Consider the following 143,473-nt stretch of genomic DNA (forward strand, 5'->3'; position numbering starts at 1 on the left):
ATGACCTTGGCATTATCACAACCAAGTTTTAACACTCAGCACCGGTTCAGGCACTGCTCGAGTTCCCCACACCTCCCAAAACTTCCGTCCTTTCACAAGGCATCTTTTCCCATTTTTTCCCCCAGGTTTTAAATCCAGGTTTTAAATCTCCACAATCGCCACATAAAGCACCGACACAGTCTGGGCTTCAAACTCCGGTCACAAACGAACACATAAAATGAAGACGTAGCAAAGAAAAAAAAAGTGTGACGGGACCCCCCCCAGGATCACCGATCCCAACCAGTAACCCCGCATGGGGCACCCCAAAGCCCCTCCGTGTGCTCCGAGTGCTCCCCGAGCTGTGCCGGGCCGGGGGCGCCGCGACAGGAACAAAAGCCGCGTCCGGCTGTTTGACGGCGCCGCTCCCGTGTCTGTTCTGAGGCAACGGAGCCGCCTCCGCCCGCACCCACGGCAGCCCCGGCGTTCTGCAGCCCCCGATCCCAATCCCGATCCCGATCCCTTCCCATCCCGGATCGCCCGGCGGGAGGCGGCAGCGGCTTGACGTCATCGTCACCGCCCTGACGTCATCATCCGGGCCCCCGCGCGCGCCCGCCGCCGGGGGGGGGGCACAAAGGGGGAGAGGGGGGAGCGCGCGCGCGTGCCCGCCCTCCCAACGGCCGCCGCTCGGGCCCGGCGCTGGCCCCGCGTCCGTCCGTCTGTGTGTCCGTGTGTCTGTCCCGCCCCGCCGCCCACCCCCGCACACACGCACGGCAGCCCCGGTGTGGGACACACACACACACACACGCGCGCACAGGTGGCGGAGCCGCCGCCGGGCTGGGTGCGGGAGGCGCTGCCGGCGCCGCCATCTTGCCCACGGGGCTCCGCCAGACGCGGCTGCGCCGCCGCCGGGAGCCCGAGGAGCCGCCGCCGCCTCCCCCCGTCCGTCCGTCCGTTCGTCTGTCTGTCTGTGCCCGTCGAACCCTCAGCGCGCAGCCCCCGGCCCAGCCCCGCCGCCCCCGCCCGGCCGAGCCCCGGGCGCGCGTCCGCCCCCACCCCCCCCGCGTGCGCCGGTGCCGGACGGGGCGGAGCGGAGCGCGCAGGCCCCGGCCCAGCCCCAGCCCGAGCTCAGGCAGGGCCGCCGCCGCCGCCGCCGCCGGGCAGCAGCTGGTGACGCAGGAAAAACGCCCCGGAGAGAGCGGAGCGCCCAGGGCCGGCACCCGGAGCGCGGGTCAGCGACGGCCGATTCGCCCTTCGCGCTTGGCGCCGCAGCGCACCGGAGCGGGGAACCGCGGCAGCGGAGCCGCCCCCTCGGAGCCGCGGCCTGGCATGAGCCCGTGCCCCGCCGGCCGCCGGGCATGAGGCAGCGCCCAGCAGGGCTCCGGGCCGCCGCAGCAGCCGCCGCGGGACGAGGGGAAGCGGTGCGGGGGTGAGTGCGGAGCGCGGGGCCGGGCGGGGCCGGCGCTCCCCGGGGACGGGGCTCGGCGGGCCGGGGCGCGGCGGGAGGGGCAGCGGGGGGCTCCGGGCCCCGCGGAGTGCGGGTCGGCCGCGGCGTCTCCCTCTCAGCCTCGGCGTGCCGGGCCCGCACCGCCGTGTTTTGGAGGGCGAGGGAAAATGGCTGACGGCTTCTCATCACCGGCGGCCGGCGGGGGGGAGCGCCCGGAGCGCTGCGGGCTCGGCCCGGCCCGGCGGGGCCCTCCGGCCGTGCCCCCGCGGCCAGCAGGGCCCGGCGCGGCCCCCAGGGCTGCACCGGCACCGCCTCGCCGGGTTCTCGCTTCCCTTCGCCCCGAACGCCATTACTGAGGTGGAGTGATTGGGGCCGCGTAGGCCCGGGCGACGCCTGGAAATCAGGCCCTGCCGAGGCGCTTTCCCGACGGGCTCAATGAAAAGCACCGGCCCCAGCTCGCTCACGCCCGCTGTAAACACCGCGAACACGCAGGCCACTCCTCTGGCCTCGGCTTCCAGCGGCCCTGCGTCCATGCACAAAAAGCATTCGTGGCTTTTTCATCTGATTCCCTCTCTAGTCCACCGTGCCGCTGCTCCTCGGAGCAGTCGTGCCTTAGGGGTTGTCTGTAGCGATTTGTTTCAGGCGCTACAGCCCTTTCTCCCCAAGGTGTGCACGGGGGTAGTTGTGTGCAGCTTGACCGCGGATATTCTCTGTTGTTGTCCTCGCCTGTTGTTTGGGTTGTTGAGGTTTTTGTGTGTTGGTTATCACTGTGTTAGCGTGTGCCGTCCCACTTGGTGCAGCCGTGTTGGTGCACAGAGGGAATAGCCGTTGAAAATTGGTGGTTTTGTTCTCGTGGAAACATCCAAAGATGTTCAGCTGGTTTTTAAGATGCCATATTTCATTTTCAGGTTCCTCCCTGAGAAGTCCAGTGAAGTATTTAGAAGCTTCACAGTAACACACAACTGTACAGGGGAAAGAAAAAAATCTTTCAGAAAGGAATTGTTCTAATTTAATGCTCAAAGGACTCCCAGGCTCTCTGCAGACATGTTGTGTCTGTCTGAGCTGTCTTCGTGCTATCTGTGCGACTCGGTTTATAGTCACAGTTCTGCAGCTGTATTTGTGTCACTGCGTTTGTATCAGCCCAAAGACCCTCTGAAGTCACAGGCTCGCAGACAGCACAAGGCCCACTTCTGCTGACCTACTTGCAGAACTGGGGCCTGTATTTTTATAAAAGTTGTTGAATTTAAATATTATTATGCATTCTTAAGCTACTAGTGTCAACATTTGCTGTGATAGATGGACTCGGTAACCCCGTGGTTTTCAGCAGCTTCTCAAATGCCTGACAAATGGTTGGTAAAATCGTTTTGTTTAGGGAGGGAGTGTTGATGGGTGTTTGGGGGATTGACCTTTATTGATTATGGAACTGAAACGTTGTCCCTAGTAAGAAAGATTTAGGAGTGACAGAAATCTGTAGGCAGCCAACTTTATTCTTGATACTTTGAGGTTTTGCTTTGAGAAATGTTGCTGATAAAGTAACGTGTTTATTTCAGTAAAACCCAAGTCACACATGGGGGAGTTGGGGTTTTATTGTTTGTTTGCTTGGGCTTTTTTGTTTTTTTTTTAATGTCATGCCTTTGATTCTTGGAGGTGAAGTAATGTTTATTCTTTGAACCAACAAACTACAGTAGCCAATACCAAGGATTTCAGGGAGGTGTATAAAATACATGTATTGATTGTTCTGTTGCAATACTGTGAACAACGGTGATGTTTAGTGATGGCCGTGAACAGAAACAACATAATTATAAAGCTGCAGTGGAAGAAGCTCAAGTTGTCAGTGTGTTTACAGGGAGGGGGCAGGGGAGAGTTCACTGGAAATAAATGTAAGATTGTATCATAGTAACTTTCTCTTCTCTAATGTATCTTCTACTTTTGTGTAGTTTGTGTGAATGGTATTTATTTTGGGTGTCTTCTGTCTTAATCTTTCCTGGCTGCTGCTTCATGCCGTGCAGGATTTGCCCTTTTGGCAGTGCTTGTGTCTGTGGGACTGACAGGAAGACAACATCAGAAGGTGGCGATCAATAAGGAGAGTGGTAGCAAAGCTGTTGTTCTGTCTCTCTGGAACGTTGTCACCCTCACATAAACGTTTTCTTCCCCACATTGTGGTGCATTTGTACTCAGAAATAGCCCAGTCCAACTGCTCTCTGTTCTACAGGCACACTTCTGGTTTATGCATTTTACTAATATTCTGAAATTCTTAGAAGAGATTCAGAATAAACTAAAATAGTGGGTTAGTGTCTTGTTTTGCAAAATTAAATAGGCTTCTAAGAAAATAAAGGTGCCTGTAATACCTTAGTTCCAAGGCATCTTACATTTGAAATTGCAATTAGTTTAGGACTTTGAGTGAGTGCAACCCCAGGTAAAAATGGGTAGGAATTCAGTTATTTATTAGTTTGAACAAATTACTTTTAAATGGCTTTGAAGTTCTGTCTGTCAAGTGTGTATTGAAAATACATGGAATGTTTTTCTGTTATTCCTGCTCTGGTTTAGACAAGTTCAGAACTTATTTCAGGTATTTCAATGAAAAGTCCTTTTGTGTTCAGCAGTACTGTGTAGATATCTGTGTGCAGATATATAGAGAGTGAGATATATTTACATACACCTTTTTATTATTGGCTATTTAGAAATACTGTTTTATACCTGAAGCTTTTAGGTCTCTTAGAATGTATATTTTAAAAACATACTGATCAGGATCGTCTCATTTGTGAAGTGGATGAGTCAAAGGTGTTCCTCACTGTTTTTAACTTAAAGTAAATTTTTTTAAAGAGTCAAAGCCCACAACTCCCCTGAAACTATTGCACTTACTTTAATTCTTTCTCCTGTAGTCACAAACAGTTGTTTAATTGAACTAGTAGCCTTGCTTGTGCAGCACTTGCAGAGACCAGTGTGAAGGGGGTGTCTGAAGATGTAAGAAACTTTGCTGGATTTTGTGTTAATTTGAGCAGTTTTACAGTGAAGGCTTTTGTGTCCCTTGAACAGTCGTTTCTTGGATGTTTGTATTAATATTAGTCTGAACTCGTGGGCCTGGTTTCTCTTGTTCAGGTATCTTAAGTTTTCTGACAACATGGATGTTTTCTCTCCAGCCTCTGTGTGTCTGTGTGCAGTTTCATTACCTGTATCACACTTGTTTAAAATCAGGGTTCAGAATTTAAAGCTGTACTGGTGGGTTTGTTTTGGGAGACAGCTTGGCAGTGTCTGTCTTTGCTGTAGTCCTTGTCTTTTGGGAAGCTGGCAAGTTGTGTGCTGTTCCTGTGAACTTGTCTGACATCACACTGATGTTTGTGGTGTGTGAATACACAGAGTTGCTTTCACTTTTTAATAGACCTGAGCATTGTTGTGCTATTCCATAACAGAGGGGAGGGATGGAAGGAAGGTCTTCCATAAACATTTGCTTGCAGGCAGCGGGGCTTGAATTTTTCTGCCTGGGAAGTTTGAGCTACTTTAGATTCATGTGTTAGAGAAATACAGTGATATTTTCATATATTAAATCCAGGTTTTGTTTTCTTACTAAGGTAGGAACATCTTAATGTTCTCACACTGTTATTACAAAACTGTAATTCATTCTGAGTTACTTTTTCAGAAGTTACATTGTGTTGTCTGTCCCTCTTGTGCTTAAGGCTGGGATGTGACCTGAGAGCGTGGTTAGCAGAGGTTCCCTCTGCACAGAACCGGCTGTGACTTGGATGTTTTGTGTAGAGTCTTGCATGGACAGACAGTGGCAGGAAGCTGTTCTGTCACGACTTTACCCTCAAAATGTCAACTGGAGCCTTCCAGTGTCCACTTGAGCCCACTGATGCTTTGAGAACTGTCTTTAGGTCTGGTTTGGTGAAGTAATTTAAAGTGGAGTGTTGGTAACACTACAGGGGAGCTGTCAGTAACTGTGCCCCTTGTAGGGGAGGGGAGGAGAGTAAATAACGTCTTAAAGTAGCCAATTGTGACTTAGTGTAAAATATTTTTGCTTCACTTTTTTCTTTTCCTGAGGGGACTTAACAGTATAACCAGGTTCTTTTTGCATTTTCTGTTGTGAATTTTCTAATTTTCGTTTTACAAGAAGCCATTAGTTGCTCATTTTATTTCAGAGTTGGATTCAGTCTGCTTGTTACCAAAACTTTTTGGTTGTCAGCTGTTGATGTGTTTTCAAATAAGGATTATAATGCTGGGAGTGAAAACCATTTGGACACAGGTATGTTCCCAAGGTTACTTTCCTAAGGAACACTGTTGATGTGCAGTTTTCTTCAAGGATCAGTTGCTATTAACTGTGAGAATGATTACTGGCTTTTACTGAACTCTGTGTTAGTAGAGCTCTGAAAGGATCCATGGGATGTGGATTTAAGATCTAGTTGTACTTTGAATGCTGTATTTTCAGCCTTTTTTCCCATGAAGTTTGACTGAAGGCTTTGGAAGTGATGGATGACTGTCAGGAATGCTGCTATGGCAAGCTTTTATTTGTAGCATCCTTGATGTGCTTACAGACCCGCTGTGTAGCCCTGTCTGGTGATTCAGCCTCCCTTGCACACGTAACTGCCAACAGGGAAATAACATTTTCTTGCATAGAGACCTTTGCATGGACGTCTCAGAAAATCATAGTGTTGGTAGTTGCATTTAGCTGTGGATTTACTCAGAAGAGGGGAATTCCACATTGCATCATTCCTTGGAGATCTGTGCTTTATTTCCAAGTTCTGTTCTTAGGCTGAGATTCCAGACTGTTGAAGGCCAGACACAAACATGCAACTCCTTTTAGTTTCCTCATGTCCTCTTCTCTCTGCTATAAATTGCAAAAGACTTCCCTAATATTTTTTAACAAAGTGTTGAAATGAGTGCTTCAGAATAATGAAAAGTACTTGGAGGAAATTTCAGGGCTATCTTTTCATTAAGCTTTCATGTAAAATGCCCAAAGCTCAAGTAATAGAAAATTATCCCTAGAAGAGCCTTTAAGACGAGTAGCACTTTTTTTTAACAGCTGTACAGGAACATGGAATGACAGAAAAATGTGCATTCCAAATTCCATGGACTTCACTTCTTAAGTCACTTAATTGGTGCTTAACCTGCTTCTGCAGGGCTGGTTGAGGGAAGAGAAAAAGGTTTTGTTTTGTGTTAGGGTGGTCTTGGCTGTACTAATCTGAAATGATGAAAGGAGAAATAAAGATTGTTCGGAAATGTGTTTGGTAAGAAAACCCCAGTGCGTGTGTCAGGTGTGATCCCTCTGTTACCAGAGGAGTGTCCCTGCTGGCCCCGTGGTGTGGGAGGGATTGTGGGGACAGGCTGTGCTGGCTGTGGGTGGGACTTCGGGTCTCTTGTTCAGAAATAAAAACTGACAATGAGGGGAAGAAAAGTCTCTTCTAATGTAAGATGAGAATGAACATTGTTGTCAAAACATATGGGATCTCAGTAAATGAGCGTTGAATCATTTGGTGTTTATTTTTTTCTGCTGTCTTAACAATAATAAAGTGCTTCAGTGTGGTTTTGATTAAATTTTAACAGGACAAGGTAATAAATTTTAAAGTTAAATAAGAAAGGTGTATCTGCTTAGCTTAATTTATAAGTGAATAGGTTGGTGAAATACCAAAATTTTTATAAACTAAAACCTTAGGCTATAGTTTAAGCAATATTTTATATTAGACTTTGTAGGTTTCTGATTTAGAAGTAGAATGTTGATTGTTCAGTGATTTCTTACGTTTCCTTTTAATGTGTTTTCCTGAATCTTTTAGCTGTGAGGATTTCCTTTTTTTTTTTTTTAAATTGTGACATAAATCCTCTGGAGCTTGAAGATGAAACTCTGGGGGCTTGTTCTGCAGTTTCATTCTTGAGTTTTGCACAGCCCTGCATGTGTCTTGACCTGTCTTACAGACACTCTTTTATTAATCACAGTGGGACCTTAAAATCCCTGGATGCTTTTCCCTGGATGCGTGTGATTGTGTGTCTGAGCACACCTGCGGGCACACACACATGCACGGGACTTTCTGGGATGATGTACTGACTGTTCCCCAGGTGAGGTGATAATGTCAGATTCCGTAAGTGCTTTGTAGCTCTCTTGCTGTGTCGGGGTGTCTTCGCGGTAACTCTGGTAATTACGCAGTAACACAACCTGAAAATGGCCTGAAAATCCTTCCTGTTCCTGTTCTTGAAGCGGTTCAGCCAGTTGGCTCACAGTGGCTGACAGTTTGTTTCTTGTCTCATGAAGATGTAGCTTGAAACATGAATTTCCCTTGTGGCATTTGGAAAGCCATTATTTTTTTCCCTTTCCATTTCTAAGATTGGGAAAACAAAGGGGGGTTTGTTTGTTTCAGTCTTTTTTGTTTGCTTGTTTGTTTTTTTGGTTTTTTTTATACGGCAATGGATGCAGCAAGGTGAACTCGGTGGTGGTGAAACCTCACTGTGAGCTGGTGTGTCCTCACCTGTGGAAGAGCCCAGTGTGATCAGTACCATCCCCTGGTCAGCAGGTGTGTGACTGATGTTTTTCACTTTCCTGCACCTTTCTGGGGTTTTTAACCAGATGAAGGAGGATTTGGTAATGCATCCTGTCATCACTTTTTCCTTTTCATTCATATCACTTTTCTGATAATGGTGCGAATATTTAGGACCAGTAGCAACTCTGGGTGTGTTGCCTGGAGGCAGCTGGGGGAGGATAGTGGTTAGTTTAGTTTTGTTGTTGGCAAGTAGAAGCCAAAATAAAGAGTTTGGTTTAGAGATTCAAACACACTGTTGATTGATCCTCAGACAGCACTTCAGAAGGTCATGTTTTTCTAAAGCTGAAATTGTACTTGATACTGGTTTGTGCTTGATACGTTTTGTGTGTACTTAGGTTTGAGTGTCGCACTGGAAGGCGGAGATGTTGTGCAAGCTGGGCAGTCATCTAGACCAGCAACAAGTAACAGCTGAGAGCAGAGAATCAAAATCTCTCCTGCTTCGTTCTCTGAAGTGTGTGCTTACACTGTGGTGCTGCACCTGAAGTACAGTCTGAGAGTGCTGCAGTGTTGAGGAGCCCCTGCCGTTCTCTGTGGGTGTGAAAATGCGATAAATGGTGGTAGTTCACACATAAAATGAAGCCCAACCCTTTAGTTCTACTTTCAGTTTGTCTAACAGCAAAATCTTGCTTTAAATGGGAGTTTATAATTGTATGTAATTTAAGTTCTAAATGGCAATTATCCACTAGAATTCTTTATTGCATATCTTTGACATAATCAGTTTCTTTAGTGTGTTTGATGAATTTATTTTCTTAGAACTTCATGTCAGAAATGTGAGTTGGGGTGGAGGGGAAGAAAAGCCTAAACAACCATATTAACATTTACATAGTTAAGTTGCAGTTGTTTGTCTCCTGGTAGGAATTGTGAAGACATTGTTTTGATAGTATGTCTCTGTAGGTATAAAAAACTTTGCTTCTTACATAGGCTCTGGAAATGTTTGTTTTCTCTCAAGATACTTAAATTATTTTTGTAATGTTTTCTCTTAATAAGGATTTTTTGTTCGTTTGTTTAATTTTTTGTAGTTTGCTCCTGCTTGCCTGGTTGGTCTGATGTTAATAATCTGCTTTAAAGGGGGTTGCTTTGTCTCTCCTATTTCTGGATAGCTCATGTTGTGTTTCACCAGGACTGGTGAGGTCAGTTCTACACCTTGGAGAGACTTCCTTGCTGTGAAGGAAGTGTCTGCTTTACAGACAGCAGCTTGTCACAGGGTGTGTATGATCAGTTGAGTGTTTGTTTTGGCAAATTTTTTTATTGTGAAGTTGATGTTTAAGGTACCTTATTCTTGCACTGTTTATTGATAAATGTGACTGAAAAGTTTGTTTTTTTCCCAGCTCTAGTACATATCATTTCATCAGGATGTGGAGTTTGTTGTATTTCAGAGTGGATTCTTTAGCAGAACTAGATACTTACTTTTTAAAATGCCCCCATTATTAATTTTTGAGTCAAATTATCAGTTGGCTCAATGAAGTTGAAGTTGTGTTAGTGCAAAACATGATATAAAGAGCCTTGGAAAGAGAATTGACGAGTCGTGGTTTGTATAAGCACTTTACCATTTATGGGGGAAGGTCCTGGATCCCTTGATCCAACCTGGCTTTGAACACTTGCAGTGATGGGGCATCCTCAGCTTCTTGGGCAGCCTCTTCCAGGCTCTCTGACCTGCTCCAGGCTCTCGCTGAACTCTTCCAGGCTCTCACCAACCTGTTCCAGGGTCTCGCCACACTCATAGTAAAGGTTTTCTTCCTAATATGTCTAAACCTAATCTCTTTCAATTTATAACCATTCCCCCTTCCCCAGGTCAGAAGTGTTCCCTTCTCTCCCACCAAATGATGGACTCTTCTTTCTGTTGGATCCTTGACTTAGTCTGGAAGAGAGATGGAATTGTCATAAAATCATAGACTATGCCGACTGATGGGACCCATCAGGACGGTAGAGTCCAACTCCTGGCCCTGTCATTCAGTATTTTATCTCTGGAATTCCTTCTGTAAATGCATGTGTTACATCAGTCTAAATCCTACACTGAGAAGAATTATTCCTCTGTTGATAAACTTGATAGGTTCTTTAGAGTCTTCTAATTCTCATCCTGTACATTACCCAAACATTAATCAAAAGGCTTGTGTTGTCTTTTATTTTACAGATGAACTGAGGCACAGGGGCTGTAAACTTCAAAAATACCTCTTGTAACTTCTCTGGATTTTTGTTCAATGTTCAAGTGTCACAGGCGTGTGTTTCGTTGGCTTAAGTTGCTGTTCTGCTCCCTCCTTCTTTCTCAGTTTTGTTTTTATCTCAGTACCCAGAACAGTGAGAGGAGGATGAAAAGGTTAATCTGAAAAATTACCTGTAGTTTCTCCAGCAACGTATATGAACAAGACACAAACAAAATTAACTGTTTGGGAGTTCTTATTACTGCCTTATAACCCAGAGATTTCCCTTTGACTTCTCCAGTTCTGTTTCTTCCCTTATAAAACATTATTTAACTTCTGCAACAAATAAGGTATGGACAATTTTTCTTCCCTGTGCCTCAGCTGATTACTGTTTACCCAGGGGGCTTAGTTTGATGGAAATGAAATTACAGTGGAAACCAGATTACTCTGAAAATTCCAATTAGGTAGGAGAAAAATGACAAATCGAGCCTTTGACAAATGCAGAGACCGTGTTCTGTCTGACTGTCAGGCAGCCTTAGAATTTTGTTAAATGAAAACTTGTGTTGTGAAAGAGTCATGATGTTGCCTGTCACAGTGCATAGAGCTGTTGTGCTCAGCTACTCAGGCTTTGTCAGCTCTCGTGCCAGGTTTTTTTACCTGAATTTTCAGGTAATGTTTGACTTGTACAGTTTTGTTTACAGTTTCCTAACTGGCATTTTCGTTTTTTTGTTTGTTTTTTTGTCAACAGAAGTAAAATCTTTGCCACCTCCTGTGTTTTATTCCTTCTTGTCACTAGTTTGTGTGCTTATAGTCAAATTATTCAAAGTATAGCTCCTAGATTAATTTTCCTGACTCCTTGTGATCTCCTGAGTATTCCACTGGCTTTGTCATAATTTCCAGGACAAAGACAGTTTGTTGCTTTTGCCTTCTCAGGCTTCTTGAGCTTGGTGTTATTTGCTGTGGCTGCTTAATATTTCTTTCATGACTGAACTTGTGCTGTTCAAGAACTGACATTCCTGGCATTTATCATCCACTAAACAGCTCTTTCTGTGTGCATTTTCCTGTGATACCCATTATGCTTGAGAAAAATTCTGGGCTTTATGACTCTTCTGCATTGTCAAGACTCATCTGTGCCATAATGTGAGTGAATCCTGGTTCTGTCCTGTGTGCTAACTGTGATTGTCCATGTTCTGTGTCCTTCCCCTTTTAGAGTCTGTTCTGTGACTGAAGGGAGGGCTCTTTAGCAGAGGAGTTCATGGCATTTGCAGTTAAGCATTTTCAGTGCAGGGAGAGCAGCATTAATTTGTGTTTTGGATTTTTTGTGTGTGATAGTTTGGATTTTTTTAATGACTTTCTGGTTTTTAGACAGAGCTGCAAAAGAGTTTTTAAACCCATCCTCACTCCTTAGTAGTAGTTGATCATTATCTCCTGCATTTCTTAATAAAGGGGGTTGTGTCACACCTTTTGATAGGTTTTAGGATACAAGAATATTCTGTTTCTGGGACAGGGGAGTCACATTTTGGTTCTGGGAGGGAGTGAGTATAATGGAATTAACTCTCCTGGTTTTAACCCTGCCTTTTCTTAATATACTTTGTAGGGGTTTCTTTTTTTGTTCTGTCCGACCTCCCCCCCTATTTACCTTTTTGCATTTGTATCAAACCACAGCCCATGTTGTGTTGGCAGAAGGAGCACGAAGACAAAACTGCTGTTCTGTTGACACCTCTCGTTTCCCTATGGGGAGGCCTGGAATTTATGGGGAGTTGTTACCCGAGTTCTCTGGGACAGAGAGTGCTCAGGGATTTCTTGGGCATTCACTCTGCTTGGGCAGATGGATTGTGTGAGTTTGGGTGGATGGGGCATGTTTGAGGCAGACAATGGAGAGCACAAGGCAGAAAGAGATCTGGGGGACTGAGTGACAGGAAGCTCAACATGAGCCAACAGTGTGCCCAGGTGGCCAAGAAGGCCAATGGGATCCTGGCCTGGATCAAGAATAGCGTGGCCAGCAGGACCAGGGCAGTGACCCTTCCCCTGCACTCTGTGTTGGGGAGGCCACACCTTGAGTGTTGTGTTCAGTTCTGGGCCCCTCAGTTCAGGAAAGAGATTGAGGGGCTGGAGCGGGTCCAGAGAAGGGCAACAAGGCTGGAGAAGGGACTGGAGCACAAGTGCTGTGGGGAGAGGCTGAGGGAGCTGGGGGTGTTTAGCCTGGAGAAGAGGAGGCTCAGAGGTGACCTCATCACTGTCTAGAACTCCCTGAAGGGAAGTTCTGGCCAGGTGGGGGTTGGTCTCTTCTCCCAGACACTCAGCAATAGGACAAGGGGGCACGATGGGCTCAAGCTCTGCCAGGGGAAATTTAAGTCGGAGATCAGAAAAATTTCTTTGCAGAGAGAGTGCTCAGGCATTGGAATGGGCTGCCCAGAGAGGTGGTGGATTCCCCATCCCTGGAGGTTTTTCAACTGAGCTTGTCCGTGGCACTGAGTGCCATGATCTGGTAAAGGGACTGGAGTTGGACCAAGGGTTGGACTTGATGATCTCGAAGGTCTTTTCCAACCCAATCCATTCTGTGATTCTATGATAATAAATGAGCTCTCAGCTGGTAACACTCTGTGAGCTTGTGCAAGCTTGACTTTTCAGGCCAAGTATCTTCTGACTGAAATTCTTACAAGCCAGTAGGAAATAGCAAAATGTTTATGTGCAGTGGGCTGGCATGGAACAGTAGAAAAATTGCCAGGCTGAGTTGGGCAGTTGGTGTGTTGAAAATTAGTTGGCTACATTTGCTAAACAGTTATGAATAAGTTATGGAAACATGAATTTTAATGCTGGTATCACTTTCTTTTTAGAGATATTTTGAATTACTCTTGGTTATGATAACGGTGGAGTTTGAGTTCCTGTGCTTCGTCTGTGCTGGTTAAACATTACATGAAAAGTAGAGTTTTAAAAAACAAACAACAAAGTTCGAAATTAGTCTCAGTACAGTAATGGGAATGTTTAAATTATCTGAATTTAAAGCATTTCAAAATATCTAGGTATTTCACAGTTATTTTTGTCACAATTGAGGAATGTGAACTGCTTCCAACTAAATACCTTGTTAGATGCTGTTCTGTGCTTTCATTACTTACAGTGAACCAAGTAATAGGTTGTGTTGATTTTATACTTTGAGGAAAAATTTTGTAATGTGTTGATAATATCACAGGATACTAGAGGAAAATACTAATAAAAATGAATAACTTTCTTTAGTGTAGTGTTTAACAGTTTAGAGAAGCCATTAAATTCTCCATAGGACATTTGAAATGAACCAGAAGGGCCAGGCCAGGCCTGATTTTTTTCACTTGTGTCACAGAATCTCTGCAGGGATTGCAGTGGTGGCATCGGGGGCTGCTCCGTGGTGAGACATCAGGGGCTGTGCATGAGCAGGATCTGACACAGGGCAGTGCACAGTAACATGTGAAAATACCATTATGGTGATATCCATAATTCTCCCACTGAGTGCCTGTAGCCAACATTTCAGGTATTTGTGGTGCTGAGATTGGTGAAGCCTCAAGTGCAGTGTAAGTAACGTCATGGTTTGGGCCACAGGCAGAGCGAACGTGGAAGGGGCCGATGTCCTTCCCTTCAGGTACCTGGGGAAGAAGGAAGGTGGCAAAAGCCACCGATGGAATGTGTGAACCTCATCAGAAATTACGGAAGCCACGACGTGTTTCTGTGTCTCGGGGGAAACCAGGGCCATGGACATTGACATGGTTTGGTGGGATCTTCCAAGGATGGAATGTTGGAGTGTTACTTCCTTTTTCACTCTTCTGTAGGCAGAATTGAAGTTGTGAACAGTATCCATAGAATCATAGAATGGATTGGGTTGGAAAAGACCTCCGAGATCATCAAGTTCAACCCTTGGTCCAACTCCAGTTGAATTGGTCTATTACAGCACATCAAAGGGAGTGTTTTGATTTAAACTTTTCTAATTAAGTTTTTTAGATTTTTGTCTGCAGTTAATAATATCTGTAATCCTGAGGCAGTTGGATTAGATAATCATTGGAGCTTCCTTGCAGCTGAAAAAAGTAATTCCATTCTCTATTATTCCTGTAATTGGAGGAGGTAGATAATTTGTAATTTTAGCATGATCAATCCTGCCTATAAAATTGTGTTTAAAAAATCCAAGATTTCTTTGGGAGCCCTGCAGCTGCAGCAGAGAACAACATGAAGGAAGTTTGTCCTCTGTTGATCCTCTGCTGGATGTAGGGGATAAAAGATTTTAGCAATTATTGAGGGTTTGAGCATCACTCATGAAAAGAATATTCTGAGGACATATTTGGGAATTTTCATATTCTTCTCTGGTTACCCACAGCACCTGATGCAGAGAGAAATCACAGAATGAAATAACAATATAATGTTCCTGTGTAAATTGCAGAACTGGAGTTCAGGATAAGTGTTGGTGGCTTCACCACTGCCCTCACAATAGTTGATACCAACCCCAAAGCTTTTACAAAGTTAAAAGTCCAAGGATTTAATCATGAAAGAAGAGAGTCCATTCCTGAAATTGGAATTGAAGGAACTTCTGAAGTGGTTAAGAAATGAGAGTTTGAAGTCTGGAGGAAAAATCTGTGTAGGTGCATCAACATTTCATTTAGTTTTTCAGTCCAGATGTGAATATTTCAGACTTATGGCAAATCTGAAAAAAATGAAAAAAAAAAAACAAACCAAAACCCCAACACATTTTTTGCTGTTAAATATTCTAACACAAAGTCAAGTTGGCTTAAGCTACTGCAAAGTGTAGTATTGATGACATTCTTCTCAAAGATGAAACAAAAGTGAAACTGGCAGCTTTTTACAAATAAAATTTTTGGCCTCGTTTTAATTGACTGCAGTTCTTCGAAAATGGGCACTGCTCAGTGGAAAAGCACAAATAAAATAGACTGTTTTCTTTCATTAGTGGAGTGTGTAAAAGGTTACCTGTTAACAGAATCAGATTTTATCTGTTGTAACATTACCTTGTAGAGGCTTGTGTAGTTCTTGGGTTGTATGAGTGGACTTTCTTGCTGAGTTCTTGCTTTCAAGAAAAATAGGCTTTGGTGAAAGTGCTATTTGCTGCTCCTTGTCTGGCATGATTGAACTCCTTTTAAGAGCCTTTGCTGAAGTACTTTTTTTGGCTTTGTGTTTTAATGCTGGAGACTTAACCACTGTTCTTGCCTGTGCACAACTGGTAGTAATTTTTTTTAAACGCTACAAGAAGGATTTTGTTTTAAACCTATTGAGCCTAGGCCTTGCTTCCCATTTAGTTATGTATTTTGTCTGTGTTTTATATCTGCTGTTTTCTTCAGTTTCCAGCACAAAGCCATAACAATGTCACAGTACTCAGTTTCTCATGTGTTAGAAGATGGACTTTCTTTCCCCTCTGAGTGGGAGAGTTGCAGTGTTTGCAAAGACTTCATTGTTACCCAGAGTTCTGGGAACGCCTTCAGCATCCTCCCGTCTCCCTCAGTATGGAGAACAGTTACTGTGTTGCTCTTTGTTATTTGTGCTTCAAGAGTTAAAACTAAAGATGTTTTTGTGGAAATACATTGCTTTTAATTGAAGGTGTAGCTGTGTATCTGTGGCAGAGGTATCAGCTGCTCCTCTCAGCTCTCTGTGCTAATTCAAGCAGCCAAGAGCTCTTTCCCTGCATGGCTGGGTAAGGATCAGCAGAGCACACATGTTAGTTGTGTTGGTTCTCTTCTCAAAGTCCACAGCACAGCAGCTCTTGGCATGAAATAATACCTTTGTTATAGCTCAGGGCTTGAGAACCAAGGAGGGGATTCTGTGTCATGTGCAGAAAATGCTGTACCTCTTCTCAGCATTTGGAGGAAAAGGTGGGTGCCCTCCCTGCTCCTCCTGGTTTTGTGTGTGCCTGGTTGGCAGTCACTGCATTCTGGGGAGGGAAGTGCCAATGACAAGTACAGTTTGGGTAGTCCTGGCCTGCTGACTCTTGGTTCTTTTGCTTCCTTGATAGGCCCAGAAGTTGAGGAGAGATAGAAATAGCAGTCTTAGAAAGACATCTTTATTTCCTTAGTTATTTCCCAGAACAGCTCGGCTGCCTTTGGACGTGGCTGGTCTCTGATGTTCTGCTCTGTGGCCAGGCCTGTAAGTGGCTCAGATATTTGAATCATCACATTGCAGGCTCATCTTACTGGGGCAGCCAACTGGTGTGGAGGGGAACTTTTTGTCTGCTGTATATTGTTGCCTGGATGTAAAAGGCTGCAATTCACGAGGTTCTTATTAGTTCTGCAACCAAAATTGTGTAATTCTGTTAAAAACACTTGATTTGTGCTTGCTGTGAATGTGTGAGTCTGGTGTTCCTGTGCAGCTGCTTTTCTAGAGAGCCATGTTCTTGCCTTGCTCCCCAATACATACCAAGTTTTCTACATGTCCTTATTTTTTAGTGGAATGCCCTGACACTTGGCTGTGTTGGTGCACATTCCATTGTTCCAGGCTTACCAGGTGATCCGTTACCCTGTGACTTGTTCCTGCTCTTATCCCCTCATTAGTTTGGGTGCCATGGGCAAGATTTATCAGTGACTTTGTAGTTTTGTCTCTGTCATTGGTCATATTGAGTAGTTTGGAATTGAGGATTAATAGGTGAGGGGTTTGGCTGGGAATGTTGTCCCTGTTTGTTAAAATTATGTTAATTATTCTGGGTGCACTCAGAGATTTAATGTTTTTAAACCTCCTTTTGTTTTCCTGTAAATTTAATAAGACAAGTACAGAAATTCAGGTGGTTTCTAATATCTCTCACATTTATGGCAAAGGAAAGTATGAAATTGATCTTATTTATTAGACTGTAGGAAGTTGCATTAGTGGTTATGAGATTCACTAAGTGGTTTTATCTCCAGAGATGGGGGTTTGATTCCTTTTCTTCATTCCCCCTTCTCCACTCCATTCCTTTTTGTGCTGTGTTGGACTCTGTTGCATTTTTCAAGATATATTAGAAGTTAAGTCTGCAGATTCTGGATTCTTGATCATGTTATAAAACTCTCTGAGTGCAGCTTACCCAGGTTTTCTGATATTAAAATAATTACTATAAGTTTTAATATATTGTATTATAAATATTAGATACTGAGGTTTTTGTTATAACTGATGTATTTTTTGTATTTAAATTCAGAGCAGAGATATTACTTAATATCATGGCAGAAGAGGCTGAGATGTTTAATGTTTATTTAATGATTTATGTGGTGGTTGCTTGAATGATTTAAATGTATCAATTACGATCCATAATCATAGATGTGCACTAGGAAATTCCTATTAGCTAAAGAATAAGGACAATAATTTAGAATAAACTTGGAGACCATGTATTAAATGAATTGCATAAGGAAAAAATTACATCATTCTGGTTTGTTAGTACATTGCAATAAGTTTATCCAAAACTACATTTTGTTACAAGTGCAAGAAAAACTGAGATGTTTTCTGCTTGCATTAGCACATAACCCCGTGTGATCTCCTGTAACAGCTTTAAAGAGTCATTCCATTGGGAAACTGAACCTGTTCAACTGTCCAGTTGTTTTCTGAACCTCTGCCAGATGTTGTTGTAATAGAATCTAAAGCTGTCAGTGCCAGTACAGGAATACAGTTTACATCTCTCTGTTCCTATGGATAATATTAATTGGCAAGAGTTGTTGGCTTAATTGTCTGCATTCTCATGCAGAGAAACCAGAGATGTCTATTGCTGTGCACAGTTACTGTGTCTGGTCTGTTGTTTCTTTCAGACTTTATGGTCCATCCTGTCCCAACATGTTTCATTCCAAGTAGGAAGTCACTGATACCTCAATGCTCAGAAATTTTAAAACTTCTGTATCCTGGCACATTGTGGTAAAAATTCATGTTTTGCTGAGAAAAGCCTTCACTGCTGAAGTGAAACTAAGCCTGTATGTTTTGCTACTTGTAATACTGAGAATGTATTTTGATTTTTCCCATTGACTTGAGGATCTAATAATAATGTACTTTGGAACAAAAAGACAGAGCTGACAAATTGAATATAAAGTAACATTAAAAGTTAATTATTGCCTTTTAAAATTAAGTAAGTTTAAATCTTTTAAAAAAACCTTAATAGCATAATATATTGCAATTACTGGCATTTGGATTAGTGCTCCAGGGAGCAAACAGGATTCTTAGTGTTTTGGACAGTGACCTTTGCTGTATGGCTTGGAGAGGTGTAACTATCACATCCATTTTAGAATTGGTTGAACACCTTGGAGTATTTAATGTGGCCATGACCAGACTAAGAATTCATTAGTCAGAAAGAAGGGATCAAGAGCATTTAATCAGTCCTTGGTGCAAACTGTAGACATACTATTTTCTTGAAGCAGTCATGAGTAGATGTGTTCTAACAGTAATTACTCCATAGATGATGGGCTGTGTATTCCTTTTCATCCAGAGCTTTACTTAAATGTGGACATCAAGCCAAGATTTGTCCTTGCCTGTGGAGTTCTATGGCTGCTTGTAAAGGACTGAGGTTTGGTTGGACCTGCAGCATCCTCTCAATCCTAACTGGCTGTATTGCCCAGAACACATTTTTGGCTTGTAGAAGGCCAGTTCCTGCATAAATAAAGTGCAGCACAACTGGAAAAAATGTAGAATATCAGCACGAGATTGGGTCTGACTGAAACGAGTGGAGCATATTGACGTTGATTTTTTTGTTGTTTTAGTTTTGAAGTTGTTTCCTGTTGTAGCTGGTTCTATTAATACAGGGTAAAAGGAAGTCTTGCCTATGTCTTTGCATGTTCGTTGGGTAGTCAAGAGAAGGGCTGTGTAGTAAGGGAAAGTCATGGTTCAAAACATTTAAGCAACCTTTAAAATAGATTTCTGCATTTTCCAGACTTACTAGATGTGCTTTTCTTAGGTTTTAGTGCATGCATTTAATAGCATTTTTTATATTTATTGAACTTTTTTTTTTGAAAATCTGCTTTGTTTTCCTGTCATGACCAAAATTTTCATCTTCTCATAAACCCCATATTTTTTTGAATGTAGATTATTAATCACTTGGAAATGCTTAAACCAGTAATTTAAATAACAGAATTGTAGGGGCTGTAAGTTTTGTGTCCATCTCCCTCCTGTCACTGAGATACATTGAACATCATTATGGTTGTGTTTTCATACCAGTTGGACCAGCTTAACTCCCACTGAGAGGCTCCTGAGGGTGAAGGGATGGTTACACTGGCGGGGAGGCCCAGACCTGGTTAATTTCCTTACCATTTGCTGGGGGTTTATGTGACGCATTGACTTAGCTCTGTATCTTTGGCATTTGTCTGTGCACTGTCACATGGGCAAACACTTCTCCTGCAGAACAGGAACTGAAAGTGTCTCCTGCACTTTGGTAGACAGAACTAAATGCTGGTCTGAAGACTTGTCCTCTTGTTACATTATCCATGAAGAAGCTTCATGTACTTTTCTACCAGTGGTGCATTGACTGATAAATGCCCTGAGAATTATTGGCAGATGAATGTTTTTCAGAAAAAGACACTTATTGCTGCTGTCCAGTTCCCATTCAGGGCCTGACCTTCATTGATTATTGCCTTGAAGTAGGACAGTCCTTTGAGTGGTGTAAAGGATTTCCTCTTTTATTTGTTCAGTCTTTTGGGAAGTCATTCCATGTGGAAACACCTCTCCTGTGGAGTCAGACTGAGAGGGTTGGAGCGGTTCAGCCAGAAGAAGAGAAAACTGAAGAGACCTTATAGCCCCTTCCAGAACCCAAAGGGAGGCAGCAGGGGAGCTGGAGAGTGACTTTGACCAAGAGCAGGACAGGGGGGGATGGCTTTGGGCTGGGAGAGAGTAGGTGTCCATTGGATATTGGGAAGAAGATCTTCCCTGTGAACGCAGGGAGGCAGCGGGACGGGTGCCCAGAGAAGCTGTGGCTGCCCCATCCCTGGAAGTGTTCAAGGCCAGGTTGGATCAAAGGAGCAACCTGGTCTGATGGGAAGTGTCCCTGCGATGGCAGGAGGGGTGGAACTGGAGGATCACTGAGGTTCTGAAGCCAAACCATTCTGTGATGCTGTAAAAGCAGAAATTAATATGCTTCAAATGCATCTGTTTCCTGGCCTTGATAAGGAGAGCTGAGTACTGTTGTCAGCCTTAACTTGAATACTCTTTTATTTTGGTTAGAATTTCTTGGGCTTCAGTTTTCTAAGTTCACTTTCTATGCTTTTACTGCGTAGAATGATAGAATCATAGAATGGATTGGGTTGGAAAAGACCTCCGAGATCATCAAGTCCAACCCTTGGTCCAACTCCAGTCCTTTTACCAGATCATGGCACTCAGTGCCACGGCCAATCTTGTTGAAATTCATGTGAGTGCTGGGGGTAGGAGCATCTTTTATGAAGTTGGATACTGTTAAGTAGATGTAGGTTAGCTAAGCTTGTTCTCAACACTGAGGTTTGAATTTAAAAGGTAAAAAATCCTGAAGGAACTGCAATATGTTTCAGGGTATGTATGTTTATTTTGTTATGAGTTTGAGGGCAAATACAATTACATGTTTGTGTAGATGTTTCAGCATCCCAGAAATTTGTGCTGCCGAGTGTCTTAATTTCAAATGTACAATGTGAAAAGATCACTGAAAGAGGTTACTGGAAGTAGTAACCTGTTTTTCAGTGAGTGGTTTTATTTCATAACAATTACAGTTACTCCAAGTCTGTCTTCCACTGTAGCGCTGAGATATTTGTTCCTTTGAAATAATGTGTTGGAGCCTGGGGGCACTAATTGACAGGAAGCTCAACAGGAGCCAACAGTGTGCCCAGGTGGCCAAGAAGGCCAATGGGATCCTGGCCTGGATCAAAACTAACGTGGCCAGCAGGCCCAGGGCAGTGACCCTTCCCCTGGACTCTGCCTTGGGGAGGCCACACCTTGAGTGCTGTGTTCAGTTCTGGGCCCCTCAGTTCAGGAAAGAGATTGAGGGGCTGGAGCGGGTCCAGAGAAGAGCAACAAGGCTGGAGAAGGGACTGGAGCACAAGTGCTGTGGGGAGAGGCTGAGGGAGCTGGGGGTGTTTAGCCTGGAGAAGAGGAGGCTCAGAGGTGACCTCAGCACTGTCTAGAACTCCCTGAAGGGAAGTTCTGGCCAGGTGGGGGTTGATCTCTTCTCCCAGGCACTCAGCAATAGGACAAGGGGGCACGGGCTCAAGCTCTGCCAGGGGAAATTTTAGTTGGAGATCAGGAAAATTTTCTTTGCAGAGAGAGTGCTCAGGCATTGGAATGGGCTGCCCAGAGAGGTGGTGGATTCCCCATCCCTGGAGGTTTTTAAACTGAGATTGTCCGTGGCACTGAGTGCCATGATCTGGTAAAGGAGTTGGACCAAGGGTTGGACTTGATGATCTCGGAGGTCTTTTCCAACCCAATCCATTCTATGATTCGATGAACCTGTTGCAGCTGACTGTCTCATATACACTCACTTCTTTACTAGAAGGAACCTAAAGGAATTTTCTTTGCAGTATATGCTATTCAAGATAACATTTTCTGATTGCTGCTTATCAGGTATTTTTTAGACATTCAAAGTTAGACACATCTTGTTGTACTCAGTAGCAGCTGAATGACAAGTTTTTCATCAATTACTGAATGCGTTTCAATTTTAGTGCATGTCACTGTTAATGAGCAAATTACTGGGACCACTAGGTCTCTATTCTGATGGTATATATAATTTCCTCCTTCCTGAAAGATACAAGGCACAGAGAAGAAAGAAAATGGTAAATGTGTGTGGGAGTGTATGGATTGTGTAACTGCTGAATTAGGTCAGTGTTACAGATTTGGGGGAGGTGTTTCTATATGAGAAGGCGTTCCAGTTGAAATCAAGGAATAGGGTAGAAGGTGAGATTCCAAGTCTAGAATTGTAGACTAGAACCACATCATAACCCTTGTGGTGAGTCAGTACTTATTAAGATTTTAAGAAGGCAGTTCCTGGAATCCTCTATGATACCTTTCAACCTAAAATTGTGTTGCTGCCATTGAGCCTTTTTGCAGCACAGCACTTTTGACGGAAAAGCACATCAGTGGGATCCCGTTTGGATAGGAAGGTCATTCTATAAATAAACAGTTTTATGGTTGTTACCAAGCTCTGTTGTTGCGTGTTGAGTAGACTTTTATTCTGACATTCATTGTTACCACGTGGAAAAGTAAATTTTGCAGCAGATGTCCTTGGTTGTAAATAACCAGAATACTTCAAATAAAGGCAAAATAGGTCTGTGACCCTGGACAGGGCTCAGGTAATGCTCATGAATAATAAAGTGCATTTTGAAGTCTGCAGCTGCCACCTGGCACCTGGCATGTGCTTTGTGCTGGGACTCTGTAGGTTGCTAATTTAGGAGAAAGGCTGTAAGTGTTTGGGGCATTTGTTACTCTTGAAGAGACTCTGAGAAACTCAAACTAAAGCTGCTCTAGAAGAACTGTATTGGTGGATCAGGGTGACACAAGGCAATGGCCAAGGCATAAAAGCAAATGGGAATTTGCTCAGATTGCAAAGAGCGGATGTCAGTGGGATTCATTTGACTCAGTCTTCATAGCCTCATAGAGGGCTTGATTAGCAAGTGAGTAATTAGTCTGGTATTTAACAGTTATTTGTCTCCATCTTGGTCCTGTATCAAAACATCCATTCAAAGCTTTAGGTAAAGGTGAAAATTTTTTTTCATGTGGCTTAATGTGCTGAATCCAAAATCAGAAATAGTAGAAATGAGATCTGTAGAAAAACCAACACAGAATATCCATTAGAATTCAGCTGGATCCAGGCAGTTTGAATTGTTTCTCCTGGGCTGTCTGTCCACTTCAGACCGAGGTGTCACTACATCAGTTTACTTGTGTTTGTAGATTATCAAATTAGTTATAAATGGGTGTAAAGGCAGTTCTTGAGCTTTGCCAAACTGTGCCTTGGTGTGTTGTAACTCTAAAAACTTGAATAGTCTGCATTGAAGAAGTGATGGGAATGAAAAGTTTCATAGTTAATTTGTTAATTGGTGCTAGAGAGATGAAAGCAATAGTGTGTTCTCTGTGGGCAGTTTGGTGTTTTCTCTGGAACATAAATGGTTAAATGAGTGACTGAAAATATGAAAATAGGACTGGTAAACTGCTGCCTTCTCATACTGTTTAAAATGCATAAATTGGATGTGATTACACCTACAAAAGTTTGTATATTCTGTGATTAGAAGCAAAACACCTGATCACGGATATCCTTGCAATTTAGAATATGCAGATACTACAACAATCAATCAGATGATTTATTGGAGCATTTTCAGTTGGCTGCAGCTTGACTGGAAACTTTGTGTCTCTGAGGACATCACACAAATGTGGAGGAAAAAGAGATGAACTTGGGAAGTTGGCCTTGAGTTGTGCACATGGCCAAGCCAAGTGAAATTCTGTGGAAGCCCTGAGACACACTTTTCTGGGAATGTAATTGAAGTAATACACATGGAGAATTATGATTCGACTCTTGAGCAAACAATCACTAAATAAGAGGAAGAAAATGATAGGTTAGACTGTTATGTAAATGCTTTTACTAGTATGGATAAAATTCTGAATATTTTCCTTATGTTTTGCTTTACTCTGTGAATTTGCATGATTTTGAATAAGTTGGATATTTCAGTAGTAGCTTTCATGGATTTCCCAGTTAAATTACGTTAAGTGCCTTGAGCAGAACGGAATTTTCAGGAATGCTTTGCTGACACCCTTCAGCCAAGCAGAGACACAAGCCTGAGGGTGCAGACTGAGTAGTGTCAGTCTGACAGGAGAGCTGCAGTTTGTCCTGGGAGGAATGCTCTCTGGCCTTGCAGGGCACCATCTCAGATAATTAAAGAAACTGAAAATAATCAGTCCTTGTAACTTTGGTGGGGTTTTGTTGTTGTTTCCTTTAGTGCTCTGGACCAGCTCTTTTCATGGTAATTTAACCCAAAGCATTAAATAAGAAAGAGATGAGATGGAGCAGCTCTTGGTGCAGGTGACTGTGGAGCTGCAGCTGCCAGAGGACCAGGATTGCTGCTGGAAGAAAGAGCTGCTTTGCCCTTTTCTTTCTCCTTTGCTACCTCACTCCTTGTGCCAGCACAAGTTTTTATGTGGTTGGATTGTGAACCAGATCTGTTAAGGAAGAATGGTTGTGATTAAAGGAAGTTTATTGCTTGTAGTTGGCTTGGGGCTGTTGAACAGTGCAGTGTGAGTTGGCAGCACTTTGATCTCGCTGTTCTGTGCAAGTGCCTTGAAGCCCCATCAGGCAGTGCAGGGGAACTGACTGCACTGAACTGCAGGAGACTGCAGTGTGTGTAGATATATGTGGCAGGAAACTTTGGCTAGGACTTTCTACCTAGTGAGCTGTCTAAACATCATAGAAACCAATTAAACACTCAGGAGGGCATTTGTAAAAAAGCACCTGTTAAATGCCAAATACATTAATTTTAAAAGTTTCGTTTAAAAAGTAAATTTCTTCCTAAATAAAATTTTGTGTTGGCAGTGCATTTGTTCTGCACTTGGTAGTCTTCCTAAGCCCTATGAACATGAATTTTGGAGATCTGAGATGGATTCCAGTTGAGTGCTTTCAAAGAATACAGTTTCATTCTAAAGTGAATATTATTTTAGTGACATTATTAGAGCTCTCTAAATTCCTTGGTGCTGTCAATATTGGAGACTGGGCAGGGGAGGTACATTGTACTCAGTCAATTTTTATTGCATATGTAATGCCTGCAAATTAGCACAATTTAAGAAAGTATTTTAAAGTGTCTTGGAGGAAGGCAAAAGCATTGAAAATTAACTTGAGATGAGACATCATAAAACACTTAAAAATATGCAAAGTGTTACAACAGGAATTTCACTCCAGCTTGTTAACTTGACATTTTTGCTGTTTGATTGGAGACTTAGCACTGCCAGGGACACTGATGTGTCTTGCTGAAAGCTCGTACAGCTCTTTCTGCTGCCTTACTTGGCTTTTTTAACTTTCAGAGAGCTGTTGTTGGTTTATGTGGTGCTTGGAAGTCTGAGTTGCACTGGGAAATTACATTTCATCTTCCATGAATTACACAGAGCCCGGTGGTGTAGCGTGGAATTGCTGCTATAACTTAATACTACTCTTTTTGTCTGTATGTAATGCAATGAAGTTGAAACACTGAGCAAATATTGAACTGTTGGTATCACAATTACAAGTTCAACAAATCTGGTGTCAGAATTTTCTTTATATAATACACTGAAGTACTTGGTGGGGGTGTGGTGGGCTTTGCAGTGGGGCTGAAGGGCCTGTGGACTCAGGCTTTGGGAGAAAGGGAATACAGGTCAAGTTCCGTGGGTGAATACTGGTGTGCTAATGGAATTTTGGCTGCAGGGTTGGTCTCTTGGTCTCAGCTGAGGGGGAATCAGTCTCTGACTCCCTCTCAGACATCTGCCCCTAAGCAGTGTCAGGAGAAGGGTATTGGAAAAGATGACAACTTTGGCTTTTTAGGCTCGTAACCAGGTCATTTCTGCACAGACCTTGAGCAGCACTGAATTCAGATTGAGAATCTACTGTAGCAATTCAGGCACAGCAGAGTCAGAGGACACAGCTGCATTTTGGTGTGTGTCAGTTTCTCGGAGGTACAAAGGTGATTGCCAGTGTAATTTTTACTCAGAACATTAAAATCCTGTCAGATATTTCAAATGTGACGTTTTTAGTTGTATTCAATACATACTGAGTCTAGAATAAAAGATTCTCTGTATCAGTGTGTTTGTTTCTGTGCTGTTCTTTTTGAGGTGTGGGTTGCATTTGTGTGCACGTGTTAATCCAGCATCCTGTTTCCCCCCACAGGTTATGCAATGGTCTCTGCAAGATGTCATGTTCTTGAGTTGGAGCTTTTTAAGGCAAGCATATGCTGGTACTTCAACTTTACTAAGTGGACTATAATTTCTTCTCTCACATCAACTACATAAGCAGACAAAATTGCAAAGATCTGCCCTGTGTCGAGTATGACAGCCACGACTCGTGGCTCTCCGGTAGGAGGGAATGACAGCCAGGGCCAGGCTCCTGATGGACAGTCCCAGCCTCCCCTCCAGCAGAATCAGGTACAGTATTAACCGCAAGTTGTCTAAAAATAAAGGATATTGTTCTTTAGAAATAGTGTTTCTGAATTATTTGAATTTGTATATTCATGGGGATGTCTAGTTAAATTAGGTATTTTTGTGTGTGTGTGTGCCTGGAAATACAGAAATACTTTGAGGGATGAAGGCAGTGCTGTTGGCAAAGCAGACACTGCGTTGCAAAAATGCTCTGTTTTCAGGCAGTGGCATAATTCTTTCAAGCATGTGTATTTTGGATAAGGAGCCTCCTTGGAATGATACCAGAAGCTTCCTCATAACTGCATTGTAGACTTACCTGCCACAGATTGGCAGAACTGCTCTCTGTGGGTTCAGTCTCTGCTCAGTTGTGCAAAGGCACTTCCTGGATACAACAGCTTTTATCCAGGTGTCAGCTCTTCCAGAGCAGCCACATCCCAGTCTCTGTTCATTGTCCAAGACTTCCTGAACAACTTCACATGGTTCTGTTGAACAGGTTATCTTGCTCTCAAAAGACAAGCAAAAGCTTTCATAGGCTACATTACAATGTGATGATTGTTTTGCTTGGGGAAAAAATGCCAGAAAAGATCCTTTTAAACAGTGCAGCCAAAAGCATTTAAAAGAAGAGCCACACTTTGTCATTTAATTCAGTATGAAAATGGTATTTTTTTAATACTGTAAAGTTTAATGGTTGCTCCTTCCTGAGATACATTGTACTTTGGAATGTGTGTGGTGGGCTGACCCTGACTACCAAGGAAGTCTCCACCCTGTCGCTCACTCCCTCTGCCTGGGTGGGATGGGGGAGAGCATCAGAAGGAAAAAGCGAGAAATTGTATGGGCTGAGATAAACGAAGTTTAATAAATGAAGGGGGATGGGAGGGGGAAACAAGTAATGCAAATGCCATCACTCACTACCAGCTGCTGGAGGCCCAACCAGCCCCAGGCAACAGCTACCTCAGGAAAAAAAACCCCTTTGTTTTATTGCCAAGCATGACTCTGTGGCAGGGAGTATCTCTTTGGTCAGTTCAGGTCAGCTCTCCTGGCTGAGTCCCCTCCCAGCCTCTTGCCCTTCTTACTGCTGGGAGGTAAAGTGGGAGTCACAGTATGGTTAAGGTTGGAGGGGATCACCGGTGGTCATCTAATCCAACCTCCCTGCTCAAGCAGGATCTCCCTGACCATGTTACTTGGGATTGTGACCCGACAGTTTTTGAGTATCTTCAGTCCTGGAGACTCCACAACCTCTCTGAGTAACCTGTTTCAGTGCACAGTTATTTGCACCATGTAGAAGTTCTTCCTCTTTCAGGTGGAACTTCCTGTCTTCCTATTTCTGCCTTTTTCTTCTTGTCCTGTTGTTGGGCACCACTAAGAAAAGCCTTGTCCATTCTTTTGGCACCCCCCTCTTTAGATACACGCATTGATGAGGTCCCCTCTGTGTCTCTTCTCAAGACTGAACAGGCCCAGCACCCTCAGCCTTTCTCATTAGTGAGGTGCTCCAGTCCCTTGACAATCTTTGTCAACCTCCTCTGTACCTGCTCGAGGAGCTCCACGTCTCTCTTGTCCTGAGGAGCCCAGAACTAGACACAGCACTCCAGGTGATCCTCACCAGGGCTGAATAGAGGGACAGGATCACCTCCTTCTGTCTGCTGGCAATGCTCTCCCTAAAGCACCCCAGATCCCATTGGCCTTCTTGGCCCCCAGGACACCCTGCTGGCTCATGGACAGCGTGTTGACCACCAGGACCCCCAGGCCCTTCTCAGCAGAGTTGCTCCCCAGCAGGTCAGGCCCAGCCTGTCCTGGTGCATTGGGTTATTCCTTCCCAGGTGCAGGACCCTGCACTTGCTTTTGTTGAATTTCAGACAATTTTCTGCCCATCTCTTCAATTTACTGAGGTCCTTCTGAAGGGCTGCACATCCGTCTGGGGTATCAGCCACTTCTCCCAGCTTTGTGTCATCAGTGAACTTGCTGAGGAGGCACCTGCCCCTTTCTCCAAGTCACTGATGGAAAAGTTAAACAGTCCTGGGCCCAGTATTGAACCTTGGGGGACACCACTAGTGACAGACCTCCAGCTGAACCCTGTGCCACTGGTTACAGCCTGTTGGGATTTGCTGTGCAGCCAATTTTCAGTCCCACTCACTGTCCACTCATCCAGCCCACACTTCTCAGTTCGCCTGTGGGGATGTTGTGAGAGACAGTGACAAAGCCTTGCTGAGGCTGAAGTGAACAATCTCCACTGCTCTCACCTCATCCATCCATGTAGTTGTTTGATCATAGAAGTCAGTCAGGGTGGCCAAGCACATTTACCTTTAGTGAATTCATGCTGGCTACTGATCACCTTCTTTTTATCCATATGGACAGAAATGGCCTCTGCATTCGATCAGCTTTCCAGGGCTTGAGGTGAGGCTGACTGGCTGGTAATTCCCTGGGTCCTTTTTGCCCTTTTTGAAGACCAGGGTGACATTTGCAATCTTCCAGACCTCTCCTGATTGCCATGACCTTTCAGATACAGTTGTGAGTGGCCTCACTGCTGTGTGCCAGTTCCCTCAGCACTTGTGGGTCCATCCCATCAGGGCCCATGGACTTGTGGATGTGAAGTTTAATTGAATAGTGTCTGTCTAACCCAGTCTTCTCAACCAGTGGAAAGTCTTCCTCCAGACCTCCTCCCAGATCTCCTGACTCAGGGATTCCTGAGGACTGGCCTTTTGGCAGCGAAAACTGAAGCAAAAAAGGTGTTCAGTATCTCTGCCTGCTCTGCAGCCTCTGTTGGCAATGATCCATGTTCCATTCAGTAGCAGGACCACATTTTCACAAGTATTTATTTTGGTTTTGTTGTATTTGCAGAAGCCCTTCTTGTTATTCTTTACATTGTTAGCCAGATTTAATTCCAAGTGGGCCTCGTCCTTCCCCATTGCATTTCTGCATCCTACAATAACACCCTCGTATTCATCCCAGGTGGCCTTTCTCTGCTTCCATCTCACGGAGCTCCTGCCTGTGTCTCTGTTTTGACAGGAGTTAACAAGGAGAAACACAGGGCCTTGAATCTGTGCCAGCACTTCACCAACAGACAAAACACTGGTGTGTTTTCAGTGCTTGTTTTGGTCACAAATCCAAAATCCAGCACTGTGGAAGGTGCTGTGAAGGAAATACCTCCGTACTAACCAGATATGATACTACGTGTGGAAAATGTGCTGGAGGTTTTGTCCTCCTAAATCTTGCTGTTCTGATTTGAAGCTTTACTATTGTCAATTCATACTGTTTGTGTGTATGAATAAATTACATCTGTAAAATGCATTGTATTTGCATGGCCCATCAAAATGGCCTTGACTTAATCACATTCCTGAAGGTGGGTTAGTAGAGAGTTACAGTAGTGGGTTATTAATTTTTAGCAAACTTTAAAGAAACTTTTTCATGATTATTTTCTTCAGTGCTGTTGCTGAAGGTTGTGCTTCTACCTAAAACAGTCATCTTTTCTGCAGAAGGGTGTACAAACTGGAGCTTCCGTATATTCATTTCACCTTCTAGAAAGTAGAACTCTGACAAAAATACTTTCCTCACCAGGCACGTGGGTTAATTTTAAAACTATCAAGGTAGAAAGCAAATAGTGCATTTTACGCTGTATTTTCTGTTCAGTCTGAAATGGAAGGATTTTATGTTGGCATACACTTTTTTCAAATGATCTTTGAAACACAACATGAAGTAAAAATGCCACAGAAAATGTATGTGATATTTGAAGTATTTTTCTTACCAATTTTAGACTTCTTCACCTGATTCTTCCAATGAGAACTCCCCAGCTACCCCACCTGATGAGCAGGGCCAAGCTGATGCTCCACCCCAGCTTGAGGATGAGGAGCCTGCATTTCCACACACAGACCTGGCAAAGTTGGATGACATGATCAACAGGTATTTTCACACTTTCTTCAGAGGGTGTAGATTATTTCTGCAAATATCTTGATAGTGGAATCAGGACTCTTGCATCTTTGTTTTACTGGAACGTCGTTTTACTTAGTTAAATTTATAAAGAGAGAGAGGTTCAAAGCAGAGTGGATTTTTGTTTGGGTTGGGTTTGGGTTTTGTAGTGTACTCATCAGGGCCTTTAAAAATATATATAGTTAACCTGTAATTAAAAGCATTACAGAGTCAAGGATTTTTCTTCAGAGGCACAACTGAAATTGGGTTTGTTTTTGAACATAGGCCTCGATGGGTTGTTCCTGTGTTGCCGAAGGGGGAATTAGAAGTTCTTCTAGAAGCTGCTATTGACCTAAGTAAAAAAGGTAAGCTGAAAAGACAATTAATGATTATTGGACCACTGTGTGAAGTCTTTTCTTGATCTTTTAAATCCCTGGTGGAGGCTTAAAAATTCTTAATAATTTGTGGTTTCTCTTAACAACCCTTGCCCTGGAGATTGTGTCAGAATGCTACGGAAAACCTTCATAGATCAGAAATTTTAAGAAGCCATCAATGTAGTTAGAAATTAGATGCCTTAGCATGAGTAGGAAAGTTGAATAAGCTCACAGACATAAAAATCCTGTCATACCTGTTTTCTGTATTCACTTTGATATCGGACCTAGTGAGTTTATAACAGATACTAAAACGCAAAGAATTCTAGTTTTGTTTTGTTTCTTAAATAAGTTGCTAGTTTAGCTCCCAAATGTCCTGCTGTAAATTTTTGTTCAATTTTGACACACACATACCTTTGAGAATATTGGAGAAAAGCTAGAACTGTAAGCAGCATGACTTAGACTAACAATCCTACCAGTGCTTGCTGTGTCTGATGGGGAAGTGGGAGGGCTCCTTGTTAGGGCTCTGTGTGCTGAATTTTACCAGTCAGATTGACAAATTCCTCATGCGTTCTGAAAAATTCTGTTCTCCTGGGAAGTGGCTTTGTTTGGTCCTCCAATGCTTGAGTAATATTGAAAGTCAGATCAAAATAATATTTTAGGTTGTCTGCACTTACCATCTAGTTGTGTTTCAAGTGTGTCGTACAAAGTTTCTGTTCTTACTTTTACATGCCACTGGCCCAGGATGACTTCATTTCCACAATAATAAAAGTAATTCTGAAACAGTTTTAAGACTGAAAAGCTGGTTGTGGTCATGATATTCTGGGTTATTTTGATTGCTGAGTCTTTTTTGCTTTGGGACACTTTGGGGAAACAAAAGTTGGGGTTGAATCCTTGTGATCCAGCACAGGATAACGACATATTGTTGCCAACACTGATTTATCAGCCATAGTTGGCTTGGCAGGGGTGGCTTTACATGTGCAGGGTCTGGCAGGAATCCTGAGGTGAGTTTTGGATGTTGGAGGGATCACATCTGCTCAGAAGCAACAGAAATGCCAACCTATCGAAAGGAAGCACAACCACCTTTGTGTCTGGGTTGTTGGAACAGAGCAAGAGAGAAATTCTCTGCCTGTGATTTGCGAGAGAGGAGACGTATGTTCTGCCAGCTGCTAAGTCATCTTTAAAAGAATGAAAACCAAACCCAAAAAACTGTCAATGCCATGAAGTAATAAGAGCAGAACGAGATTTTAGCTGCTCCCAACATCAACTTCCCCAAAGCGTCAGGCTTAGTTGAAAGTTCCAAACAAAAAGCTTATTTTTCCTCTTGAAGTTGTGAAAAGCAGTGGAAATATATTCATATGCTTTATGCAGTTTGATTTTTATTAAGCTGTTGGTGTCCAATTCTAGAAAGTCCTTTTGTGCTGCTATTTAATGGTGTTTCCTCTTGGTCTCTCGATGAATTCCTGTGTGTGTACATGTGCAAGGATTATTGGATAAGGAGAAAACAAGGAAAGCTGTTAGAAGGAGTTGTTTAACTGTGTTATCTTTATGGTTACATCTTAATTTTTTTTGTGTTTTTTTTTTTAACTTTGTTACTTGGAGTTACATGATGGCTGAGATGGTTCTTTTTTTAAATAACTTCCAGTTCTCAGGGAATGTGATAGGGTGTAACTCTGTGTAACTGACACTGTTTGGGAGCTCAGACCTTGGCAGGCACCCCTTCAGAGTAGTGTATATATAGAGAAGTAATTTAAGTGGTTCTCTTGTGTACGTGTCTTAATGGATTGAAAATGTGTTCCATTACCTTGAGAAGATCTAAAATTGGACACTGTACTACCTGTCTACAGGAATGTCTCATATTTTGAGGAGTTCTGTTTCAAAAAGGAGGAACTGCAAGGAGAAATAGAAAAATAACCAGCTGTTGAATTACATAAACTCTGACCTTCAGTCTGTATCTCATTTAAATTGTGAAACAGCAAAACCTGGAAAGAGCCCACTACATTTTTATTTTGTCAAACACCATTTTCTAGTGATGAGGGTTCTTAAGTAGGTTTTGTCCTGACCCAGCCAGTGGCCATCAGCATTCTGGAGTGACTGGGGTAACTGCTGCCTTTGTGACCCTGTCTGTAAGAGGGATATTTGCATGCTCTGTGAATCTTTCCAGGAACTAAAATTCAAAGGGATGTAACTGAACTAATGGAAAGTACTAGTGAGAATTAAATGTCATTATTACCACCTTCAAGTGAAAGGAGCAAATTTGACAGAGTAGCATAAATCCTGTCTAGACTGTGACTCGCATTATTTTTGGCAGATGAATTTATTTATGAAAAATTCTCTTTTTGTGTGTAGGCATCAGTGTATTATTCTTTGTTAAACAAGCCATGAGACCATCAAATGATAGTCTGGAGTTATTTGCTTATAGAAGAAAATATGTTTGGAAAATAGCATTCAATAGCAAGACTGATGTTTAACTGCTCAACAATTGTGGAATACTTAGAGGGTGTTTTCAGTAATGAAATTTGCTCCAGAAATAAATGTCACAACGAGTTGGATGCTGTAAATTTTAAAGGGGGAAAAAAAAGAGTTGGTTTGGTTTGGTTTAGGGTTTTGGTATTTTACAGGCCACTCTTTCAAAAGGATTTTATTGCTCCTAAAGTTTACACTCAGTCTTTAACATGCTGCCAGAACTTTCCAATGTGACACACTCCAGCAAAATGCAAAGCAATTTTTTGAATTTGTAGCTTATTTAAACTGAAAGGAGATCTCACTACACATCGTAAACCTTGAGACTTGATCCCAGATCTGTGTTTTTGATGAATTATAAATGCTTACGGAGTGGGAAAGAGAGGCCTTAGTGCCAAAAAAAAATAAAGTCAGTGTGTGCATGTGCATGTGTGTATCCAGAAGTTAAGCAGCCCAGTAACATCATCCACTAAAGACCATATCCATCTCTCCAGATGATTCATTTGCATTTCTGTGGGACCCTTCAGAGTTCCTTACTGAAGCTGTATCTTCTGCATTTCCTTGAAATGGTTATTTTTACTCCTCTTCACTCACCAGGTTTTACTGTTAAAAAGTACATAAGAGATAACAAATAAAATGGAAGATAAAGATTGTACTTATTTTTGCAGTATATCTGCACACTGCAAACATGTGAAGAAAAACAACCCCTATCACATATTTTTAAAAATAATTTAAAAGTTATGTAAAGGAGTGTAACTTTCTGAGCTGGCTTTACTAGAACATAATCCATCAAGTTTGTTGTTCATACAAGCTTATGTAAGTTTATCTTCATCCAAGGCTTTTTTAAAAATTAATTCTGAAGCTTTAAACACCAAACCTTTTAAGTCCAAATGTTGTGGTTTAACCCCAGCCAGCAGCTCAGCCCCCCTCAGCCACTCGCTGGGATGGGGAAGAATTGGAAGGGTAAAAGTGGGAAAACTCATGGGTGGAGATAAAGACAGTTCAGCAGGTAAAGCCAACGCTGTGTGTGCCAGCAAAGCAAAACACTTCCCGTGGGCAGGTGCTCAGCCATTCCCAGAACAGCCTGGCTCCCGCACATGGAGCAGTGACTTGGGAAGACTAAACCATCACTCTGAGTGTCCCCCTTCCTCCTTCCCCATCTCTGTACCTGATCACGACACCAGGTGGTCTGGGACATCACAGAATCAACTGGGTTGGAAAAGACCTCCGAGATCATCAAGTCCAATCCTTTGTCCAACTCCAGTCCCTTTACCAGATCATGGTACTCAGTGCCACGGCCAATCTCAATTTAAAAACCTCCAGGGATGGTGAATCCACCCCCTCTCTGGGCAGCCCATTCCAATGCCTGAGCACTCTCTCTGCAAAGAATTTTTTTTCTGATCTCCAACTTCAATTTCCCCTGGCAGAGCTTGAGCCCATCGTGCCCCCTTGTCCTATTGCTGAATGCCTGGGAGAAGAGACCAACCCCCACCTGGCCAGAACTTCCCTTCAGGGAGTTCTAGACAGTGCTGAGGTCACCTCTGAGCCTCCTCTTCTCCAGGCTAAACACCCCCAGCTCCCTCAGCCTCTCCCCACAGGACTTGTGCTCCAGTCCCTTCACCAGCCTCGTTGCTCTTCTCTGGACCTGCTCCAGCTCCTGTGGTCAGAAGGGCTCAGTGGCCCTGACTCTGTCCCCACCCAAATCCTTGTGCACCCCCAGCCCACTCGCTGGCTTGGTGGTGTGAGAGGCAGGAAAAGCCTTGGCTCTGTTATTGCTGCCCAGCGGTAACAAAAACATCCTTGTGTTATCAACACTGTTTCCAGCACAAACCCAAAACACAGCCCTGTGCGAGCTACTGTGAAGAAACCAACACCAGTACACCAAATCCCTGCTTCCTGCATTTGAAAAGTCCATGTATCCACCGAAATTCCATGTTTTAATTGTTGTTTTTCTATTTTAAAATAGGCCTTGACGTCAAAAGTGAAGCATGTCAGCGATTTTTTCGAGATGGATTAACAATATCCTTCACAAAAATCCTTACAGATGAGGCAGTGAGCGGCTGGAAGTTTGAAATTCATGTGAGTGTTTAAAGTTTGTGTTTCTGAAATCATGGTAGTTTAAATAGGGGAGGAGAGTGCAAAATCTGAATTTAATTTTGGAAAATCAGCAGTGAGCTGTAAGAAGATTTGTGTACAGGGGTGGGTCAGGGGAGTCACTTTTCTGTAATTGTTTCACTTTATTACCTCCAGTGTTTTTGGAAGGAAATAAAACATGAGAGAGCTGATATGGGAGGAATGGAACCATGTATGTTTGGTAGTGCAGCTCTTTTTGGGCTGGCTGTCTTTGGCCAGATGTCTAGAGACCTGCTTATTTTTATGTGCATGCTGGGCCATAAAGCTTTTAGCAACCTGCTGACTCGTGTCTGTACCAGCTGCATGAACATAATAATTACCTGCTGGACAACCAGACACCTGCTAAATGAGAAACTATAAAGATCTGTGTAAGCAGATTTGAAATCTATGAGAAAAATGAGAGAAAGAAGGAAAAGTTAATAGCACAGTGGTGATTCATGAATGTCTCATCTAAAAAGTGTCTCATTTCTGTCCCCTAAATTTAATTTCTGTCTGAAAACAGATAGTTTGGAGTTTGTTTAAAGGCTTTCTTGAAAGAAGTGCAAATGAAAATACAGTGTTGTAAAACTCTTATGCCACTCCACATGGGAGGTAATGATGGTTCACAGTTTATGGTTCATATTCATTGTGCAATCACCTTCCACATTCTTAGTTGTTGTTTCTTTCTCAACAGAGGTGTATTATTAACAACACTCATCGACTAGTGGAACTATGTGTGGCCAAGCTGTCCCAAGATTGGTTTCCTCTTCTTGAACTTCTTGCCATGGCCTTAAATCCTCACTGCAAGTTCCATCTGTACAATGGTACTCGTCCCTCAGAAACAGTTCCTGCAGGAGTCCAGCTGGCTGAAGACGAGCTCTATGCCCGCCCTCCCGACCCACGATCACCAAAGGTGTGAGGGCCTTTTCAGACCTGTGGCTTTACCTTCATGCAGTGCTGTCTGATTGCAGAGTAGCCACAGAGAAGTGTTTTTAGAGGGGCAGGGGAAAAGCTGCCTCTCTTCTCTGTATCACAAAGATGTTCTGCTGGTTATCACTCTTGGTAGTGATTTAATGTACATCTCCCCTTCCAACTCTTCCATCTTGAGTCTGCAGTGAAACTGTCACATGTTTCTGTGCTCAGCTGGCACAGCTCTGTTGGAATGCCATTCCTGCTGTGTTAATTGGCTCACTTGGGTTTACCAGGGGATGGATTTACCTGCTCACTTAACCTGATTTTGTGGGTGACGCATTTTGGGGAGGGGATTTTGGCATAAAGTAGGAATTTTCTCTCCCTTTTTTAATAGTTTCTAATGATGGGAGAGATGTTTTTAATTGGACATGGGATACTAGCGTCAGTGTGGGTTTTGGTAGGTTTGGTTTGGTTTTGCAGGGGGTGGTTTGAAGGTTTGGTTTTGGGGTTTTTGTTTGGTTTTCGTTATTTGTTTGTTTTTGTAGTTGTGGTTACTTGGGGTTTTGCTTGGTTTTTTAACTGGCTGTGCAGATTAGTAATCTGTTCTGGTTCCTGGGTCTGAACTTTTTCAGAATTGAACTCCAAAAGGCATTGGTATGACAACAGGAGTTAATTGTATTTTTTTGCTTTCTTTCTTTTTTCCCCCCCTCTTTTTTCTTCTTTTTTTTTTCTTTTTGCTAGAACTGTCAGCTGTTGATATGTAAGAACCAAAGATAAAGAAGTCCTTGAGCTTCCTTGCATTGCTGTCACTTTGCTTTCCTAATGTTTTTGTATGTGACTTTATCACATCCAGGGCCCAGAGAAAATACCAGAAGTGTCATACTCTCTGTAGTAACTTAGCAGCCAAAGCAAAACCTGGAGTATATTCAGTTTTATTCCTGTATATTTGATAAATCTCTCTGAATAGCTAATACACAGCATCTGTCCTTTGATGTGGTAACAGGAAAGATCTTGTTGCCTATTCTCAAGCATTTCCTTAAGACTGAACTTGTAAACTATTGTGTAAAGACATTTGTAAAGCAGATTTTTGTCATTAACATTAAAATATAGTTTGTAAATGTCAAAAAATTACTGTTGTATTGCAGGGTTGGCTCGTAGATCTTATCAACAAATTTGGCACATTAAATGGATTTCAGATCTTGCACGATCGCTTCATGAGTGGATCAGCATTGAATGTTCAGATCATTGCAGCTCTCATCAAGTAAGGGGTTTTAATTTAATAATTTGTGCATTTGGAAAAGGTGACCTCAGTATAAAACATTCTGTTAGCACAAAGCTGAGTCTTTTCTAGAAGCACAACCCCTCACTCCCTCTCTTAGCTCGTTGTGTTCACCTTCACCATTTCATGTGCTTCTGAGTAGACTTGTGTTTCTTGATTTAATTTCACTTTACTATCATAATATCACACAACTGCTGATTATGGCACTTTCTCCTTTTTCTTTCTTTTTTAGGCCATTTGGACAATGTTTCGAATTTCTAACGTTACATACAGTGAAGAAATATTTTCTTCCAATTATAGAAATGGTTCCACAATTTTTAGAAAATTTAACAGATGATGAACTGAAAAAAGAAGCAAAGAATGAAGCCAAAAATGATGCTCTGTCAATGATAATCAAATCTCTAAAGAACTTAGCTTCCAGAGTTCCAGGACAAGAAGAAACTGTAAAAAATTTAGAAATATTTAGGTTAAAAATGATTCTTAGGTAAGATGCTACTTCTAATATAATCTGCCACTGCTGACATTTTTTTCCACACTTCTTACATTAAATTTCTCTCACAGGTTGTTACAAATTTCCTCTTTCAATGGTAAAATGAATGCACTAAATGAAGTTAACAAAGTAATATCCAGTGTGTCATATTATACTCACCGACATGGTAACCCTGAAGAGGAGGAGTGGCTCACAGCTGAAAGAATGGCAGTAAGTTCACCTTTTCACTCAAGTTCATTGAGTAGATTTTGTTTCTCCTTATTGCTTTAATTGTACAAGTAGCTGTACATTGTGGATCCCCCCCCCCACTGCCTGTGTTCATATATAGTTTTAGCAACAGTTTGTATCACCTGAGGGAAATAAGGCATTGTAATAGTTGCCTCTCTGAGAAAAAATGTTCTATTTGTGTCAAAGCTGTTGTTGAGAATTATTTTTCAGTGCTGCTCAAACCTGCCTCAGAAATGGATCCTTGAGTGTCGTGGGTTTTATATTCTGAAAAACCCAAACCCAAACCTCAGTAAAAAAGTGGGATCCATTTGAAACTGTAATGCCAGAATGGAAATGTAATAGTTGTTTAAATAAGGACGTAGTCTGGGCTTTGTGTGTCAGCTCACTGGAGTTCCAGCTTCTGCTTTTCACATGCCAGAGCCTGGAGTCTGTGGGGCAGAAAGTTCTAGATGTCACATGTTTGTTTTATTTAATATTGATGTGTTTTGAACACTGTTGCTTGGAAGTATATAATGGAAACTATGAAAATGAGTATTTATAGAGTTAAAATAAGAACAATTTTTTTCTTCATCTTTGTAAAATGTAGTCATGTTAAGGGATTTTTACACTGTTCTGCCCCATCTCCTTGACTGGCCACCTGTTGTGAGGTTTGTAATCTACAAAAGGACATCTGACAAGAAAGAATAACTGCAGTTTGATCTTTTTAAAGGAAGAGGAGGAAATAGATCTCTTTTTTACATATTCCTTATAGTTTGGCATCTCAGACAAGACCTCTATTTTTAAATGAAAACTTGTAGATTTAAGTATTCCACAAGACAAGGTTGAGTGTTGTAAGTCTGTAGTCAGAACGTTGTTGGAAGGGACAATGCTGTGGATGTTTGTTTGTTGGAATCAACAGTCTGACCATGTCAGTGCCACCACTGAAAAAATTGTGTCTGCTTAAATATGGCTTGAATATTTGTCTCTTCCATAAGAAGCATTTCAAAAACCTTCTAAGTGGCAGCACTGAAATAATCTAATATTTTTTATATTTCAGTCCTCATGTCATTTTTATGGGATATGCTGTAGGTGTAGCAGTGAAGGTAGAAGTGTCTTAAATAATTTGGTTTTGGTATTTAATGACTGTGAATTGGAATATAAGAATTTTGTTCCGTGAACAGAAGAGTTAACTGTTCTTCACGTTGGCTTCTTATGTTTGAAGTGGTTTGAACATTTTTGTGCTTTGAGGTCATGATTTTAATAAGCCTGAAAAAAAATTCCCCTTAAGGTATCACAGTGACAAGTATAATGGATTATTTAAAATGCTGGTGTTCTTTTTTTAAAAAAAAGGAAATTAAAGTTAGAGATAAATACTGTCCTCTTGCGCTGCATCTTTCTTGCTTAATCTGTAATGGGTCGAATTTTAATCTGTAGTTTAAATATCAGTGGCGACACCTGAATAATTTGAGATTGCACAACTTTTTTTTTTATATTCAGGAATGGATCCAGCAGAACAATATTTTGTCAATTGTGTTAAGAGATAGTCTTCATCAACCGCAATATGTAGAGAAGTTAGAGAAAATCCTCCGCTTTGTCATCAAAGAGAAAGCCCTCACTCTGCAGGATCTTGACAACATTTGGGCTGCACAGGTAAATAACTCAGCTGCTTGTTGGGCTCTGCACAGGTGGGATCTTAGTGTATGTCTTGTGTTGAGAAGACAACCTGGGATTCTTCTGCTTGGTGTTAGAAAGCTAAAGTTGAAATCAAATGGTGTTCCTTTTTAGGGCTCTCAAAATTGTCTTCTCAAATGCCTTCAGTGGAAGGGATCAGCCACACACACATGTGGAGTCTGAAGGAACAGTTCAGAACATGGTACAAAAGTTACTCTAAGTATTAAGGAACCCTCAGTGTAGAGCAGAGATGTGATACATGATAACTTAATATTTTAAAATGTGTTAAGAATATATATTGCTAATCCCTGAGTTTGCCACAGTTGTGTAAATTTTCCCTGGCCAGAGTGTGGTTAGTAAGGCTTATAAGAATGACTGTTCTAGAAGTTGTTTAACTGCAAGTTCTTTCCTTTGTATTGTAAGAATTGTTTTTGAAACATTACACATTTTGCAATGTTGACTTTGTTTACTGAAATGAATGGTGCAGCTGGGTCTCTGTAGCTGAGGGCTGCCCAAGCTTAATGCACAGAACAGGCAGCTAAAGAGACAAAATCATTAAGACTTAGTGACAATACAGAAGATAAAAAGTCATGTTAGGATAGAAGCAAGCACGACTACATGGATCTTGTTCCTAACTAGTGGGTAGTGAAACTCTTGACTGTATGAGTAAGCCCTCGGGCCAGTCCTCCAAGTGTGGGAGGGCTAAATCTGATTAAGAAGCCAGAGGGCTGTGCTGGTTTGGGCAGGGATGGAGTTAAATTTCTTCACAGTAGCTTATATAACTATGTAAATAAAGCAAAATATTTATTTACCTGTTTGTCTCAACCCACAAGTTTTCTCACTTTTACCCTCCTGATTAGCTCAGTCGGCTAAAACTTGGTTGTAATAATGCCAAGGTCATGGATTCAATCCCCTGTGTGGGCCATTGACTTAAGAGTTGGACTCGATGGTCATTGTGGGCCCTTTCCAACTCAGAACAGTCTGTGATTCTGTGTGAGTCTCTTCCCCATCCCAGTGAGGGGTGGAGGGTGGGTGAGGGTGTGTGGTGCTTTTGGTTGCCAGCTGGAGTTACACCATGGCAAGGGCCAATACAGGAGCTGGGCAGGATTGTATCCCTAATTCACATGTGTTCTTGCTGTTCTGAATGTGTTAACAGTTTGGCTGAAGTGGATCTACCCAGGTGTCCCTGCACTGTTTTCAGGTTACACTTCAAACACTTGGGGCTGGTTCAACTGTCTTCATAATATTGAGACTTCAGTTCCATCCTGACAGTAACTGCACAGGCTGAAACTCAATAAAGTCTTTTCTCATTATCCCAAAGTCCTGTTTAGAAAATTTCATCATGTAACAGAGCAATGCACAGATTACTTGAATTAAGGTCTGTGAGCAGAGTTAGAGTTTGACTTGTGGTCTGTAGAGATTTCCAAACTACAAGATACTCGTGGGACAAAAAAAGAGACTTTGAGAGGTCAGTTTGCTGTTAGTAGGCTTGTTTTAGCTGTATTAGAGCCTCACTTTTAAGTAGAGGGGAAAACAATCACTGAAATTTGGGAAAAATGTTTTCCAAGCAATTCCTAGTGTCTGCAAATGGGTGTGGATAAGCTCGTTGGAGTCAAACTTGCCACACTTCTGGAGAACTCTGAACAAGTGGTAGAACCCCTAAAAGAGAGAGAAAGTCCCCAACAGTTGAAAAAACCCCCAGTATCTAAGAATGAATTAACAGGAGTAATTTAGGGATAAGTCTCCCTTGCCCTCCAATACCCAGCTTGCTCTGCTAACTTCTTATGCCTTTCAGTGCTTTGTACTGCAGGGGCCTTGCTGTAGTTTTGCCCTGTATTTTTTTTTGTGAAAGTAGCTCTTATTCAGGTAGATGATTTCACTGCAGCTTTAGCCATGAAATTAAAATAGACTAAAATTTAAGAATACCAGAATCTGCTGGTACAGAGTGATTTTTACCAACTTCACTACTCCCTGTGTGCAGTGGGTTTTAGAAGTTCTTATTAAATGACTGTTCTAGGAGCAGCTGGAGCATGAAATTCAGTAGTGAGGAGTTGATTTACTGTGTAGCTTTATATAACAGGCAGGTTATTTTAGCTTGGCCTCTGCAGCATTGGTGAGGTTTTGCTTTTGGGCTCGAGCTGCTGTGCTGCTGCCTGGGTTTAGAGGGTGAGCATTCACCACAGAATCTTAGAAAGAGCTGGAGGAAAAATAAGTAGTTTATTAAAGTAATATAGTCAAGTTGCTTTTGCCTTCAGAAGGCAACCTAAGTTTTAATTTTATTGACGTGTTTTCCTGTCTTATAAAGCCAATGCTCACAGTACAGGAGTAATGCTGGGAGTCTCTAAAGACAAGCATTAAGTTGCAGCCCCTGGAGTTGCAGGGAAAGATCCAGCTGGACAAGACACAAAATGGCAGAGGTTGAAGTCTCATTATTCTGGAGTATTTAATTGGAGCTTTGTAGGCACTTCCCTGTTGCTGCACAGCAAGCTGGCCTGGGCAGGCACCACGTGCCTTTTGTCTCCTCCCCCTGTCTGGTGCTGCTTCCCCATGTCTGTCAGAAACTTCCCAAGACAAGGTTGTTACTGCCTTGCTCTCACCCTTCTTGCTCCCTGCAGGAGCTGTGCAGACTTCTCCTTTTATTTGTTGTATTGTAGATGCTCTTTCTGCCCTGCATCCTCTCAGTTTTGCTTTCTATCCAGGAAATGGCCTGGTAAGAGGCAAAAATTATACAATATTTTGCAAAATCAAAGGGGTTTAGTAATTGCCCCTTTCATGATCTGACCCATAACATGAAAATGAATATTACTTCCTAAATTGACTTTTTTTTTAATTACAGTTTATGGCACACTAAAGAATATAAGGCACAGCATGTAACAAAGCTATTGGTCTGCTTTTTGTTTTTAAGTGAATTACTGGTGCAAGTTTTTAGAAGGAATTGAATTTCAAAACTGCTTATGTATATATTTTTAATAGTGTACAAAATTAATGACATCAGAATGTGTATTCTGGGTATTTGCTCTGCATTTTTTAATTATCTCTTACTGGAACATTTTCTACAGTAAATCAGCTGTTGATCCACGTAGTCCAAATTTGTTGGTTTTGAGTTCACATGTAAAGTACAGGTTACCTTTTCCAGCCCAGGCAGGAAATTTTCTTTATGCTCAGAGTTAGAATGAAACTACCTTTTTTCCCCTTATTGTCTTCCCCCTTAAATGTCAAATTTGTGATGTACACCAAACTCTGGGTTAAAACTGCATCTAGTATAAAACTCAACATCTTGTCCTTAGTTGCTGGATTGTTGGATTTGTAAGATTAAAAGCTGGTGGACTCTAAAATGTTGTCTGCCAACAAGTTGTTTGTAATAGGGAGCTTTAGATGTCTGTGAATCCACTGCACAAAGGAAGTTCTTCAGCCTCAGAAACTATGTGGAAATAGTGAAAGTTTGTTTACTGCACTTGAATTAAATTCATTGTAGAAATTGATTTTCAGTCCTTTGTTATTAAAGAAAAAGAAAAACAAACATGCAAACCAACATTAAATTAAAATACTGATTTGTAAGTTAAAATACCCTTTAGACCTTCTTGTTCACTGTTCCAGCTTGATTTTGTAACAGCAACAAAAAATAAATTGTGATGCTGCAGTATTTATATTCTAAATAGTTACTTGTGCACACACACAGGGCACAGTTAAATAGTTACACATACAAGGGAAATCTGAATACTGTGAATTCCCAGTGAAGCAAATCCTCAGTTTGCTCCCACAGCACCAGCTGTCCTTGCCGGGCACCTCAGTCTGCCTGTACAAATGATGTTGGATGTTTTGCCGCTTGACTTAATATGAATTGCTACAAATGTTGGTGGATTCTTTTTCTCTTCTTGACAGGCAGGAAAACATGAAGCCATTGTAAAAAATGTACATGATCTTCTCGCAAAATTAGCTTGGGATTTCTCTCCTGAACAGCTTGATCACCTGTTTGATTGTTTTAAGGTAATTATGCGTGTTTGGGCTGTATTCAGGAGGTGGGTTGTGAGATCTGTGGCTTTTTCAGTGTCTTACTTTCTACTTAATTTAGATACAGTCAGTTTTGGTGTGTTAGAAGACTTGTTAATGTGTACCAACAGTCTGTAATATTTAATTCCAGAAATGCTGATCTTTAATGAGCACTTCTTGTGAGATTTTCGATTTACTTCCTGTCTAAAACAAAGCCTTGTTATGGTTGTTCAGTAGAGAGTTTTGTTTTCTGTTTTGAACCCTTTGGGGGAATGCACATCTGTTAAAGCCTGTAGTATTGAAGGTACTTCTAGCAATCATGGGAGCATAGGAAAATAAAACAAGTCTTTCAAATACCTTTTTTCATTTGCTTCAAATTAATAATTGTTGATGATTTAGTAAATTAAGTTTTTCTCCTGGCATTAGAGTAGGTTTTGTCAGGTTTATCAGGCAGTGCTGCTTTTGATCTCTGAGTGAGGAGATCAAGGACTTCCGTTCCCCCCTCACAGCTTCCTCTTTATCTTGGAATCATTTTTCTCTGTTCAGCACACAGACAGAATGAAACAGTCCCAGGAAGATAAAGTTGAATGTTTGTAAACATATAATGATTTGATTGAAATCAGAAAACAACTGGATTCTGAAAGTTTAGTTACTCACAGGCTTTTTATGTACAACATTTAACATTTGCAGCTTTCAGATAGTGATGCGCTCTGGTTTGTTTTGATGTTTCTCTTTTGGGACATGATCTGCCCTACCAGAGAATGCAAACCAGCTTTGCAGACTCTGTTTTCTGTTTTTAGATGAATGTATTATAGGTATATTTTGGCTTACCTGCATCTGTGCTCTCCTTAGTGGGGTTCTGTAGATTGGTGAATGAGTGTAATGTTCAGCAGGTCAGATACTGAATTCAGTGCTCAGAAATTCTGTGTATAAACTCTTGTGCCTGATCTTGAGAGGCAGATACAAAGTGATGCTACATTGAAAACTTACTCAGAAAGAGTTTACTTTCATTCAGAGGAGGTGTTTCAGTCAGATTCAGAAGTGGTATTAAAATTTTACTCATTTAATCAAGTGATTGTAAGTAATTTAAGAAGTCTTGTAAGAGTTCTGTGAAAGCATTTGCAAGAAACAGCTGAGTCCATTCTTTACTTTGACTGTTGGTGAGCTTGTCAATGGTAATGTTAACTTTTACAAGCACAACTATGATCTTCAAACAAAGACCTACCTTTTTGAACCCTCAGTTTAAATACATTTCAGTTGTAAATACTAGCAGAGCTCTTCAGTTCTGTCTGGCTTATGTATTGCTCTAATGTGTGATTTAATGAAAGAAGTGAATGTGAAAGTGCCTTGTGTAGTTGCATCACTTTATTGTTGCATCATTTGTTAATGGTGCAGGCGATGTGTGGAATGTAAAAAAAAGACTGTTGTAATATTTTTTTAAATATTTTCTTAGGCAAGTTGGACGAATGCAAGCAAGAAACAGCGTGAGAAGCTGCTGGAGTTAATTCGTCGCCTCGCAGAGGATGACAAGGATGGTGTCATGGCACACAAAGTGCTGAACCTCCTGTGGAATTTGGCTCACAGTGATGATGTGCCAGTTGATATCATGGACCAGGCTCTTAGTGCCCATATTAAAATCTTAGATTACAGCTGTTCACAGGTGAGTAATCTGGTGTGTTCTACTGTGAAAGAAATCAGTTTCATTCTGTTCCCCATGAAAAATTGAAGCGATTTAGTAAATTAATGGAAGTGTTCCTTATAGATATCTATTACTCTACTAGCATCCTGGTACTTCTAAAATGTTATGGGACATATTTTAATTAACACAGTGTGTGCTTTAACTGGAGAGAGTGAAGTGCATCAGTTTGCCTGTCTCGTTCCAATTGTCATGCACATACTGCAATGAGGACTCTGGAAGAACTGGAAAAGAGCTATACCAGAGTAAATAGGGAGAAAGGAAAAGCCTCCAAACTGGATTATATTGATTTATTTTGGTGGGGTTTTTTCCAGTAAGTCCTTATTAGTGAGCAGAAATAAATGGGAGAAGAGTGAGCAAATAATTTAAACACTTGTTAAATGAGTAGTGAGTGCTGGAAGGCAGGGGTGGGTTGTAGCACTCTGGTGGCTGCTGCTGGCATGTCGTGCTGCTCAGGCACTTCCCTTGTGCTCTTGTGCCTCAGAACTCAGGTGATGGAGGATTTGTTTGGCTTTGTATGTTTGTCCTATCTTGGAAACAAATTAAGGGAATTACGATAGTTCTGCCATGTACTTGATTTTGATTATAAACTGGTGTTCTCTAAGGATCGGGATACACAAAAGATCCAGTGGATAGATCGTTTTATAGAAGAACTTCGCACAAACGACAAATGGGTCATTCCTGCACTGAAACAAATCAGAGAGATTTGCAGTTTGTTTGGTGAAGCACCACAGAACTTGAGGTAAGAATTGAATGCAAATAAAATTTCGTCTGTTAAAAGTTGGATGGGTTGGAATGAGGCAAATTTATTTTTTTTTTTTTACAAGAGGTCGGGAAACTTTAGATAAAATCATAACTTGTGCTGGAAGATGTTCTTCAGTTTGTTTTAGTGTGTATAAATAGCCTAAAAATTCAGTAAGAGACCATTAACTACTTCTTCAAACATGCTTTTATTAATTTTTATGGTAGTAGTCTAGTGGAAAATCTGAGTTTGTTTTTCTGTTACTCATGGACTTCCTTGCCTAACAATGAAATTAGTGGAATTAGTATGAATATATTGTCTACATGGATGTGTGCACATGCATAAATACAAACACCCATCCCTGTTCTTTGATGGCAAATTCATGCAGATCATGTAGTTTATATACATGAAATCAAAAGCGACACACTGGTCCGGGAAAAATACTGAGTTTTTCTCTCCTGAATGGAATAGATTAGAAATGTGTAGGATTTGTTTTATTGGGGGGAGGGGGTTTGCTTGTTTTATGGGGGTTCATTTGATGTTTGTCTCTAAAAGGAAGAAAAAATGAAAAGCCTTTGTCTGTTTGGACTTGTTAAAGCAGAAATACTTGCTTTAATTATTTTAAATGTCATCCCACAAGACAAATTGCTGAGGTTCTGTGCTCATAACACTATTTGTATCCACATCAGAATTTTTACAGACTTCAGAAAAATACTGTTTGCTTATCAGGGTTGCACAATTGCTTTGTTTTAATTCTTGAGCACAGATAAACTATTCAAATCAATGTTGCCATTACAGTTGGCCTACAAGGAGGATCAAGTCAGGGAAAGTTAAGGAAAACAAGGTTCAGTCTGCACAACACTATCTTCTTGCTGATACCATTTTCAGGAGTTGTGATAATACTGCATTCCTGGCTTTTGGAGTTTTCTTTATTCATTTAGATTGCAACATATTTTTCATTGCATTTTAGTCCTTTACACTTTCACATTAATGATTGCTTGAGGTTTATCCAACAAGGGCACAGAGTTACCTGATAATTAGCAGAAAAGTCTGTTTTTTGTGCCTTGGAGTCCTTAACCCTTTTCATACTGTAAGATCAGGCAAATCAGGCTACCTGGTTGTTCAGAGTAACTGTTCAGTTTGGATGCTTTTAAAATAGAGCCTTAACAAAGATGCTTTGCTTTAAGAAATTATTGAAGCTGAGCTGATTCAAGGCACTGGTTTAGGTTTCTACTCTGCAGTAAACTTTGGAGAAACCAAATTCTTTTATCATTGTGACAGTGCAGGTTTCCTGTATGGTCTCTGTACAGTTATATGGCTTGAATGTCTCTCTTCTTTGCTTATCAGACCATCTCTTCCTCAGATTTCCAGGCAATCTGCACTGCAGTATGTAACAACACCTCATATTTATGCAGGATTTGAAAACAAATATGGCAGGAAAGTCAACTTTGAATTGAACCTTTTAATCAAGGGACTTACTAAGACCTCTTCCTGTGGAGAATCCTTTGTTAGCAAGATCCTGTTCAGGGTGTTTTTTTGGTCAGGTGGTGTTACAGCCCAGATGACAGGGAAACCTACGGACTGAAAACATAATTTTGGAATAATCCATGACTTTCCAGTCCTCTTAGTTTCTGATAACTCTTATTATTGGTATGGTTTGGAAATTGTAATTCATGCATCCCATACCTGTTCTATCAGCTTACCTTATCTGACTTAAAACTTTAATGCTTAAGATCATGCTAGATTTTGGATCAAAAATAGGTCAAAACAGGTGTTTGTGACAACTGTCTCAAAAAATGTCACAGAGCTTTCTGTCTGCAACATGAACCCCCATCTTCTTTATGCTCCTCTTTTGGGGGGGTTCAGTTGATTGGCACTGGCAGTGAAAAGTGAATCCAGAACAGCAAAGACTGCTGATTCTTTGCAAAAATAAATAAAAATTATCTTATGCCATTGGCACTGTAGAAATTCATTTGAGAGGGAGGTTTTAATTGTTGCTAGTTATTCATGCAGTTGAACAAAGTTGCTTGTACAGTTGATTTGGCAAAAATTTGTCTCCCTGAGCACAGAGAAATGCTACATGTTTTGGAAAGTTCAGCCTAACCAGAATTACAACAGAAAATAATTCTTAGGTAAGTGCAGGGACTCTTACAGGTGCAAGGATATAAATCAATACTAAGGAAGAGTCTTTTACTCAACATACTGACCTTTAGTGTACAGATAATTAATCATCATCCTAATTTTCTGTGTGTTGACTGAGGGAGGTAGAGCCTCCTGTAGACCAATGTCAAGCACTTTGGTTTGACCTGTGTCTGCTCAAGCAGTAGAAGATCCATGTCCTAAATTTCTTGCCCAGAAAAACTAACTGAGCAGTGGGAGCTCAGGGGGTTTGTAAGTGCTTTAAGGCAACTGTGATGCTTCAAGTCACTGTTTAACCTAAGTAGTGGAATTTGCTGGCATTGGTCCCTGCTGTTTGGAGTTTGTGTCTGCACTTTTTTAATGGTACATGTCATTCATTCATTTAGCACAACTCTCATCTTCGAAAGCTGAGTTACATGTACACTGTTATGTTGGGCAAGTTATATGTGCAGATAAATAATGTTTTAAATCTATTTAAATTAAGTAGATTGGAATTTCGCCCTTGTCAATTTGCCAGTATTTTTCTAGCAGATAAACATTCTGGCTATGAAACGTTTTTTTTTTCATGTTTCCAAAATACTTTGTCATCCATTTTAAAATGCTGTTTTTCCTTTTGTTACATTGGCTTTTGGTATCTGTTTAGTAGAAACATGAAAATATGAGTTTTGCTGTTAGCCTCAGTGTTTATAGTCCTCAGTTATTACCCATTAATGAGTGTGTAGTAACTGATGTGTATTAATATTAAACATTAAAGTAGTGTGTTCTAATGGCAACATCATCATATAGTCTATTACTAGAAGCTTAGGGAAAATTTTAGTTGCATGTGGAATTTAATACTAGAAAACATGACAGAAGATCTTGTCAGATCAGCTTTTTTCCCTGTATCTAAAGACAGTAATTTTCCCTTTGACTCAATCAAAATAACATCTCAAATGTAGCTCACAAACACTGTGTAACAATTCACAACTCAGAGCTGCTCAGTGTAGTTATTACAATTATTCACCTCTTAGAAGTAGTTGCTGACCAGTCTGTGTGCAGATTTGCTGTTTGTGCATGTGGTTGAGAAAGGGTAGAAGTGAAAAATTCCCGGCACAGAACATTGTGGTCTTCTGCTGATGAAGCCTTCATTTGTCTGCACTTTGCAAGACTGATACAAATGCATAATTTTGTAAGTGTAAATATGCACTCCAATGTTGAATTCTGCAAAACCCCCCATCTTACTTCTGTTTGTTCCTTTAGTTGTTTCATCCTATGTATTTCCCAAGTAGTCAGTGTTCTTATTTACTGTTGCCCTTTGTGATTGCAGCTCTGTCCAGAGGCAACATCTTGGGTAGCTGCTAAAATAGAGACCTCAGTCTTTTGCTGAGTTTGCTGCTGGTTTATTCTCAGTAAGGAGGGTTGGTGGAGATGGAATGAAGCATAATTGGGAAGTTTCTTAAAGTGAAAACAAATCGTTCTCTCTGAGTCAATGAAGTCCTCTATGTTTTTTCTTTCATGCTTCCATCCATTTTGTTTTCTCTCCCTGACAAATGTCTCAGTCTTTGGGGTTTTTTAATACAATTTGTGATTTAAGTGCCCCTTTCATGCTGTTTTAGAAAATTCTGCGTATTGTGGAATTAAATCTTCTGAAGACCACAGTGCTTAGCAGGGCAAATTCTGTTGGTTGCAAATAAAAAACTTATTTACAGGGTGTTGATGGCTTCTCTCTTAAACCCAGACTGACACTGATCTTTGGCCCAGTGAGTCAGTTTGTCTGTTGTTGTTACATCTACAGTGAGATGCAGTTCTCAGCTGCAAGATCATTGTCAGCTGATGCTGGATCTGGGATTTCTTGCCTTCCCCACTTGTCTCTACAAGTGTGGCAATTCTGTGGAGTGCTGTGGGGCACGTAGTGCAGAGACCCTGTTTCCTTAGGGAGAATGAGGATTCCTACCTGTCATCCATGCAGTTAATTTTGGGGTCTGCTTTTTGAAGTGTTGAAGCAAAGGAGAACAATTCTGAAATGACATTTTTATTTCCTCAGAGCAGGCTGTGGGATCAGCTGAGTGCTAAGGCAGTCAGCAATAGGACAAGGGGGCACGGGCTCAAGCTCTGCCAGGGGAAATTGAAGTTGGAGATCAGGGAAAAATTCTTTCCAGAGAGAGTAATCGGGCATTGGAATGGGCTGCCCAGAGAGGGGGTGGATTCTCTGACCCTGGAGGTTTTTAGACTGAGATTGGCCGTGGCACTGAGTGCCATGATCTGGTAAAGGGACTGGAGTGGACCAAGGGTTGGACTTGATGATCTCGGAGGTCTTTTCCAACCCAATGGATTCTATGATTCTTATGAGGAATGCCACTCTTCCCCTTGACACCCACTTGTTTTCTTATTTTCTGTTTGCCACGGAAGAGCAGCACTAGTTTTACCTTGTTTGTGCTGTCAGGATCAGTGTTCTGATCTACAGCTGTGGCAGTTGAGACATTTTGAGTCCTGCAGAGATGAGTCCCCAAGTTCTAGAACTCAGTCGTGTTCACGGCTTGTGGGTCCTGGACCCAAGCTCTGTGTTTTTTTCTGCAGTTTATTTTTGTAATCCAAATATGTCTGGTGTTGTTTAAGAGCAGCATTTTTCATCAGGTCTTGAATTTATAATCCAATTATTTATTTTTTTGGTCTTTTCTGGATTTGTTTGGCTGTGTGCTCTGTGTAACTGCTTGTTTTGTTTGTACCAACATTTTTTTCAGATAGATATATTGTTAGAAAAAAGGCAATACTGTTTGCAGGTTTTTTTAAGTGTTGAAATAATTGTTGTGATTATTGGCTAGTGTTCTTTCATGATGGTCTTGAGTTTTAATTATAATTAAAACGCACCTAGTGTTTTAATATTAAATATAGAAATTAATTTCAGATGGCTGAGGAAGAAACTGAATATGTGTGTTGTAGTTATACAGCAGTTGAGGGTCTCTGTCATTACTGTGCACCTTGTGGGCAGGTATTTCTGTTCTGTTGTGGTACAAATATTCCCCCTGCAGCAGAATGCAGTTTGATATTTTTCATACATATTTTAACTGTATAATCCCCACAAATTTGCTGCTTTTAGTAACTTGCAAGTGCTGTTGGTACATCAGAAGAAAACTTATGACTTCTGTTCACAATCTGTTAGGAACTTGCATCAAAGATTATTTTCTTCAGTTGATTTCTGGCCTGTTGGGTGCAGGACTTCTCTGATTTGCTGTAACACTTGTGTTTTCATTTCAGTCAAACCCAGAGAAGTCCCCACGTGTTTTACCGACATGACTTAATCAATCAACTCCAGCACAATCACGCCCTGGTTACGTTGGTGGCAGAAAATCTCTCAGCCTACATGGAAAGCATGAGGCAGTATGCTAAAGGTAGGTCTGAACAAAAAAATTGCCTCATAAAGTGTGTGAAAACTTGAGCTGAAAATGGAATTAAAAGCAAATTCCCATAATAAAATAACTGTGAAGTTTTATTTGTTAAATTTTCAAGGGGGGTTGATGGCCTTTGGGATGTCTGATCGGGTAAGAAAATCTTAAAATGCTATTTTTTTCTTTTTTATAATTGAAAATGTGTGTTTATAGCAGAATATGAGGAAGTGACAGCTCTCATTTATCTGTGGGTTGATAAACATCTTTCTGCCCTACTTAGGTTAGGCCAGGATAGTTATTTTGGTGGAAAATCATAGTAGTAAAACTTCTAGTTTGGAATTTTTGAAGACTTCTTAGAGAAGTTTTAATCACCTGTATTTGAGGCCAATATTTGGAATTTGCCAGGGAGAAGGACTTCAATCCATAGAGATACCATTTCTTTTTACTGGGAAACTCCCATTTCTCTTCAGTCTTTTTCTCACTGCAGTTGTTACTGGAAGCACTTTGGCAGCATCATATTGTGTTAGTATTTATATATTTAGGCAAAACTCAGCCCTTTGCTGAATTTACCCTCTTGACTGGATTAACTTTTCCACTGAGGTAGAAGAGTGAAACTGAGGGAGAATGGCAGACCAGGACACTCCTTGTTACACTGGGCTACAGTATTTTAATATAAAATTAAGCCAACAGAAGTGAGAGGAGGAGATTCATGCCCCTGTTCCCCATCACTGACTGTACTCACTGGAACCAGGGACTGTTCTGCCCTGGCATCAGAACACCTGCCAGCCTTCCAGTTGCACATTAAGTGTGACACAGGATGTTGTGGAGGGTTTCGGTGTAATTGTCCAGAGAGGACAAGATATTTGTGTATTGTAAAGTTTGTGTCTTACAACACTTGGGAAGGTTGCCTAGACATGCCTTTAATTTTGGAGTACTCAATATATATGATTTATATAAAAGATATCAAAAATGCATCCTTGCGGACTTGGGTGGATTTTGATGCTCTGTGAAGGTGGTCTCTTCAACCAGGTGTAGGTCAGAGAGAGGGACATCTGGTTAAATCTGCACACTGCAAATACATTTCTCTTTTCAGAAATACAGGGGGGTATTACCCTAATTTAAGTTCCTTAATTAATGATGGCATTGCGCTAATTAAGGTTAAAATATGTCTTGGGTTGAGCTGGCAAAATGCCAACTGCCCAACACAGAGTGTTAGAGCCTCCTTCTCTCTGGTGAGAAAAGGGAGAAAAGAAAAAAACCTTCAAAACAGGTTAAACTTAAACTAATTATATATATTTATAAAGAAATGAGAAAATTAAAGGAAACTACAATATAACACACACATAAGTTAGAAATAACAGGAAATAACTCAGCACTCCCCATTGAACACAAATCCCACCATTCTGACTGCAAATCACTCCAGAGACTCAATCCCCAGAGAGACAGACTTAAGCAGAAAGACTAAGAGCAAACATTTTACTTCCCTAAGATAACATGATGGTGAGCTGGTGCTCTGGGCCTGGGCCTCCTGTCTTTCCTTGGACAGCACAGTGTGTCCTCCTGGGACCACAGCTGGAAATAACTGACCAAGCCACTCTCACATGGGCTCTTACACTTAGAGATGATGTTGGAATATGGTATGGAATACCATTGGCCAGTACTCAGCTGTCAGCCAGCCCAGCCCAGCTCAAGTCAGCTGATAGTCTCAGGCCTAGTCTGAAATCTAAAGTGTAGATTTAGATCTACCTAGCTAAACCCATAACAAAATAATACTAAATTATTTGGTCTGTTCTTAGGCTTAGTCTCCACAGAAGGGTGGAACAGAACAAGTGTTAGTCATGGAACTCCTGTAGACTGTTGGAGTGCTTTTAACTTTGCTAACATGATGCAAAAATGCCATTTATTTGCAATGAGCTTCATATTTTAACTATATTGATGTGTTACAGTTTGTGATTCTGTTTTTCTTTCTCTTGGACTTTGGCCAGCTGTGAAATCTGGGGTTTGGCCTCAGTGTTTGGAAGGAAACATAATCAGCAGCTGTTTAATTTTAATGCAGTGCTGCCTTTACCCAGAAATACCTACACACACTGTTGGTGTATGAACTTTTTTGATTAATTTCAGTCACATCCCATTGCCCTGCCCCTCCCCAGCCGTAATGACTCAGTTAAGTAGGAATATGGACATCTTCAGTGTGATAGGAATTACATGTGTGTAAAGGGTTTAAATTTAATCTAATTACAAAGCAATTAAATTATGCTTTCTTGAGACAAAGCCACTGCAGAACTTCCCATTTGCATCAGAGAACAAAACCAGGTGAATAATAGCACAGATTTTTTTTATTAGATGCTTTATTACATTATTGAGGGCAATCAGAAAATACCTCCTAATGTTGCAGATACTGTAAGAAGATTGTAAGACACAATTCTGGTCCAAAACTCCTCAATTTTCAGCTTTATATGCTAAATAGAGCAGAACACGGAGCACTGTGAAGTTTGTCTTCTGTGCTTTTGTGGAGGAGGAGAAAATATGCCAGGGGGGCATATAAAGGAAAGGGAATAAATGAAAGGAGAAGAAAGAAGATTATGTGTGTGAGGACAGAAAGAACTGGAAGCTGTGGAATTAAGCTTGTCTGGAGAAGGTGAATGAAACAGAGGGAGAAAATTCAAGGCAGATATCCAGACAGCACAGGTCAAACAAATGCCATAGAAATAAAAAAAATCCAGTTATCAACAGATCTCTTTGGCAGTTAACACTGCAATGATTGTGTAATTTTGGATATTTTAAAATTAATTTTGAATTTGTCACATTTTTATTTTCTTTGAAGGTTTCTGTAGTTGTATTCTGTGGTAGAGAATAGTGTTCCTATTCCCCTCTTATTGGCTAATGCAGAGTATTTTCTATGATACTCCCTTTTATATGTTTGCCTTGTTAAAGAGATGCCTAATCTGTTTCTGATTTTTTTCCACACTTTATTGTTTTCCCTCCTACTGAACTCACCCTTTCCTCCAATGCTGAAAAGTCTTCATGAGATGAGACAACTGCTATTGCATTCTGTAGTCCTGAAGGAGGTCACAGTTTCATATTTTTGATGATTTATCAAAGACCTTTTGACAATTTTGAAAGATTGCCAGTCAGTTCTCCTTTATCTTCTGTTTTTCTGAAGTAATAAAAAAATCCAGTCTTGATGAAATGTAATTATTGTAGAAATTGTGCCATGTGATCTTCCATGTGTGTTTATCACTAACTAGACTTAAATTTTCAACCAGTCACTTCTTGATCCATAATTTCTCCATTCATTCTTCTGCTCCAGTATGTAAAAAGAATTTTTAAGGAGATCACACTTGGACTTGCTGTGAATTGCACAGATTAGAAAATAAATCTGGCAGATGCAGAAAGAATCTGATACAGAGAATATTTAGGGAAAGCGAATTTTTTGTAATTCAGAGTGTTCTATAATTCTGAAGTGCATCCATTGTGCCTTTGGGCATCCAGGTGCCTTTGAACACTTGAGTTCTTCTGTCACTGCCAGTGCTGACGTTGTGAATTAAACTCCAGGCAGGACAAAAAATCCCAGTCTCTATAGTGGAAACAGCACCACCACCCACTCAAAAAGGAAAAACAAAAAAACCACCCAGAACCCCTAACACTTCAAGTAATTAGTTTTAATTTCTCTGAAATATGCTTGTCTACTCTAATTGCTTCTTATTCTGGAGCCATAGCAAGTTTTACCAGTTTTCTACTTGTAATACTGAAATTTTTTTGTTTGGCTACCTTTGGGGGTTTTTCTTTTCATATTTCTTCTTTTGATAATTACCTATTTATGATTACTTCATTAGTGTTATAATTGAAAATTCTGAAGGATTTTTAGTGAACATGTCTCCAGTTTTGCAGATATCAGTTAACTACTTGCCTTCTGTTTCCCCTTTTGTTTTATTTTTAAGATAAGGCACCTTCTAGAAGTGGATATAGGGAGCAATGTGACAATTATTTTTCTCTTAGTTTTGCCCTTCAGCTGTTAGACTGGTGTGGTTTGGATGTTTTTCCCCTCCCCGATATAATAAAGAGTTACTAATTTTCAACTCTGAAGATACATTCTACTATTGTCTTGCTGTTTCCATGGTACAGTCTGTCATTGCTGGGCCATCTTAGCTAAAGGCGACCTGTACACTTGTGCAAATAAGAAATACAGCATTAATTAGTACATAATGGAGCTGTCCTAATGGACATGTGTCATGATGAACTAGTGCTAGTACAGATGAAGGCAGTGCATGTAGAGATCTAGATGGTATCTCTTTAATTAAAAAAACCCCAAACAACCAAACAAAACCACACCAAAGTCTCTGTTCTGTGAAGCAAAGTATTGTGCTGAGATTTGACAAAATCCAGGTAAAAGTTTGACTTTCTGACTTCTTGCCCTATGTTCAAATTACTTGTTTCAAGCCGGTCAGAATTGCAGGCATTTGGGTCTTGTATTTGAAAACTTGCAGTAGATAAAGTTGTCTTACATTTTCTTCCCCTGAGTGATGTTATGTACATAACTACTTATAAAGGTGTTAAAGAAATGGAGTAATTAATTCCTCTGGAGAGGAAAAGCCTAAAAATGGAAAACATAAATCTTGGAAAAGATGCTCTGTAACAAAACTAAAGCAGAAAAAAGCCTCCACTGGATAATCTGAATTACATGCTTGATATAGTTTCATTTCTAGCTGACTTCTGACTTCAAACTAACTACTTAAAGTTAGGAAAAATTGACTTGAATAAATAGAATGCAGGTTCTTATTTTTTCTGTAATACTTTCATTGTACTGAACAATAGGCACATGTATCTACACATAATTGTTGATTTAATCATAGACCTCGGTAGTCTTTGCCTGTACTCATTTTAATTTAGGATGAAATATTAACCAGTAGTAGTTTGGTGAAAACTTTTCATGTACCTTGCTGAAAGTTTACTGGGTTTTGAGTGGTTTTTATTATATTCAAAATAGCAAGTCTTTAAATACATCCTGTCCTGTGGAGTCAGCATTCATTTTCTGAATGTCTTGTCTGATAAAACTTTTTATTTGCAGAGCATGGGGAGTATGATCCTCAAACTGTGAGACCAGGAAGCAGATACAGCCACGTGCAGGAAGTGCAGGAGCGACTTAACTTCTTACGGTGAGTTTGAACTTGAACGTTTGTTCCACTTCTGTAACAAAACTCTTAATGCTTTAAAGAGAAAAAAACCCTTTGCATTTCTTTTTCTTCTACAGCTTTAAATTGTGTTAACTTATTTCAAAAATCAGATGTGAAATTATACTCAATGGTTTTGTTTTGGTTTGTTGGTTTGGGTTCCCCCCTGCCCTGAGGGGAATATTGTGTGAAATATACTGTGGAATATTCAAATGAAGTTTACTGGTATCTTTGCCATCCAGGGCTCTCATTCTGCACTAAGATTTGTATGTTTTTTCCTGTCTGTGTGCAGAACCTGCTGACTGGAATATAATGTGCAGGTGGATACAGTCACATCCCTGTTGGGGTAACTTGGCTGAAAGTTTCAAATACTCCAAACAGGGGTCTGGCCATGTGTCCTTACTTGTTGTACCACACCAGATTTAAATCCATGATCATAACTTACAGTTTTGCCAGTCACTGATGTTGGACTGTCAGCAACTGAGCCCTAGAAAGAGAGTGGCATAAAATTGGATGACTTTTGGCCAGCTGCTGTTTGAATAAAATAAGAGAACAAAGGATCTCTGCTCATTATAGAGCTGCAGTGTGGTGGTGCTTAGTCTTAGTTGTTTTTAACTTTTTTTTGACAAGTAAAAATACTTGAACTGTCAAGTTCTGAAGTCTTCTTTGCTTGTTTTCCAAGGGAGACTTTTTTTTCCTTTTAAAAATTTTACCAAGAATTCTTATAAATTAAACTTCAGTGTTAACTGTTTAATGAAATTACAGAATAGCATATGGGTAGACTTAATTTGTCTTTCCTGCATGTTAAAAATGGTAACTTCTTTAGATTTAAGTTCACTGCTTGTTAGTGTACAGAAATTTATGAAGTCTCATGGCTGTCAGTGTAGAATCTGTAGCAATTTTTGAAAAGCTGTAACTTAGTACCTGATTTCTTTTACATAGAAATGATTTTGAATCAGAAAAATTATTCTAAAGAGTATTATCATTTGTTCCTCCTGACACATCTTCAGTGTTAGCTCTCAGAATTGATGTTCTTAATAATTCTTTCTAAATAACGTAACAGAAATTAAAAACTTGATTAAATAAAAGGAAAAATTTCCAGTTCATTGACTTTATTCTGTAGACTTGATACCATTTTTGCAATTTTGCTAAAGCAAGTGTTGGAACACAGTGAATGATTGCAGAATTAATTTATTCTCTTACGTTGTGACCTGACTTTTAAACGAAATAGTTTACATTAGATGTGCATTTATTGGAGTATAAAATGTAAACAATCTTTGGTATTTTTGTGTAAGACATTTTTTGCTGAATTTGATTCTTGTTTTGTTTGGAATATGAGTCTTGATCCATTCAGACTTAGTAAGAAATCATGGTGCTAATTATGAGTGGACTGATGATGTAAATAAAATTTTTGTGGTCATACTTACTACATAAATGAATAATATGCATATTGACCTTTGTGCCTGTGCTTTTTACTGAATTGTAACTGGATGTCTATTAGACAGTGCTGTTAATTGTCTCTCTGTTTTGCTCAAGATTTTTGTTGAAGGATGGTCAGCTGTGGCTCTGTGCCCCGCAGGCGAAGCAGATATGGAAGTGTTTAGCTGAGAATGCGGTTTATCTTTGTGATCGCGAAGCCTGTTTTAAATGGTATTCCAAACTAATGGGGGATGAACCAGACTTAGACCCTGACATTAATAAGGACTTCTTTGAAAATAATGTGCTTCAGCTGGATCCTTCCCTATTAACAGAAAATGGAATGAAATGTTTTGAACGTTTCTTCAAAGCTGTGAACTGTCGAGAAGGAAAGCTTGTAGCAAAGAGACGAGCCTATATGATGGATGATCTGGAATTAATAGGATTAGACTACCTTTGGAGGGTGAGTTAATTGGAGGAAATATCTGAAGGGTTAACTGCTGAATCTTTTTTAGCCTCTCAATGTTTTTAGGAATGTGTAATTTCTTACTGAAATTACAAAAATCTCCTTTTTCAAAGTAAGTGCATGTCTTTTGACTCCACTGTCTTCCCAGCAAGTGTGCAGGCTGGTGGCTTTGCAGGCTGGTATTTAATGGAAACATAAGTAAATATATTTATGTATGCACATGAAACTAAAAATTTGCCTGTAATGAATGCTGAAGAAGAAAGGATCATTCCTGGTGACTTATCTGCAGATTTCTCTTTCTTTCACATGCACATTGTCATGAAACTTTTGTTTCTTGCCCTTCATAAGCTACTTTATGGCATTCCTTGTAGTGTGATGAACTGGGGTGATTCTGCATTAGACCAAGTGACTGCTGGGGTGGTTCCTTCTCTTTGCCTAAACCTGGTGGCTGTCAAGGATCTATGGATTATATATGGTCACTTATTCTATACATATGCAATCTTCCTGTTCAATAAGAAGGTTGTTGCTTTTTGAGGCTTGCCAGATCTATTGGTGAAAAACATCGGTATCGAATCTGTTGCATAATTTTTTAGAGTGTTTCTAGTTCCCAAGAGCTGCATTAAAACCCACAGTGATGCACTGTGGCATGAAGGGACCGGAGCACAAGTCCTATGGGGAGAGGCTGAGGGAGATGGGGCTGTTTAGTCTGGAGAAGAGGAGGCTCAGTGGTGACCTCAGCACTGTCTAGAACTACCTGAAGGGAAGTTCTGGCCAGGTGGGGGTTGGTCTCTTCTCCCAGACTCTCAGCAATAGGACAAGGGGGCACGATGGGCTCAAGCTCTGCCAGGGGAAATTTTAGTTGGAGATCAGAAAAAAATTCTTTGCAGAGAGAGTGCTCAGGCATTGGAATGGGCTGCCCAGAGAGGGGGTGGATTCCCCATCCCTGGAGGTTTTTCAACTGAGCTTGGCTGTGGCACTGAGTGCCATGATCTGGTAAATGGACTGGAGTTGGACCAAGGGTTGGACTTGATGATCTCTGAGGTCTTTTCCAACCCAAGCAATTCTGTGATTCTGTGATTATCATGGCTGTGTTTTTGTAGAACACCTACAGCAGCAACATGCAGTAACTTTGGCTGTGCCTTTTTCAAGGGTTGGGTGTTTTAATCCTGGTGATAATAGTTAAAACTAAAGTAGATCACATTGTTATATAGATAAATTCACACAGAGTTTGTGAACAGATTGTCCACATGATGATAGCATGTTTTAGTGTTGGGAATCAACACACTCAGATCAGCGTGACAAAACTCATTAAGCATCAGCTCAGTGTCCTGCAGGGGTTGTCTGTAAAACCTGCTTTCAGACCTGGTGACTGGTAATTAAAATTTAGATTATCAGGTTAGAAGCAGAATTCACTTGCCTGTCCCCCTTCCGCCTGCTCACAGCCATTTAAATACTTGAAAATTCTGTTTGCTGATGCATCTGAAAAAATAGTTGTCTTATTCTCTGAAACTAGAGAAAATGGGAATATTCTGTGAAGATGAATATATCACTACTTTTATTCTGTTTATGAAACATCATCTTTTTTTTTTCTCTGAACTCCTTTAAAACTAGTTAATTCTTAACTGTGACTTTTATATAATTTCCTTCAGTGTAAGGTGTGTTCTTTTTGTATCTAAGCATTTTAGTCACTTTGGTCTCATAAAAAAATTACACATACTGCTGTGTCAGGATACTTAAGAAGCAGTTTTGGTTTTAAATATTATACCAGCAAGTTTTAAGATTTCTAATGTGGGGGTTTTTTTATTATTACTCTGCTAGGTTGTGATTCAGGGAAATGACGACATCGCCAACAGAGCAATAGACCTTCTTAAGGAGATCTATACCAATCTTGGCCCAAGGTTACAAGTTAATCAGGTAAAAACAAAGCAACAAGAAGTCTGAAATACGATAGAAAAACAGAAATAAAATTCAATTTGATGATATTTTTATAGTTGAAAGATTTGAAAACAGAGAATAGTTTTCAAGTTTTGCAGAGTGCACTCCTGAGTCCAGCCAGATGCAGAATTAAAGAGTTTTTTCTCCTACTTGCAGACTGAACTCTGATAATTTTTTTTGTAATAAGTTTGTCTGTTGTATTTGATCTGTCTACTCAGAAAACATTTAATGTCATATACTTAGGAAAGCCTTTTGTGGAAATCCCAATTGTGGCACTTACTTATACCGGCACGTTCACTGGCTGGGTCTGTGGAGTGTTGTCACAAGCCAATGTAATCTCTTTTTTCTGTCATGTCCCTTACAAAGGGTCACAGAGTTTCCGTATGTAATGGTCAAGCAGAGTTCTAGCAAGTCAGAGATTATCTCCCTGTGTTAATATTTGCTGGGAGCTGCGTTTCAGTGGGCAGAAAGAAGGTGCTGGGTTTCTGTGAGGTTAGAAGGGATGTTATCCAGGGGTCCTTGGCAGGCTTGAGGTGGGCCAGTGGGAACCTTGGGAAGTTGGACAAGGCCAAGCACAAGGTCGTGCACTGCATGTGGGTTGGAGCAATCCCAGACACAAATACAGGCTGGGAGGAGAATGATTGAGAGCAGCTCTGAGGAGAACGGCTTGGGGGACAGGAGCTCAACATGTTGATGTGCACTCACTGCCCAGAAAGCCAAACGTGTCCTGGGCCACATTCAAAGCAGCATCAACTGCAAGACTGGGAGGGATCTGCCCCACTGCTCTGCTCTCATGAAACCCCACCTGGAGTGCTGCATCCAGCTCTTGAGCCCCCAGCATAGGAAGGACATGTGTCTGTTGGAGTGAGTTCAGAGAAGGCCACAAAGATGATCGAGGCCCGGAGTGTCTCTCCTGTGAAGACGAGCTGAGAGAGCTGGAGTGTTCAGCCAGGAGAAGAGAAGGCTCTGGGGAGACCTTACAGCACCTCCAGTACCAGGAGGGGAGTTGCTACAGCTGCCCCTACACTGAATCCAGCTCAAAATCCATTTCTGAGTTAATGCAGGAAGTTGGTGTATCTGGAACTTGGTGTATGGTTTTGGAGGCTGGGCAGGATGGTTGTTCCGGGAGTCTGCAAACACTCTGTTCTGTCTTACTGTTAACCTGTACTGGATTGTCACCTGGAGATGCATTAACAGTCAGAAAATGATGACATGAAAGTCCAGTTTAGTGTTCTCTGTCCAAATTGTCCCTTTTTCTATGTACACACATGTTTGCAGTGCACAGTTACAGCTGCTCATGACATGCAAGATTTTTTGAAGCCACAGTAAATTAGAGCTATTTTATCAATGGGAGCTGATTTAGTTAAATGGTTTGCTTTGGGGGATTTTTGTACTGCTACCATTGGATTATCCTTCTGAAAAGATGGATTTTAATATTTCTTGTAATTGCACCAATTTCTTAATGTAATTAGGTAGTGATTCATGAAGACTTCATTCAGTCCTGTTTCGACCGCCTAAAAGCCTCCTATGATACTTTGTGTGTGTTGGATGGAGATAAGGACAGTATCAACTGTGCGAGGCAGGAGGCCATACGGATGGTGAGAGTGCTGACTGTCTTAAGAGAATATATAAATGAATGTGACAGTGATTACCACGAAGAGAGAACTATTCTGCCTATGTCAAGGTATGTGTGAAACAGCAGTATTGTGACTTTGATTTCTGTTAAACCAAAACATTACTAAGAGCTTTGTGATTTTTTCGCTCTAACGGGTTTCTGTTCAGGGAATGTACTTACAGAGTTTCAGAATTCCATTTTCATTGCTAATACATGAAACTGTGTTTAAAAAAATAATTTGAAATATCAGGCAAATGCAGGTATATATGAAAGGGACAGCAGACCTGAAAATAAAGCTGCTATGCTGGTGATTTTTCTGTAACCAGCACAATGTACCTTGAGGCTTGATTGTTTTGGATATAGTTCTTTTTTTCAGATAATTACTTAAAAGCAATACCTACCATTCTTTATGTTATTAGCATGGTTAAAGCTTTGGTTTTCATAGCCCTATTGTTAATATTTATTTTCATTTTCCAGAGTTGTTTACAGAGATCTTAATCTTACTTTGGAAGTATAGATTTAGTATTATCTCTAAGTGAAATACTCTAAGTTCCTCCTAAGAGAAGGAAGAAGAGAACAGTACTTTGAAGTATATTTATCTTCTTTATACCTTCACTCTTTATACTTGTCCTTGAGGGAAAACTTAGCTTGAATCCTAGCTGTTTCTTCCTTAATTTAGTTTTGGTATAAAGAAGAAGAAATATTTAAATCCAATGTTATGTAGATGTTTTCATAAACAAAATACTTCATTTCCTGAGAGGTGATAGAAAAGCAGAATAGAAAACTGTTTAAATATACCAGTGTTAATAGTTGCTGTCTGTGGGAAGAAGGCCTCAGGAATACACTGCAATTGATTTATGATAAAAACAAAATATTTTTAGGCATGGTGGGGGTTTGTCATCCTTATTTTAAATGCCCTTTGCTGTTTCTTCATGATGTGTCAGTAATTTGCAGTGTTGCTACAGGTTTTTATTGTATTTATTGATTGATTGATTAGTCCTAACAAAGTTCTCTTGTTCCGTTGTGGGTGCATCTTTTTTCATATGGGGTCCTTGTTTGATCAGACTAATCTTTCACAGGCCTTGTTAGCAACGAGCTTTTTGAGGAGTTTCTTCCTTTTGTTGCATGGGATTAGTTTGTTGGGCTTATCTGGGCACATCTTTGCTAATGAGTCCCTGCCCTTGTGGGAAGTGGGATCTGATCACTGCTAATGGGAAACTGTTTCTTCCTTTTTTGACCCCTTTACATTTTTTTAAAGGAGCCGTGATTTTAAAAATTAGAATTCTCATGTAAAACTTGTAACAGCTTTTGACAGAAGGTATTAAGGCTTGGTGACCTGAAGGCTTTTTCTGATCTTGGTGCATTTAAAGTGGAGTTGCTTTGCTAAAAGAGCAAAACATCATTGCCAGTCTAATTGATCTTTGCACGTTTTGATCAGGAAGTTACAAGTCAGAGAGAAGATGTAAAACTTCTTAAGAGAATTCTGAAATTTCTGCTGATGTTCCTTAACCTGGCTGTAAGTTCAACCATATGATTAATAGACTTGTGCTGAGTATGACTCCTTGAAAGGTCCTGTGTGTGTTGGTTACATTTGCTGGGGCTGTCACAGTCTCCTGCTGGAGAATGTCACCATACACGAAGATTTGATATTGAAATACCTGCAACACAAATTCAACAGGGAAAGAATTTACTTCATGGAGGCAAAAGTAACTTTTTCTGGTTTGTTTATTTTCAGAGCTTTCCGTGGCAAACATATCACCCTGGTAGTTCGTTTTCCAAACCAAGGCCGACAGGTGGAGGATTTGGATATTTGGTCTCACACAAACGACACCATTGGCCAAGTGCGGCGCTGCATCCTCAACCGCATCAAAGCCAACAGTGCGCACACCAAAGTGGAGCTGTTCATTGGGGGTGAGCTGGTGGACCCTGCAGATGACAGAAAACTAATTGGGCAGCTGAACCTCAAAGACAAGACGGTAAGTTTTGCAGGCTGATTATTTGCATCAATTCAGGTGTTGCTTCTCTTTTGTTAATGCTTAAAACGTCCCCTGCGTGGGATCACTTATTTCACCATTTCTGGTGAAATAGTTCTATTCTTGCTCCTTGTATTGTGCCATTCACATTATATCAGAGGCTTAATTAGTAAAGAATCTTAATTTATGCATGGTGTTAAAACTATGATTGTGTTTTCCAGCTAATTACGGCTAAGCTCACACAGATAAATTCTAATATGCCCTCAAGTCCAGATAGTTCTTCTGACTCTTCAACTGGTTCCCCGGGCAACCACGGCAATCACTACAGTGATGGTCCAAATCCAGAAGTGGAAAGCTGTTTGCCTGGAGTGGTAAGCTTATTCTGAAATCAGCAGTTTAAACACATTTTTTTCTTACACTTTGTCTTTAACTAGCAATTTTAATGGTTTTTTAAAATTTGCTTATTTTAAGATCATGTCACTGCATCCTCGATACATCTCTTTTCTTTGGCAAGTTGCAGACTTGGGCAGTAGCCTCAATATGCCACCCCTTAGAGATGGAGCTCGTGTTCTTATGAAGCTCATGCCACCAGGTAAAACTTAATTTTATCCTTTTTTTAATCTTGTAATCTCCTGTATCATAATTTCTCACCTGTTACAGAAAAATGAAGGTAGAGGAGTTCTTTCTATTTTCTAGTAATTTATTGATATTGTAATTCAAAACTGTTATCCTAATTAGGACTGGAAATGATCTCCCAAATAGTTATTTCTTGTCTGCTATATCAAGTTGCATGGCTTGCAGTTTGCAGTTGGTACTGGTGTTCATTTCCACAGTGCAGTGAAAATGGGGAGAATTCTGAATTCTGTATTCTGAAGTGATTTTGTGGCACTGCTTTAACAGGATCACTTTTGACTGTAACAGCCATTGCAGAACACTCATAGTCTGATTCTGTCTCTTAACTTTTTGCAACTGTTCTGATACACTTAAAATTTTTCAAATTCACGATTGTAAACAGTGGTGGCTTGTTGTGGAGTGTTTCTGTTACAAAGTGCTTACAAGTTGTGTTTTTATTGCAGATAACACTACAGTTGAGAAACTAAGAGCCATTTGTTTAGATCATGCAAAGCTTGGGGAAAGCAGCCTTAGTCCATCCCTGGATTCTCTGTTCTTTGGTCCTTCTGCCTCACAAGTGCTGTACCTAACTGAGGTTTGTGGTGCTTTGCCTATTATTTAAAAATCTTCATCTCTCTTTGTGGCAGTCCTCTCTGTTAGTGAAGGCTAAGATCAAATTCTGATTTGAAATTAACAATTAAAATACTTGACAATTTATTGGAATAAACGTGTAGGACCAGTGCTGTCAAAGTATTGCTTAAGTTTTACAGAGAGAGTGGTCAGCATTGGAATGGCCTGCCCAGAGAGGGGGTGGATTCCCCATCCCTGGAGGTTTTTAAACTGAGATTGGCCGTGGCACTGAGTGCCATGATCTGGTAAAAGGACTGGAGTTGGACCAAGGGTTGGACTTGATGATCTCGGAGGTCTTTTCCAACTCAGTCGGTTCTGTGTAGTATTTCCTACATGTTCTCATGCTCAGTATGCATATCCCACCTGGTGCATTGCTGTTTGTTAACTCTGTGTTTTGTTCTGCAGGTCGTTTATGCCTTGTTAATGCCTGCCAGTGCACCTCTGGGAGATGATGCCAGTGACTTCCAGTACAACTTCCTAAAAAGTGGGGGTTTGCCTCTTGTGCTGAGCATGCTGACCCGAAATAACTTCCTGCCAAACGCAGATATGGAAACTCGAAGGGGTGCCTACCTTAATGCTCTAAAAATAGCCAAATTATTGCTAACAGCAATTGGATATGGCCATGTTCGAGCTGTGGCAGAAGCTTGTCAGCCAGTTGTGGAAGGCACAAGTACAATTTCACCGGTAATATAAATCTTCCTTCCTGCAAATAGCTCTGCTTTTCATGTTGTCTCCGTGCTCTGCATGAACAGTCTATTCTTTGAGTGCACTGGATGCCAAGAACTCATGTTACTTTCAGATAATGTTGTCTTACAATTTAAAAAAAAGATAAACTTACTAAAAAAATCCTCTTTGTGATGGTAAAAAGTTAAGTTTGAGATGCACTTGCTCTTGATATGATTTTCAGTGATTTGCATGATTGTCAGCACAGGTAACTTGTAATTTCTAAATACATCTATCCCATAAATTCAGTTCTCAAAAAGAATTCTGATTCCCTTGAGCTGCTGAGTATGGTGAAGGATGTGCCTCTGAGTTTCTTGTATCTCCTCTTTATGAGTAGAGCGGAAACCAACAGAACTGACATTGAGAGCCCTTTGTCTACACAAAGACAAGTCTTTGGCTTGCTAAATTCCTAATTCTGACAATTGTCTGTAGAAAATTCTTGCAGAGAACAGTTAGGTACATTGCAAAATTAAGTGCTCATGGTTGAAAAGTGTCCTACCCTAAGATTTCTCAGAATTGGAAAGGGAAAAGTGTGACCCAGGTGTGAATTCACGTCTGTAGTGGTAGATTTGATGCATGTTTAGCATGGCAGGTTAGTTTTTCTGCATCTGGACAAGTGTGGTGTGGGTCAAGGTTGTATTTCTGTCCTCTTACAGTAGCTTTATGTACATCATAAAGCCCAAAAAGTAAACTTTGCTGCTGTTCTTGGACATTTGCTTCACAAGCATTCCAGCTATTTAGCTATTTTTTTCCCTTTTGTGAGGTTCCATCCCAAATATTTGTGTGAGCTGTCAGGCTCTACTCAAGAATACATAGAGGGCCTCACTTCAGAGCACTTTATTCCACAATCCTGACTAAGATCCATATCTGAAGCAGAGAAGTACATTCCCCTTAAGTCTGAAAAATAACTATCTCTCTTATGCTTAGCTGTATCTTTGGAAGATACATGATTAATTCTTTTTCCAGAGGTGAAGATCCCTTTTCATGCCTCATGTTAGAATGTAATAGAAACATCTTACAGCAGACATGATTGCCACCCTATCCTTCATCTATTTAAATGAGTAAATTTTACTGCACTTTACACCATAATAATTTCTTAAAATAATTATGCAAAAGGTAGTTTGGAACACAGATATCATCATGTACTGTTTGACAGATTTATGCTGACCTCTTAAGAGGCAGTAACATTTATCCACGATTGCTGACATTCACTGTTGGTGTTGCAAACATCTAATTTAATAATATTAAGTGATTTGTTGGTAAAAAGCATCTTTATTGTTGCTGTCATCATCATCCTGTTTGTAGGACTTTGATTTTTGTATGTATTACACTGCAGCACCAATAAGCTCACACTTTGGGGTGGAGGTGAAATTTGTTAATAACTTTGATCTGTCTTGCCTGGAGCAGAAGTACCAAAGCAAAACTTTCTGTCTTGGCTTTCCATCAGTACTTGAGAGATGAGGTAACCAGGGTTATGTGACTTTCAGTTACCAGTCTGTTGCTGTCACCAGGACCTTTTAAGTTTTTACTTTCTTCCTTGTTTTCATAGAAAGTTGAATTAATAATGTTGTTAAACACAGTATTCTGGCACACAGAACCTGGTTTGCCCCATGTATTCTGTGGTTGGTCAATTCCAGCCTGCTTCCAGTAACGAATTGACTGTGGCAGTTCTGTTAGTTTTCAGTGGGGGTGCTGTAATTTTGCTCCCCAAATCAACTGTCCCAGTGAAGTTGACAAAGCAACCAGTTACAGCCAAAGGCAGGTGTTACAGAGCAGCTTCAATGTGTCTTTTTAGCAGCGTTTGAAATGGGTTTTTTGAATGAAATGGTGCAGGAAAATGAAGAAACTCTTGTACAAGAAGCTTTAACTTGTAACCACAGCCCACAGACTTTTGTTTATCTGTGAGGAGGAAACAACCATTTCAGATTTGAACTGTCAAAACTATGACAGCCCAAGGAGAGGGAACTCTCTGCTCAAACCAATACAGGAAAGATAAATACCTGTCTTGCTGTTCTTTCTGCTGTGAAAATACCATAAAAAGAGAGAGGAAGGATAATTCAGAACAGAATTCTTCGTAGTGCTCTACTCGGATGTTTAAAATGCACTTAAGTATAATGAACGTCACAGCCATGTTCTGTCTGCACATTATTACCCAATTGTTTTACCAAACCCTTTCTTTCCCACATCAACAGAAAGGGAAAGAGGTGTAACTGTAAACATTCTGTTATGAATAATCTTGGTCAGTAATCTCACCAACAAACAAGCCTCCAAGCCTAGTCAGTTTTGAGCAAGTGCCTCTCCTCTTAACTACCTGTACTCTGTTAACTGTGCACTGCAGCATAAAGTGCCTTCAGATGTGATGGTGTCTGTTTGAAAACAAGAGGTTTATTTGTCTTATGTTTGCAGATTCTATAAGTAGTTTTCCTTCAAAGATCTTGCTTACGTCTACCAAAGCGTTCCACTAAACTTTAGATCTTCATGTCTTTTTGCTTTTTTTGCTATGTAAAATTAAGTGTAAGATGTACTTTCTTCCAGATAAACCAGGCTACTCATGACCAGGCAGTGGTGCTACAAAATGCTCTACAAAACATTCCTAATCCAACTTCAGAGTGCATGCTGAGAAATGTAGCCATACGTCTTGCACAGCAAATATCTGATGAGGTTGGTGAATTCCTTTCTGTATCACCTGTTTTCCTATAGCATTCTTCCTCTTTTTTTAATTCTTAAATTTACTGCATTGTAAAACGTGGATTTTCCTTTTAAAGTGTCATGCAACATTTTAGATGATCTTCATAAGCTGTTAATTGAAAGTCTTTAATTTATTTTTTCCATATGGATTGTGAAATTTGGTGTTTAATACCATAAAGAGGCTTTAGTGAAGATGCAGGTTCTATACAAGCTCTTTAATGGATTGTGAATATTATTGCACTTAGATCAGAACTTTGGAAAATGGATGTAATAGATCTAAAGAAATTAACGAGTATATTGAAAACATTTTGTGTGATACTTTCTCCTTGTTTTGGTCTTTTATGTTTTGGTTTCTGAGGAGCATTCTCTTCCTGAAGAGAAACACAGAAAAGGAGAGGAAGGTTTAAAATGTTGAGCATGATTTTTAATGCTGAAAGAGAAAAGTCTGAAATTTTGATCAGTGTATCTTTACACATTGAAATGGATTAATGTTACAAGTGAAAAATTGGATTGTGGACCTCAGTAGATTTAAAGAATGTGCTTTGCAAACGTAAAGTCTTACTCATTATTTTTCTTGTAACTACTGTTGATGTCCACATCAGTATGAGAATGGGTGGACACTGCTCAGGTTTCCTAATGCAGAGAGAGTAGTTCAGCCTCCCTTTTTTATTGTCTGAGCATTGGAAAAATGGGACTTGAAATTTTTGAAAACTGTCTAGGATCTGCTTTTAGAGATTGCCTATTTTTTTGATATTTCTACTTACAATACAGACTTTGGCTCTGTTTTGTGGTGACAGCTGTGGTGTGTTCTGTAATGTCTGTGTGTCAGTGGAGCTGTTGGATGTTAACTCAGTCCATGCACAAAGTGCTGAAGGTGATTCTGCATCCATAAAACACATGAGCTGTGTTCTTATTAATATTAAACCCTGTATATCTTGAATGTAGAACCGTCCCCTTATATAATGATCACATTGATCACCATCAGTTTGTGGGGCTAACCATCAGCCAGCACAATAAATACCATGGTGGGGAAAACCCTGAAATAAGTTCAGCTTTTTGCATTGCTCAACAGGCTGGCTGCCTTCCAGATGCATATTTGGTGGTTTCTTGGTTTTTTCCCGAATTGAGAATGTTTTAGGATTGAAGTTGGTAGTTTCTGCTAACCCTTACTCAGAATCAGAGTTGCACACATCCTGCTTTCTGTTAAAAAATGAAATTTGTCATAAGTGAAGTACAAATAGTTTTCAAGATACGTCATCTCCCTTTTTCCTATTTAAGGAAAAATTTTTATTAAATTTGTTAAATTTTCTGTAAAATACATTTGTGAGAAATTGGAATCCATTGTAATGTTACCTGCAGATGCATTCTAATGTTGCTTTGGTTTATTTCTCCCCTTTTTTTAGGCTTCAAAATACATCCCTGATATCTGTGTTATCAGGGCAGTGCAAAAGATTGTTTGGGCATCAGGTTGTGGGTCAGTTCAGCTGGTTTTCAGCTCGAATGAGGAAATTAGTAAAATCTATGAAAAGGTAAGAATTCCTAAGCAAATACTTTTCTGTAAAACTTTGTTTATGAAAGAGTCTGCTGACCAAGTCAGGCTTAGAGTGTGGAGAGCTTTTAGGTGGGTACCTTGGTGATGTATTTCAGAGTGTAGTACGTGTCATTGTCATACCACAGTTCAATGTTCTAATCCAAATTGCTTCTCTCAGTAACTGTTTAATTGTAGCTTCACCCTGATGTCAGTTCAAAAGTGCATCAGTTCTGTAAGAAGCTGTAACACATGTTCAACCCCGTTAGATTCTGTATCTAAATAAGGAATAAGTATTTCTTGCAATGCCAGTTTTTCTTGTCTTCAGACTTAAAAGGTCTGTTCTGCAGAAGTTGATGTAACACATACGTACAGTCTAGAATGAGAAATGAGCTAATTGATGGGAAACTACCTCTGAAAAGAGGAAGAAGAGGAGGCTCAGAGGTGACCTCAGCAGTCTCTAGAACTACCTGAAGGGAAGTTCTGGCCAGGTGGGGGTTGGTCTCTTCTCCCAGGCACTCAGCAATAGGACAAGGGGGCACGGGCTCAAACTCTGCCAGGGGAAATTGAAGTTGGAGATCAGAAAAAAATTCTTTGCAGAGAGAGTAATAAGGCATTGGAATGGGCTGCCCAGAGAGGGGATGGATTCCCCATCCCTGGAGCTGTGGCACTGAGTGCCATGATCTGGTAAAGGGACTGGAGTTGGACCAAGGGTTGGACTTGATGATCTTGGAGGTCTTTTCCAACCCAATCCATTCTGTGATTCTGTGAAAAAAAATAGTTGCTAAGCCTGTATGACTTTTTTCCCGGTATTAAGTAGATTTGTAAAACATCTTGATGACTTCACATGTGTTTGACACTCACAGCTAGGAGTTGGGGGTTATACATCAGTACAGGATCACACACCTTGTGTTGAATGTTGCTTACAGTTACAGGAAATAGTAATTCGTATTTTGGCAGTGATTTTTTAAAAAGTAGCATTTTGTTCTCTCAGCATCTTCACCTCTTCATCTTATAAAATCAGGTATAGGACTGCCAATAGTTGCCTGAGGGTAAAATGGAAAGGAATACATAAGGGACTTTATTCATGGGGGATTAGCTGTTGTGCTTAAATGAGCAATTAGAAGAAGAATATTTACGGCAGCAAAATGCAACACCTTCATCTTGCATAGTGGCATGATGCTTCTGCTGCTGTGAGCATGACTCCTTCATGAAGTAACCTGGGGCTTTGGGGGTTTTTAGGTGATAAAATGGCACATTAAATGTGATGTAGTTGGTGTAACACTCCAGGCACACAGATATGTCTTGTATCTATGTGTAGGATGTTTTAAGAGCAGTACTAGGGAAAATACACCTAAAAGAAAATAGACCTAGAAGTGCTTTTCTAACGTTTTTCTGGCTGAAAATATTTCAATTCTGTAAAATTGCTTTGAAAGCAGTCATCCCTTGGAGGATTTTATGGGTTGTTTGGTTTTTTGTTTTATTTATTCTTATTAAACCTTATATGGACATTGTAATAAATGGCAGCTGTATTTGGTTTATGCCAGGCAAAAGGGAAATAAAAATTGAAGGGAAAAATTTGAAACTACAAAGAGGAAGAAATTGCAGAAGTAATAAGGGGGAATAAAGTCCCCTTTGCTAGTATAACATAAAAAAGAGGAAAAACTCGTGAAGATTCTTTTAGAAGTTGTGAAGACAACTGTGGCAATGGAGGAGACAATTGGTCAACATGTTCTTGGGTTATTGGATCGGTCTGGGAAAGTCCAGCCATCCAAACCAGCTGGATGGGACACAGAGACAGAGGTAAAACCCTGTATCCCTGTGAATGTGAAAAAGAGTCCTGTTCCTCATATCATGGTAGTAGCATGGGAGATGATGATGGTAACATGTGGTCAGAAGCAACAGATGGACTACTGGGTCAACATCTTGCAGAAAGTGGGGTGGAAGTAGATCCTGAAAATGAAGAGCTCATTCTGAATATTTAGTTCTCAACTACAGGCAGCTGTTGAAAAGCTTCTGGAAGCTCTCAGTGAAATTTCAGGTCAGCTGGAACATGCTGAAATCACTCAGACAGAACTCATGCAGGAGTCCTTCAAAAAGCAGCAGGAGGCCACAGAATTTATCAAACATCAGGAAGAGCTACAAGAACATCTTAATGAGGAAACCAAAACCAGAGAGCAGTTGGCTTTGGAGCTCAGTAAAGCTGAAGGCCTCATTGATGGTTATGCAGATGAGAAAGCATTTCTGGAAAAACAACTCCAGGAAAAAGTCGATGTAATTGACCATCTAGAGCAAGAGCTGCTGTGTACAGGTAACTAATTGCAGGAGTTAGAGGCTGAGCAGCAGCAGGTCTGGGAAGAAAAAGAGTTACTCTCCAGACAGAAGGATGCCTTGAGAGCAGATGTGGGGCCAAAAGAGCAACAACTTCTGGCGAAAACAGAAAAACTGATGAAAGAAAAAGTTGAAGTACAGCATCAAGCTGAAAAAGAGTATGACGACCTTCAGAAGCAAGTGAAAGTCTTGGAAATAGACTTGGAAGAACAGGTCAATCATTTCATAGAGCTAGAGCAAGAAAAAATGCAGAACTAATGGACTTAAGGCAGCAAAACTGGGCCCTGGAAAAACAACTTGAGAAAACAAGAAAATTTCTAGATGAGCAAGCAATTGACCGAGAGCATGAGAGAGATGTGTTCCAGGAAGAGATACAGAAGCTGGAACAACAGCTGAAGATTCCACAGAGGAGTCAGCCTGTCAGTGAACATCAGACAGGAGAGGTTGAACAGTTAACAAATCATCTCAAAGGAAAAACAGACAAATGCAGCGAGCTTTTGCTCACTAAGGAGCAGCTTCAGAGAGATATACAAGAACGAAAGGAAGAAATTGAGAAGCTGAAATGCAGGATAAGAGAACTGGAACAAGCCTTAATCATCGCTGCAGACAACTTGCAAAAGGTAGAGGAAAGGAAACAGTTTGGCACAATCATAGTAAAGGGAGAGTTACCTCTTGAAGTACAATTGCAAACTGAACGAGAAGCTGTGGACAGAAAGGAAAAAGAGGTCACGAACCTGGAGGAACAGTTTCGATAAAAATTAAGAAGTTCAGCAATTGCACATACAGCTAGAAATTCAGGGAAAGGAGTCCACTACATGCTTGCAAGAACTTGAACAAGAGAACAAATTATTTAAGGATGAAATGGAAATACTGGCACTAGCTATCCAGAAATCTGAAGGTGCCACCATAAAGGACCAGCATTTAGTGGCTGAGAGGCTCGTGAACATCATGCAAGAAAAAGAGCAGGAAATAATATCATCTTCATGAACAAATTGCAAAACTGCAGCAGCAACTTGATGGCACAACTGGCAACAAGGTCATTGAAGAGTAAAATGAACATATACGGGAGCTTGAAGTCCAGGTAGAGTCTGAAAAGTGAACAAGAACATGTGAAAAAAAATGATGAGGAAGTAGAGCAGTTAAGTGATGTAATTGATCAGCTTCAGCAGGAACTGGCAATTATTGAAGAAAAAATACCTGCAGACATTACTGCTTTTCAGATGGCTCCCAAGTTCAGAGCCATCTGAACATTAACTCATTGGTTATAGAAGTATTTGCTAAGTGTGTTGAATAGAGATTTATCATTAAATGTTAGTGTAAGAACAAAAGCAGACTGATTTTTGTGGAATCAGGAATGACATCTCAGGATTCCTAAAAACATCAAAGGCTACAATGGGAAATGTTTTTGAAGAGGCATTCCAGAGCAGTCCCATCAAGAATAACTTCTGAAAGAATGCTGAGCACTTAAAGAAGCTTCTGAACTTAAATGGAAAATTGAATTAAACTTTAAAGCTAAGATAATTTAATTTGAGAGCATAACTTGTATGGAGTCTCTTCTGCCTCCTGCCTCAAAAAGTTCTTATATGGGAGTCCCTTCCTTGGCAGAAGATAACTGTGTGCAGCTGCCAGTGGTGTCACTTTGTTAGTCAGAGAAGGCTCCTGGCACCTGAAACACTCAGATGTGGAGAGATGTGGAGAGACCCCTCAGCTCGTGGTGCCTGACTGTAGGGAAGTGCTGCACTGAGTACAAGGTGCACTTTGCCTTTCTGCTGGAGCCCTGCAGCCCTGCAGAAACAACTTTCCTTTCTGGACACTGCAGAGCCTGTGCAGTCCTGAACTTGTTCAAAGCACCTGTGTTTGCTTTGAGGTCTCAGGATGTGTCAGAATTGCCATGACCTCCCGCCACAGTGTGGGGACTGTCTCTGGATTTGTAGCTGTTGCACAAACACAAAATAGTGTTTGTTGCCAGGCTGAGGCATCCTTTGGCCTGTTCACAATTAGTTCATCTTTTCTGCATTGTAATCCCTTCTTTCTCCCTACGTAATCTTGATACTTTTCCACATATAAAACAATTAATTAATTCATCTAGTTAATGTTGCTAACTTGCATGATTTGTAAGTCATGAATTGAGACCTGAACACATTCAGTTGCTCCAGAACTTCTTGAAGCTAATTACTTTTAGATGGGGGAGAGGGCTTGCCATTATTCTCAGAGTATTTGTTTTGGAAAAATATGCCAGAATCAACTCACTTGATTCAAGTGTGTAGTTGAAAGAGGAACCTCTGTGCCAATTAGCAATAATACTAGTTTCTATTTCAAAAATCACCACAACAGCTATGTTTGAAATTTTGTTCAGCCCTTTCATGTTTCTAAAAAATAGTAGAGTAATGAATAAATGCTAGCAGTATTAAGAAGCTTTTGGTCAATTAAGTTGTGAGTGTCAAAGCCTTGTAAAACTGGACTTACTGGTGAATTATCCAGCACTAGAGCCTTTCTCAGCTTAAGGAGTAAATGTTCTCCAAACTTTAAACTTCATGTTCTGAGTAGTAAAGAAAAGCTGAACAAGAAACCCCAGCAAACCCCCAGATACAAACAAAGAAACAACTCCAACAGTAGTAACTGATGTAACTTCTGCCTGCCAGCTTTCCATTTAAATTCTGGCTCCTTAAGTTCATGCTTGGGGTCTTCCTTTGAGGAGAAGCACAGTACTGGAAGTTCAAGTCTTCCCACACAGTGCTTTAACTCAGATCTGAGTGGAGTGCATATAATACTTGGCACTGATAATCACTTAGTATATAAATTTGTGGTTTGTGTTTAGTGCATATACCTTGGAGCCAGTTGGGTTTCCTGGGATTTTTTTCTATACCCACTTTGCGCACTCTTGTTTGTTTTCACAGACAAATGCAGGAAATGAACCAGACATGGAAGATGAACAAGTTTGCTGTGAAGCTTTGGAGGTGATGACCCTTTGTTTTGCTTTGATTCCAACGGCACTGGATGCACTCAGTAAAGAGAAGGCATGGCAGACATTTATCATTGATTTACTACTGCACTGTCACAGCAAGTAAGTTTTGGTGTTTTGGTTTTTTTTAAAATCACATCTAACTACTTTATGATTAAAAATTAATTTGAAGCCTAAATGCAAAGCAGTGACTTCTTATTTAAGTGATTTTTCTCTGCAGCTGTCTTAATTATTGTTAGCCTATATAAATCTAATTTGGATACCTGTTCTGAATATCAGTCCCATCTTCTTACTACCCATCAGGAGATATTGTCAAGCCAGATGGATGGATGTCTGATAATGTGCTACTGATGGCTGTAGAACAAATTATTTACAGTAATAGATACTTTGTGTTTTTTAGAAATAGTGTGAATATTTGCTACTTTAGAATATTTAAGTGACTTAGATAATAAGGAAGAACTTTCCTGTTAAGAAAAGACAAGGTACAGTAGTAGCAGTTTGAGGAGAGGGGGAAGTTAAGATTTAATCCTCTGGGGTTTTTGGCATTGAAGTGGTACCCTTGTGTCACACCAAAGCTGTCCCCTGGTGCAGCAGCAGCATCTTGGAGGAGCTCTCAGCAATGTTGGGGCACAGGTGGACAGGGAAGGAAGATCAGTGGGAGCTGCCACAAGCCATGTGATTGAAGTGCCCTACAGTGCTGTGGTAGAGTTCAGGGGTCTCTCATTATCTCCAGGAAATTCCTATGAGTCTCCTTAGGCAGCATCTGTGTTATGGATCTTGTCACTTTTAGCCCATCTGAAATCATGATATGAAGTATAAGGGTGCGCATTCTTAGAAGCCGTCCAGGAGAAAAGGTTTTTTATGTTGTTATTAATCATGGTTGCCAGTGCTTGGAAGTCTTACTAAAGAGTTAATTTTAGTTTTTTAAGATACCTCACTCATGTTTGATGAATATTTTAACTTTCCTTTGAGAAATGGCAGAGATCAGAAATTAGTGACATTGTCTTAAGCCTTTCAGTACATTTTAAAGGGAGTCAGAGTGTGGAGTGCTCAGATGAAATGGGGTCAGAATTTCAGCACTGTGTTTTGGAGTTTTACTTTTCTTGGTAAACAGGTTGAAAATTTTTATATTCAGGAATATTCACCGTAACAAAAGGATCAATAGTATCACCAGAGTATCTCTTTACAATGATCAGTTTGCACACACTGGTGAAACTGAGGAGTGTTACCAAAATCCCACAAGCTTTATTAGTTTGCAGCTTGTTGTACAGGGGTGTTGAATTTTCAGTTTCACTGAAGCTTGCCAGGATTGCTGTTTGGAAAAATAGTTCATACTGTCAGTACAAGAAGCTACCACTGAGCTCTTTTCTCTCATATGCTTGTAAAGGTTGTGATATATAAATTAATCTCATTTAGGATGGTGCATCTGTTCATTATTACATGATAGAAAAGGATAAACATGATAGAAACTGCTTTGTAACTGAAGATGGGGAAATTGAGCTAAGCTGCTAAAAAGTTCCTGTTCTGAATTAATGTGGAAACAAATTAGTTTTTGCAGTGCAGAGAAAGTTTAGCAAACACCAGACAGAATTCTGAATATCCTGCCTTTTTCAACTATTATTCTCTACTCTCCTATGCTCCGTCAGAGAACAATGTGACAGAAATATGTATGTGAGAAAATCTTTTTGGTGCACCATAAAAGACAAGGAAGATGATCAAGTTCAGATCTCACAAACAGGATCTTTCTGGAAAAGATCCTATGGATTGCTTGTTTTTCAGAGGTTGAGTTTGGGACTTGTGCTGTTGGCTCAGAGCATAACCATGCTGCCTTGAATTTTGAAACAGTGCAACATGTTTGATACTAAATGCTAGAGCCATTCTTCCTCTCCAGGATAATTGATTTATAGTGGTGTCCCCTGTGTGCAAGACTGGCTTAGTCCACAGTGGATTGCTGAACACTTAGTCCTAAATAATCCTGGAACCCAGAAGTCTTCCACTGATCTCTGCAAAGTGCTCAGAGCAAAGTGCTTATTTATTTATGCCCTGAATAACTAAAAATTCTCTGTGCTGGTGTAAAGCAATGGCTCTCAGACCCAGTGAGGAGGCTGATTTCTGTTAACTGACCAGAAATCTGTATCCTGGAGCTTTCAGTAGGACAGGATCAGGTTGCCTGTCCTGTGGAAGGTGCTTGACCTCCAGCTGTTTCACAGGGTGAGTGTGAGTTCATCGTGCAGCTCATGCCCTGGGCTGCACAGCTCTGTGCTGTTGTCACGTGTCTAATACAGCATGACAGGCCTGTGCTGGGGCAGGTGCTTCTCACTCACAATTCCCTAAGAACTCTTAATTGTTGTAGGCTCACAAAAACATAATAGATATATCCAAACAGTGCATCCTCCTCAGAAATGTAACAGTGTGAGGTGTGTGTTCGCTTGGTCACGATTCTCACTGTGGGAAAATGCCACCTGTATCTATGTCATTCTACCTTCGAGTGCGTGGTCCTGAGGGACTGTCTGTGCGGTGTGTGCCAAGCAGCTGAAGGATTGCATCTTAAAATAAAATTCTGTGAGAAGTTTTGTGAAAACATCAGCAGTTGGACCCTGTAAAATGTCAGTTATTGTTAAGAACAATCCAAAGCTCCCCCACCCTACAGTCCTCTGCAAGTTGGAGCAGTATAGGAGAACTTGTAGAGATCAGAGAAGGGTGACAAGGGAGATCAAAGCTCTGAAATTACTTCCATCTGAGGAACAGCTGAATAGCTGGGGGCACTTCATATTGGAGGAGAGATAAATGGTGGGAGGAGAATACCACAGAGACCCTTAAAATCAGAAGTAGCAAAGGGAGAACAAATAGAGAACAGTATTTCTTTGTGTAAGACCTTCTTGGGCATTACATTTAAGCAGTGTAAAACTTCAGTTTGGAAATGGTTTGAGGGGTTCTTTCATGAACTTGTCCAGTGAGGGCTATGAAATACTGCTTTGGATAGTCTTCCTGAACCACAAATTGTTAGAAGCTGAGAGAACTTTCTGGAGTAGTGTGACTGCATCTTCTGTGTTCTTGTGTGCTTTCCTTTGTCCATGGTACCAGAGACAGGGTGTTCAGCCAGGTGTGTCTTTGCTCTGACGTCAAGGTTCTTGTGTATCTTTGAAACAACAGGTAGCCACACATGAAAGAACTCTGAAGGGAATGGGATTTTTTGGTGTGCTTTCCCCACTTCCCTCATGGGCAGAAAACAATGACAGCCACACCAGACACTGCAAACTCCAGTTTTTCATATGTTGAGAGACTTCCATAAAGCACAGCACTCATTTGTAGTCTCTTCCCACAGAAGCAGAGTTGATCCAAACAGTTTTTACAAGACATAATGTTCAGACAATTAATCTTACAGCTTGAAAGAATAGGATGTGCCTTAAATACTTTTTTACTGGAGCTTATCCATTGCTGCGATTGGATTAAGTTCTGAGATGGAAAATTTCCTTTCATTAAAGCCACTTGAATTTTCAGGAAAGTCATCTTTTCTCATTTCTTACTAATGATAAATTTTGATCACTTGAGGATGTTCGGCAAAATGCTGTAGTGATGCATAAGAGCAGTTTTACTGGGGTAGTTCTGGTTTGTCTGTCAGGTAGAACTGGTGCTTGATTAGGAAAAAGAATTCTTTAGTATTGCAAATTGCTTGTTGTGTTACACAGTAAGTGTAGTGGTTGGGTGCTTGCAAGTTTCTTTTCCTTTACCTTTAAATATTTGGTTTGTGGGAAAGGTTTTGTAATAGTAGTTCACATGTCTGAAATTTCACTTAAAGGAGGAACAACATGATGGGTAGTGAATAATTAAAATATTCCCATTTCTTACATTATGTTCAGCTTCAGAAAATTACATTAAGCAGATAAGCACAAATTTAATTTTTTTTAATGTCCTGTTTGGATAGGGAAATTGAATTTAATGTTTCTATTAAATGATTTGCAGAACTGTTCGTCAGATGGCACAGGAGCAATTCTTTTTAATGGCTACCAGGTGTTGCATGGGACAGAGACCTCTGCTTTTCTTCATTACTCTGCTGTTTACTGTTCTAGGGGTAAGTTTGTAGAGATAAAGGCTTGAGTACAATGTGAATTTCTGTAAAACCTAATAGGATAAAATATTTGTAAGAAAAGACAAACTGCTGTTAGCAGCAGTCATTAAAGTACAGATTCCTTTTGACCCACAGGCAAACAGAACAGTTGATTTCCATTGGAGCCAGATGGGGCGAAAAGGGACTTTTTTGTGTTTTCTGATTAGAACATGAACAGTAACTTTTAATATCTGCATTTGACCCTTAATCAGTGCTGATCTTCAAATAAAAATCAGCAGATGGATAGATACCTACAGTTACTGCCTTCTCTTACTGGGCCTGCCAGGGCCTTTCTGTTCCGTGTGCTCCTGTTCTTGAATTTGATCACTTCAGTGTTTGTTTGGTTTTTTCCTACTCAGGTATAGAAACTTCTACTAAAATAGTCGAGGAGTCCTTCATTAACAGCTAAATACAGTTGTCAACTTCTGAAAGGTTAAAAATTACTTCTTTTCTTTCATGTTTACTGCCAGGCTGAGGTAAAATGTGTTGGTGTTGCACTGTGAGAAGAAGGGTGTGTGAATTCTCTGTCATTTGTGTTTGGTTTACACAGAGTACAGCGAGAGAGAGAGCTAAGCATTCTGGAGACTACTTCACTCTGCTGAGACATCTGCTTAACTATGCTTACAACAGTAATATTAATGTACCCAATGCTGAAGTTCTTCTCAATAATGAAATCGACTGGCTTAAGAGGATTAGGGTAAGTTTTAGGGTCAATTTATTCCTTATAATTAGCTGCTTGCTGCTTTGTTGCAAAGTGCAGTTTTAAGCTTGGTAAATGGGTGTTATTTGGAGTATCCTGACTTTCTCTTCAATGGCAGGATGAAGTAAAAAGAACAGGGGAAACAGGTGTTGAAGAAACTATTTTAGAGGGTCACCTTGGAGTAACGAAAGAGTTGTTGGCATTCCAGACACCTGAGAAGAAATACCATATTGGTTGTGAAAAAGGAGGTGCTAATCTCATTAAGGTAAGTTGAAGTTTTCTGACCAATGGAGGGGTTTTTGTCTTCGGGCATTTCAGGTTTTTGCGGGGCTGAGGGGGAAGTGTTTTGCTTTTTGTTGGTTGATTTTACCCATAAATAAGTAAAAAGAAACTTCACATCTTGTGGTCTGTCTCCATAAAAGTGCTTCTAATTGGAGTTTAATGCTTTCTTTAGAAATAATTTTTGATTTCATTCATAAAGTGTACTTAACATTCTCATTCTTATGATATTCCAGTACTTGACAAACATCACACAAGGATAGTGAGCTGGATACAGGACAGTCCTGTACAGGTTTTCCTGCATAGCCATGTACTGTCTTCTCTGCTCATGTTCTTAGTGCTATTAATGCTGATGGCAGGTTTGAACAAATGCATCACATCTGAACGCCTCTTTAATCACTTGTTTTCTTTGTACCTCTGATATTATATAGCAGGAATGTTGGATTTTTCAGCACTAATTGATAGGGAGCTTTGTAGATAATACTGGTTTGGCAAAGGAAATGTTTTACCAGTCAAGTACAGATTTATTTTTAACTTGCTGTGGAGAGGTGGGTTTGCAGGGAACCACTTTTGAATGGAGATATTCTGTTCTAAATTTAAAAGCTCGTTATGATGTTGGTCTCAATTTTTACTCTTTTTTTTTTTCGAGTACCCTTCTTGTTCTCAGACATTCATTTACTTAATAACTCTTACTGTCTTAGAAAATAATGTGCATTTCTGTGGTAACAGGTGATTTATTTTCTTTTTTTTTCAGGAGTTGATAGATGATTTCATCTTCCCAGCATCCAATGTTTATCTACAGTACATGAGAAATGGAGAATTGCCTGCTGAGCAGGCCATACCAGTCTGTAGCTCCCCAGCCACCATTAATGCTGGCTTTGAGCTCCTAGTTGCACTTGCAGTTGGATGTGTGCGGAATCTCAAACAGATTGTAGACACCTTGACGGAAATGTATTACATAGGTACAGCAATCACTAGTATGTAATACTTTTAATTACCTATTCTCTACTTTTCAATGTATGTATCAAGTATAGGTTTTGTTTATTATGCTTTGAACCAGATGTTGAGTTTTTTAGTTTGTGGTTCGTGGCTGCTTTTTATGTTGCAAAATCAGACTGTCAAAATCTAGAAAAGGTTGTCAGTGTAGCCTTTATTTGTTCTTCATGCAGTAAATGTACTGACTTGCATTACATGGTTGCATCCAAATTACAGCCCAGTCACTTGCACAGGCTGACCCTTCCTCTCCCAGTCTCTGACTACTCCCCCTTGTCCGTACCAGCTCCCAGGAACCTCATTCTGTCTGTATCTTCTACTTCTGTCTCATCAGGCTCATTGTTTCAGGCTCTGCCTAACCCATCCCAGAACCTCATCAGGTATCTTCGGCTCAGTTTTAGTGCCAGTCTCTTGGTTGCTCACCTAATTGGTCATTGTTGTCCACACACAGACACAGTCCACTGTCCTGTTTCTCTTTTTAGTTCTGAACTCATTCTCTACTTGTTGTAGTCCTTCCTCAGGCATTTTTTCTCTCAGTTTTGGCCTTGTCTCAGCACAGCTCTGCACTGAAAGAACTTTCTCCTTCTCAGGGGAGAAAGATTACAACAATTACAGGATGTACAAAAACTTGCCATTGTTAGTACTTTAGAAGCCAGGAGTCAAGTGAAACTTGGACTGATTTTCACAAGGATGGCAAAAGGCTCATTCTTAGCATAAAAAGTATGTAAGACTTTCTTAGAAATAAACAGACAGGAGCATATTTTCTTCAGCCCTGAGTGGAATAGTGAAACCATTTTGGCTGTAATACTAACAGGGACAGGGAAAAAACTCAGCAACAATCAAATAAAAATCCAAACACCATCAAACCAAACAAACTCCTGCTCATATGGGAAGAATGGCAGGGAGAGCTGGGGTTGTTCAGCCTGGAGAATAGAAGGCTCTGAGGAGACCTTGTTGTGACCTCATTACTTAAATATGGCTTATAGGAAAGATGGAGACTTCTCTACCAGGGCCTGTAGTTACAGGACAAGAGGCAATGATTTTAAACTGAGAGAGAAGTAGATTTGTATTGGACTCAAGTAAGAAATTCTTCGCTATGAGAGTGCTGAGACACTGGGGGAGGTTGCCCAGGGAATTGTGGGTGCCCCATCCCCAGAAGTGTTCAAGGCCAGGTGGGATGGGGCTCTGAGCAGCCTGGTCTGGTGGAAGGTGTCCCTGCCCATGGCAGGAGGTTGGAACTGGATGATCTTTAAAAAGTCCCTTCCAGCCCAAACCATTGTGTGATTTAAAAGAATGTTTAAACTCAGAGAGTTCAGGAAAACTGTAAGCACCTAAAAACAGTATCCCAAAGTGGGAATTGTGCACTGCTGCTCACCATGGCAGTGCTGCTTGCTTGGATGGTGCTATCAGTGAGTCATTTGAGGTTTTACAGTCTCTTCCTGTGTGGTTCCATCTCAAATGAATAAATGAAAAGGGCAGCTTTACGGTGTTCCACTCTTCCTCATCCTTTTTTCTTCACCCTTTCCTATTGGGAAGTAGTGTATTTCTTGTCACTTCACAATTAGAAGGATTTCATGGCATTTCCTTCCACTGAGGTATTTGATGAGCACGATGGATCACCACATCCCAGTGGTATGTCAGACAGAAGAGACAACACATGTGTGAACTGTGCATGCTCTGTCATCATAGACCAAGTTTGCTTGTAAACATGCATGCTCTCTTATGTCAGAATTTTTTGTGTTAAAAGCACAGAACTACAGGTTAGCCAGGAAATTATGATCATAAATGTACTCTGAAGAGATGTGATACATATTTTTAACTCCTGAGTCTTCTCTCCCAGATCCCTCTCAAGTCATAGAAATTGCATTTCCTAAAACTATTCCCCATCCTGGCAAGGGAAAGTGAGGCTTAAGTGAAATTTTGTAATTTTAAAAGGATTGTAAATTTTTGGAAGGCTTAAAAATTGGTTATATATTCTAGATTCATTCAACTGAATTTTTCAACTACGAAGTTTGCTGGTATTGAGAAAGGACTTCTGTTTCATACTTAATTATGAATTTCTGTCTAGTCACCTCTTTAGTTATGCAATAGAAGAAAATGTTGTAATGTTAAGATTGCAGGTAGAACTGTCCTTCATAGAAGTTGTGTTAATTTTAGCAATTAAGTTTTCTGGTGCAACATTTGTTTTATTAAACTGCACTATGATACAGACTAATAATAATTCTCTGCAACTGCCCTTAATACTGCATTGATGTTCTCCATATTTTATAACAAAATAGTTCCCTAATCACATTCTGCTTTTTTCTTTTAGCTTGTGAAGCTCTTACAGAATGGGAATATCTACCACCTGTTGGGCCTCGACCACCAAAGGGATTTGTAGGGCTAAAAAATGCTGGTGCCACTTGTTACATGAATTCTGTCATTCAGCAGCTGTACATGATTCCAGCCATCAGGAATGGGATTCTTGCCATTGAAGGCACAGGCAGTGATGTAGATGATGACATGTCTGGGGATGAAAAGCAGGACAACGAGGTAAATTTACTTATGTAGAATTGATTCTGTGAACAAGGCTGGAGAAGAGACTGGAGCACAAGTGCTGTGGGGAGAGGCTGAGGGAGCTGGGGGTGTTTAGCCTGGAGAAGAGGAGGCTCAGAGGTGACCTCAGCACTGTCTAGAACTACCTGAAGGGAAGTTCTGGCCAGGTGGGGGTTGGTCTCTTCTCCCAGGCACTCAGCAATAGGACAAGAGGCCACCATGGGCTCAAGCTCTGCCAGGGGAAATTGAAGCTGGAGATCAGAAAAAAATTCTTTGCAGAGAGAGTGCTCAGGCATTGGAATGGGCTGCCCAGAGAGGTGGTGGATTCCCCATCCCTGGAGGTTTTTAAACTGAGATTGGACATGGCACTGAGTGCCATGATCTGGTAAAGGGACTGGAGTTGGACCAAGGGTTGGACTTGATGATCTCAGAGACCTTTTCCAACCCAATCGATTCTATGACTTATATTTAAATTGTAATCCTGTTTTTATGAAAAGGTTACAACAAATGTCAATTGTTAATCAATCACTTTGATTCCCACTGATAGCAGTGGGGAAAAGAGCATAATATGTTGTACTTGGGTAGGCTCTCCACCACAGGGGCAGCTCAGAAGCTCCAGGTTTGCAGAATTCCTCCCCATGGATTTGTACTGGAAAAGCAACATGTGTTATTTCTGCCACCCGAACTCTGTTAATGCTTACAAAGACAGTATTTGTTTTATCAGCTGAGAGTATGAAACACCTTAGATTGTTGAATTAACCAAGGGATACAACAGGCTGTGAGACAGCTGCCTATCAGTGTTAATTGCACAAATTTCCTTCTACTTTTCAGAGCAATGTTGACCCACGAGATGATGTGTTTGGTTACCCACACCAGTATGAAGACAAACCAGCACTGAGTAAAACAGAAGATAGAAAAGAGTACAATATTGGAGTTCTGAGGCATCTCCAAGTAATTTTTGGTCATTTAGCAGCTTCCAGGCTACAGTACTATGTACCAAGAGGGTTTTGGAAACAATTTAGGTAAATACAAAATTTAGTGTTGACTTTGTTCACTGGATCATTGAAATGCAACAAAACTAATTGTAGTAGAAAAAATGGTGGTAGTGTAAAGTGTAAATTAGCAGAACTTGTGCAGCATTGCATTTGTTATCCTACCTTTTCACCATTCTGTAGAAGTCTGTTAATAAACCAAAGTTTTTATAGGAGGGTGGTTATTCTGAATTTTAGCACTTCTTGGCCTTGATATTAAGACTTTGAATTACCTATGAAGTTATACACAAAAACTTGATTTTTTACTTACCAGAAAGTGTCAGAGACAGTATAGGTAGTGGTATCCTACATGAAACACCAGCAGATGTTTACCTCAGTAAGAAGGAGGGATTAATAGCTTGAATAGTTGGGGTTTTATTAGAAAAGAAATTGTTGAAGAACAAAAGCAAAAAAATACTTGACAAGAGTGTTCTTTCATTTTCAGACTTTGGGGTGAACCTGTAAATCTCCGTGAACAACATGATGCTTTAGAATTTTTTAATTCCTTGGTGGACAGTTTAGATGAAGCTTTAAAAGCTTTGGGCCATCCAGCAATGTTAAGTAAAGTTTTAGGAGGGTCCTTTGCTGACCAGAAGATTTGTCAAGGATGCCCACATCGGTAAGTGGTTAAGATTTTGCTCTTTTTTTACAGAAAAACAACCTATGTTTGTATCTTCATAAAAGTGATTAGAGTCAAGAGTGGTTTGAGGTTTTGGGGGGAGGTTGGGTTTCTTTTTAAAGTGAATAGATTTTGCTACCTTATTTTTTCTATGATCTTAATTTGTGTTCAAGTGTCTTGAAATGATTATTATTGTTTCTAATTTGCAGGTTGCATGTGAGTGTATTGATCAGGGCAGGAAAAGATAAAGCTTTTTCATGTTAAAAGTGAAAACTATTTAGGAACCAAAAGCAATGTATCAAGACCTGGCCAACAATCTTTTTCTTAAAAAGTTTTCTGCTATTATTTGTAATTAACTTAAAATGTGAATACTGAAATTCAGCTTTGTATAGAATATATAAAAGTCACACCTATACCAAGTCAGACTGCCAGTCTGTCACTCACTGATGATGGTGATTAGTGAAGGAGTAGAAGCAGACATTATTAAGTTGTAATTCCCTGGACTTTTCATCTGTCCATATATATCCCATTGTATATCTCTGTTCAGGTGGATGATTAAAATTGCATGCAGGATTCAAGATGGCCTGATCATGAACTTGTCCTTTTTCAGCAGTTGGCTTTTATATTATTGTGTTTAATTTCATATCACTATCAGTTGGCCTTTTTACTGTTCAGATCATGTGTGATTCTTAAACAACACCCATCTCTGCACATCACCATTGCAGATTCTCTTTATTGTGAAAATTAATATTTGCTGTAGCTTCAGTTAGCAATTAAAATACAGGGACAAACTGGTGCAAAGGGGCTTTACTGTGGTAATGTTTCAGCTTCAGTTGAGCTCACGTGTGAATTGGAAGAATTTATAAGTGGCACATCTCGTTCCACTGGTTAAAATGTGTGACTGGAATTAAGTTGAAATGTTACAAGGTAAAATGAAAGTACTAATCTTACTTTATATGCTGTGGGTAATTAAATGGCAGACACAGATGTGAAGCAACATGAGTTGCCATTCATTCCTGAGATGTGTTATCCTGAAGTATTGTCTGTCCTTTTGGAACTCCAGTGGGTTTGTGTGGTTGTCCTTATTAATAAATATGTTACCCTGGTTGTAGTTTAGGGAGGAGAAAACTGATGGTAACTAAACTGTGGGTTTGACTGTGACAAATTAACAGCATATCTGTATTTTGTAAGGTATTTAATAGATGAATGAATATTACTATTGATTGAGGCGTTTCTAAATATTTATTTATTCAGCCTTGGAGGCTTGATTGCATATCAGAGAAACAAGCCCTTCTGGATTATGTTGCAATAGGTGCCACTTGTTAAATTTATTCATCACTTCTTTATAAAAACAAAAAACTGTTTCCAAGATGTATCAACTGTTGTCTCTCAAGCATTTTGTTGGTAGAAATTTGTTTGAAGGTTGTATTAGAACATGGTGTGTCAAAGGCAGTCATAAATATGCAAAGTGGTTTTATGAAGGCAGCTACTCATTTTTTTTCCAAATAGAAAATACAAAGCCTTTTTGTTTGTTTGTTTGTTTAACTGAAATCTGTTTGAACTGTTGTCTTTAGGTGTGATACAGCATTTGTGTTTATCATTCAAATTCCAGACTGTTAAAATCAACAGTGGAAAAAGGGCTCTGCTCTGCTCTCTGTGCTTTTCTACTCTCTTGGTTTGCCAAGTCTGTCCTGTTACTTCAGCTGCTTTAAAAATGTGATTTGCTAAAAAGATCAACTTCCACGATCTGTTCAGTGAACTGGAGACAGAGAAGTAATTTTTGTGATCTTCATAAAATAACTATAGTGAGTGCAGATCAGAAAATACAGTGTGCAGATCCTGTAATGTAATTGTAGGAAGAGTACAATAAAAAAAGAGTTCAGTTCTTTTTTTGCTGCCTTCACACTGTAGCACGTGTAAAACACAAAACTGAACACACATATACCTTTCTCACACATTTGCCTGTTCATTGGTAGGTATGAATGTGAGGAATCCTTCACAACTCTGAATGTAGATATAAGAAATCACCAAAACCTTCTTGATTCTTTGGAACAGTACGTCAAAGGAGATTTATTGGAAGGTGCAAATGCATATCATTGTGAAAAATGCAACAAAAAGGTAATGATTCCTTATGTATTAAATTTGTGCACAGCTGCAATACAACAGCTGTACTGAGTTCAGTCTTAGTTCATGTTGAGGGGAAAAAAGTCATCCTTTGGTCACTGAATTTGGTATTTGGTGAGAGTGTATGAATGGAAACTTAAAGAGAGCTGTTCATGTCCTTTTTTAGGTTGATACAGTGAAACGCTTGTTGATCAAGAAGTTGCCTCCAGTTCTTGCAATCCAGTTGAAACGATTTGATTACGACTGGGAAAGGGAATGTGCAATCAAATTCAATGATTACTTTGAATTTCCACGAGAACTGGACATGGAGCCTTACACGGTGGCAGGCGTGGCAAAATTGGAAGGGGATGACGTGAATCCTGAAAATCAGATAATACAAAACGAACAGTCGGAAAACGAGCACTCTGGGAGCACCAAGTACAGGCTGGTGGGGGTGCTGGTGCACAGTGGCCAGGCCAGCGGAGGGCACTACTACTCCTACATTATCCAGAGGAATGGCGGGGACGGGGAGAAGAACCGGTGGTATAAGTTTGATGATGGAGATGTGACAGAGTGTAAAATGGATGACGATGAAGAAATGAAAAACCAGTGTTTTGGTGGAGAGTACATGGGAGAAGTGTTTGATCACATGATGAAGCGAATGTCCTACAGGCGCCAGAAGAGGTGGTGGAACGCTTACATTCTTTTTTATGAACGAATGGACACAATAGACAAAGACAATGAACTAATAAAATATATTTCAGAAATAGCTATCACCACTAAACCCCATCAGATTAAAATGCCATCAGCCATCGAGCGAAGTGTGAGGAAGCAGAACGTGCAGTTCATGCACAATCGGATGCAGTACAGCCTGGAATATTTCCAGTTCATAAAGAAGTTGCTTACTTGTAATAGTGTCTACCTAAATCCTCCTCCAGGTTAGTATGTTACTGTGGTAATTATGGATTAACCTCTTGCAGGAAGAGTTTTGATTCATGTGGTCATGAATTTGTCAAGACAGGGAAAATCTTGTGCATTCTGCTTTGATTATTTTGTCCTCCTGGATTTCTGAAGTTAAACATGTGTTGTTGAGTTGTCAGTGATAATTTGCCAGAATATTACCAAAAAATAGTTTGATAAACTGACAACTATTACTTAGGTTATGTACTAAGTCAAGTTAAACTACTGAAGTTTGGGGGCTTTTCTGCTGCAAATAGTTCTAAGAGGTGAGATGCTGCATTTCTAGAATCAGATACATGTTATCCTCCAGATGCCTGTCTTAAAGCTGATATTTTCAAATGATGCATTATAGAAGTTAGAGGCTGTTTTGATCCTGTTTTGTGTTAAAATTGGAACACCGTGTCAGACAAAATCAGTGAAATTATTTTAACTTGCTTTTATTTTGTCAACATGTATTTTGATTTTCCCTTAGGACAAGATCATCTGTTGCCTGAAGCAGAAGAAATAACTATGATTAGTATTCAGCTTGCTGCTAGATTTCTCTTCACCACAGGATTTCACACAAAGAAAATAGTCCGTGGCCCTGCTAGTGATTGGTATCTTGTCTTTTAACAACAATTACAATTTTTGAAGTTTGATGTGTGTTAAAAGATCCCATTTAGTTACATATGACAGTAAAAGGTGTATGTGGTCTGTCTTCTTTTCTTCTCTTCCCAAAATATGTGGTGAAGGTGTGAATGAAAAGGGGAGAAAATCTGAACAGGAATACTGGAGGAAACTGAGCCTTAAAACAAGCTGCTGAGCTGAACAACTTCAAAGTTCTTTTTCAGACAGAGCTTTTGTCTGTCTTTTGATAAAAAGAATAAAGGAGTAGAAGCTGTCGGTAGCAAAAACCAACAGGTTATGTTTTCCTACAAATTCAGAACGGTTTATTCATTGTTTGAGTAGTTCTGAACAACGCTGGTTTGAATCCATTGTGGCAGCTTATACATGTTCTGTTTGTGAAACATATATAGCCTTTGAGACCCTGTTAGCAGAGAGCTTTTTGTATGTTGTTACAGGGCCTGTAATTCAAAGTCATACAAACAGCACAAATCTTACTCACTGCACCACAGCATTTGAGTCTTTAAGCTGGGTTATTTTGTGTTGGGGAGAAGAATGTGGGTTACTACTGGTCAAATTAGAGAGAAAATGTAGTATTCATGGTAACCAGCAGTTTACCTGCTGCTAGTAAGTAGTTGTGTAGTACATGGCAAATACATTCCTCCAATAGCAACTTTCAGAGTAGCTGAGTTACTCCTGTTATTTTAAGACATCAAGCAGAGTTCAAATATTACTGTTGGAAGGAGGACAGAGTCATGCAAGACCTTCCCTGAAACAAATACTTTACTCTGGGTGTTGATTTTTGGTTTGTGTGTTTTTTAGACCTGTAAATGAGAATGTAAATTCCTGTTAGTTTACGTATTTAGTTACCTGTCATACACAGGTCATGAAATCCACCTTGTTCCCTACTACAGAGGGAGTGATGGCTGCCAAAATAGGACCTGCTTTGAGTGTTAGGGAGTTAGGGGTGTGTAATGCAGTCTTAGTTCATAGAGGTGACAGAAGTAAAGTGCTGCAGTTGAATGTTTTCAGTTGAGTATGTGTTTAACTTGTGATTGCTCATAACAGAGTGTCACTACAGGAACTAGTTTATCTCATTGGAAGCATTAATGTTTGGGAACCGCCTTCAACATGTAATTTCTTGAAATTTTGCAAAAGAGCATGTCTGCCAAATTCATTAGCATCTGTGTTTGGTCACAGTCTCAGTTGTGCCGTTCTCTGTTTCAGGTATGATGCATTGTGCATCCTCCTCCGTCACAGCAAGAATGTTCGCTTTTGGTTTGCACACAACGTCCTTTTTAATGTCTCAAACCGCTTCTCCGAGTACCTTCTGGAGTGCCCAAGTGCAGAAGTGAGGGGTGCATTTGCAAAACTTATAGTATTTATTGCACATTTTTCATTGCAAGACGGACCATGTCCATCACCTTTTGCCTCTCCTGGACCTTCCAGTCAGGTATTTAATTTTCTAACAAAAAGATTTTTAAACTTACTTTTTGCTTCTTCATTATAAGCGTTTAATGGTAAATAAATTCTGGAGTAGATCAGTACATCAGTGTTGACTGGAAATCTGTACAGGCCATTTTGCACTGCTTAACATGATGCAACTCTCCGAGTTTATGAGAGAGTTGCTGTCAGGGGGGTTCAGTTTCCCCTCGTCTGTAAGTCTCTGTGAAGAGCAAGCAGTGAGAACTTTGAGTTGTAAGTCTGAAATCTGCAAAATAGAAGTACTGACTTCTTTACTAAAGTAATTTGTAGGGAGGTGAACCCTTGCTTTTCACTTAGAATTTTAAAATAAACAAATAAATAAGCCCTACAAACAAAAATAAACTAACTTAAAACGTGCAGGAGTTCCCAAGTTTTCATCCTGTATCCTGCAACAGTAAAATTGTAACTTTGAGGAGGAGTAGACGGTGAATTGCCTGGTTATACACAGCTGGAACTGACAAACAAAAAAAAGGCCTGCAACTTAATGTAATACTTGTCATAACAATGTTTTTGTTTGGACTCTATTAAAATTCAGAAGATGAACCTTTTTGAGCCTTTTCTTGATCATCTTGATCTTTAATGTCTGCAGTAAGACACTTCCTATATATATGGTTCCCCTTACCTTCTCAGACTGTATTTGCTGTACCCAGCAAAAGAATTTGCATTAAGTTAAAGCTACACAGGCCTTGACAGTGTTTTGTTTCATGAGGTATTTGAGATACACCTGTAGAGGTGATTTGATTAAGTGTTTGAAACTGACAATGGAATTGTCTGTGGATTTCTTGAGTATTTCAGCCTCTCTGTTATTGGAGAAAAAGCCCAGTTAAAAGATTCTGGTATTGAGTGATGGAAGTCTGTACATCTGTCTTACTTTGTGTAAGATACAGAATACCAACTAGGTGCTGGTATTTTGGAGCTTGTATGAATCCCATACCTTTAATCAGTTACCTTTTCTGTCACAGTAGAGTATAAATACATGATACATTCAGTGGCTAACAGTAAAACATTTCTCTTTCCATAGGCTTATGATAACTTAAGTTTAAGTGATCACTTACTGAGAGCGGTACTGAATCTGCTAAGAAGGGAAGTATCTGAGCATGGACGTCACTTGCAGCAGTATTTCAACCTGTTTGTGATGTATGCCAATCTAGGTAAGCCATGGCACACACTGGTTGTTGTTAATGATCCAGTTACAGAGGTAACAGCAGGAGAATCCGGTTTTCCATCCTCAGGCAGATTGTTACCATTGTATGTCTTATACATGCTCCCTGGAGCATCTGTGTTCCTCCCAGTTTGGAGTTTGAGGTTTTAGTCTTCCTGCCATCCTTGGGAGATAAACATGAAAAGCTTGGAGCAATAAGACTGTGTCCTTCTGAGAGAGGGTGAGGGTGAAATTTCATAAAAGGCTGGGCCGTTGCTGTTTATCAGCTCATGCAGAAGTTATGAGTGTCTGCTGGATTACTTTGTGGCTGAGTGTTCAGCAAGTGTATTGGTCCAAATGGAGTTATTTCAGTGTTTCCACACAGGATTGCCACACGCACACATCGAGTTCTAGAAGCTCTTCCAAGTGGATAGGCAATTTAAAAGGAATTTGATTTCCTATCTGTAAAATTAATCTAAGCAATTGTGTTAATTTAATTACACCTGTAATGTCTGTTGCCTTCATATACTTTGCCTACCAAAGCATTCTCTGTCAGCCAAGTTTCACCATAAGCCCCAGAGTAGACTTAATGTCATTACAGAGAAAACAGATGCAATTCTTCTGCTCTGCCTTCTCTTTTCTCCTTTACTGGCTTTTCATAGTCAGTGCCATTGAGGCCTCTGAGTGGGAGAGCACTCTGAAGCCAGGGAAAATATAATTGTATTTGTGGGTCTGATCATTATCACAATCTACTTGCAAAGATAAACCTCAAACTTGGCAGCTGTTCTTGTCTTATTACTGTCACCTGAAGGCTTTTGTGTGGATGTACAGCTCATTCAGCAAAAGCTGCAATAGCATCATTCCTGCAGCACCCCAAGTTCTCTGGAAAAGATCAGGTTGTCTGACATTTTGAGAAATCAAATAGTATATTGTCCACATCAAAGCAAGTGAGTTCTACAAAGGTTCTAACTACAAAACTATCTAACATAAATAAATACCATGAAAAAAACCTCTCAGATTTCTCCTTCTTATCAGAAAGATGGAAGGTAAGGTGCAGTTGTATTTCAGAATAAGAAAAAACTGGAAATGTATGAAAAATTGTGACTTTGAACCAGAATAAGAAACAGAATACAAAATCAGAAGGGACACAGTAAATTTCCTTGTAAGTACTTGTGCAGTCTGTGCAAGGTGTTCTTGCAGTTAAACTAGGGGTATGTTTGAAATTTTTTGGTGGGTTCAGTTTTCGATTAGTTTTGGAGGTTTTCTCATTGACTTTTCTTATTTACACTTACTGCAGAGTATGGCACAGTTAGAAATGTCACACATTTCTAATTGATCTATCTAGGACATAATGGAAAAACAACAAAATCTGCTGGGGGGGGTGTTCATCCTACCCTGGGCCTCACAATAAAAGGATTAATTCACTGTCCAAAAGGCTTCCCTGAGGTTTTGCTGTTAACAAAGACTCTGCTAGTGAGTTACGTAAGTGCTAATGAGCACTGTGAAGAAATTGTAGTAATTTACCACTCTCCTTCAATGTGATTTTTCAGCTAAACATAATTTTCTTGTGCATCATTATTGTTTTGATTATTTTCTTCCTCAAAGTATAAATGGTGATTTAATAAAACCCAGGAACTGAAATGGTTATTTTTCTTTAAAAAAAATTTTAAAATGAAATATTGGCAGTGCCAGAAACAAGGTGTGTTTTTTTTCTCCCCACCCCATAAAGGTGTAGCAGAGAAGACACAGCTTCTGAAACTAAATGTTCCTGCCACCTTCATGCTCGTGGCTCTGGATGAAGGTCCAGGCCCTCCCATTAAGTACCAGTATGCTGAGCTGGGCAAGCTGTACACGGTGGTGTCACAGCTGATCCGCTGCTGCAACGTGTCATCCAGGATGCAGTCCTCTATCAATGGTACAGTGGAGCTTCACTTTTCCTTAGAGTAACTGGCTGTATCAGTAAATGTCTTTTTGTGCATGTTTAGCTGTTATTTGTAAAGTGGAGTAGCTGGAAAAATTTATTCCTTTTGTGTGTAGCAACTCAGTACTGGTTTGCTGTACTAAAAAGCCCAAGACAGAAATCTGTTCTGTATTTTTATGCTGCTTGGTTTATTCCTTAAAGATACAGGAAAGGAACTGACAAGTAAAGCAGGAGGTTGTTGATTACAAAATAATAATGGTTTTAGAATAGTTTAAGCACATTGGAAAGAGTTGATACTTTTATTCTGAGTAAGCAATTAAAATTATATTATGACAGTAATCTGTACAGGAAGTCCACCATTGCAGGCTCTGAGATGGCTAATAATGCTTATCAGGGGGAGATGTGGGTAACTCCTGAATATGATTTGGTGCTTGTTCACACTCAAGATGACAAACAGAAGCCAGCACTTCAATTTATAGAAGATAAAGAATCAGCTAGAAATTGATTAACCACAGTGTAAATCATTAATATCTGAATAGAGTACAATTATTTTTGAGAAATGGTGACAGAACATTGGGCCATGTGGACTTTATAGTCTGTATATGTACACGTTCTGTTAAACATATTTTAGAAAACCTAATTAGAAATCTGTAGAGAAGCTGTTTAATGGCAAACTCATTACAGCTTGATGTGTCAGGCTATAAAGTCAGTAGGCTAGAATGTGCTATAGTGAGATTAATGAACTGAAAATTTTACTGTGCTATAATAAGCTTGAGAATCATTTGGCAGTTTTGATTGGGTTTGTTTCCAGAGCATTACTTGAAGCTTGCACTGGAAAGATATTCTACCTATGAAAAATAATTATATATTCACTGTATTCATAATATTGTACTAAAAAAATTTACTTTGTCTGAACACTACTATGACTACTAATTATGATTACTATTTGCAGAATAAAGTTATGTTTTGCTTTAGCATATTAAGCTAGAAAAGTTTTCCATTGGACTTCTGGGCATCTTCAAAAACAACTCAAACCACTGCAAATTTAGAAACATCAGGAGCAAGTCAACAGTCTTTCCTTACACAAAATGAAGCTTTCTAAATAAGATACATTAATTTTTATATTTTATGTGCATTTTAAAATATTTTATATGTACATTTCTTCTGTACACTCCAGAGATTCAGGTGGGACTGTTCTGATACAGATATTCCTTTGAACACTTTCACACTGTCTGTGGAGTAAAGAGATGTTGTGTCCTTAAAATATGACAGAATTGGGCTGTGTTACACAAGCAGTGAAGCAGATAAATTCAGGAGATAAGAGGATTTCACTGAGGAGACTCAGTGATTTCTCCTCTTGCATATGAACATTTCTCCAGCTGTTCTGCTTTGATTGTCTCTGCATAATCTTAGCAAACAGGGAGAAGCAGCTCCCTCAGGCATAAAGTGTCAAGCTTCACAGTCCTGAAAATTAGTTATTTCATACCAAAGTTCTTTCAAAGAAAGTCAGCTGCTAGGGGCAGATTTGCTTTTTTTTTTTTGCTCCATCTTGTTTTTTGGTGAGTTGCACCAAATTATATTGTGGAGTGACTACACTGGAAGTACTTCAGTACCTTTTAATCTGTAATAACTGTTTGTTCCAGGTAATCCCCCACTTGCCAACCCTTATGGTGATCCTAACTTATCTCAGCCTATAATGGCACTTCAGCAGAATGTAGCAGACATTCTGTTTGTGAGAACTAGTTATGTGAAGAAAATCATTGAAGACTGCAGCAACTCTGAAGAGACCATCAAGTTACTTCGTTTCTGCTGTTGGGAGAATCCTCAGTTCTCCTCCACAGTCCTCAGTGAACTACTTTGGCAGGTAAAAACAGAAAGCCAGGAGAAAGATGGAAATATAAATGTGTATGATGCAAAATTCTGTACTTCTGTATGAGTGTTGTGTCAAATACTGAATGAGTGCTTGATAAATGAACATTGCTTGAGGTGGCACCCTCTGTCAGTGCTGACACTCTTGGGTCTGTACATCATGTTGGAGTAGTAAGAGAAGTCCTTTTATGAGTAGGAAAGCAATCAACCTTTAACGAGTCAGGAGTGCTCTGGTAAGGGTGGAATGTCAGCTGTGGTGGTCTTTATGTATTCCAAGAGCATCTCCTAAAGGCTTTCTGTCACTGTCCATAGAAGAGCTTCTTAATTATATGGAAAGTTAGAAAAATGTCTTAAGATCTCCCTTGTATTTATTTCAAGTATGTTCTTAAGGTTCTTTTCTACAAGTTTGCAGAACATACTTGGCTTCAGACTCAGCAAAGAATCTTTGAGTCTGTCTTATATTTCCTTTCTAATCTCTGTAAGATCAGTCACCCTTTTCCACTCCAATTTTTGACTTGTGTTAGCACATCTTTATATTTGCCCATTTTTCTTCACGTAAACATCACATTTTTCTGTGTCCTTTTGTTTGGCACTTGAAAGAATCATAATAAAAATGTCTTTACTGATACTTTGCCAGCCATATGTTTTACATTTTAGGATAACCTTTGAAGATAACCTATGAACACATTGCCTAAAAGTAGAAATAACAGTGAAAAGTGCCATTTTGTAGTTGTGGTTTTTTAGAGGTATTTTTAAAGGTAGTTTCTTCAGCATCTCATTCTTGGGGCTTCAAATCAACTGTGTTTGAAAGACATGAGGAAACATTTTGTCCCTTACATAATCTAATTTATTTAAAAGCAAAATAAAAATTGAACAAAATCACAACCCCCAAAATTCCTACCACAATCAATACTTTTGAGAAAAGAAGTCTTGAATCTTGAAATATCCATTAAATTACAGAAAACTACTTCAAATTACTTGTGTTCTTGTACTGCACCATGTACATTGCAGTGATTCAAGGAATGCTTTCTTATGTTCTCTACATTTGCACTTTCAGGTTGCATATTCATACACGTATGAGCTTCGACCTTATTTGGATCTGCTTCTGCAAATCCTGTTAATTGAGGACTCTTGGCAAACTCACAGGTCAGTATTTGCCTCTCTGTTTATAATTCAATATTGTTTTGTACAGATTGTTTTTCTAGTGGTTCTGTTGCTAATCCTTCGAAGAGGTTTGTTTTAAATAGATCCTAAATCAAAACACTCAAATAAAGCATTTTTTCTTGGTTTTATATGAAAACCTCAGTTCATACAATTTTTGACCTTCCTTACTATTGAGAAATTTGCTACTTATTCTTATAAAGCCAAGATTTTTCATATAGAAGACAACGTTCAGTTTAGGCTGAACTTACCAGTGTTTCCTCTGAGGTGCTTGAATGGGTTCTGAGAAACATCCCCTCTGGAGGGTCAGTGTTATCCTGGTCCTGCTGAGGAGCACATCAGTTCTGGGAATGATACCAAGACATGCATAAAGTCTGAATGTGGGAGAAAAGTGCATTTCATACAGAAGTTTTCTCTGTGATCACATTTCAACAGAATTTTAGCTTCAACATATTATGTATCAATCAGTTTAAAACCTAGTTTCTATATGTCTACAGAATAAAGTTTTTCAAAGTTGAGATTAAAAACATGTAATTATTGAAAATACTGGCTATTGGTGAGAGTAATCAATTCTTCAGAAGTTTTATATAAAACCAGTAGATAACACAGAATAAATGTCATCAACATGCTGCCTGTCAGTATTTAAAAATGCCACTGTTTCATAATAAATGGTTATAGGTAGTATTGCATTTACTAAATCATTTACAACTATGGACATTTAAGATACTGGGAGTAAGAGCACCCTTGCTGTGTGCAGGTGTGGGAGTGGCTCCTGTCCCTCACCTCTGGCAGTGGCTGATCTTCCAGGATGTTCAGTTGCCTGACCTTCGTTTAGAAGGGACCCAGAGGGAGTGGTGGTTTGGCTTAACCACACTCCAAAATAGGACAACTGAGTTGTAGGGATTTCTTTGTTTGCTTTAGAGGAATTACAATTTAGGAAAGTGAGAGAAATACCCTTTACACAACAGGCTCTCCAGTTTTGCATATGTATGTGTATGTCATGCAGTTTGCTTGTATGCCTGATAAACAAATACTTCTGTAAGATGAATGCTGGAGGATGGGCATCCCTAGCAGATAGGAAGTAAAATAGTGTAATTTTTAGGGTTGAACTGCAGGCAAGAAGTCAGTAAATGGTTGTTGTGGGTAATGCTGCATTTGACTTAACAGGGTATGAAGGGGATTGGATGTTGTGGTGTGGCTTCCCTGGAGAAGTGCATCACTCCACACTCAAGGTTGCAGTCTCAGCAGTAGCACTGCTGTATGGAATTGTGTTAGGCTTCAGCAGAGGGGCAGCTGCAGACATCCACTGGGTCTGTCCTGTTCTAGAGTTTGCTGTGACAACCGGAGGTTAAATGATCTTTGTCTCCTTTAAAAAAAAAAAAAAACTAAAACAACAAATGACCACCAAACAAACAGTGAAACTGTCCCTGGTAAATGATGACCTGTAACTCCTGGAAAACAAACATCTGACCTCGGGCAGTGTCTGTCCCTCAGTGCTCCTGTCCTCTGGTACTGCCAGATCGCTGCTACTGTTCCTTGGCATCAGACCCACTCTCCTAAATTTGTCTTGATGTGACACGGTCAAGTGCTGAGTTTGGGATAATAATGTTCCCAGTGCTATTAAGTTATAAAGGCTGAAGTCAAGCTCATCATTGCTTTATGGATGGTGCCTGGGCTGGTGGCTGCCTGCAGGCTCTTCACTGCCTGTGCCAGGCTGTGAGGGAAGGGGACAGTTGCTTTTCCAACCCTCAGTGTAGATGTTTGAGACTTTTATCCCTAAGCCAAAAATATGTCAGTTCTCAGTTTTTGCACAGTTTCAAGGTGGCAGTTAATTCCTCTACCCCCTGTCTGAGAGCAGAAGGCACAGAAGCTGGGCTTAGCTCCAGAAAATGCCCCCTCAGTACCTTATCCCCATGCACAAATATATACTGGTTCCTCTTCAGAGGAACTGCATGGAAAAGGTGCATCTTTGAGAAATGTAACTAAGTGTAAGTAACATTCTGTTGAGGATTTAACTGTTCAGTTCTGTAAGGACCTATTGGGTTAACAGGGCTATTTTGTAACTGCAGTAGATACTGTTAAATTAAGTAATAAAAATTAACCAGGGACAGCTGCTTACTGTGATTAGAATTAATAATATTTTTATGTATCTTGTTCAGTTAGTTTAACTACTACCAAACTTGCTAAAAATATAAGTTATGTATATGATATGTCAAGTTAGGTTTCTGATTTAAAGAAAAACCTCTTGACTAACAGAAGTCAGAACACAAGCCATCCTGTTTATAAATACATTCTAAGTGGAGCCTAAATTCATATACCAAAACTCTTTAACACTTGAAGTTTTGTTGTTGTTTGGTTTGTTTTTTTGTAGGATTCACAATGCACTTAAGGGAATCCCGGATGACAGGGATGGACTCTTTGACACCATTCAGCGCTCGAAGAATCATTATCAGAAGAGAGCTTACCAGTGTATAAAGTGCATGGTGGCTCTCTTCAGCAACTGTCCTGTAGCTTACCAGATCCTTCAGGTGACACCTTGCATTCTGTTTCTTCCTGCTTTTTTATCTCAGTTCTGTGTTTAAAAACAAAAAAAACCCCCACTATTACTCAGTTTTTATCACCTCAGTGCAATTACAAGTTCCAGGTACAACTCACTTGAACCTTCCTGTATCAGAAGGTCAGTATATGACTGAAAGCAGTTTGGTTAAATTCACCCTCATGGTTCTGTGATGCAGCTGCAAATCCACAGACTTCATTTCAAATTTGAAGTTTTCTTTGTGCAAAAAGGGAGATTTGGGGTCTCTTAAAGCAGCGGCAGATGGGTTGGTGGTCTGTTCTCTAATAGCTGATATATTGGGAAGGGAAATCATTCTGTTTTCAAGATGAAAGGAAATAATTCTGAATTGTTAATTTCCCATCTGCAGAGCAATGGCGATTTGAAGAGAAAATGGACCTGGGCAGTGGAGTGGCTTGGAGATGAGCTTGAGCGCCGACCATACACCGGCAATCCTCAGTACACCTACAACAACTGGTCTCCACCCATACAGAGCAATGAAACATCAAACGGCTACTTCCTAGAGAGGTCACACAGTGCTAGAATGACTCTTGCAAAGGCTTGTGAACTCTGCCCAGAGGAGGTAAAGAATTAATTTGACTTCAGTAAAAAATTTGGGTAAAGTGCTTCAGTAAATAATTAACCTTAGCAACAGTCTCTGGGTCATTAAAGGTAACGCATTTCATAAGTATTTTATCAATACAGTTGTTTATTTTTGTTTTCATTTGCATACTCCTTTGTGTTCTCAGCTTTTATTACTGTTCTAGTAGGCATCTGTCACTTAGAGAATTGGCAGCACAGAACTGAAATTGACCACTTAAAGTAGATTATGAATGGATCTGTATTTCCAATGATGCGTGACAGGAGAATTTTATTTAGTACAATACAAACTATAGGTGACACCATGGAGTGGAATTTTTCTCAAAGCATGTCTGAAACAACCACTTCCATGTAGATTGGTTCTGGATAGAATAACTGTAATATGTTTTACCTGTGTAAATTAAACATTTTTTCAAACTTCAGGAACCAGATGATCCTGATGCCCCAGATGAACATGAGTCTTCTCCACCTGAAGATGCCCCACTGTATCCCCATTCACCTGGTTCCCAGTACCAACAGGTAAAAGCTCTGAGTTTGAACCATTTATTCAGAGTTTCAGGTTTGGATTTTTTAGCATTTATGGTAACTTAAATTACAGGCATTTAGCCAGAAACATATTGTTGTCAAATATCAGACTTGGAGGATAAAGGTACACCTCCATTTTGCCAGCAGCAGTTTCACCATCAGAGCTTCAGGGGAGGATTTTATGAGATCAGGGATTAATCTCTCACAGAATGAGCAGAGGGACTGATGTCATCACAGTGACTGAATGTGATTCTGTCATATTTATTGACACTGATAATATTTAGTGAGTTGCTTTCTTGTTTTCAAATATAAAATCAAGCCTCAAGCCCTGAATTTCAGTTTGGATATATGGAAGGCTTTTGGAAAAAAGCAGATGCCTTTGTGCTGTGAACACTGATCTCTAAATCTTAAGTACATAATAAATTCTATATATGTTCTTATGTTAAATTCCTGCTTTGTTAATATTTTCCAGAGGAAAGCCAGATCTGAAAGAAATCATAACTAGGGTTTTTTTAACTGAATTGGCTAGTCACTAGATCCCTCAGTTAGTTGCCATTTTTTGTTCCAATTAATTTTATATATTCCAAATCTGCTAATTTAATTTCCTTTCCTGCCCAAATCCGTTTTCCCCTCCATCTTGCTTTCCTTACTTGATGTTCTCAGCAGAGCAGTTGGTAAGTCATGCAGATTTTCCCACTCCTTTCTGAGCTCCCAAGTTCAGACACATTCTATAACCTCACCATTACCCGTGTGATGTGTTCACTTTCTTGCAAGAGAGCATTTCTCACTAACACACACAATCTTCATATTCCTGGTTTCTCCACAAACTCTGCAAAGCAGTAGATAAATGAGGTGTTTTTGTTGGCCAGATCTGTGTATGACTCTTCAAATTGGGGCAGAGCATCTGTAGAAAACTGCTGGTCTAGATTTCACTCAGTTCTGTAACATTGAAAAACTAAAGTGTGCTCCATAAATAGAGGTGTGCTTTTCCCATTGTTTTAGGAAATAAATCAAACTGGTTGAATCTGTTAATAAAATGTATGCACAGTTTAACGTGGCAGCACATGGGCAACCTCTTCTCCTTTTTTTTCTTTCTTGCTGCTTTTGCTTTGCATGTAACTGTTTGTTACTCAAAAGCTGAAATTACTATTTCAACTGATCTTGTATCTTTACAAGTTGGGTGTTTCTTTACCTTCTTTGTAAATCAGAAAGGTAAGTGAAAGGTGTGGATCAGGAATGAAAGAGCTCAGATGTGTGTTCATACAGAAGAGGTTTGGTGTGCCTGAGGATCCTGTTCAGTGGCCTGAATGGAAAGGGGCACAGCAGCGAGTGAGAAACAGCCCCAAGTGTTAAAGCCCCTTTAAACTGTTGCTGCTCTCTTGCAGAATAACCACGTGCATGGACAGCCATACACGGGCCCGGCAGCACATCACATGAACAACCCTCAGAGAACTGGCCAACGAGCACAAGAAAACTACGAAGGCAGTGAAGAAGTTTCCCCGCCTCAGACAAAAGATTAGTGAAATGCACATAATCAATTAACTTGCTCCATCAAGACTGTGCACCCAGGCCTTACAGTCCAACCTTTCTCTGTGTCTGGCTAATATTTAAAACTAGAAAAACTATTCCTAATCAACATGGAGTGGAGAGTCTATTCACTGTCTTATCTGCAGAAAATTGCTGTCAATATATAACCCGCCTGCAGTGGAAAGTGTATAGTGTTTTGTAATAAATGGCCTGATGCTAATGTGTAAATGGCAAAGGTGTATATAGTATATTAATGTTTGACTGTTAATTCTTGAGCAAGAAACATTTTTTTTTGTCTTGATGAGACTCACAGATCTACAAAAAGAAAAAAATAATTTCTTGATATATCTGCTGCGCTCTGCAACCAGTGTTGCCTGCCTCATGGCAGTTGGATCAACTCCTTTACGAAAAAGCCTATCCATGTCAACCACAAAAATAGTTTCATGTTAATTCTTTGCCACTGGAGTCGATTTTACTATGAGCAACGTAATGGCTGGTAACCTTTTAATTATTTGGTTGATGTGGAAAATTGGTGATGTAACATTGTTTCTAGATCTTTTTTCATTGCCTTTTTCATTCTGGTATTAGGTTAATCACTTTGAAGCTATAGTTATGCTGTAACATTTAGCATGGCTTCACACCAAGTTAGTGTAGCCAATGAGGGGAAAAAAAAACAAAAACAAAAACAAACGTGACAGCAGTTGTCCCAATGTGACAACTGTGTTGCTCAGAACTTTTTCTTCTTACACCTAGACTTTAAAATGGGGAGGGAAAATGTGACAAACAAGTGGTTTTCAGTTTCACATATGTTCCTCACATCTGATGTTTGACAGTTCTCTCTCTGGGTGGGATAAAGAACACTTAGTTTTCAGTAATAGGAATTTAAAAGATTTAAAACAAATATGCAAAAATTTGCTATGCCAGGATGCCTGGAGCATAATAGACTGTATTTGGTGTGCTTGTTTTGTTTCTTTGGTAGAGCTTATTAGATAAACTTCTAACACTTTCCTTCTACTGCATCCCAGTGAAGTGGAAGTCAACAAAATCACAGAGTACTTGTGAGTGCCACTGCACCAAGTTAACTTGCTGGTTTTCTGCTCGTTCACAGTTCTACTTGAAAGCGAGAATTGTCTTAGCTCTTTATCCATTATAAAGAAAATCTTAACATTAGAAGCAGGGTTTAAATATAAAAGAAACTACTGGTTAGTCAAATACAATTCTGAGGTATCTCTATTCCAGAATAAACATTTGTTTAAAGACTTAAAGAATCGCATCAGTAAATACTGTATTTAAATGAAAATTGGTAACTTGAATGTGTGTAATTTTTTTGGAACCTGTCTAAAAACCAAATACCCCTGCAAAACAGATACAGCCCACCCTATACTATTTAAATATTTTGCTGTTTTATTTTATAGAAATTATTTTGCTGAATTCACAAATAGATTTGATTTAAGAAGAATGTTTTGTCCTGTGGTGTGTGTTGTTTTTTGGGGTTTTGTTTTTTAATGGACTGCACAGAAAGGTGAATTCTGTGCAGTGGCACTATGCTGAATTCTGGAACAACAGTCACATTGAGATTCTGTGCACAAAAAAAACAACAATTGGCCCTTAAGAATAAAACAATTAGGACAATTACACTGTAAAAGTTTCTTAATGTGATTTATCTTGTACTTTTTGTATGTTTTTATATATACATATATATATTTAAGAGCACAAGCTTGATGGTGTTTTTTACAAATGAGTTGATAGAAACAAAGCTGCTTATCAAATTAAAGGTCTGTAGTTTTGAAATGAACAATGGCAAATCCAGTTGCAAGTGCATTCTTAGGCATTTAGTGTAACAAGGGAGGGACACAGAAGATTTTTGAATATGCTGTGTAGCGATGATCACTTTTATGCTTCCATGTTTTTCCTAGTGCTCCAGTTAATTCAGATTTTTTCATAGATTTTTGGTAACACCATTTTACCTGGACTTCAGAAATTTGAATAAAGTGTTCCCATTTGTGTTTGGGGATGCTTGTTGGAGGTTTTAACTAAAAAAAATTCTACCCTGAGTTCTCAAGTTGAAATAGTTCATATTTATTTGGACCAGTAATTGTTAAACAAGCTATCTCAGAGGCAATTATTATGTATTTTTTACTATATAGGTAAAGTATATAATGTGCTAGTTCAGCCTTGCCAAACGTGTTTGCTTTTAATAGTGCAATGATTGTAGAGACATGTCAAACCTGTGACACTTTAAGGCTGTGGCTCCTTCAGCCATCCCCTCCCCTGTCCCTGAGCTGGGAATGGCTGCACTGGCACTCGTTTTTCAGGCAGCAAATTGGGAATATTGTGCATCTTTGTGACATGAAGAAGGATAAACCTGTCCTGTTTGCTGCAGCTGCTGCTTTTAGACAGGTGTAAGGTGCAATGTTTCCTTCGCTCTGGGCAAAACAATTTTGAATTGTACTTAAATACTGTAAAAGCAAAAAGTTTGATATGCATGTTCCTGTTGCAGCATTTTGGCAGGTGGTTTTCAGGCGATACACCTGGTGATACCTCGTTGGTGATGGCACACACTTTAAAGCAGTCGTCCTCAAAGTGCCTAAAGATTAATTCCCCATCACTGATTTCAGTCTCTTTTTCTGTTTAGAACAATTTCTAGGGAATCTCTGGTCTTCCATAAAACGAGCCAATAAATAGTGAAGCAATTCCTCGTGTTCCTGGCAGTGTAACGTGGGATACACAGAAACTGAAAACCCATAGGGGATGTTAAATGGGGTTTGATGTGTAGTTTGACCTCGGGGGAAATCCATAACCTTACTTTACTACACAGAATTTCTCCCTCTTGTGCATTTGGATTGTGGTTGTTTAGTGACTAAAATAAGCTTTTTAACACCTGCTGCTGTCAGTGTTAAAAATAGTACAGCCATATATCAAAGTAATTCAGTCACTGTTGGTGTATCAGTAAATGTGCTGCGTTTCAGTCACAGAGTTGGACACCTGCACCTGTGTTACCCCTTGGACAACAAGGAGTTGGCTCAGGGTTCAGTCAGAGCTTGTTTGTCCTGCAGGACCTGATCTCGTGGTGATGGACAAGCAGAACAGGACTCTGCTTGACTTGGAATTTTTCACATTATTCTCCCTGCTGACTACCAGCTATGAAAATTTGAGTTTTCTGTTTTTCAGGCTGGTGTATCTTGCTGAAATGGAGCCAGAAAGAAATTAAATTCCCCAATGACGTTTCTCTTTTTTTCAAAGGAAACTTCAGACAACATGAGAGATTTGTGTTACAATAATTGCTGTTAATGCCTTCTCAGCCACTTTGTTGTGCCTAGCTTGTGTGTTTTAGCATATGTGTCATGAAAAAGCACTTACGGTTCCAAAACTTCCTATATATTTCCTGAGTTGCAGGAGGGAGTGAGATTAGCCATTCTGCCAAAGCTAAAATGGGCAAAATTTGGCTGCTGTAGCAATTTACTCCATTTTTGGTTTAAATAAATTTTGTCTACCTCTGAGTCTTTTGCCATAAATGAATAGGCTGATAAACTGTGTCAGGGCAAAGTGGCTCAATGTTTTTGTTGGTGTGAGTTGCAGTTACTGGGCGTTGCAGGGAGGCTTCCACTGCAATGGATCTAACTTCAAATGAAAGCTGAAGACTGACTATAGAAATTAGGGGAACAAGTGGCATGTTAGGGAATTTGCAGAGTAACAAATTAAGTGTTTAAATATCCTAGCTAAACCTTACTAGTCCACACTTGCAAATCCACATTGAAAGCAAATTCTTCCCAGTGATGAAAGACACACATCTTAATTTTTGGAATGGTGGGATGCTGATGCTGACCTCACATTTGTGGCCCTTCTTCAGCACAGTGTAATCAGGAAAACAGTAATTTTGGCTCCCCATCTTTTTCCTTTTCATGCCCTCCATCATGATATCACTTTTTTCACAACTATGAGGTCTTGGGAATAAAGTCCTGCCTTCTACAGAGCCGGGCAGGACAGGCTTTCTGGAAGCAGTAGGAGCTGCCTTGTACCCCCCATGTGCTGCAGGAACAGAGCAAGGGGGAGGGAGCCCAGCTGCTTCCTCCTGCAGGGATTTCTGATCCTCTTCCAGGTGGTCTCACAGGGAAGATGACAGCAAGCACCTCTTTGAAGCCCAGTGCATGTTTTTTCCTGGCTTGCAGCTGGGATCAGAGTACCCTGAAGCAGTGACAGCTGTGTGTGCCCTCCGTGCCATTCCAGGGTGTCCATGTCCCTGCCTTCTCGTGGTCTTTGGGGATTGTCGTGCCAGTCACTGACACTGAGACTTGCCCTCCATTCCGGACTGGACAGCTCTGCTGTGCTGGAGGGGCTTTAACCCAACCCCAGCACTGCCACTTGTCACGCTGTGGAGCTCTGTAAGGTTTATACCATAATGCCCTTTTATTTCCAGGTCAGCCCCCTTGGGGTGACTGTTTTAAGTGTCCAGTAGCCACTCCTTGGTCCTTTTCTAGCAGAGCAAGTGCTCAGTCCCACCCCTGCAGGGTGTGTGAGGGTAGGCTGGTGGTGGAACTGTGTTCATGTAGTTTCCAGCTGTTAAATTCAAAGGTCCTCATCCTGTCATCTGATTTTCTGATGCAAGTTGTGGTGGATCCCTGGATTTCAACAGTATTTGTGTGGATTCTGTTGATTTCAGAGTGAAAGTTGGTGACGTGTCAACAGAGGTCAGGCCAGATCGGTCAGTAGGTGGCACAAAGGACAGATCTCTCTTGTCTGCAGTCAGTGAAATCAAAACAAGCATGAGGGAAGCAGTTTCTGAAGGAGAAAAACACACTCCTGAATAAGGGCTAACTTTTCATTGGATTTTTAAATACCCAACTCTGTATTTTTAGCTTTAGAATTCCTTAAAGCTACTTTTTGATAATAAAACTGACCTACAGGCTGTTTCCTTGGAAGAATTTAATATAGCCTTAATCACATCAGCACAATTCTGCAATGACAGGGTCATTCTTCAGTGGTCAAAATAATGTGCAAAAAATGTCTCCTAGTCTTTAACCATGAGCTAACCTTGAGGAATGGAAATAAGAGAAAAAAGGGTCTGTGAATCAATCCAAAATCTAATCATAGAAAAACAAGATCATTCCCTTCTTCTCTGTCTCTGTACTATTCAAAATGTCTGATACTGTTAATTTTAATTCTTATTCTTACTTTGCAACATCTATACCAGCAACTTGGTTTATATTGCCCAAAGTGGTGTCAGCTGCTCTGTCTGCAGTTTCCCCATGCGTTTGCAGTGGGGGCCCTTTTAGTCCTTACCAGAGCAAAGTCTTTCATTGTTTGGGGTTTTCCCTAAACCCACATTTCCGTTGTTGTGATGTCCTGTTGTTTCCATACAATGCCCAGGGCTGGATGAATGCTTTCGAAGTGTGGTTTCACCTGAGCCATTAAGCGAGCAGTTCTGTTCCTTTGCTGTAGTGATACTTCTGTAGGTGCAGCTTTTAAAGGTATCAGCCTTGTTTTGTAGCTTTATTTATTGAAATGCTGCTCAGTTCTTGTCCCTCCACCCCTGAATTCCTGTCCATCATTTCTTGTGATTCCTTCTTACAGAGTTTTTCACTCTGGATTGCAAGGATCATTTTTATATTTAATATTTTTGTATTTTCTTGGAATCAAATCCCTTCACTTGCCATGATGTTGTTTACCTCCTTTTTTTACCTACATCTACTGTTTGTTACTGCAAAACAAACCGTGTTTGCCAGGCAGCCTCCAGAGCAGAACCTTCTCCAGTGCAGTAGCAGCAGCCTTGGCCAGGCGGGCTTTCTTATCTCTCAGATCTTCTCATAACTTACTTGGGATTGGATGGCAGCCAGGAATTCTAATAGCTTGTGACTTACTGGGATTCTTTGGTTGATTGATTGGTTGGGTTTTTCCCCCCTCTTCATTTTCTATATTGAACAGCTGGTTTGTACACGTGAATAAAACCAGTAGGTTTTGTTGGAATCTACTCTGGAAAAGAAGGCTGACTATACTTGATTGTATTTAAATATCTGGTAGGTGCTTTAAAGTCCTCAGAGGGTCTTCTGGAAGCAAATCCAAACACTTAGAAATGTGAAGACTGGGTCTTCAGGGTTTAATGATAGAAATTCTATCGGCCTCCCCTGTGCGTGATTAGGGACAGGTGAAATAGCAGAAATGGGAATATTTCCCTGAGGGAGAGGTCGTGCTGTGTGAAATCCCTGGGGAACTGGAATGGGCTTTTTCTGGCCCCACACACCGCTGGCAGCAGCCTGTGAGCCCTCCCAGTAGGAACTGTCCTGACCCACGGCATCCCTGGGCACTGAGGCGCTGATTCCTCACAAGAACTTCAGATTAAGTAGCATGTAAAGCATTTTCTATCCTTTTTCTCCTCTGAGATCTGTACGGAGTCAAATCCTCTGAGCAAATAAAGGCAGGGAGTGGCCTGAGTGAGGGGCTTCCCCAGCTGCCTCTGGGAATACTTTCTACCTCTTGATGTTCGTTGCCGGCTGATCTGCCGGGAGCAGCTCCAGCAGAGCCGGAGCTGCTCTGGGTGAGCCAACACAGGTGCACAAATACCTGGTGGGGCTGTTTGCTGGGCAGGCACGGGCAGTCCCTGCCTCCCCTGGGGTTGCACGGGATCATTTGAGGGACCTGTGTTTGCATCAAAGTGGAGGAACTGGCGTTTTTCAGGTGGCACCACGTGGACTCACAGGCGCTTCTCACTCAGCTTCTCCTGCTGCCTCAGTACCTGTGTGGAGTAGCATCAAATCCATTCACAACTAATGCTCAAATAATGCAACTGCAGGGAGGGACTGGGGTTTCCAGCTGTGTTGGGGAGGGTTTAGAAAGGGAGGGATGTGGGAATGTGGAAAGCCAGGGTTCTGCAGATCAACCCAGGTGTTTATCTAGATTAAAAAAATGTTTCTGATTGCTACTGTGGTTGTGTGTAAGACTGAAATACTGAAAGAGAACTGTGTAACCCTCCCACTCCGAGTCTGAGAGAGACCTGGCATTGGCTTTCTGAACACTTCTGCAACCTGAACCAAAAACCTGCTGTGGGAATGTAGACTTACCATAGAGCTGTGGAAGAAAACTTCAATCGTGTCACTTCTCTCGGTCTTCAAAACAGTCAACATGGTTTTGATGTAGGTTTTAGATTATGTATATATAAATCTGATTGAAGTACCAACAGCAAACCATAAATAAAATGTGGACTTAATTGAAGAATGGGCTAGTGGAGGCCTCTTGTGTTGAATTTATTAAAATACAATCCAACAAAGTTGTTGATGGAGGAGACTTGCTGTGACAAAGACAGGAAAATAAAGCTGGGGTGTCCTCAAGATGGGAAAAGAGCCGGGTTTGCTGCTGCCTTTGAATTTATTGTAGCACCAGAGGACCAGCTCGACTGTGCTGTGGTGGCTGGAGAAGATGTGGATGAATGGGAATGCTCCTGGGCATCACCCCAGTTTCGTGCCTGCTGAGGGCCAAAGGCGTCTGTGAGTGGCACTGCTCCCTCCTTGGTGTGAGGGGTTATTCCAGGGACAGGTGTCCTCTCACATTCCAGGCTGGCAGAAGCCGATGCAGCTGCTGGAGAGCTGCTCCCACACTGTTTCCACAACATGCCCATTGCCCAGTTGTTTGGCTCTGCCAGAGCAAGGGCCATCACCTAAAGGAATGTGAGGTGGGTGTAAAAGAGCTGCTGGAAATCTCTATGTTTGATTTGAAGATTTGTAAATAAACATGCAAAAACAATGGCAAATTACTGGGAATTTGTAGTACTAATTTTAAATAAAAAAACGTGTTTAAACAAGACATCAGGGAATCGGGTAACACAAGAGGTTCCACCTCAACATGAGGAAGAATCACAGAGTGGTGGAGCACTGGAACAGCTGCCCAGGGAGGGCCTGGAGTCTCTCTCTCTGGTGACATCCCAAACCCACCTGGACCCGTTCCTGTGTCACTTGCTCCAGGTGGCCCTGCCTTGACAGGCGGGTTGGACTGGAGGATCTCTACAGGTCCCTTCCAGCCCTGACAGTTCTGACTGTGTAACACCTGGTTTGGTGGGTCTGTTCAGTCAGTGTCACCCTCCTGAGGGCACATGTGTGTGAATTCTCTGGACATCGACATGTTAGCAAAAATGAGAATTCAGGATACACTCTGGATGGATCCCAACAGGTCATTGCCAGCTGGGGGGTTGCTGTAAACTTGGAGAAGAAAACTTTTGGTGAAGGCAGCAAAAAGGTAAAGTGACTCCCATGAATGTTTCTGTTGTCACATTTCTGGGAAATTGTTAATGCCACAGGACAAAAAAAAGCACCATTTTTAAATTAAACTTCTATGGAGGCTATAATGATTTATTGATCACCAGACTCCATGAAACCTTCTACAATTTGGGCTCCTGTGGTTTTGACATTAGCTGAAAATACAGCCCAAAGCTTTTCCCTTAGATTTGACAGATACTTACCTGGTAACTTCAGCATAACAGCACCATTATCTTTCTGACAAAGCTTGTTTCCCTCTCTTCTTTTTTTACAAAACCTCTGGATGGGTTGGATCTGACCTTTTTCTATCACACACTGTTTCCTTGCATCTCCTTTTGCATTTCCTCCCTCCCTCCACCAGGTGTGTAGCAGGTTGTGGATCCTCCAGAATTGCTCCCCACTTTGGACCTGTCGAGCGTGGGCAGTCGGGACTGGGAGGTGGTGCTGTGGAAAGCCCTAGAGCAGGATCCTTTCCCATATCCAGGGGAATTCCTGCTCCTGCTGTGTTTGTCTCAGTGCAAGTTAGAAATGTTTGGGCTGTGGAGGTGTTGGAAGGGGATGATGATGTTAATGAGGAGGTTCTGTTACTGTGAAAGAGTTTGTGATACAAGTTCATGCTTAGGTAGCACTTGGTGTTTCAATACACCCTTAAAAACGTATAAAGAAAATGCTGTTTGGTCTTTCAGTAGGTGGGAATTTGAAGCCCTTTTAAAGGAAGACTTTTTAGTGTTTCACTGTTATGTATCTTCTTTTTTCTTTTTTTTTTATTTTATTGTTTATCAAACAAAGCCTTATACTGGAAATAACCTCTGAAATTTCTACATCAATGCAACCTTTGCCTTTAAAACAGGGCTGGCTTCATTTCAAGATTTCTGATGTCCTTGTAACTGTGCTAATCCTTACGTGAAGTTTTTATTATTATTTTAAGTATGGCTGTAATTTTTGAAGTTTGACTACTCATATAGTAGCTCATGTCCTCTGTGCAGCATTAGGGCTGGAAACTGAGACACTCATCCATGAAGTATCCTGGACATAAACTATGAAAGCAAATTAACTGTATTCTGTCCTGCTGATCAGAACTGCTGGTTTGAGCAAGAGGTTCCTGGATATGGCACATAATTAAAGTATAATTGCAACACACTACCTAATGTCTCCCATGGCAGGGGGGTTGGAATTAGATAATCCTTAAGGTCCCTTCCAACCCAAACCATCCTGTGATTCTATCCCATGAGTTATGGGGGTAGGAGAAGCACAAGGCAGTGGAAGGAGTTGTGTTTTCTGTTGAGCACTGTTGGTGTTTATTTTGCTTATTTACATTCAAAAGTGGTTTTGTGTTAAAGCTGCTTCAGCAGAGCCCACCCCACCAGCCAAGGGGGTACAGGAAGGCTCCCTGCTGCTTTGCAGTGTCCCTGTCCTGATGAATTTCTGGTTTCTACAGCATAGATTCAGGAGCTCGAACCTCCTCCCTGATGCTGTTCAGCCCTCAGAGAGGCCAGGACTGACATTCACTCCAGCCCCATCTTCCTTGTCCATTCCGTGTTTTCACATCCTCCCAGGCTGAAATAAGCTCGTTAGGGACTCAAGTGTATTTTTATATGTGGGGGTTTTTTTATTCTTGTTGCATTGTTAGTTCTCTGAACCTCCCCTGTCAAGTAACCTGCTGGAGCTTAGATTAGACCTTCACTTTGGAAAATCTATTTGTTTACCTGAATTTTTCATTTTAGGCTGTCCTCTTTAGAGCCTCTGATTTTTCAGTCATTCACTTTATCTAATTTGCTCTTCCCTTCTATTTTTCATAAATTTTTAGTGCTGAGGGGCTGAGGGAGAGAATTTTTCCCCTGGAGAACGTTTGCCTTGTGGTAATTTTCAAATGTCACTGTGGCTTTTTTTAAATTCCATGTTCATTGCAGGAGTCTGAAAAACACTGGAACGGGGTGAGTGTTCTTCAGTAAAAAGCTACAGCTCAAAGCCAAGTGGCATCAGTGTTTGGGAAGCACAAACAGCTTCAAAATTCTCCCCCGTGAAGGCTGTTCAGCTTATGATGGGGTGTCCTGAGGTGCTGTGGTAACCTGGGCAGAACCACTGAAGTCCTGCTGGGAACCTTTATTCTCATAAGAACAGCTGTCCTGTGAAAAGCCAACCTTTTGGAGGGGAATGAGGGAAAAGCCATGGGGTTTATTGCAAAGTGGCTTTGTTCACTCAGCTTTTCTGAACTGGCTTTAGGAGGGGAAAAAAGGTACAAATCTGTCAAAGCAGGTGGGGCTCAGCTTTCCGTGTGAGCACACCTAAAGGCAGGGCTCCTGTTGGTCTGCAGCAGCTCTGGCAGGTTGTGTGATACCTTAACTCCTGCATTTGTGCTCAGAGGGACCATCTTTGATCTGCTTGGAGCCTGATGATTTCAAAAGGAAGCCCAAACCTTACAGTGAATGGATCTGAAACATTTCCTTTGTACAAATTGCTCCAAAGAAACAGAGTAGATAAAAATGGAAAACCATTATGGTGAAGACTATGAACTTGGAAAACTGAGCACCATTCCAGCCAGATTCTTAAATTAAAACAAGTAACCAAGGGATTGCTTGATTGGTCTGTAATGCTTTGTCAGGCCTGAGCAACCCCAGCGACATCACCACACCAGGGCACAAGAGCATCCACACAAAGCGTGAACTCCAGCCTGCAGGACCAGCTTACAAAGTGCTGGCTGAGAGAAGCTCCTTGCCCTTCAAGGCAAGGGGGGAAAAAACCCTCTTCTCCCCTCACAACTCGAATATCATCCCTACTTCAGCCCCATTGTAGCAGCAGACACCATGAACTTCACACAAGTTGTGTTGGACAAATTTATTCTGTAACCTCCACAGAGGTTGTTTAGTTCTCCTAAACACACAGTTGGGGTGTTTAGTTCTCCTTCTCCTGCACAGTCTTTGTTCCCCTCAGCCTGCCTGTGCGACGGGCAGCGATGAGACCGACCTTGCGCCCGGCGGGAGCGTCTCTGCGGATGGTCGAGGGCTTCCCGATGTGCTGGTGGTTACCCCCTCCGAAGGGATGTTCTACAGGCTGTGGAGAGGGAAGGCAAGCCAGAAGTTTAACCACAAGGAAAGGATGTTCAGCAGCAATAAACTTATTCAAGGGAACAAGGAGTTTAACTGCTTCGCTTTTCACGAGGCGCAGAGATTGTCTCGTGCCCTATCACAAATCCTCTCTGAACTGCAAGGAAGGACAGGGGTAACACCAACTGCAAACACTCACGTTCATGGCCACACCACGGACACGTGGCCAGCAGTTTCTCTTCGCCTTGTACTTGTGGTAGGCCCTGCCAGCCTTCAGGATGGGCTTGTCAATACGGCCTCCGCCGGCAACAATTCCTGCAGGGAATTCAGGGATGGTAACACCCAAATACACACAAGAGTACTGTGACAACCCACCCATAAGGGGAAGAAAGTGTTCAAGAACGAGACTAGTCCCTAATAACAGTCAGGTTCTAAGACTGAGCTTCTGAAGACCAGTCTCAAGCAATCCCAGCTGGGTTCAAACCAGCAAGTTCCAGCCAACTCCACCAGTGAGATCAGGCTTGAGCTACAGCCACACACTGAGGGCTCTGCCAAGGGACACACACTTTAATTCCTGCTTCTCAATCCACACACAGAGGATTGAGTTTAGCAGTTTTTAAAGCACTGCCAGTTCTACTGCTTGAATTTCTTGGGCAACAGCTTTTCAAGTAAAGTATGAATTGAAAGAGTTTAGGGGACTATGAAGAACTGAGTTTAATACCTGCTTATTTTGTTATTTATTGCGTCAATTCTTCTAGAGTAACACACCAGATTATACACTTTGGTGTCTTCTATGCAGAGGCAGGCAGGTGTCACCAGCAGCCGTCTCAGCTGTCACTCAGGTGGTACAACAAACCTGCTAAAGCCTCTGCTCTTTTGCAGTGCTATTGTCATTCCTTGTCAGACCTTCCAGAACACTCCACCCACCTGACACCACCTCCAGTACTCCCTGCAGGCTCATTCTGTACCAAAAGCACCAACACCATTTTCCCCAGAAGTCCTTCCTAAGGACTGCAGGTTCTACAGGCTGAGCAATTCCACTACAGCAGTTACTTTTCTGTCCTCTCACCAGGTCAGACCACCTCCAAATTCAGGTCAATCATTACCCAAAAGTAGGGCAGGCACAACATACAAGTCAGGCCCCTGAGCACAGACTGTCCTGGGGTGTGACTCTGGGTCCAGCCTGCACATGACACTATTTTCAAGATGGTTATTACAAACTGGGGTCCTGTCTGAGGTTCCTTCACAGTGACAAGCAGCTCAGTGACCAGACACGTTCACAGCTGTCACTCCTTACCAACAACAGCTCTGTTTGCAGAGGAGATCACTTTCTTGGAGCCAGAAGGCAGCTTCACTCTGGTCTTCTTTGTTTCAGGGTTGTGAGAGATGACTGTGGCGTAGTTCCCAGAGGCACGTGCCAGCTTGCCACGGTCACCAGGCTTCTCCTCCAGGCAGCACACGATGGTGCCTTCTGGCATGGTGCCCACGGGCAGGACATTCCCGATGTTCAGCTGAGCTGCAAAGAGCAATCAGAGCAGCCACAGCTTCATTTGTGTTCCTGGAGTCACAGTTCTGTTTAACCCAGGGCTGCTGTCTTGGTCTGAGCTAGCAAACTGCCAACTCCCCCAAGTACAGAGAGAAAAGCCTCTTTCTGCCCACCAAAGAAAGGAAGGACAGGGGAAAAAAACCCTTCAACCTACGTGTATGCTACCAACACATGTATTTTTACAGAAAGAAAGAGAAAATTGGAAGAAAAGTACAATCACGTGCACACAAGTCAGAAACAAGAAACAATTCCCCACTTCCTAATGAACACACCAATTCTACTATCTTAACTACAAATTACTTTAAAAGACTTAGTCCCCAGGGAGACAAACCCAAGCAGAAAGGAGAGAACCAGAACACCACATTTTACTTTCCTTAGATAACTGGTCAACCAGTGGTGGGCCTGGTTCTCCCCATCCCCCTGGGACAGCATCGTGCATCCTCCCAAGAGGAAGGCTGAGAAGCCTTAACCACTCTCACACTGGTTCCTACGTCCCTGGATATGTCCCTGGAGATGATGTCGTAATATGGTATGGAATACAAAATTACTGGCTAGAAGAAGTCAGCTGTTAGCTCAGCCCAGCTCAAGTCAGCTGACAGCTTCAGGCCTACTCTGAACTTTAAAACCTAAATTTAGGCCCACCTAGATGAACCCATAACATTCTCCACCCCTTATTCCATACCATATTACATCACTCATATCTTAAATCTATTTATTCTTGCACCTAAGCAGTCTTTGTTCTTTCTAGGACTGTCTTCCACTCCTTCATAACAGTCTGTTAGGATGGAGGAGGTACTTCAGATGGGAACAAAGAAGTTCAGCTCTGGTCATCTTCATTTGATGGTTCATGTCTTTCACTAGAGTTACCATCATCTTCTCAGGAGTCTCTGTGTTCACACTGGGGTTACGTGTGCACGACAGCCTCTCGCACGGGAGGGAGGCACCGCACGGACCCTCCCCGAGGCAGCGGCTGGGGCACGTTTTGGGGTTTGACCTGAAACACCAGTCCCACTTCCAGTGTGGAGAGGCACACTGGGACCCTCAGAGTACTGGCCCTGCCCCAGCAGCACCCCCAGACCCACCTTTCTTGCCGCAGTACACGAACTGGCCGGTGTGGATGCCCTCGGCGGCGATGAACAGCTCCGTGCGCTTCTTGAACCGGTACGGGTCACGGAACGCGATCTTGGCCAGCGGAGCGCCCCGGCCCGGGTCGTGGATGATGTCCTGTGGGAATGCAGAGCTGCCTCAGAGCAGGACACAGCCTTTGCCAGGGGTTCTGCACAAATCAAGCTAGGAAAACTGGAGATGATTACTGGCAGTTGTCACCAGGACACCCCCACCCTTCCCAGGGGGATCTGGGATCCTCCCGACATGAACAAGCTGACGATTCACATCTGTGAGGATGAAACCTCCAGGATCTGCATCACACCAGCATACTGGGGAAAAATTCCTCACTGGGAGGGTGGTGAGATTCTGGATCACGTTGCCCAGGGAAGCTGTGGATGCCCCATCCCTGAAGTGTCCAAGGCCAGGTTGGACAGGGCTTGGAACAACCTGGTCTAGTGGAGGTGTCCCTGCTGTCCTAGGACAGCTCAGATGCTGTTGGTGTCCAGTATTGACAGTTTTCCTTGTTGTTTTCAACTCTGTTGGCCAAATCCCCCCACATACACCACAACTTAAACTTCCCTACTTGCTTTCCATCACCAACTCCATTCTGGTGAGTGTGAATAAAGTTCTCTCTGCAGCCTGAAGATGACTGTGCTCTAAAATGCTGAAGAGATGCTCAGAGTGGCACAGTTTGCAGTCACGGACACCCAAAGAACACCTGCAGCCCACCTGACCCACTGCAGCACACCCCAAAGTACCGCCTTGCCCCCAGTGCTCAACACTGAGATGATGGACACCACTTGGGGATTTCAAAGATTATTTTTTATGGGCAATCAATTACACAGACTCTTTTCCCCATCCATGTTTTCTGAGGCACAGGAAATTCTAAGGCAACACAAACTCACATTTCCTACATAAAATCTGATATTCCTACACTAGCAAAGCTCCAAGAGAAAATCCTACTGCCAGCTACGTGCTGCCACCTTTCCCAAGGTGGTGTCATAAATCCCAAGCAGCTCAACTTTTCACAGAACCTGATTAAACAAAAAGAGATGCCTGAATAACAGACAGCCAGGTAAAGAACAGGCTTTGGGCACAGCGAGGAGGCCTGGGATGCCTCAAGAGGAGCACAGGGATGGGCTGGGATCTTGTCTGGCAGGAGCACAGGGATGGGTTGGGATCCTCCTCGGGAGGAGCACAGGAATGGGGTGGGATCCTCCTCGGGAGGAGCACAGGAATGGGGTGGGATCCTCCTCGGGAGGAGCACAGGAATGGGGTGAGATCCTCCTCGGGAGGAGCACAGGGATGGGTTGGGATCCTCCTCGGGAGGAGCACAGGAATGGGGTGGGACTCCCCTCAAGAGGAAAAGAGGGATGGGCACCTCGGGAAGAGGGACAGGGCGGGAAGGGGGACACGCCGGGAGGAGCAGAGATGGCCACCCCGGGCCCAGGGACACGCCGGGAGGAGCAGAGATGGCCAGCCCGAGCCCAGGGAGATCCCGGGCCCAGGGGCGAGGCCCGGCCCGTACCTTGACGATGCCCTTGATGTAGCCGTGCCGCTCGGCGAAGTCCACGGCGCGGAGCTTGGCGGGGCCCTTCCTGTGCTTCACGTGTGCCCGGAACACGGAGCCCGCGCCCTTCCTCTGCCCGCGGATGACGCGGCCCATGGCGTCCTGCGGGAACGCGGTGGGACAGTCCCGTCAGCGCCGCCCCGGCCCGGCCGCGCTCCCGCTCCGGCTCCCGGTCCCCTCCCCGTGTCCCTCCATGCCCCCCGTGTCCCCCCGAGCCCCCTGGGCGCGGGCAGCGGCCGATGCCGGCGGATCGGGAGCGGGGCCGGGATCCCGGCCCGTCCTACCTCGCTGCGGCCTCGGGAAAGAAGGAAGCGATGACGTCACCGCCGCGCCGAGCCGCTTCCGGCGCCGGCCGAGGGCGGGGAGAGGGGCGGGGAGTCCTGCCCGGCGGTGACGTCATTGGCGGTGACGTCAGAGCGGGGGAAGGAGCGGAGGCGGCCCGGGGGTCCGTCCGGGGGTCTCCTCGGAGCCTGCCCTGCCCCGGGGCCGAGGGAGCCGCGCCCAGCGGGGTCGTGCCAGGCAGGGCCTTCCCGGTGCCGCTCCGGGCGCTGTGAGGGCGCCGGGCACGGCCCCGCCGGCTCCGCCTCCCGGGGCTTTTCCTCCCGCAGTCACAGGGTCGGTCAGGTTGGAAAGGAGCTCTGGGGTCGGCGAGTCCCGCCCGTGACCGAACAGCGCCGAGTCAGCCAGAGCGCGGCACTGAGGGACACACGGTCAGTCCTCAGACACCGCCAGTGTCGGTGACTCCAACACCTCCCCGGGCAGCCCATTCCGGGGTCTGACCATCCTTGCTGTGAAGAATCTTCCCGATGTCCAACCTCAGCCTCCCCTGACCCGGCTTTAGGTTGTGTCCGCTCATCCCGCCCCCGGTTTCCCGGGAGAAGAGCCCGGCCCCAGAGCCCCTTTTCCCAGGCCGAGCCCCCACAGCTCCCTCAGTCGCACCTCAAGGATTTGTGTTCCGGGCCCTTCCCCAGCCCCACTGCCCTCTCTGCACTCGCTCCTGCTCCCGAATTGAGGGCCCAGAACTGGGCACAGCACCAGAGCTGGGGCCTCACCAGTGACCCGTTCCAGGGAGAGGCATTTGGTTTAAAGCCCTGGGACTGACAGTGTTGCCTGAGGGTCTCACATTAACAACCAGGGACCCTGAGCCCAGAGCTGTTTTGCCAGAATCTCTCTTAATTAGCCAGCCTGAAGATGCTGTTTGCAGGATGAGGCTCCACCATTACAGGGACAGTTGGATCTGTAATAATCAGACTGTATCATGCAGTTTAAGAGCTGCAGGTTTGGGGCAAGGAAGCAACTGAAGATAAAAACACTGCAGTTGCTTTAAGCTGCCTTTGTCAGATTTTAATCAATATTAATTAGGGCATAATTGAGAGATACAGCAAAGCAGAGGCAATCATCTTACTGTTCCTAATCAACCTCTCCTAATCTCTGGAAAGGAAATGAAAAAGTGCCTTAACTTCTTTAACAGCCCACTAAGTTTTCTGCATCAGAGGCTGTTCTTCCAGAACAGGTCGCTGCTGATGACCCAATTCACTGGACATGGAATGCTTGACTTCAGTGACTCATTGGAAATTTGAAAAAACTCACCAATGTCAGCACATTGCTCCTTATCTTCAGCTGAAGAACTGAAGCATCCACCACATCTTGACAAATAAGCTTTCCCACAACACTCTTTCCAGGGCAAATTGAAGTCACATGCACATAAGAGGCAAAAAATCTTGGGGCTAAGGGCTCTGAGCTGTGATCCTTGTCGGATTCAGCCTGCACAGGTAAAGAGATTAGCAGGGCCAGGTGTCCCCTCTGCCCATCTGCTGGAGGTCACTGTCCCTCTGACAAGCAGACGGTGTGACAGCTGCTCGGGCTGAGCCCCTGTGACCCGTCACAGCTCAGTGTGGGACGACAACCTGCCACTTACTTGGGTTTACATCAAGTTTACATTCACACTGAGTGGGAATATCTACAGACTTTGATTTAAGCTTCCTGTTGGCTTCAGCTGTGGCAGCAGGAGCCTTGTTAGTTTTTGCTATTGAATATGACAAGAATTTAAGGAACTATGTAATTTTCCAAGTAATGGTCATATAACCAGCAAATTACATTGGTCACTCTCCCATTCTTAGTAAGGACTCAGTAATCAACTATACAAGAAGTAGTTGTGTAATGGTTTAGTACACTCATTGGTTTTACTATCCCGTATCAACTATGCTTTGCATTCACTTTATTATTATTTAATTTGTGGTACACTCTTCCTCACTGCTGTCACCATCTGTGAAGCTGCAGCCTCTCAGTTCTTTGAGGGCTTGGCCTCCCTGCCCAGGTACTGCTGCAACACGGAGGGTAAGCATGAAACTGGGATCATCCCTCACTCCCCCCTGGCAGCTTTTGGGATGTCCTGAATATGGTTAGAAACGTCTGTTCCATAACAGTGTGAGGAGTTCTGAGTTCACCATCGCTGTTTCAGCCTTTCCTCCCAGTACTGCTGAATGGTTGTTACCTGTTTGTATCACCTCAGGCTGTGTTTATGCACATCTCAGGATCAGAACGTGCTGCTGCCCAGGGTTCCAGTGCTGGTATCATCCAAGCTGATTACTAAGTGTTTTTCCAGCAGAGAAAACCAGGAGGAGGCTGGGAATTGTATGCATCCAGGTCTCTATGCACTCCTGGTTTCTCTAGGATTCATGCATGGACACAAAAACCCGAAACCCTCCAAATTTCCTACCCCTGATGGAGTTTAGGAGTTAGAGAAGACACACAAATAGGTGACAGAACTGCATCAGTGATGATGTAATTTTATAATTGACTTCTTCTAATATAAGAGATATTAGTTGACACTTTCATAATCAAGGAATAACAGCATTGTATTATCTGACCCAGCCAAGCATGGACTGAACTCACAGTAAGGTTATTTTCTTTAGCTGTGCCTTCAAAATGTCATGGATCCTAAGAAATGTAAGGGAGTAGTAGTTTACACCTGACAGTAATTAAAAAATACTGTCCAGGGTTTGGCAAAAATGTTGCTGTGAGTCATGCCCTTCAAACCTCGATGCTGAGCATTGGGCACTGCCAGTGATCATTATTCTGCTAAACTCTGAGGAGTGGAGGTGGTGCCCTGGTTTGAAAAGGGGCCATTTCCCTCCTCACTAAGCCCCCATTCCCTGGGCCCACGTTGTCTCCCAGAACCTACCTGTGGGATGTTCCCCTGGGTAAGGAGCAGGTGGCAGTGGCGGAGCTACAGCAGGACATGCCAGTACTGGACAAGACAGTGTGAGACTTGGGGCTGCTGATGGCAGAACAAAAGCAGCTCTCAGCAACACAGGTATTCCCTGGCACTGCCACCATCCACACTGATGTGCAGCAGCTGCTCACTGGGGTAGCTTTGAGCCCTGAGATTTTGCCTTCAGGACATTCATCTCTGGCAGCTGCAGCTGTGTCTTGCTTTTGGCTGGGGTGGAGTTAATTCTCTTCCTGGTACAGTGCTGTGTTTCAGATTCAGTATGAGAACAATGTTCACAGCAACAACTAAAACATCAGTGTGTTAAGTAGAGCTTACTCTAAATCCTGGACTTTTTAGCTTCCCGTGCTCTGCCAGTGAGAAGGTCCACAAGAAGCTGTGAGGGGACACAGCCAGGACAGCTGATCTGAACTAGCCAAAGGGATATTTATTCCATACCACAGAGTGTCATATCCAGTATATGAACTGGGAAAGGTGGCTGGGAGAGGCCAACAGCTGCTCAGGGACAGGCTGCACATCAGTCAGTGGGTGGTGAGGATTATGTTGTGCCTCATTTGTCTTTCCTGGGGTTTATTCCCCTTTCTGTTGCTCTCTTTTTAATTATTGCTGTTGTTATTATAATACTTTATTTCAAATATAAACTCTTCTTACCTCAACCAATGGATTTTACCTTTTTTCCAATCCTCATCCCACAGAAGAGGGGACGTGAGGCAGTGAGAGAGCTGCTGGGTGGTACTTAGTTGCCAGCTGGAATTAACAACAAGCTAGTTTGGTTTAAGGCATTACAGACTTTACCAACCACCCTGCCTTTCTGCCAGGAGTTATGGCCATGTGGGAAGAGGAACAGGCAGGGCCAGCCTGGTGGATTTTCCTGGCCAAGACCTATTTTTCCAGGAGTACTCAGGCTGCCCAGGAGCTGGGGAAACTGGCTCCTCTGCTTGAGGATTCTCCAAGGCCTGCCAGCAAGCACAGGGTTGTCTGGATAACCCAGGAACCTCCTGGACATGTGCACCCATCAGCCCTGCTGTACTTCCAGGGGTCCAAGGCTCCCAGAAAGCCTTGGCCTTTGTGTACACACATCCTGCCTCCCAGACAAGGCATTCCAGATGGAAGTCTGGCGGTGTGAGGCAAAATAGGGGATGCTTCCAAAGCACAGCTGCAGCACATCACAGCCTGATATTTTGGCAGCAGCTTTGGCCTTTGGCTGATTAGAATACAACTCTGAGCTGAGGTGGCTGAGCCTTGGCCCCAGGTCCTGAGAACAGGGCAGTAACATTCGGCAGCAGGGAAGCACCCGCATGGCAGGAAAAGGCCAGGGCTTCTCTCCCCACAGCTACTTCCGTGAGACTGTGTCTGCTGGAGCCCTTCCTCACACAGCTCCCTGGGACTGCCAAATTTGCTGGATTAATACAGAAAGGATAAAAACTATTCCCCCAGTTCTGAAGGGGCTTTGGCAGAGTTGTGGGTGTGCTGCTGCAAATGCACGGTGGGAGCGAGTCAAGGGTGTGTTGCCTTAATTAATCCTTTCATGACAGTCACAAGCTAATTTGTTAAAGATTAATTGCACTGTAAATAGCAAAAGGGGTGGTGTTCTGCTTGCAACAGATGGCAGCCACCAAGAAATTTTGATGAGATTGCTGTTTGGAAATGGGGAAGAAACAGCAAGGTTTCTCTAGGACCCTGCATTGTGAGGGAGCTGAGAAGAGGGGAAGCCTTAAATCTGTGCATCTTTTGAAGGGGAAGGAAATGGCCATAAGATTCATATGAATGTTTTCTCTCTGACCTCCTTCAGGTGGGCACACATCTCCGTTTATGGTCCTACTGACCTCTCAGGTGCTTTGCCTGGGATTAGGAACTGCTCTGTGGACTCCAGCCAGGCTGCAGCGTCACAGCTCCAGTCTGCAAAAATAACACACCTGCTAATCCCCAGCACACACACTCCTGTAGGGGTGATCCTATTACTGCAGGCTGCTGCTCCCAGGGCAGGGCACACGGGGAGTCACCTGTGTCACTGAGGCCATGGAAAGGAGCTACTGCACAGACTGTGCAAGGGGCAAAGCCTCAGCTCCTGCAGTGCATCCAGAAACCTCCTTGCACTCTGAGGAAACATCCTGGGCCTGCAGTATCCTGTATTTTGTGAGGATCCCCTCCCAGCAGCACCCCCACACCACCCTCGGCACCCTGGTGAGGCACAGGCCACTTGTCTTTATTCAGCTCTGCTGGCTTTTGAGAGGAGAGAAAAATCCTCCTGCAGAGACACCACAGACCTGGATTTCACTGACTGCTCCCAAAATAATACCTTTGCTCTCTTCAGAGGAATTTCTCCTGAAAGAATCAGCTTCTGTTTGCTGTCTTGAAACAAATACTCTCCCTCAACTCTACCCAGATCCCTGCTGCTTATCCTGTCTCATTCCTAAAACCCTGGAGAGAGTTCCAGGAAAATTACTTCAGCTTTCCCTTCTGCTCTTGTATGAAGCAGATGATGCCTCTGACCACATGACAACCACTCAATCATAACTGCAGCTGTTCTCCAAACCTTCCCTGCAGATACAGCACTGGATGACCTGGAAGGAAACCATACTGTTTACAGACTCAAATTTGCACGACAAGAAATACGTAGACGAGTCCTGGCCAGCTACCAACCTGCACACCCAGCCCATGTTCCCTTCTGAGCTACAGCTTTCATGCACCAGCACAAGAGGAAGATCTGGCACTCCCCTCCTGCTGGTAGCGCTCCTGGCATTCCCTGGGCTTACAAACGTGTGGCAAAGGCAGTGCCCCTGGGGCACCAGAGACTCCAGCTGTGCCAGGGCAGGATTTATCACAGAAGCAGCTGGGTAAGATCAGAACAGTACGCAGAGGAAAAAAAGCCAATTAGGTGACTGGCTTCTCCCCCCAGAGGAGCTGCCTCCTGCACAGCCAAGCCTGTCCAGCAGGGTAGGGGTTTGCAAGCGCTTGCTGTTCCTTACCGGCTGATGACAGCCAGGATTCCTTGGGAGAGGGGACACCAGGAGCTGCAGAGGTGGAAAATCCCAACCAAAACAGAGCAATTTGCGCTTCACAGATGGGTCTAGCAATGCTCATTCATAAGGTTCTGGTGACCTCTAGAGGCCTTGAGCCCAAAGCATCTGATTTTTGAGGATCTTTCCTGGAACAATGAGCACAAAAATTCTGCTTTATTTTAGTTTCAAACCAAGATTAATTTTAGCCTTAAGGGAGAAGGTACTGAGGGACAGTAATTGATGGTTATTCTTTTTCTCCCACCAGACATGGCAAGAAGAATTCCCTGTGTGCAGCAGCCTCAAAGTCTGCACAGTAATTGTTGTAGGTATTCTGAAGATTCACATTTTGCAAGAAATTTGCTTTGTGTGTTGCCAAGTTCAAGAGGAACTACTCTCTTCCTTATTTCTAAGAATATATTCAATTAATCACTGATCCTGGAAAAGCTGCCCACCTCTCAGTGAGATAATCTGGTAGTTTACACGCGTTTAAGTTATGTGAGTTTAAGGCACAGGCATTACATGTGAGTTAAAGTGTCTTAGCAGAGCATAGCCTTTGTGAACTAGTCCTTGCAAGGCAGAGCTCAAATTCTGGGCTAGTCCTCTCAGACTGGAATATGACCGTGTTTTCTGAAAAATTGTTTTCAGCTGCAAACAGGGAAAAACTGACCGCCCACCAGATTCAGGGCCAAGCAATGCTGTATGTGGGAAGGTTACCTTCTGCCTGTACTGTAAAACAATAGAATCACCTGCAGAGTAATACAAGAAAATGTGTATGAACAAAATGGGTTTTTAGCTGTACATCTGGATCAGCTTTTTTTTTTCCTTAATGAGATCAGCAGGGGTAGCTGATGGAAAAGAGGAGAAATCCACTGAGCTCATTTTCTGTCCTCTTGAGCAGCTGAGATCCAGGATTGAAACCATACCAAGGAACTAAGAGAACTGGAAGGAGAGATGGAAGAGAAATGAGGCCCAGGCCAGAGAGACACTGGGGAGTTAACTGAGAGAGCCTTTACAGCCACGGAGAAGCTTAGCAAGAAACAGAAAAGCTGGAGGAGGTGAAACATATCTGCAGCAATGCACAGCTCAAAAACCTCTTCAGCAAACTTGCAGAGATGTGTGGGAGACCTCCTAAAAATTTCTAATTTAAGAACACCCAGCTGTACTTCCAGATTTAGTTATTAGTTACTTTTCCTACACAACTCCTTCCCCAACCCCCCCTCAAAAAATTGTTTCTCTCTTTGTATTTCCTAAAGGACCTCCTACCACCACTTTAATGGCAACATTTGTTTGGTGACAACATCCCTGTAGGCTACAGCCAGGGTAGTTCATGCATCCAGCTTAGAAACCAAATACAGTAGCACAGGATTCTCTCTTGCTTGATAGATGTGACCCACAGGAGAGAGAAAAAGTGTATGTTTTGGTATTAATTTTTTTGCTTATTTTCTTATGGCATAATGATGGATGAGCTCATTGAAAAAAATTAATTATTTTCTTGGGGGGGTGTGTGTGTTTCTTTTTCATATTCTCTTGTTTTGTTCTCTTTTTGCAGTGTAGGCAGTAGAACTAAAGGGATTTCATGCCTCAAAACAGAAAGGAACCCTTAGCTACTGGGGGGAATTAAGAATGGAGAAGGGGGAAAAATTTTTAAAAGGATTTTAAAAGAATTCTTATTCAGACTGTGTAAAAACTCTTCTGAGATTGATTGAATCAAAACTCCTGCAAAACACATGGGAGAAAAGCTCAATTTGTTAAAGATCTGCATTCTCCTCTATCTTCTAAGTGCAGCCTACAAAACTAATTTGATTTTGTTGGTCCTTGGAGAAGTCCTCTAGCAAAGAGAAGGCTGGGGGGTGGGGAACTTCTCTGTTTTGATATTTGTGAGAAAAAAGGAAACCCAAGCTCTAAGGCCACTTGCATAAGCTTTGTAAAGCTCTGTGAATTAAAAGAAGAAAAAGCATTTCATTTGTAGTTACCCAAAAATGCTGGCTCCATATAGTGCAAAAGCATTTTTAATTTACCCAGGTTTGTTGGCTGGGTACTTTTGATCAATAGCACAACAGTGCTAATCAGAAAATGACAGGCACTTTTCATGTGGACTTCTTCTGGGTAAAACCTTTGGAACTTTTCTAATCTCTTAACCAAAAATGAGAACAAAATATTGCTCTTGCCTTTTCTCCAGATACTGTTTTCCCTTCCTTTTTCAGAGATAAGAGAAAGAATAAAAGGAAAGAGGTGAGAAAGAAAACAAACATAAAATGGGAAAATAGAGAAGCAAAACTCCTCCTCTCTCCAAGTAACTGTTGGTTTTTTTCCATTAAATATGTCATTACATTTAAGATTTCCATTTCCAAATGGAAAAAACGTGACTGGCTCCAAATATAAGAACAATGCTTGAGGGCAGGCCTAAAGTGAGCAATAAATCAGAGCAGAAAATATTTTGCTTGGGGAGCGCATGATTAGAACATAAATAATCCTCTTTTCTCCTATATGCAACATAAAACAAACACAGCTGTGAGCACAGGCGTGCACAGCCCCCTGTTTGTGCACAGCCCCCTGTTTGTGCACATACATGTTTGTGCAGAGACCCATCTTTGTGCACATCCCCCTGTTTGTGCAGAGACACAAAACTCAGCCCCGTTTTCCCAGGGCACTTCCCTGACAGCACGAGAGGTGCAGGGTTATGACAGAGAGGTCAGCTGTAAATCTCATTAGAGCAGAGTAGTGGAGCCAGGCATGCAGGGAGCACTGAGAGATGTCACCAGGAGGAAGCAACCCCTGGGCCAGCAGGAAACTTTGTGTTTCAGTCCCTGCAATAAACCACTATTTATTTCTTAGTAATTGTGGCAGTGAAAAAATATGTTTTTCTGAGGCAGAATCACATAATGGAGGGTGGCCTTAAACTGGGGCTCTGCTGAGAGAGAGGCTTGCCAGGATATGTGTCTGCTCCAAGCTGTACTCCAGAGCTCAGGATCATGGATAGGTTGCCTGTGTAGGTTTGATACCCAGACAGGGCTGATTTCAAGCACAATATCTGGGGCTCCAGAGCCCTCCACCTGACCCAGCTCTCAAGAGCCTGTTGTAAGCACACAACAAATCTGAGGCTCAGGCTGCTGGATCTTGCCTTGTTGTAGGGGCTGTGCACAGGCCCACCTCATGGGATATGGGAGACAGGCTGCTCCCTGGGCTGGGCAAATCCAAAACTCCCCTGTGCCTTCCCAGTTTTCAACCCAGTCTCAAGTACAAGATTTGTTTTCTCCATTTTGAGCCCTCTTGCTGGCCTTGCAGAATTTGCCCTCCCAACAGGCATGGTGTTATTCTTCCTGGTCCATCTGAATATTTCCTTAGTAATTTTTAGCACCAGAAGTGAAAAGAGGGTTGTTTTGTTTTTTTCCTTAGCTTCAATGTCTTCAGAGATGCTTCCAAAATTCAGCACAGGTGGCCCTGGGGTGAGATGCACAAGTGGGAGTGATGCTGGGGAACTGCTTTCCCTACCAGCCCTGAGGAGCTTCCAAGGTGAAAACAATCAATTCAAAGTGAGTCTGAGGCACTGAGAGGGATTCCAGGTGAGCCAAAGCTCTTTTGCAGAGAGAAAAGGAAAGCCATACACCTTCCAGCAGAACTTGCTAGGATCTGTGTGGCAATTTCCTCCCTCTTAGATCTTCCAGTGAATTTTTCCATGACACGGATAATCCAACTTAATCACTTCCATTTGACCCAGTTTAATCACCACCTTCCTGAAACGTAGTTAATAGGTGCTTAATGCTAACCAGCAAGTGAGGAGGATGGTTCAAAAAAGATCTTGGACAATCACTGTACTGTTCCTAACAACACTCCATTTTTTCTCCTATAATTCTTTACTCAGAGCTGGTAAGTTCGGAGGCCTAAACCACAATACATCTGAGCTCACTAAGCTAAAAATACTGACTTGCCAATGACAGAATACTAATGAATCCTCCACAGGAAAACTAATCTGTCATTTCCCTTCCCACAGGAACACACACAAGTGGTTAAATATCAAAAGATTTTGCACAGCCTCTTTGCCTGTGACATTGTACACTGAGATCTTGATTCAGGTACTGTAGGCACATATTTCCTTTCTTTCTTGGAGTATTATTCCACGTCTGTCATCCTGCAACAGCACTGCTTTTAATATTGCTTTGCAAGTATGACAGCATTCCTAAATAGATTCTCTGCTCTTGAGATGGTTTTGGTTTGTCTTTCAGGTGTATGCCAGGGAGCAGCAGGAGTGGGGTGCTCCACATGGCAGGGTGAGCTGGAAGCCCCAGGTGGCCCCAGGGCAGGCAGTGCCCTCACTGCCATGGTGCATACACAGGCAGGGTGCTCCCAGGCCAGAGGGGTCTGGGATGGGGCTCCCACACTGGGCTCCTCATGGCCCTGGTGACCCCCCAGCAGGACAGCAGTGCTGTCCCAATGAACCCCAAAGACAAGGTGTAGACTACTCTATGTTCTCATAAATTCACTTCTGTCATGTTGTCTTGAAATAACCTGTAAGTGAGGGAATAGAGAGTAGCGTTGGTAGCCCAAATAGTTTGTCATTTGAGCTGGGGTAGTTATAGCCACCTCCTGCTCCTCCTCCCCGGCTCCTTCCTCCAAAAAGGTCATTTTACATGTTTCCTTGCACTCCTTTGAGTGACAACACTTGCAATCAAGGCACTGTGGTGACACCTGCACTCAGGTGTGTGAGCTTGGCCAGCTGGAGGTCTGGTACCCCATGCTTGGTGATCAGAGCATGAGGGGGAATGTGCAACTCTGAGCTCACTGCTGTCCTCCTGCACTACTTTTTGACTTGAGATGGACTTTCCCGCTGCAGCAAGAACTGCTTCTTAACAACTTTATGTCTTTGTCACCTACTTAGACCAAAAGGTGTTTTGCTCCCTTCCCTGCTACCTGCTGGCACCCCTTTTTTAGCCTGTGGATTTTCTTTTCTCTTTCATTGCTGCTTATTTTTTTATTTAGCTGTATGTTTGTCTGGGCTTTGAACATGGATCTTTGAAATAGTGAAGACAACATCTTCATTGCCTGGAAAAATCTCACATCCCATGGTTGGGGCCTTGGGGGACTTACACAGCAACAATCTCAACTGACAGTGATCTCATTTCTCACTGATAACACCTTCACCCTCTCTTGCCTTCAACACAAAGCTCACCTACTGTTCTTCCACTGCAAAAAGGACCTTTGGATCATCTGTGGATAGAGTGCATTTGGTCTGTTCAACCACGCCATCAGTATCAGCAGTGAGTGGGATTCGGTGTTCACACAGATATCCTACCAGGGGGACTTCTCCCATGTCCCAGCCAGAGGCAGGAATCACAGAAGAGCTGGCAGTCTTCCTGTTGAGTATAATTCCTGGTTTCCTGCTGCTGAAAACATTCATTCATGTCAATGTGGTGGTTTAAGGCAGAGGCTCAAATAGCAGATGTTTATCTTACTGCCTAAGACCTCTCATGTGAGGCTCCTGTCTTCCCCCAAACCAGTGAGACTGAAGATGAAGGATCCAGGGGCGGCTCCAGGACTGGTGCTGGCTGTGCATTCTTGCCAGGGGCCCATTGCCAAGGAATGGGAAACAGTGGAGTTGCAGGGCTGGGCTCTGATAGATGTCAGTCCTGAAAAACTACTATTTAATAAACAAACAAACAAACAAGATGTTACATCCCCACGAGCATTGTTGGCAGGGAAGTGGGTTGCTTGTGGTGCCTCGCTGCCATCCAGCATGTGAAGCTGGTCTATATTTAGTCCTTTGAAACCTCCCAGATAAGAATCCTTTTAACATGGACAGAAACCTTTGACCACCATAAAACACACTGTGAGGTTACATGTCCCCACTTCCTCCCTGTTGCCGCAATACAGCCTCTCATATTTGGTATTTGAATCACCAGGTTCCCAGTGCTCACACCCAGTCTCCAGCAGTGTTACTACACAGTAGGGAGACAGAACACGTGTTGGTTAAAACCTGACAAAGCAACACTTGGATTTAGGTCAGGCACAGCAAACAGGAGGTGCTTGTGCGCTGTACCTGGCTCCCGTTCAAGCACAGAGCCTGACGGATTCTCACTAGCCCAGACATGCAAACAGTATCTGCCTTTTCCCTTTCCACAGAGAATTCTTCTCAGACAGTACCTTCAGCTCCTCATTTCTGTGGCCCCACAATTCACTGCTGGCATGGGGCATGTTGGCACCCTCATTACACATGTGTATAACCCACAGTGGTGCTGCTCCTCAGTGCCCATCCACCCTCCAGCGCTGCTCCGGCTGTGGCACAGAGCCGGCAGCAGCCACAGCTCCAGCTGCACATCCTACACTGTCCAGATTGTCCAGCCAGGCTTCCTGCATAACTCTGACCAAGAAACCATCTGCTGGGCCCCACACCTTCTGATGGACTGTCAGAACTCGCAGGGCATTCGTTTGATGCTGGTGAATTCACCTCCCATCCTGACAGTCTGTTAGACTTTGACTCTCACCCCACTGTTCCTTTATCCATTCTCATTTCCCCCTGGCTTCACTCACTTCCTGGTGGTAGAAGCAGACTTTAGTTTCTGTTCCAGAGTTGGCAGCAGCTTTTAACTCTGCATTTTAGTTCGAATTTGCAGAGGATTCAGTTTGTAATACTTAACTCCTTGTTCACTGATTGTTGGAGTTGAATTTTGTCCATTCTTGTCTTCTGACCCAGCTTAAGGCTCCTTAGTGCAGCTGAGTCTGCATTGATGAAGTCATGGATAAATGTTATCAATCTTTTGATTAATGCAAGTATTCTTCCTCCATAATGAATGCATGATTACACAATTATAGGGATTATATTTAATTGCATTTTACATTCAAAATAGAAAAGTACAAATATCACATGTAAAAGATGAAGAATGTGGCCACAAAGTATTTCTCATCTTTGCCAATTCCTGATGGAAAAGAGATTAAATCAGACTAAGAATGTAATAACCTCACCTACAAATTTAAGACTGACTAGGTGGTAGGAGATTACATAGACAGCAGGGATCATGTGGGATTAGGCAGCATCTTGAGTGTATTGCCAGGCTGTACCAGAAACCAGTTTAGCACAGCTCTATTTGTTCTTCTGCTTGTACTCAAAGTTCAGCTTGTATATGCCTCAATCTTGAAATTATTTTAAATGCTTCTATTAAAAACATATGTGAGCTAGGCAGAGTCAACCACAGAATGACTTCTCTGAGACATGTCCTGAGTGCTGGGATTCCTGAGCAGCTTCCAGACTCTTCTGGAGGTAAACACACAGCTCCACTCTACAGCCATGTCCCCCTTGGCTTCTGCACCTGCATGTGCATCTGGAAGGCCAAGGTCATGGAGTGCAGTAACTCTGGTCTTCCCAATTTACTCTGCTCAGTGCTTTGGAACAGTTAACTAGTGTGGGTTTTCTTCACATTGTTCATTTATGTTGGCTCTCATTTGCTTTGGGCAACCCTCTGCAGCAGCCAGAGTAACTTCCCAGCCCTGGTATTTTCCTGGTCTGGAATTCTGGAATGGGGCAGTGAATCTGGACCCTAATGGTCCTTGTATGCTGCAGTTGTTGATTTGGACATATTTGCCTCTTGTGTTTTGTACCTTAGTTGTGTATTTGTATAAAAATTAAGAATCCTGGTGGGTATTTTTAGTGCAGGTTCCAGGGGCTTTGGCTTTTTCTTAAGCATTTACATGGAGGACTCTGAGTTCTTTGTTATCCAGAGCACTGTCTGTACAACTGACATACATTAAAGGAGCTGGAATAAAATCGGTGCAATATCCAGTTTCACCCAAATGAGGTTGTTGAGCAGGATCCAGATGATCTGTATCCACAGAAGGCAAACACAGTATTTAAACAGAAACAAAGCCCGCGATTTATTTCATTATTTACTAAGTGCTGCCATGGTGCTCAGTACTATATAAACATTCCCTGCCCTGGGTTATTAATACTGCCAGGCACAGGCAAGTTCAAGACTCAAAACACTTCACATGAAATATTCCCAGAACAAAAGCTTTAAGGACAAGTTTAAAGGACAACTTATCCGTAGAGGAATCCTGTTAATGAAATTTCAGTCTTTAAAAATAGCTACGTGTTCCAATAAGAAGAAATCCACATTTGAGGACCAAACTCTCAGCCCATCTCGTGTAAATATCCCTGGCTGAGTATTTCTGTAACATATTTCTGCCCTGTTGAGAGTGTGAGTGATGCCAGTCTGGCCTTTTAGTTGTATGATCAGGATCATCCACCCCTCCAACAAATATGGAGAATGGGTAGGAGATCAGATTTTGGGGGTTGCACTTCACAGCGATCCCATATTTTGGGAGAACAAGAAGGTTTTGGTCTTTAGACTCCACAGCTCTGGAAGTGCTGGGGAGTCACTGCAGAGTCCCCAGCATGTGCCATCAGTGGGGGGACAGTAAAAATGGGTGGGGAAAGTGTGGAAAATGTTCTGGAAGAAAGAAAGGTCATGTTTTTAACACTTACAGAAGGACTAAAAGATATAAGCTGTTTGGAGGCACCTGACAGAAGAAAAAGGAGAGTTTTACTTAGATACAACCTAAACACATAATAAATTCTTGAGGAAGGCTGAGAAAATTGTACTTAAACACATCAAGATGAAATAACCCCAAAGGTATACAATTCCTTGATGAAAACATCAATGATTTAAAAAAAATTGTGTATGCATGCTTAGGTCAGTGAAGATTACATCTTATGTAAGGCCACTTAAAAGACAGAGCTCTCGCAAGAATTACAAATTATTCTGGGCACATGAAAATCATCCTGGTTTTAATTACAACATTAAAGACAAATCCACACAGTTCTGCTGGCATGGCAAGCAATCATTATAAATCTGGACAGGGGATCACACAGAAATTGTAAATAAGGGCTGTGTGAGATTTCAATGCTGGCTATTTTTGTCTTTAGAAATGTTTTTAATTTCAAAAAGTCATCAGCACTTATGCTCAGCCAAAACTTGCTCATAAGACTAACCAGCATTTCTTGACATAAACTGTCCTTAAAAGGATACTGTCAACTCCCAATTACTCAGTTTTTCAGAAGAATTTTCAAGATGTTTCAGCACATGAATCCCTGGGGTGATGCCTGTCCTTTTGTCACAGCATGTCACTCTTTTTTCCCAGTGCTTTACCTTGCCCTTTTGCAGCATCAAAGGCACCACACAAGCTCAGGAACCAAAAAAGAGGGAGGTGAAACTGAGAGCCTGGAAAGCACTGTCAAATGCTGAAAACAAGCCAGGGGAGCTAAACAAAGAACTGAAAAGGTGTATTCTCCTTTTATTAATTTTCAGTTCCCAGAATTGTTTGGAAAAAGAGAGAAGAATGTCAGGTAATGATGTTCCTGCAGTTTGGAGTTTAATTACAGCCAATACTGCAATAAAGAGGAAATATGGACTAAATGAAAATTTTCTTCTGATATTAAGATGACTTTTAAACAATTATTTTTTAAAATACAAAAATTCAGACAAAGCAAGAATTCAGCATGCTGTGGAACAGACATATAATATAGTTTCTATATAAGTTTGTTACAAATGTCATGATCCAATGCCATGATGAGGTGATGGTTACACTGACCTCAGTGGGTACTGAGGGCCAGGCTGGGAAAGGAGTCCCTCAGATCATCAGACAGGAGTTGCACAAGTCTGTAATGCATTTTATTACCTTACATTTGTGTCAGCAGCCCTATCCTGCCAGTGGGATTTGTGTAGCTGGGCCCTTCCTCTTGCAGGAAATGACAGCAACAAAAATCCTTCAGTAAGGCTGTCAGGATTGAACCCCTGCTGCCCCTCTGAAATGAACCTGAATCCTACTGGGACCTTTGGCCATTTCTTACCCACTGCATTTGCTCAAGAAGGGCTGCAAGGAGAGCTCTAAGAAACAGCCACAGCAAGCCCTGCCCAGTCCAGTGCCAGCTTTACTCAGGGGGAAGAGGTTTGGAGCTGGTAATCCAGATCATCAGTGCAAGATGAATCCCATGCATAAACGAGCATGCATATGAGCCTATCATTATAGCTCTTCCCATGTAACTTTAGCTGTCTAACACTGAGTGACGAGTAGGCAAAAGCACCTTTGGAGGTGCTGTGTCTGCTGTTGACTCAGCAGGATGACTAAACTCACTGTGCCTACAGGCTGGCCATGTTCCCCTCCCACTGCGCCCATCCCTCCCTAGGCAGTTTTCCATATGCAGCAGGCAACTCACATGCTACATATACATCACTCATGGTGTCTGCTGCTATCTCAGAGGCAATTATAAAATAATGTTTGGAAATGGCAGAGTTTTTTAAAGAGACAGCCCAAGTTAAATCTTAGGATACAAACCTTCTCCTTTGCTTTCTTCTTTCCATTTGTCTTCTCAGCTGCTCTTATTGTTGTCTAGCATTTGGAACTGCTGTAAAAGTTGTTATGGCAGAGTGTTTAAAAAAACAAAATAACTTTCTGCTGTGTCCATTCATGAGAACCAGAACCTTCTATCCTGCAATGGCAAAGAGTTAATATCCCTGAGATACTGGATTATTCCACAGCTGCAGAAAAGAAGCCAAAGCAAACCTAAAAGAATTTAGCATGGAAAACTTTTTCCAGCTTTAATGACACACTGGGCTTCTGTTTAGGTTTCTTTATTATGATGAGTCATAGTATGTAAACTTCACATGCAGTTATTGAAGTCATGTGTTTGCCTTCTTTTAGCTTTGTAAACAGCAGCAATGCCTTTGAGAACAGACTTGAGAAGTCCTGAGAGCCAAGGTACCCTCATAAGCACGGTGTTGCTTTCTGACCCTTTGGCTAGAAATTAGAGGGGTGGATTGTCTAGACCTGCCCCCTCCACATTAGGCCTTCCTTTTGAGACCCTGGCATTGGTACTGCTGTCCCAGCTCTGCTGCTGTCAGCAACAAAAGGATGTCTTGTTCTATGTCTGTCCTGCCCTAAGCAGAAGTGAGCCCTGCACAGGTGACACCAGCAGAGCTCTGTTAGTGCTGATAATTCCACTGCTACTTTTATTACTTTTTGGAGCTGTTCTAATCAGAAAACCCCTTCAGCAGGGTTAGGGTGAATGGAGTCTGGAACCAGCTCCCCATCCCTCTCCTCACCCTTCAGCCTGGGCCTACAGAAAACTTAAACTAAGCAGAGAGATTCCCACTGCTCTCAACCTCAGGTGAGTCTCCTGCAGTGCATCTCTGCATTCCTGTCCATGGAGAGGAGGAGTGGGAAGGGAGGTGGGAGAACCCCCTGGTTCAGTAAGTGCCATGCCCCTCCTTGCAGGTATGAAAGGGCAGCAATGCAGTCTTCTATATAAAGAATGCTCTTCAGATGGGTTATGTATAAACTGCCTGATGGTGAGGGTATCAAATGAAGGTCGAACATCAGAGACCTTTTGGCTATTACGAAATATGACTCATGGATTAATTAACTGCCTGTCAGATTTTCCATTATGAAACTTTAACCACAGCCCATAACTGCACAGCACCAACACCTGTAGAAGTACAAACAAACAAGTGGATATTGTGCATTTGCACTGAAGTGGGTCAGGAGATGTGCTAGGGTATCAAGAGAAGCTTTTTCCTTAATTACAAACTATTAACTAAGGAATAAAAATGAGAGAATGGGTGAAAATGCTATGAGAGTAAAAAAACCTGGGTTTAAGTACATATTTGCCAAAGATTCTGCAAGATAAATCTTTACAGTTCAGCTATATCAGATACATCAACCTAAATGTTCCCCTCTACAGAATATCATTTTAGCCATGATGAACATCAGTGCTTCCTAATCCAAGCACTTGCTTTTCCAATTCCACATGATGACATGAGCAGAAGTGAAAAAGGAATTATTGCCTTTCTGGAAATTGATTATTTAGATACTAAGCTAAAAAAGGACTTTAAAAAGTATTTCTGAAAATCAGAAAGATGTAGGCATTTGGTGGAAGACCCTCATGTGTGTCTCATCAGCCATTACACCTGCCTGCTTTGAGGTGGCTGTAAATTCAGCAAGGCAGAAGTTGGGCTCTGAGGTTCACCATAGGAAGTGAGGCTTTTGACCTGTGTGTCACCACTCTGATGGACACCACAGGGACATTCAAGCTCACCTTATTTTAGATGTCTGCAGTGTCTATCTCTGCATCTGAGCCTGTTGTCCTATAGGCAATTTAAAGGTATGTCTTACCTGATCTATATTAAATATCTACCTTAGCATGAGATGATTCATGACCTCAGAGTGTCTTTTTCTCCACTGCAGCAATAATATAGAGGCCTGGGATGACTTGGCTGGAGATCCTTCCATGTGGTCAGATACAGCTGATGAACCTGCCTGAATGCTCTGCCCCCACAAGGATGGTAATTCACATTAAATTAGCTGGTTAACACCATTCCTTGCTATTGCAACGTTTCGTCCGTATCACAAAAACACCACCACATCTGGCAAAAATGACTCCTAGGAGGTTGCCCAGAGGCCACTGATTAAAGAGGAAACCTGAACCACTTAGATATATTTCATCACTACTTTGTCTTCTTGCCTCTAGAGAAGTTCCAGATCGTGATTTAGGTATGGAGATCTCACTCCTCCTACCACTGTGGTGCCTAATCTGGGAAGAGAGGAGTCTCCATTTCCATGCCTGTCAGTCCAGCTCATTTCACAAACACTACATTCATTTAAATGTTACACTGCTGCTCTAGAAGTTCAGGAGATATAAACTGTAAGGCACAATGAAAAACAATTCAGCCTCAAGAAGTGAAGTCTGAGGAGGGGCAAAATTGCAGCACACAAACATATGAAAAGCAACTGCCAAAAGGAAGGAAATAAACTACTCTTCCTGTTTACTGTGAATAGGCTACAAGTGATGAGTACAGGGGGATTTAAGTTACTCCACAGTGAGGTGACATTCAACAAGCTGTGCAGCCACTTCTTGGAGCTGAAAGGCAGCATCGTGCAGTCTTCTAGACAACAAGGAAGTCACCAGGAGCTGCTGTCTCACAGAGAGGCAGCAGCAGCTCCTGCTTCCCTGCAGGCTCTGAGCTGCCTGCCTTGGAGAGGGATGGGAGGGTTTCAGCTCCACCATGTCTGTGGGTGTCTGGAAGGAGCCGGGAGCCTTTGGCTCACCAAGCAGCTTTTCAGTCTCAGCATGAAGCAGGGGTTGTTCTGCCTCCCAGCTGAACAGCAGTGGCTGTGGTGACATGGCAGCACCCTGCAGCCTTGCCCCTTAGGAGAACCCAATTGCCACCAGGGTTGGGAGCCCTCCCCCAGCTTGGGGATGCACTTGGTGTTCTGGACATCCAGTCTGTTGAGCATCTGTCCAGAGTGGATGGACATATTTAGTCTTAAGGCAGTGGGGTGGGCTACATGTCTCAAAACCCCTTTACCTTCAAGGATTTAAGTGGAAAAGTTGCAATGTGCACAGTGAAGCCTGAGCTAAGCCTCTTACAATGGAGGGGACCAGAGCTCCACCTGTGTGACCTGCACTGCTGACCAAAGCCAGCAAGAGGGACAGGGTGGCCTTTGATGAACCCACCCATTAAAAACACTGTTTTCTCCTGACATTACATTTTTATGGTTCTTTCTCTGCTGCCATCAAAAGAGATATGACTAAAAGATTATTCAGCTGAATGCCCCTATTTACTACTCTTGTTCCTCTATAGGAAATAATGCCCCAACATGGTATAAACAATACAGAAAACATCCAGGAGGGAAAGAAAGTGGTTTCATTTAAAATAAACACTGGAACAAAACAGGTTTCCCTCAGCCACATTCATAGTCTCACACTCACAAGTGCAGCCACCAGTCATCAGGTCAGCATGTTCAAGCCATTTATCCAAAATCCAGGCAACATGAAGACTGTGCCCAGGTAACAGGTCCAGGATCTGTGTGATGCCATAGAGGGCAGAAGGGATGCCAACTGTCAAGCCCTTCTCATGTGTCCTGGATTATTCTTGGACTCTTGACTATGCACAGGGTTTGGACATACTTTTGTAACTTTTTTTGGAATGGTGCCTCCGTCCTGTCCCAGCTCTGGCAAACATCAAGACTAATCACTTTGTCTTCAGATCTGAGTGCTGAGGGACAGCAGGAAGATGCCCTGTGGTCTTGGTGACCTGCTAACCTGGTGTCATTAACTCAGGCCACTCAGAGAGCACTTCCCCCTCCGAGTGCTCCAGCTGCTGCCTCCAGACCTTCCCTCTCCTCTGCTCACAACTGTATGAACCTCTGTATTTCAAGTCTCTACACCTCTTCCATTCCCTTGCTGGAGATCCTTCACTTGCCAGGGGACAGACCTAATCAATACTCAGCAATAACAGTGAGGGAATAGAAAGATGGACCTTATTCCCCCTTTTTCCTGAAAACCAGAACTGGGTTTGGTTCATAATTTTAGTCTTTTAGTTCCTGGCAGGGCACAGCAAGGATTGTTGGCAGCAAGGGCAGCAACTCCCTTAGGGCTGGGGCTTGGGACTGCAGGGAATTCCCAGGGCATCAGAATGGAATCTGGCACCCCAGGCCATTCCCATTTCCCATCCAGGTGCAGCTGGTGGCCCACAGCAGGACAGGGCAGGGATGTGGGGCGCTGGAGACCAGCCCTGGAGCTGGGGGTGTCCTCATGCCCCTGACAATGCCACAGGCATTGCTGAGCTCTCATCACACTGTTTGGTCCATGGCCCTCTAGAGGGTTTTCAAAGAAGACTCTAATGCTACATTTATGTTACATAACATAAAAGTTACATTGGGTATTTGGAAATAGTAATTTGAAAATAAAAGGTTTACAGAAACCAAAATGAGAAACATTAGTGCCTTCTTCAAGGTATAATACTGATGCTGATTAATATATGAGCCATCTTGACTAAGTGCCTGTTTTGATTTAGGTAATTACGAGCTTACCAGTTCAAACCAGTTCGCAATGAGAATGCACAGTTTCCAAGATTTACTGATGTGCCCCTTTTCTTTCTTCTTGCTGGTATAAGTCTCTCTTCTTTTGTCTTTACCTTCTGTTCCTTCGAGCTTGCCTACAAGAGAAAGGTACACTCATAAAATTACAATCTGCTTGTAAACCAAAAGTTAACTCCAGGCATTCATTCAAAGAAGGGCAGTAGATGGATACTCAACATCATACTATAATTTTTTGGCAAAGGATTCAGTTTTTAATACCTGTAGGAACAGAGTGGGAGGCAATACCTTGCACAGAGTCCCCACTCCTGCCCTGTGAGTGCTGTGGACTGGGATGCCCTGGCAAGAAAAAAGGCTGCAGTGCAACAGCTGCTTCACAGCCCGTGCCACAACACAGTGACAGCAGCAGCTGCTGCTTTGGTGGGACCAGCTGACTGATGCTGTGATACCTCTGCCCAGTGGACTGATGCTTCTGCTGAGGTCAGGACCATGCCCCTAACTTTTCTTCCCATTTGGAGGACACAATCTGCAGAAGAAGTTGCTGGACTCTCTTTGTTCTGGTGTAGGAAAACTTACTGCTTTGCAAGTTTTTCCTGTTCCTATTTGACCTGATCTAACCTGAAATAAGCCATTTGTATTCCTGCAAAGGAATACCAGGGAGTCCACATGGCTTTCTGCCCAGGTTTAACATAATTTCTTTAAAGCAAACTGGAAATTAATAGTAGTGCAACTTTCCTGTGCAGGCAAGCCCTTAATGTAATTGGAACATGGAAAACAGCATCTGTGAAGACAAAGCAGTGCATAAACTTGGGGAGTGAGAGAGGGAGGCAATGTAATTTGGAGTCCAGTGGGACAATGGAGAGATCCAAATGCAGAGAGATAGAAGTGATTAAGGTTTTTAAAATCCAAGCTAGCAAGGAATCTAGGGACATGAAACATAGAACACAACTTAGAAATTTTCAATGTTCACAGATCTGCCATGTTCTTTCCACTCACTCTTCCACTCAGGATACCACTTGTCATTTTAGTAAAAAAAACACTCTCCCTTCCACCCCCTACAACCCTGAGCCACAAAAGAAGGTCCAGTGTGGTTCTGAGTGTGCACAGGCTGGAGCATTCAGCCGGTGCTGCTTCCCAGTATTGAAAACTTCCAAATCTCCCCCTTGCTGAATAAGGAGCAAGGCTGGGCATTCCTCGGATAGCTGAGGCCATCCACTGCCCCCAAGCACTCCTGGCAGCTGCTCCACATTGTACAACCACCATCTGCAAAGGGCAAGGCTTGCCAGGTGCTCACACCTGGCAGGAAAAGTCAAACCCCTGCACACAAGAGTGGAGGGAGCTGGCAAGGCCCTTCCCTGAAACCCCAGAACATGCCTGCTCCATCTCTCACCCGCCACAAGGGCATGGAAAATCTTCCACAGCCAAGAGAGGTGCACAGCAGGCTGAGGGACTTGCTGGGACAGCAGGGATATTTGGCTGGGACATGGGGTGGAGGCTGGGGGTGAGGGTCTGAACACCCCATCAGGCTCTGGAGGAGTGACTTTTAGGGGGCTCAGGGAGGAGGGAGGGTGAGGGAGCCTCTCCTACTGCAGTTCTGCACTCCCCTGGAGCCAGGCAAGCAAGGCAGGACACCAGACCAGTCCTTTTTTGGGCCAGGCATGGAACACAGCAGGCTCACAGCAAGCAGCGTGGATGTATCTGTGCCATCCTGCTCACTCTTGCCTCAAAAGGGGACCATTTTTGCCTTGTTTCCCATCCATTTGCCTCTATTCTTGCTCCCCTCTGCTGCCATTTCAGTGACAGTCTTGGGTGGCACTCCTGGGCCCTGACTCCAGCCCAAGAAGGATCTCCTGTGTGAAACTCATGGATTCATTCTTCCTCTGTCATGCACAAGAAGAAATAAGGACAAAACTATGCTTGTTCTTGCTCAGTTCCCACAGAAACCTGTGACTACTTGATCTTGTTGCTAAACCATTACAGAAAATAAAAATAGGACTTCATTAGAGAGAGAAAAAAAAAAGAGAGAGAGAGAAGCCTTCAGTGCTGCCTCGGATGGGGAGTAGAATATGCTTGAAATAGCCAAACCCTCTCTCTGTATGCCTGTTCTAGAGTCATGGCTTGTAAAACTTTCTGTCTCTCCTTTCTCAAAGAGTCTCTGCTGTCTGTAAACAATCTTTTGTGGTTTTTCAGGACAAGATGTGAATGTCTTTGAAGCTTCAGAACACGCTTCAGGCATCTTTTCAGAGATTCATCACGAATCTGCTCTTCATCAAGCCCTCTCCAATCAACTGTGTACATTCTATCTACCGGTCTGGGAGCACAGAGAGAAGGGAAGGGGAGCCAGCAAGATTTGGGTGGCAATGCACCAGCCAGAGAACAGAGGAGCTCTTAATCAGACGGCCTTTTAATTCTTCATGTGAGTTAAAGGCATTATACCCTCTCTAGGACTTAGGATAGACGTGCACTCAGCAAAGGCAATGATAGAACAAAGTGTTGCAGTGGAAAATTTTGTAAATCATATAATCATAGAATGGATTGGGTTGGGAAAGACCTCCGAGATCATCAAGTCCAACCCTTGGTCCAACTCCAGTCCCTTTACCAGATCATGGCACTCAGTGCCACGGCCAATCTCAGTTTAAAAACCTCCAAGGATGGTGAATCCACCCCCTCTCTGGGCAGCCCATTCCAATGCCTGATTACTCTCTCTGGAAGGAATTTGATTCTGATCTCCAAGTTAAATTTCCCCTGGCAGAGCTTGAGCCCATCGTGCCCCCTTGTCCTGTTGCTGAGTGCCTGGGAGAAGAGACCAACCCCCACCTGGCTAGAACTTCCCTTCAGGTAATTCTGTCAGATGCTATCCAGGCACAGTTTAATATCTTTATTATTAGCAACTTTCTTTATTTCTTAGAATTCATATGCAAACAGAGTCAAAAGGACAAAAACCAAAACCAAAACCTGAGCACATTTTGGCTAAAAATACCTAACATGGTTCTACAAGCAACAGAAAACTCTGCCCAGGTTTTCCTGAGATTCCCCACTAAGTTCCGTGGCTTGTGTAATGAGCAACCACTGCATTCCTTCCCTGAGAGAATGTGGGTGCACATCCTGTGCTCTCATCCCGTTGTGCCCCTGCCTACCCAGAGGGGGCTGTGGCTCCACAGGCTCCTTCAGCAGCAGCTCCAGGCTCCTGTTCCCCCTCTCGTGCTGGCCTGGCAGCTGTGATGCCTCCCAGCCAGACTGAGGGACTGATCCAGTAACCCCCTCCCTGCACCCATTTGTTTGTGAGCCTGAAGTGAGCTGGGCACGCAGAGCGAGGCAGGGGCTGCACCAGCTGGCAGTGCCAGTGAGAGACATCCTTGGCCAACACTGAGTTAGGGCACGTGTGGTGGGCCCCTCAGTGCAGGAAAGATCTTGAGGGGCTGGAGCGGGGCCAGAGAAGAGCAACGAGGCTGGAGAAGGGACTGGAGCACAAGCGCTGTGGGGAGAGGCTGAGGGAGCTGGGGGTGTTTAGCCTGGAGAAGAGGAGGCTCAGAGGTGACCTCAGCACTGTCTGAAACTCCCTGAAGGGAAGTTCTGGCCAGGTGGGGGTTGGTCTCTTCTCCCAGGCACTCAGCAATAGGACAAGGGGGCACGGGCTCAAGCTCTGCCAGGGGAAATTGAAGTTGGAGAGCAGAAAAAAATTCTTTCCAAAGAGAGTACTCAGGCATTGGAATGGGCTGCCCAGAGAGGGGGTGGATTCCCCATCCCTGGAGGTTTTTAAACTGAGATTGGCCGTGGCACTGAGTGCCATGATCTGGTAAAGGGACTGGAGTTGGACCAAGGGTTGGACTTGATGATCTCGGAGGTCTTTTCCAACCCAATCCATTCTATGATTCTATGAAATACTCACCAAATTGACAAAATTCATTGACTCCAACCCAATATCCCACAGACATTTATCTGGGCAGAGCTGATGTTGGCAGGTTTTATTTCTACCCCTACAAAGGAGTTATTTTAAACTCAGGTCAGTTCCCTCACTGACTGCACGGACTGGCATCACCAACAGCTGTCCTGGGACACAGGAGGGCACACCTGGAGGACAGGAGGAACCCATGGAAACATTGGGAACTGCCCACACCAGTCCTGCTGCCAGCAGAAACATCTGAGGAGCAACAGCATCCCAAATGTGAGGAACCTGGCAGGGCCATCCAGTGCAACAGCCTCAGTTTTGTTTGGAAGTTAGAGGAAAGGTGCCAGCTTTAACAATGCTTTTCCATTTTATTCTGCCACATAAATTGCTTTTACAGAGATTATTTAGAAACTTATCCAGTGGCCCAAAGAGTTTTGCAGCCACTGCTGTAGGGAAATGCACTTTCACCAGCAGTACTATCAGTGGCTGCATGTCATTCTTCTTTTCATGTCATTCCCCCAGTAAGATTCTGCCTTCTGGCTCCTAAAAATGTCCACAGAACTTTGGGAACTGATCAGATGGAGCAGGTAAAAATTATGCTGTTAAGGACAAATCTCAGATGTTGCTGAGAGATATACACAGTTGATTAAAGACCCTTTCCAAGTCTCTCTGCTAATCTGTGGCTGAACAACATTGAATTTATATTTCTGTTGCCAGCTTACAATATGAAAGACTCACAGAAACATTGGATGTGGTCTCAGCCTCATAAGTAACTGTGTAGAAC

The 143,473-nt window shown here is 41.9% G+C and overlaps 2 protein-coding genes across 3 annotated transcripts; one reads left to right on the forward strand and one right to left on the reverse strand.

Moving 5' to 3' along the window:
• The first annotated feature begins 1,026 nt into the window (after window positions 1-1,026).
• Window positions 1,027-103,650, forward strand: USP9X (ubiquitin specific peptidase 9 X-linked). 2 transcript variants are annotated; one of them, XM_071565605.1, is made up of 45 exons: window positions 1,027-1,405; window positions 25,843-26,096; window positions 29,839-29,984; window positions 30,276-30,355; window positions 34,791-34,903; window positions 35,631-35,849; window positions 36,994-37,109; window positions 37,360-37,611; window positions 37,689-37,827; window positions 39,322-39,474; window positions 43,378-43,482; window positions 44,939-45,145; window positions 45,787-45,923; window positions 51,297-51,430; window positions 56,496-56,583; window positions 58,135-58,477; window positions 60,299-60,394; window positions 61,888-62,099; window positions 63,766-64,006; window positions 64,225-64,374; window positions 64,475-64,595; window positions 65,080-65,210; window positions 65,651-65,929; window positions 68,504-68,629; window positions 70,060-70,185; window positions 75,413-75,579; window positions 79,441-79,549; window positions 80,136-80,282; window positions 80,404-80,550; window positions 81,319-81,526; window positions 83,869-84,089; window positions 84,924-85,114; window positions 85,569-85,742; window positions 87,719-87,860; window positions 88,033-88,783; window positions 89,278-89,401; window positions 90,636-90,861; window positions 91,915-92,044; window positions 93,764-93,949; window positions 95,599-95,819; window positions 96,882-96,970; window positions 99,357-99,513; window positions 99,910-100,122; window positions 100,563-100,658; window positions 102,050-103,650. In XM_071565605.1, the coding sequence occupies exons 2-45, from the start codon at window positions 26,001-26,003 to the stop codon at window positions 102,182-102,184; spliced, it is 7,644 nt and encodes a 2,547-aa protein (XP_071421706.1). In that variant the 5' UTR covers window positions 1,027-1,405; window positions 25,843-26,000; the 3' UTR covers window positions 102,185-103,650. The 2 variants fall into 2 exon arrangements, with proteins under 2 accessions (XP_071421706.1, XP_071421698.1); XM_071565597.1 differs by having other exon boundaries at window positions 1,028-1,405; window positions 81,319-81,541.
• A 9,604-nt stretch (window positions 103,651-113,254) lies between these two features.
• RPL8 (ribosomal protein L8) lies at window positions 113,255-118,076 on the reverse strand. Its single transcript, XM_071565617.1, has 6 exons — window positions 117,986-118,076; window positions 117,660-117,803; window positions 116,107-116,248; window positions 114,776-114,994; window positions 113,678-113,793; window positions 113,255-113,485 (listed from the first exon to the last, which is right to left on the reverse strand). Exons 2-6 carry the CDS (start codon window positions 117,795-117,797, stop codon window positions 113,327-113,329), a joined length of 774 nt encoding a protein of 257 aa, XP_071421718.1. The 5' UTR covers window positions 117,798-117,803; window positions 117,986-118,076; the 3' UTR covers window positions 113,255-113,326.
• Window positions 118,077-143,473: the final 25,397 nt, after the last annotated feature.

The sequence above is a fragment of the Pithys albifrons genome, chromosome 1 (assembly GCF_047495875.1).
Source record: "Pithys albifrons albifrons isolate INPA30051 chromosome 1, PitAlb_v1, whole genome shotgun sequence".
Lineage (NCBI taxonomy): Eukaryota > Metazoa > Chordata > Aves > Passeriformes > Thamnophilidae > Pithys > Pithys albifrons.

What these genes read in the sequence shown, in the direction of transcription:
- USP9X (XM_071565597.1), top strand. Translation starts at nt 26,001, where the DNA reads ATGACAGCCACGACTCGTGGCTCTCCGGTAGGAGGGAATGACAGCCAG. An exon ending in GCACAAGTACAATTTCACCG is followed by an intron (nt 65,930 to 68,503) that starts GTAATATAAATC and finishes ACTTTCTTCCAG; the next exon opens with ATAAACCAGGCTACTCATGA. An exon ending in TAGCTTACCAGATCCTTCAG is followed by an intron (nt 99,514 to 99,909) that starts GTGACACCTTGC and finishes TCCCATCTGCAG; the next exon opens with AGCAATGGCGATTTGAAGAG.
- RPL8 (XM_071565617.1), bottom strand. Translation starts at nt 117,797, where the DNA reads ATGGGCCGCGTCATCCGCGGGCAGAGGAAGGGCGCGGGCTCCGTGTTC. An exon ending in ACATCAAGGGCATCGTCAAG is followed by an intron (nt 116,249 to 117,659) that starts GTACGGGCCGGG and finishes GCATTCCCACAG; the next exon opens with GACATCATCCACGACCCGGG. An exon ending in CGTGTACTGCGGCAAGAAAG is followed by an intron (nt 114,995 to 116,106) that starts GTGGGTCTGGGG and finishes TGCTCTTTGCAG; the next exon opens with CTCAGCTGAACATCGGGAAT.